At 43.1% G+C, this 135,782-nt stretch overlaps 8 protein-coding genes across 13 annotated transcripts in view; 4 read left to right on the forward strand and 4 right to left on the reverse strand.

Moving 5' to 3' along the window:
- The window catches only part of tp53bp2a (tumor protein p53 binding protein, 2a), a 27,862-nt gene extending 14,561 nt beyond the window's left edge, over positions 1-13,301 (reverse strand). For both annotated transcript variants that reach the window (XM_084021958.1, XM_084021957.1), the window contains exons 1-4: positions 13,227-13,301; positions 12,783-12,941; positions 2,103-2,250; positions 872-985 (exon numbers count right to left, since the gene is read on the reverse strand). In XM_084021958.1, the coding sequence (XP_083878084.1) occupies positions 872-985; positions 2,103-2,250; positions 12,783-12,809 (289 nt within the window). In that variant the 5' untranslated portion in view covers positions 12,810-12,941; positions 13,227-13,301. The remainder of the gene's footprint in view (positions 1-871; positions 986-2,102; positions 2,251-12,782; positions 12,942-13,226) is intronic.
- A 1,415-nt stretch (positions 13,302-14,716) lies between these two features.
- xpo5 (exportin 5) lies at positions 14,717-26,257 on the forward strand. The gene is made up of 33 exons (XM_084021840.1): positions 14,717-14,963; positions 15,518-15,639; positions 15,725-15,797; positions 15,895-16,032; positions 16,302-16,484; positions 16,613-16,639; positions 16,724-16,909; positions 17,344-17,420; positions 17,513-17,557; positions 17,671-17,761; positions 17,861-17,944; positions 18,045-18,170; positions 18,247-18,337; positions 18,432-18,560; positions 18,749-18,864; positions 18,964-19,119; positions 19,383-19,424; positions 19,513-19,602; positions 19,733-19,932; positions 20,030-20,132; positions 20,493-20,674; positions 20,859-20,959; positions 21,041-21,137; positions 21,238-21,373; positions 21,518-21,616; positions 21,745-21,791; positions 21,996-22,102; positions 22,668-22,727; positions 22,889-22,971; positions 23,061-23,168; positions 23,522-23,659; positions 24,070-24,234; positions 24,499-26,257. Exons 1-33 carry the CDS (start codon positions 14,862-14,864, stop codon positions 24,643-24,645), a joined length of 3,651 nt encoding a protein of 1,216 aa, XP_083877966.1. The 5' UTR covers positions 14,717-14,861; the 3' UTR covers positions 24,646-26,257.
- Positions 26,258-46,673: 20,416 nt separating this feature from the next.
- efemp1 (EGF containing fibulin extracellular matrix protein 1) lies at positions 46,674-63,051 on the forward strand. Of its 2 annotated transcripts, none has more exons than XM_084021334.1 (11): positions 46,674-46,865; positions 47,431-47,535; positions 47,685-47,730; positions 47,842-48,135; positions 58,367-58,489; positions 58,580-58,699; positions 59,371-59,490; positions 59,721-59,840; positions 60,699-60,825; positions 60,906-61,098; positions 61,229-63,051. In XM_084021334.1, exons 2-11 carry the CDS (start codon positions 47,455-47,457, stop codon positions 61,388-61,390), a joined length of 1,386 nt encoding a protein of 461 aa, XP_083877460.1. In that variant the 5' UTR covers positions 46,674-46,865; positions 47,431-47,454; the 3' UTR covers positions 61,391-63,051. The 2 variants fall into 2 exon arrangements, with proteins under 2 accessions (XP_083877460.1, XP_083877461.1); XM_084021335.1 differs by having other exon boundaries at positions 46,676-46,876.
- A 7,840-nt stretch (positions 63,052-70,891) lies between these two features.
- Positions 70,892-97,846, forward strand: LOC311021010 (serine/threonine-protein kinase MARK1-like). 2 transcript variants are annotated; one of them, XM_084021303.1, is made up of 18 exons: positions 70,892-71,147; positions 73,712-73,912; positions 79,022-79,075; positions 87,320-87,368; positions 87,879-87,944; positions 88,218-88,288; positions 89,664-89,720; positions 89,837-90,073; positions 91,037-91,156; positions 91,836-91,935; positions 92,037-92,149; positions 92,235-92,436; positions 93,162-93,343; positions 93,524-93,615; positions 93,756-93,896; positions 94,051-94,302; positions 95,960-96,004; positions 96,098-97,846. In XM_084021303.1, exons 1-18 carry the CDS (start codon positions 71,097-71,099, stop codon positions 96,441-96,443), a joined length of 2,379 nt encoding a protein of 792 aa, XP_083877429.1. In that variant the 5' UTR covers positions 70,892-71,096; the 3' UTR covers positions 96,444-97,846. The 2 variants fall into 2 exon arrangements, with proteins under 2 accessions (XP_083877429.1, XP_083877430.1); XM_084021304.1 differs by having other exon boundaries at positions 70,894-71,147; positions 92,235-92,382.
- Positions 97,847-98,184: 338 nt separating this feature from the next.
- Positions 98,185-102,727, reverse strand: LOC311021011 (leucine-rich glioma-inactivated protein 1-like). The gene is made up of 8 exons (XM_084021305.1): positions 102,369-102,727; positions 102,150-102,221; positions 101,517-101,588; positions 101,358-101,429; positions 100,781-100,852; positions 100,181-100,350; positions 99,940-100,104; positions 98,185-99,790 (listed from the first exon to the last, which is right to left on the reverse strand). Exons 1-8 carry the CDS (start codon positions 102,551-102,553, stop codon positions 98,976-98,978), a joined length of 1,623 nt encoding a protein of 540 aa, XP_083877431.1. The 5' UTR covers positions 102,554-102,727; the 3' UTR covers positions 98,185-98,975.
- A 3,974-nt stretch (positions 102,728-106,701) lies between these two features.
- Positions 106,702-111,668, reverse strand: LOC311021041 (cone cGMP-specific 3',5'-cyclic phosphodiesterase subunit alpha'-like; the record flags this gene model as incomplete). The annotated part of the gene is made up of 22 exons (XM_084021347.1): positions 106,702-106,742; positions 106,836-106,983; positions 107,096-107,179; positions 107,270-107,344; positions 107,424-107,487; positions 107,589-107,696; positions 107,811-107,911; positions 108,005-108,092; positions 108,191-108,300; positions 108,389-108,496; positions 108,587-108,733; positions 108,817-108,882; positions 108,954-109,097; positions 109,228-109,377; positions 109,467-109,514; positions 109,591-109,657; positions 109,772-109,836; positions 109,931-110,005; positions 110,095-110,235; positions 110,348-110,437; positions 110,766-110,918; positions 111,201-111,668. 22 exons carry the CDS (start codon positions 111,666-111,668, stop codon positions 106,702-106,704), a joined length of 2,541 nt encoding a protein of 846 aa, XP_083877473.1.
- A 3,220-nt stretch (positions 111,669-114,888) lies between these two features.
- LOC311020712 (centrosomal protein of 55 kDa-like) lies at positions 114,889-118,523 on the reverse strand. The gene is made up of 10 exons (XM_084020922.1): positions 118,451-118,523; positions 117,874-118,049; positions 117,558-117,782; positions 117,013-117,078; positions 116,625-116,775; positions 116,228-116,375; positions 115,955-116,144; positions 115,792-115,863; positions 115,447-115,569; positions 114,889-115,163 (listed from the first exon to the last, which is right to left on the reverse strand). Exons 2-10 carry the CDS (start codon positions 118,024-118,026, stop codon positions 114,978-114,980), a joined length of 1,314 nt encoding a protein of 437 aa, XP_083877048.1. The 5' UTR covers positions 118,027-118,049; positions 118,451-118,523; the 3' UTR covers positions 114,889-114,977.
- A 453-nt stretch (positions 118,524-118,976) lies between these two features.
- On the forward strand, positions 118,977-135,252 carry myofl (myoferlin like). Of its 3 annotated transcripts, XM_084021990.1 has the most exons (54): positions 118,977-119,166; positions 119,656-119,711; positions 119,804-119,895; positions 121,607-121,715; positions 121,884-121,974; positions 122,210-122,367; positions 122,619-122,747; positions 123,118-123,180; positions 123,304-123,354; positions 123,474-123,504; positions 123,585-123,700; positions 123,804-123,930; positions 124,020-124,123; positions 124,206-124,274; positions 124,355-124,398; positions 124,486-124,562; positions 124,672-124,704; positions 124,837-124,961; positions 125,054-125,167; positions 125,298-125,475; positions 125,639-125,763; positions 125,863-125,972; positions 126,152-126,344; positions 126,434-126,589; positions 126,697-126,828; positions 126,909-127,072; positions 127,475-127,589; positions 127,904-128,006; positions 128,092-128,231; positions 128,305-128,469; positions 128,713-128,800; positions 128,911-128,988; positions 129,110-129,291; positions 129,418-129,576; positions 129,654-129,755; positions 129,971-130,135; positions 130,223-130,388; positions 130,471-130,541; positions 130,633-130,647; positions 130,733-130,831; positions 131,185-131,313; positions 131,898-132,053; positions 132,151-132,242; positions 132,363-132,533; positions 132,624-132,772; positions 132,978-133,117; positions 133,264-133,352; positions 133,436-133,531; positions 133,665-133,806; positions 133,937-134,036; positions 134,161-134,354; positions 134,449-134,558; positions 134,671-134,818; positions 134,942-135,252. In XM_084021990.1, exons 1-54 carry the CDS (start codon positions 119,079-119,081, stop codon positions 134,978-134,980), a joined length of 6,138 nt encoding a protein of 2,045 aa, XP_083878116.1. In that variant the 5' UTR covers positions 118,977-119,078; the 3' UTR covers positions 134,981-135,252. The 3 variants fall into 3 exon arrangements, with proteins under 3 accessions (XP_083878116.1, XP_083878115.1, XP_083878117.1); XM_084021989.1 differs by lacking the exon at positions 130,633-130,647 and having other exon boundaries at positions 130,471-130,556; XM_084021991.1 differs by lacking the exons at positions 124,672-124,704; positions 130,633-130,647 and having other exon boundaries at positions 130,471-130,556; positions 134,942-135,251.
- The last annotated feature ends 530 nt before the right edge of the window (positions 135,253-135,782 follow it).

Consider the following 135,782-nt stretch of genomic DNA (forward strand, 5'->3'; position numbering starts at 1 on the left):
CTTGAAACACAGTATGCATGTTAAATACACATCCTGGTTAAGTGTTGGTGTGAACAAAACGCCATGCTAAGGCTTAATAAGTGGCATTAAGAGTGAAATTACTAAACTAGCTCAATTCAGCAGAGAATACTTTCTGTCCTCTGACCTGGTGTGAAAGAACGCACCGGCACAGAAACAGGAAGTCTGAACATTAAACTGACTCCGTACTACAAGTAGGACTGTGAACAACCGTATTGATACCACAAAAACAGAGGACCAAAAGTACCCATCCGTAATAAAAATAAAATACCGTAACATGAAAAGGTAATACAGCACTGTGTTGCAAACGCTGGGCAGAGCTAAGCTAACAGTGGGAAAACAAGTGCAGGCTAAGATAACAGGAAGGGAAAACAGCCGTCTAATCCCTGGGCCAGACTAAAGCTGTGAGAGGTAAAAGGGCTTAGTTATGCAACTGGGAGCTGAGAGGACAGCGTACGACCAAAATACTGGAGTTTTCTGTGTTCCTAAGAAAACTGAAAAGTAACAGGCTTATGACGATGTGGCCTCTAACAGTACAGCTAAATAAGGCTTGTTCAAGGATTTGAGGCCTACTAATATAAAACCCTTTTCTGGGCAAACGCAGTGTTCATAGAGGCACATTTAAGCCTCTACAGTAAGAGGACAGGAGGTCTGGTTCAATGTAAATTTCCTTTCATGAATCCATAGCACCAGAGTGGATGTGTGTACATTTAGAGGCTGTAGGCATCTCTGGAGTTTACTATGTAAGTGTCAAATGTCTTTTCTCTGGGGATTGCCGTCGCCCAAGCAATGACTTGAGAGACCATAGAAACCCTTGCTCGTGCTTCATTATCTGTTGAAGAATGACACTTACCAGATTCCCTGCTAGGGGCTCGATTGTGACGCAGAAAGAAGCGCACCTCTGCCCTGTGTTGTCCCCATCGCTGGAGCACATCCAGCATCCTCTCCCCGTCACCTACAGCACGCTCTGCAAACAGGATACATAAATGTGTCAGTGCTCCCGCATGACATAGAAACACACCCGTAAACTAAATATTGAAATAATAATCAAATGACTTTAATTATATTTAATTAGACAAGGTTAAAAACATGTGTCAACACCAACATAGGTCAAGCATGCACGTGAGGGTTGCGATGTGAAATCCTGTTCAACCACTACCCTGACACTGCTGGCCAACACTGAAAAGGAAATTCATTTCACCGGCGTCATCTGCATCTAGTTGATCTTCCTGAGTAATCACCTTGGGGGGGAAAACAACTTTGATGTGCTGTCAATTATTCTGGCTGGTACGGAGCCAAAGGGCTCATCATCTATTCCCTAGACGTTTTCCTCAACGTGCTTGAGACCATTTCATTGCTCAAATGGACTGACACATTAAAGTCAAGTGGAGGTCAGTGAAACAATATATTTTAATAGAATGACTGCAAAATAAATCAGCAGACTGATGTAACATCCAGCTTGTTAATATCTTAAATCGAAATTTGATGTAAAATGTCACTGCTGTGTTTTCAAGGAGAGGCAGTAGTTGTCTGCAGAGAAACGGCTGCAAAATCAGACAATATTTTCAGACTACTTGTGGAAGTACTCAAACACAATAATTGGCACTTTCTTTACTCTTTTAGCAGCATCACCATGGAAACAGCCACGAAGCCTGGCTCCTCGAGTTTTGATTCTGAATACCTCCTGACTCTCAGAGATGGAGAAAAAGGGGGAAAGGCATGAAATCTCAATCCCCCTCCTTCCACCTGAGAGATGTGGGAGATGTCTGGGTGCTTGTGTTTGTTACAGGGATTATGGGCTCTGCTTCATTTGCATTGCAGGCCCAAACAAGATAAGCCCTTCAAAAAGAAAAACCCAAGCAGTTGACCACACAGCTAATCTCCATATATGGTCCACTTCAGAAAAGCAATTTCCCTCTAATTAAAGAAAGAAGAAGAAGACGACAAACAAGTGCCTGCACACTGATTCCCGTCCCTTGGGATACAGCCATAATATTCCACAACCAAAACAGCATGTGACTGTATATCTCGAGCTCCCCACTGTGTGTAGATGGATAAGGAACCACTCTGGAACCACCACTCACCAGATCCACGCCACATCTCAGAGAGGTGGCAGTCTGCCTCCCCCGGCTCCTTGCACAAGTCCACCACATCCCGGCACAGCGTCTCCGGGGTAACGGGAACCTCAGTAAAATGCTGGTCATTGTTACTGAGGTATACTGTCAGGAACATCTGGGGACAGAGAGAGAGATTAGTTGTAGAGGTTGAATAACAACACAAGACAGATGAGAGTGTGTGTGCTTCACTAGCCCTTTTCAGACATAGAAGCCAGCAATATTATGCATTCTATCTGTTTAAGTGGTCACATTTTGTCAGACGTAGGTCACTTTACATTAATGTTTCTTACAACTTTATTCAAACATGGTAGCACATTTACAAATTAAAATGTGTTCGCCAACTAAGCATTAATGACCATCGTAGCACCGAAACCCTCACCACCACATCCAACAGTGCCGCCACTGATACATTTTCACATCAGTTTGTTATTGCATTATACAGTAGGTTGTTAGAGAGCGGATTCCGCTGAATGACAGGATGTTAAGTTGGCGGCTCTCATTTAATTCCTCTCAGCTCAGATGCTGCATGTAAAGTGTTTTGCTGGATATTCACTTATTCATCCACACAGCTGACATAAACGAATATTGGAAATGCATAGACTGTTGGCCAGATTGTTATTGATCGACATAATACACTTATTGCAGTCATTTAAGGAGGGGGAACAAGATATGCAGTTCATTTCTCTCTCTGCATCCACCTTGTACTGCCTTTATGTTAATCCGACAGCATTCAATTCAGACTTGTGTGTTGAAAAGTGATACAGAAATGTTGCTCGGTCCGGCCTAATAAGAATGCTGTCGTGAATTTTAAATAAAGTGACCAGAATACTTAGTCAGATGTGAGGGACGTGGTAAAGTGTGTCAGGTTAATGTAAAGGGGTGTATGTCTCAATGGGGCTGCAGATAGCAGTATCTGTTTCCTCCATCCATCATCAGAGGCCAACTCCCAGAATTCCATCTTACCCCCACGCCATCTAACTGCTAACTAGTGCTGTCACCACTGTGAGAGATCCCTCTATCCCAACATACACACGCAGACATTAAATAGCCCTGCCAAGCACTCCGAGGAAACGGACCACTGAGGACTCTGGATTTGTCAGTGTGTGAATGACAGATAGTAAAGACGGGTTTAGGAAAAGCTAAAAAGAAATTGACTATCTCAGTGAAGTGGAATGTGAAAACTTCAGCTACTGCAGAAAAAAACAACAACGAGCGGAAGAATAAGCCGTCGAACAGCAAGGATCCAGAAAACTGGTACACCTGTCACATTAAAAACTATAGCAGCATCTGTATTGCTTACAAACATTTTGAAGGAATTCTCAAATAAATATTTATATAGAATATTGTTTATGTTTTAATTGGCATCTGGAGTCCATTTAATAAAAGAAAGAACGCCTATGTCAAACTAAAGCCTTGACAGTCAATTTAAAAATACACATCTGGGAGTGAAATATCCTATCCTGCCTATGTGATACTCCTACTAAAATCTATACAAGCATTGACAGTAAGAATGAAAGTGAAACACGGTATCTCTGTGTAGTCACGTTGATGTAAGAAGCTTTTCGGCGGTGCTGGAATATGCTTCCGTCTGTAATCTCACACCACAGGAGAGTGTGTGCTTTGATAAGGCCATAATAAAAATCAATATTGTGACATACAGGATGTATTGTATACAGTAGGTACTGAGGCATGGTACAACTTGAACAGCAGCAGCCTAAAAACTAGAATAACCTGGAAAGTGGATATTTGTTGTAATAGTATTGTCCGTTTCCTAAAGCTCCAGGTTGGACTGCCCGGTTTTTCTACGCTCTGCATGCTGCCGTGAACGGTCGTGCCTACAGGGGCCACGGTGGGAACATCAGGTCATTAGGGTCACAACACAAAGGGCTTGGGGGGCTGAGCAGCTGCAGCCATGGTGCAGAAACAAAAGTATTTGAATTGCTTTCGAACTGTAGGGTGCACCAAGCAAAAGCACAACAGCCTTAAGATAAGTGGCTTTATTCCTCTTTTCTTCTTCAAATGAAGCTTACTGAGTGAGTGGGCAGGTGACATGTTTCCTCTCAGAGTCTCCGTAGCAACATGCACAACCGGAGAAGGCTTGTTTGGGTGTTTTTTCCTGATGAGGTGAAGGTGGAAACAGGGGGTAGCAGTCTGACTCAGAGGACCTGACTCAACTGGTTTGCTCCAAAGGGATGTAAATTAAAGATTCCCATCAATAGAGCGAATCAGCAGTGAGTCATCCTTCTCTGTACAGACATTGTCCCTGTTTTCCTCACCGGCCAAAGAAGACCTAACAGCTCTGTGGTGAAAGACCACCCCGGAGAAGAAAGCCAAACCCAAGACTGTACTTTTCTTTTCTTCACCGTTTGTTGCGGACAACTAAACTGGAATCAGTTAACATAAGTAATTACACTGTCAGGGCCGGTAATTAAAATAAAACCTCGACTGGCATCAATTTCTTGCAGCCTGCCTTTAGCAAAAAAAAAAGCTATTCAGGGATCAGTGCAGAGCAGCTGACATCATCACAACTTCCCAGCAATGTAGGACATTCAGATGACCCTGTTAATATTTGGAGAGTGAACGAGAGACAACAGAGCGAGGGGGGGTGGAGGGTGGGAGAGACTGAAAGAGTGAGGGGACAGGGCACATTGATGGGAGGGGACTGGAGTCTTGGGGGTGGCAATGCCTACACTAAAAGCCAATTCTCAGCACTAAAGTTAATGATCCAGAGCCACCACTACCCAGACCTAGCCTCGATGAGTTAGCACTTTGCTGCTGACCTTCATCCGCTTAATGCATGCGTTCACTGCATTTATATCGCACACATGTGCAACATGTACATTACATAATTGTTTAAAGTAATCAGACCAAATTTCATACATCTTTACATATTCATATTACCTTGGGAAGATTAAAGGGTGCAGAATGGGGTTAGGTAATACATTAATATTCATATTGAACACTGTATATCATAACAGACAATATTGACGTTTTAACAAAGCAGAGGGTCCACATTGACTTTTTCCATTATTAGCAGACTAGTTTGCATAAACTACACAATCACCTTATTCATATGTAAACAGATACCGTATATCAATATGAGAAAAGATCTCCATAATGGCCAGCTCTACTGCAGAGCCTCTGCTAGCTTGATTAAGAGGAAATGCCTAAAGTAGTCTACCTAGACTGACGGGTGAGAACCGTGCCAACTCCTCACCGACTCAGCCAAATACTATGAGAGTTCATTAAATATTCACAGATACAGCGAGTAAAATTAAACAGCTCAATGACAACGTGATAGGTCTATTTCAAAACAATCAAATAGAAGCATAACAGATGACCCTACAAAGTGTTAAGTGACCTTACACAACCAGGGAGCTGAGCTGTACTAATCTGGATTGTATATGACAACATTTGACAAAAATGTGCTACACTTGCCTTCTGCCCATCAGAGTGGATGACAGAAGCAACTGCTGAGTTGCACTTCCTGCATACCTGAGACAGGGCAAAGACATCGCCCTGGGGAAGGAGAAAGGGACGAGGTGCCTCTGCTGCTGCGGTTTCGCTATTAAAACGATATATTTCTATTCAAAGAGTCAAAGCTGTCTCTCAGGGTTTGAGACTGGTGTGACAGCACGAAATTGCAAACCTACTATTATAGCCAGTGCAAAGAAATGTGTCCGTTAACACTGCAGCCTGCACTGTAGATTCTCAAAGAAGAGCAGCTATAAGGCTAGGTCATTGGGGCTATATCTCAGGGATTAAGTTAATCGGCTGTAGAAAAATATAGCCTTTCAACAGGCTCAGTATTACAATAGTAAGCTGAAATCCAATAGCCTGCAGCTAGGATGCCGCCACAATGCCTTAAGTTTTAAATAAAATATCTTTCTGGGTAACAAAGTCCCAAGAGAATGCAGGTGTTCACTCTCATACCCAGACAGTTCAGTGCCTGGTCTATGGTGTTTACATCTGTTAATTAGGTACTGTACTGATTTGGCTCCAACAAAAAGAGCTACACCGTTTTAATGGCCATTTACACCTGCTTTAGAACATCTATGGTTTAGTGCGAGAGATGAAAGATGAAAGGCTTTCATATCACACAAAAGACACTGTAATAAGAACATATCTTAGAGAGAGTGTGACTGCAGCTGGCAGCACGTACTTGACCTGCTTGTTAAAAAGAACTGAGAGTTTTAAAAAGAGATATGTGAAAAAACAGAGATATACTGCCACAGTTCTTACGTGCAAACAGGCTTCTTTGTCAGTTATACAAGAGTGAGATGAAATGAGATGCAGTCCCTGTAGGGAGGTGCGGGACTATTACGCGATACACTGTGAACTGAAGATATCAGCTCCAAAAGACTACCGTCCATAAGATGCTGATTTGGCACTACACGGAGTCATTTGGATGCCTTCTGCTGTAAAAGCAGAGGGGCCATGAAGCAGATGCCATTGATTGCAGGCCTGAGGGGAACAGGCTTTTCAAGCCTCCCCAGTTGTTTAGACGGAGGACTAAAAAAAGAGACGACTTGAGTTTAAAGATCAACACTGTACCCCTAGCCAATTACAGGAAGGAACGCTCTGCTGGTGTGCGGCACTCCCACTGATCGTTCAGATAATGAGCAGGAGCAGTGCAGCAATATAGAGGAAACAGAGTCATGGTGCAAATGTAAAGGACAGGTTCAAGAATAAAAACATTTAAAAAAAAAAACTAACATAGAATGAATTATCTTTTGATGATGTTACTTCAGGCAGGCCTTGTGGCATATCCATCTGTGTGTCCCACCTTGACAATCCACTCTTTCCTTGTGAGGGTCAATTCTACTGCATTAGTCTCTCAAGATCACTTTCCAAATGCAATTGGTTCCATATTGAGTTAAGAGTGATCAAAACTGTCTGCCACTGCAGTTTCCCGTTTCTAAGAATAGACACACCACAGGGGATTGTGCTGTAATGAAATTACTCTTCAATATCAGAAAAACTAGCAAATGAAAGCCCATCCCATCACTGAGAATTCACATCAATTAAACAAAAAACACCCAAAAATCGAATAAGATACCCTTACTGACCTTCTCCTGTAACATCAAGTGACTAATTTTACAATCACACACACACGCATGCACGCACACAATGAATAGGGTTCAAAGTTGAACTATAACAAGATTGTTTCTTTACTGATTAATCTTAAGATTATTCATGTTATTGGATTTATTGTTCATTGTTGTGCAAAACACACCAGTTGTGTTTGTCCAGTTGTATGCAATGTCTATTATCTACATTTTTCAAATAGCAAGGAAAGTTCAGATGACAGGCATGATATAATACACTGGGATTGTTACCATACAACATCTGATCTAATGCCTAGGAGAGAAATGGGACAACTGGGAAAGTGGACAGCGTGAGGCATGGTGACAGCAGCAGAAGATAACAAGGGACACCTCGGGTCTGCAGGGCATTCTGTCCACACATGTTTTCAATTACAAGTAGTGCTGTGGTAGGCGAATGAGTTAACTAGGTCTTGTTGAGGGAGTCACCTCTGAATCTGATCACAGCAGGTTCGTCAGACACTGCAGCATCATCTCCGTCTCCGTTCTCCCTGCCACAGCTTCAAGACTTGACACGGTTCCAGCACAGCAGTCGTTCAAAAAGGCAAGGCAGCAGAAAACTCCCTCATGGCTTTATGCATTATTCCTCTTCATCTCTCTTACACACACTCTCTCACTTTCTTTATGCAGCATTCGGAAAGGGTGAGGTGGTGAGGGAGAAAAGGTCAGGGGTAACAAACAGCAGAACGCAGACTGAATCAGAACGAACAACATTTTGGAGAACACACAAGCTGCAGTGAGCTGTGACTCTTTGATCAGGACAACCTCTTCTCTCCATCTGCACTGCAGTAGTTAGCCTATAACTTTATGATGTGCAATCTCGCAATTGTCCCAACTTGTGCTTATTTGAGAGATAAGGGAAATGGCAGTCAAAATGATGCAGGAGGGAGAGCATGCATCCCTTTTTCTAGGTGTTCTTGACAGATGGATGAAGTAAGTCAGAGTAACAACAAGGCCACAGCAAACTGGAGGCTATAACATGTCATATACACAGACTAAAATGACCTCAAAGTGCTATGTAGTCTGTTGGCTAGGATGATGTATGGGATTTACTGTATGAAAAACTATATTTGATCAACCCTTATATTTCACAAGGGGAACTAATTGCCAAAATGTAGCAGACATACTAATTGGTTTCCTAAAAAAAGAGAAGCCTAGTGATGATGCGTTTGCAGTGTTTAATAAGCCATATGCAAAAGAGAATTTGGTGAATCAGGAGAGTGGATAATTGGAGGAGGAAGAGTATAAAAGCCATTCTTCAGGAACCTTTTTTGGGAACATTTCCATTTTTTTTGACCAGAGGAAACATGGTCTACTTCCTGGACAATAGTTTCAGTCCCCATACAATCCACACTGCAGCAAATACTGGTTTGCAGTAGTATCAATATTAGGACTACAAATACTTTGTGTAGTCTTACTAAATGTTTGACATTTAAACAACTCACAAGAACATCAATTCAAACAACAGAGTCACACATCAGTAGATTATAAAGAATTAGGTTTTTGTTACATCCAAAAAACATCAACTCTGTCTCCAAAAAAGGCCCCTGCTTTGAGTTACCAATCTAATTTACTATTATCTTCATGGCTCTTCAGATGTAGTAGAAATGCAAATTGTATTGACTTAATTCCTGACTTCCTGCTTACCGTTCCTCCTGGGACTATTTAGTGAAAATGGGCATCAAGTTTCCTCGAAGGCTGATTCCCAGACCACCCTGGGTAAACTTCTGAACCATGGCCTCCCTGTTCCAGTAGACCAGTGTTTCAACCTTAAACAAAATGCTGTCACAATGTCCTCGCTGCTTGAAAAGGGGTCTTTCTGAAGCTGTGTCAGTTTAATGTGTAATTCTGCTTTTCACCTGGATACCTCATCCGTGGGAGTCACTGAATATTCCATGGTAGGTAACTTGATACCTGCTCAGGTGACTTGTGAGGTTTCTCTCAAAAACCAGGCTAATGTTATGCTGGTATTGTGCCATTAGTGTGACAGTCTGACAGTATGTGTTCAAGAGAATTACCATTAATTGTCTCAGCAAACACTCTTTGTTCAGGCCTGTGATGACTAAATAAGCCTGTGTGTCCAAAATGTGAAGACAAGACATAGAACTGAAAAGATAATCTGTCATCACAACTCTTTTTTTTAATACCATAGCAACAGAGATGAGTCATAACTCCTTCCGACACGAGTAAATTAGCATGCCTATATAACATAAAATGTTGGATGTCCCAAACCTTTTTCAAACTGAACTCTGACAAGACAGAATGTCTCATAATTGGCCCTGAACACGTCTCAAAAGAAATACAGCCAATCATTGGCCCCCTTACACCCAACATAAAGTCAGCCACCGGGATGTTATTCGAGAAAGCAACTTGAGCCTGGAGCAACACATAAAAATGTAGTCCAGTCATGTTTTTATCAACTGAGGAATTAGACTAGATTAGACCTTCAGCAACTCTGAGGAAACGCTGTTTGCTCCTTTAGTTGGAAATTGTTGACTTTTTCCCAAAACACAGCGAATCTCACACACCAATGTTGGCTTCAATGTATAAGCTTGAAGTCACTTCGTATCCATTTTAAAGTGATCTAAAGTTGAAGTACTGATCTCCTCGTACAGTACTGTCCGAGCAGGCCCCTCAGGTCTGCCAGTCTGGGTCTTTGAACTATTTCAGAGTGCACTTCAAAAACAAAAAGGTGGTGGAGCCTTCGCGGTACTTACTCCTAAGCTCTGGAACAGCCTTCCGCTGAGCATCAGATCAGCTGACTCGGTTGCTACTTTTAACTCTCGTCTTAAAACGTACTTTTATAGAATGGCTTTTCCTAATAGCTGAAAGTGAGATTTATGTGTATATGGATGTATGTGCATAATAATAATTAATTACCGATTCTATTGCTTATGTTCACATTATTATAACCCAGCTTGTTGGGTTGTGAGCAAACGTCAATGTTGTCACAGTGTGTTACAGCACTCTTTTCAGCTAATACAGTCCAAAATACATACCGATAACACTTCTTCAAAAAGTCAAACCATTGCCCTGGAAAGTCTTTGGCGATCACTGATGATGCTGCTTACGTAACCACCACATACTCTCCCACAGACTTAAGACAAAGCCTGTGGTGGATGCAGAGAAAGCCTTCTCTGGTTTCTGTTGACACAAACAGCAAAACCAGGCTTCCCAGAGCATCATCTCATTTTCCCACCATCATCAACAACAGCACAACGTGTAGAAACAGTGAGATTTGTTGCGGTGGAACAAAGACATGGTGTAAATATGTGCGGTCAAAGAATGCAAAACTAAAATATGCAGACCTGGCACAAAAAAGTTAATCTGCTTGAAAATCTACACAGAGAGCAAGTAATGGGAAAGGAATAAGGAAGTGATGTGCCTACAAAACTTGTTTCTGTTCTTTTATGTTGCCAAAATATTCTTAAGTAAGTATTAAATGTAATACATCATGGCAAAAAACACAATAATGAAATATGAACTAATAAACCAACAGAAAATTCCAGCCTTAATGTGGCATGAAAAAGTGTCTGTAGAACAAAGCCTGGTTTAGAGATAACACTAAATCAGGGGTAAATGAGTTATACCTTGCTATGCTTCAATAAAAGGGTGAGCATCCTTTATCAGGGTGCTGCCACAGTGCAGGCACACACACATTGTGCTCTACACAACGCACTGTTAAAGAGTCCCGGCAACTCATTGTGTTCAGGAAACAGTGACCCCTTATTTACCATCCCAGCCAGTAATTACGACACTACATTCTCACTACCCCCGAGCCCCTGGTGTATACAAGCAGGGTCATGGGCTATGGTTGTAGTGTCTGAGACAATACCTCACATCAGACATGGCTATATAGAGGCCATTTTGTGTTTATCAGGCAGACACCAGAAGCTGTATCTCATTCAAAACACGCACACACATATATTCTCGGGTGACAGAATTGGAGTGAACGGGGCAGTTACCAAGGGTTCATGTGGCCTATTAAGACAAAATAATCTTGTATGAAAGTATAAGGTTGACAATTTATATTGCTGTGCACAAGAACGGAGCTTGGTGATAACAAATGAGCATGTGGCAGCAGACTGAGGTCGTGCTCCAGACAGCAGTCATACAAATAGCTCTCTGTCGCCACAGCTAAGGTGATTAATTCACCGATCAAGCTGTTTTACTGGAAGCACGGGTCTGAGCAGAGAAAGGTGTCATTAGTCGAACCTGAGCATACTACCACTGAGGGTTCCACTGGATTGTTCATTTGTTGTTAACATTGTTGTAAATAAAGTGTACTTGTGTGCTATACAGCATGTGACTTTACATTTTTGTTCTCCAAAGACAAAAAAGTCCAGAATAAACCAGAGAAGTTGAGACAAAAACACTAAATACTACAGGCACATAATGACTGTTCTGTCTATAAAAGTAAGCATCCTGGCAACTAGTGCTGAACTGGCATTAGATTTGATACGATGGGTTTATCAAGCTATTAGCCGATCAAATTAATGTTATTATTGCTACAACTATTTTAACAACAGATTCATAATTTAAGTCGGCTACTAAAATGAAATGCCAAAATAGTCTGCTTCCAAGTCTTTATTAAATGAGCTCCTTTCTGTTTTAGTTCATACAAAACATTGAAACAAGCAATAAAAGAAAATGTGAAGGGCACTTTCCAATGCTTTTTGGAATTTAACTGAAATATCGTTTAATGGGGCAAAAAAACTGCCACATTATAAATGACTAGTTATATATATAACTATTTGTTGTTTGCCATGCCAGTCTCGGGTACATCAATTAAAGAGATAATTATTTTATCTGGGTTAAATGCATACTAGTTACTAATTGGGATATTAACACGTCTATGAACAGGAGTAAAACTGCATAACTAAAATAAACAACAACTTGTCACTTTGTCGGGAAGGTTATTTCTCTAGTGTGCTGACAGACAGAGACTTTCACTGCAGCAAAAAGCAATGGACCGATGATGCTGATGATGATGATGATGGCAGCAGTCCAGAGCTGAGGATAGCGTTAGTGCCATCCAGACTTGGCAGGTGCCTTGTGTTTAATGTGCGTTCTGAGCAGGATGGATGTGTGTAACACCAACAAAGCGCACAATTAATGGATCTACCGTTAGCTGAATGACTCTCTTGTCAGGTAAACATCAACTGTCCCAAGACTGGATGTGGACACAGCAAGGCATTTTTCTTGGCGCAGGGGACTTTGCCCGGTTAAGCGTTACATGTAAGATTGACGTCCGCAGTCATGTGCGAAATATTATCCCAGAAAGCAAATAAATGACATGCCGTCTAAACGTCACGCACACAGCAGTGACAGCTAGTAAACTTCACAAAGAGAACCTCCGTGCCGCCACAGACACAAAGCGGAGGACCGCATCAACTTGCCACGTCAATTTAAATGTCCAGGTAACTCAGCGGCGGCACCAAATGCGGGATTACCGGCGGCGACACAATTGTCGAAAACGGAAACACTAAAACGACGGGACAGCTTTGAAACTTGTCGCCAAGTAAATAAAGCATCAACTCACCGGCATCATTTTAGCTTCGTACCGCATTTAGCTAACCAACACAGCACGAATCCCCGCCGGCAGTTTCGACGAGAGCTGTGGGACTGGCGATCACTTTAATCCCAGAGCCTAAAACCCGCGATGGGCAAGGCTACTTTCTCCTGCTTGTGGGGTCCCGTCCTGCATTAAAAACACAGCACACAATTATTTCATGAATCCGACCATAATATCCCCCAAAAAATACACTAATGTTAACTGTATCTAGTATCGACGACCTGTTGCAACAAACAACAAGGCCTTCACGACAAAAGTTTCCGTTGTAGTTGTTTGAGCATAGCTTAGAACTTTAAAACGGCTCGTTGCGAGCGCGAGGCAATGCTTAAAAATACTCGTTTTTTGTGTGTAAACTACGGATAAAAGTTACTCTAAATCTACGTTATTCGATATTTTCTAGGTTTAGCTTACCCGAGGACGCTTGGTTAATCAGCCCGAAACCCCCCGTTGGCTGACAGCGTTGCTGTTTAGCTCGCAGCCTCTCCCAGAGTGACGTAGTGGGAGGATACAAATTCCAGTTAGGAATTTAAGCTCCGCCCCCTTTGGGAACAGAAAACACACACCCCCAACGGCTAGACGTGGCCCGTGTAAACAACACAGCGCCCTACACCCTCACTTCTGTTAAGAAAATAAAGTTAGTGTTCACTCCAGGTCGCTCCACCAATATTCAGTACGACGACGAGATTCTCAGAAGGAGCAAATAAAAGTAGAGATCAACCTGAGGTGATTCGGAGAAAAGTAAGAGGTCTCACTCTGCTCGTATTTGACAAGTTGAATACAGACCCCAGATATAGTTTTTACTCATATCTCACAGGTGCTTTATTCTATCATTCCAATTACTCTATCAATCAATTGGTTCGTGATAACTTCATAGGCCTATCATTGACTCCTGTTTTGTTTAGCTTTTGGTGCTTTTTTAAATAATCGTTTTAAATAAATATTAAGTTGCAATCTTCAGTAGCTACCTATAAATCCATTTGAAATGTTAAAGGATAGGTTGCCATAACTCCCCTTTCCATGCTGACCAAGAAGAAAATATTTTCTAAAGCCATTTCAATATAAGAAAAATGTATTAATTACTGCCACTGCAGGGTTCCAGAGCCCTGGGGGCCCTCAGAGCTCCAGGCTTTAGGGTGTGTGTGTGTGTGTGTGTGTGTGTGCCAACTAGTTTTTGAAAACTAGAACATTTTCTCCGGTATTGTGCACGCAGGCTAGCGTTGAAAGGGACACTTGACTAAAACGGAGCCATTGTTAACATTATCAGTAACACCTGGGTTTTTACTAAGTTACCTAGATTCTCCTAAATGTTTTTACGGCCAATGTAACAATTTCTTGGTAATTAAATAGATCTGTCAATTTTCTTCCAAATTTGACCTTCCATTTCTTCTAGGCTGGAATATAAAATGCAGAAAAAGAACTGCTTGCTGGTGTATTAATCTTAGGGAATGAGGTATAGAGAAAATTCCCTTACAAAGAAAACAATGGAACTTGTCTGGGTCCAGACCGTACGGTTCAGAACTCTGAATCCACCCGAAACTGAGGTGGTAAGCCGTAACTCCCCCCTGCTCTCATGAAAAGAGACATTAGGAAATATATTGGAATCGGGAAAATGCCATTACATAATAAAAACATTTGAAAGTGTTATTATCATAAATAATCACATTTCTATAAAGGTAATACAATTTCACAATTTGTAAAGTTTTAATCTAATTGTTTTTGTTTTAAATCTATTGAAAAAAGTATGTATTCCTATGATAATTTCATTAAAAATATCTTGGGAAATAAGATGAACACATTTTTTTCAGAAGTGACTTCTCTTTCGGAATATAGACGATCTGTAAAAAAAAAAAAAAAAAAAAAAGGTCCATCAACTACAACTCCCAGAACTCCCGTTCGACGGCGAGCCAAAGGTTCAAACCTGCAAGCAGCACATTTCGTGCACGTTGGTAACGTTATCTGCCCGAGCAGCTCACTGTCGTGCAGGTGTTTTGCATAAGAGCGCTCCTCGCTTTCGCCTTAACAGTGTGCCAGACGCGACCTGAAGTCATGGCTGACCAGGTGTCCGCTATGTGTGGGCAGCTTATCAAAGCTGTGAATGTGATGATGGATGCAGAAACGGCCCAAATTTACCGACTGGAGGCCCTAAAGGTAGCAACGCTATGGGTTACTAGCTAGCTGCTAGCTAGCTGAGCTTGTCATTTATCGCAGATGATGTAAAACTAGAATCAAGTCTGAATAAAAAGTCACTTTTTTTATCGATAGGGCTCGTATTTAGTAACGACATTGTCCATACAGCTCGTGTAAGTGTGTTTACGTTAGCTAACGTTGCTATTATGATGGCCAGATGCTTTGCGAGCTAGCCGGCATGCCATGATTTACATCTCACGTCCATTCATTCATATACATTATAACATCTGGTGTGGTACCGGTAGTCCTGCAGAGGGTTGTAAAATACAGAGCTTGATATTTATTAACATACGTTATTTCGCTAATGGCAACGTTGCACCTAGCGTTGACTAGCTAACGCTACATGGTAGGTTAGCTTTATGCTATTTAAGTAATCATTGCAATGTCGCAGAGGCAGCTGTTGTAGTGACAATATTATACATACTATTATAATATTAAGTTCATTCATATTCAGTTTAATACAATTTAGTGTATCTAGGTGCCTGTAATATAACGAGCTTTATTTTTCCCGACAGTTTTGTGAGGAGTTTAAAGAGACGAGCTCCTTCTGTGTACCATGTGGTTTACAATTAGCCGACAAAGCCCAGCCAGCTGTAGTGAGACACTTTGGTTTGCAAATTCTGGAGCACGTCATCAAGTGAGTGTAACATAGAAATCAAGTATTACACACAAATACGTGGTAAAACCTGCGGATTTTGAAAGGAAGCTTGTATATCTTGCAGGTTCCGATGGAACAACATGCAGCAACAAGAGAAAGTCCACTTGAAGGAGTGTGCCATGCGGCTGCTGTCAACTGTGAGTGTGATCGTAGTGGGCCGTTATGAAACTGAAATTCTTGTCTCACTGTCCCAGTTTCTGACGCCTATCTGACACCTGTTTTGGGTCTTATCAGGGAACTCACACCATCCTGCAGGAGGAGAGCCACATCAAAGACGCCCTGTCACGAATCACTGTGGAAATGATAAAGAGAGAATGGCCTCAACATTGGCCAGATATGCTGAAAGAGATGGAGGCTCTCACTAGCCATGGGGTGAGTGACTTTCATAGTGTGTGTGTGGTCTGATACTGTATACTAATAGTTTTCTTTGCCAGCTCTCATGCAATTTGAATACAATTACGTCATAACATACAAATAAAATCCCCCAATTGTGGGGGAAGTCCTGCAGCTGTCTTTTCCACGTGATCATTATTGCACACTAAAGTCTTGGCCAAAGAAAATCAACCCTTTAATCCTGCTATGAATTTTTTTAAATGTTCTTTTTTAAATAAAAGCAACAATGCACTTGTGCCTTTTTATAGGAGGCCCAAACAGAGCTGGTGATGTTGATCCTGTTGAGGCTGGCGGAGGATGTGATCACCTTCCAAACATTGCCCACCCAGCGACGCAGAGACATCCAGCAGACACTCACCCAAAACATGGAGAGCATCTTCAGCTTCATGATGGCCATTCTACAAGTTAATGTCGAGGACTATCGTAAACTGGTCAGTGGGAACATTTGTAGCATTTAGATTTATTTCTCAATATTATCATGATTCTTATACACTTATGTATGTTGCTAAATGGAAAACACAACAGTGACGTGACTTTATCTATTTGTATTTTTACCCAGAACGGGTCACCTGGACATGAAATGCAGGTGAGAAAACATCACTGCATCTCTGCTCTAACATTTACCTTTTATGAATGAACTTGTTTACTTAATACAATTTTCCACACACAGGCCAGAGCTCACTGTCGAGTCGCTGTGGCTACACTGAATACACTCGCAGGCTACATAGACTGGGTGTCTCTGCTGCACATCACTTCTGGAAACTGTCATCTCCTGGAGATACTGTGTTTGCTGCTGAGTGAACCAGAGCTGCAGCTGGAGGCAGCAGAGTGTCTGCTCATCGCCATCAGCCGGAAGGTGATTCGCAGGGAAAAACGAGGCATTGAAACGCCATGCTTAAGCCATCATTTTTAATCTGTTTGTCAGATAGTTTCTACTCTATGATATCTTAAAAAAACACCAGATTGCCACATTTGAATGGAAATTTATGAAAAGTGGACAGAAGTGCTGCAGATTCAGGCCAATAGCGCCACCATGTGGCTATTTATAATGCACTTTTTTTTACTCAACTCCTGAACTGATAGGTGTGGAAGAGAGTCTTTTTCATAAATTTCCTTTACAGTCCTACCACTTTTGCAAATATTCTTTTCCCGACAATGAAGCCTCATCATCACTTATAAAACCGTAGTTCAGATGAGTCTGTACAGTGTTCTTAGCTCGGCGTATAAAGTTTCCATTAAATGAACACCAGTAATAAGCCGTGTGTAATCAATAGCCTCATTCTGCCATAGGGCAAGCTGGAGGATAGGAAGCCATTCATGCTGCTGTTTGATGACGTCGCCATCCACTACATTCTTTCTGCAGCCCAGTAAGTACAACCGCTTCTCTGCATCGTCTCTCTTTACAGACTTAACCTTATGTTGTCACAGGTGTTGAACGGTTATGTCTGTCTGGTTATAGATCAGCAGATGGTCTGGCAATATGTAAGAAATCCCCTGATTCACAGTAAGTAATGTGACACACCTGCCTGCTGTGGAGTACAATGACATGTAGAACATAGAAGTAAGCTCATTCTGTACATCTGGCTGTGACTTGTAGTCCTGTGTATGTGCTTTCAGAGCAGTGGAGGTGGTGGAGCGGCGATACATCTTCCTGAAGAGGCTGTGTCAGGTCCTGTGTGCTCTGGGAGGCCAACTCTGTTCACTAGTAGTGAGTCTTGTCTTTTTTTTAATTGGGGCTCTGTTCATCACAGACCAGCATGTCTTAACAGTTTCTACTTTTTGTTTAAATGGCTTGCTCTCCCCACAGGGTTCAGATGTAGAGGTCGAGGTACCTGCAAATCTCAGCAAGTACATGGAAGCCGTTTTAGCCTTCACTACACATTCCAGTCAGGTGAGAAGACAAACCTTGTGAACGACATCTGATCAGTAGAAACTGAAAAATCTTTGCTCGGTTTGATCTCTGCTCTTGTGATTTTTTTTTTTCCCTACAGTTTTTAAAGTCATCCACACTGGCAACTTGGGGAGCTCTGTTCAGACATGAGACTCTGTCGAAAGAGGCGGTTATTGTTGAGGTGGCCATCAAATACCTCAGAGGGTCTATGACCAACCTAGTCAAGGTGAGACACAGATGACAGTGCTACCATTCCCAGGGTGGGTGGAAACCAGGTGTAAAGGTTCTGTCTTCCTATCCAGACTGGATTTCCATCTAGGAACGATAACCCCAGTTGCGAGTACTCCCGCGTGGACTTCGACAGCGACGAGGACTTCAATTCGTTCTTTAATTGTAAGTGTGACGGATTCAGCGTGTTTAAGCCTAAGATCAGTACTCTTTATTTTATCTCTTGATGTCTTTCACAGTGCATGTTCATGCTTAACAGCTTTTCGAGCGCAGCAGGGAGAGGTGGTGAGGATTGCATGTCGCGTCGTCCCTCTGGAGGCCTTCCAGATCGCAGCAGAGTGGTTACAATATCAGATCACCAGCCCTATCGATACTGGGGCAACAACATGTAAGTGTTCTCATTCTCGACACGTTTGGGGAGGGTTTTACTGTAGATTCCTGGTGGGTTTGGTTAATTTAACATGTAAACTATGCAGGTAGGAATGTCTATGGATAACTCGTTTAATTTACTTGTTGATGGTCATGAATTCATGCATTCAGTGAATGAACTTGACTTCTCTTTTTGCCCCTCACTAGCTAAGACTGCAGAGGGCCTGTGCTCCCTCTTGTCTCCATCAGTGGTCCAATGGGATGCAATGACTGTCTTCATGGAGTGTATGGTCACACAGATCTTCAAAAACCTGGAGGAAGAGGTAACGGCAACAATAAGTAACGGAACAAAAAAGTATCCGAAAAATAGTGTTGATTACAGTGATGTGAATGTGATGTGTTTTTCTGCCTCATGCTTATAGAAGTTGCCCATCGATCAGAGCATGGAGCTGCTGCAGGCCGTGCTGAACTACGACACCAAAGACCCACTCATCCTGTCCTGTGTGCTCACCAACGTCTCTGCCCTCTTCCCATTTGTTATTCACAGACCACACTTCCTGCCACAGGTCCTCTCCAAGGTTAGCTGAGTTGTCATTGGTGAAGGCATATTATTCTTATGTATTATCTACCATTCACGATTATTATTGCATATACCTGCAGGAATATGGAAATGTATAATATAAATATGAAGTGGATTTTATGATGGTTAGATGTGATTTGGGTAGTTGTGGGACTTTAAGGTTGCTGTGAATAAAATCATTAGTGTGTCTGATAGTGACAATAGAATTATTGACAAATTATAAGGGAATAGTGTAAGTATTTTTTTCTTTTGTCCCTACAGCTGTTCAAAGCCATCACATTTGAAGTTGGTCAGGAAAGTAAGGTGAGTCCCCTCCACAAAACCAAATATTGGCACTTTTTGTCATCTCTCCAGACCAAAAAAACACATTTTCTCCAACTGATGTCTTCAGGCACCTCGGACCCGAGCTGTGAAGAACGTGAGGAGGCACGCCTGTTCGGCCATCATCAAAATATGCCGGGATTACCCACAGTTCATCTTGGTAAATATCCATGTGTCCCAGTTAAAGTAAAGTAACAGATTATATTTGCTTTCAGCAAAGTACTTGAAGTACAGTGTGTTCATGATTAGGCATGAGTTGTGACTTTCACATACATTTCCCCCTTCTCCAGCCTTGTTTTGAAATGTTTTACAATCACGTGAAGAAGTTGTTCTCGAGCAACGCCACGCTCGCTCACATGGAGAAATGTTCACTGATGGAAGCTCTGGTGCTCATCAGCAACCAGTTCAAAGACTTTGACAAGCAGAAGGCTTTTCTAGATGAACTGATGGCTTCGGTGGTTGCAGAGTGGACCTCGGACGAGATGAGACAGTGCGTTTGATTTCTCTCTATATTTGGAACACATTGTTCATGACGCGTTTTAATGTCATGGCAGATCATTGACTCTCCTCATTTCTTTGTGTTTCAGTGTGCTGTGGAACCCTGCCGTGTTTCTATCCTTTGTTGGTGCCAATCAAGTGGTCACTAATCAAAGTCAAGAAGCAGACACAGCAGGGCTCAATAGGGGGCGGGTAAGTGTGTCGGTGTAGACTGTTAGTATGTGTATGTATAAGACATTGCAGTTGAAAAAAATGTCTGTGCTCCAGACATTTTTAACCCTGCAGGAGGATACAGAGGGAGGCTGATGGGAATGTCAGTTATTTGGCTTTTAGTCAATCACTGGACAAATTAAGAATTACATATGAGAGGGGACATGAAAAGGCACATATAAAAAAGTCATGGCAATCTGTCGAATAGTTGTTGAGATATTTCTGGTCCACAGTGATGGACTGAACATTGACTGCCATGTTGCTCGATGGCTACACATTATTTGCGGTCAGCTATAAGAATACACCATTTATTTATGTGTTTCTTCTTTGTCTTTCCTCTAGTTAAGTTTCTGTTTGTATGCCATGTTGGGGGTGGTAAAGCGGGCACGCTGGCCTGCTGACCTGGAGGAAGCGAAGGCTGGTGGCTTTGTGGTGGGCTACACCCCTGCCGGAGCTCCCATCTACAGAAACCCCTGCACTTCCCAGTTTCTGGTCATGCTGCCCAACCTGCTGGCTCTAATACGGTACGTCTCTCAGGGGACAACTGACCTGGTGTTGAGCCACGTGTGGACTAACAAAAACCCTGATGATCATATTATTCCCATTTACACATGACATGGGTATGTTTGTGGGTCGTAGGTGTAAAAGGGTCATGAATATGTACTGATATTCTACTGATTTGTCTCTTTTCCTTACTCCTCACTGCAGGACTAATAACAGCCTGTTCATGCCAGAGAACCTGGCTCGTCTGAGTGAGACTTTCTCCAGGGCTCATGAAGTGATGGATGCAGAGAAGAATGTGGTTCTTGGTAAGAGGAGCTTTCTCCACACAGTGAGCCATAATCTGAAGAGGCTGTGGTTGAACCTTCTCTATAATGTGCTTTCTCCAGGTCTCTCTCAGCATCTTCTGGATATTTATGACACGCCTGTGTATAGAACCAACCTGGAACGGATGCAGGGATTTTTCACCACCTTGTTTGACAACTGGTGAGAATGTTTCCCAAACCTTTCTTTGGTGTTGTTTCTACCATGTGTGCTATTGCGGTTTAAATTTGACCTCCACTTCTGCTGTCTTCACCTTTTGTAGCTTCCACGTCCTGGGAAACACAGGTGTCTCCCTCCAGCAGGAATTCTACAACATCAAGAATCTGAGCGAAGAAATAGCTGGCTCTGCTTTTGTCTCCCTCGACTGTCTGCCCGACCACAGACTTCGCCCTATGATTCATATCCTTATTTGCTTTTTCTTCATTTGATTTACCAGTTTTCCCCATATTTCCGTGCTTTAAGTACATAGATGTAAAATATAATTAATTCATTTTATATAGTTTTTGCTTTTATATTATCTTTTAATTTCCTTAATAAGTGTACGGGTGTTTCTGAGGCAGTTGGTGCTATCGTGTCCTCAGGAGTACTACAACAGTGTACTCTGCCCCCTGCTGGGACCTCTCTTTGCCTACATGCAGCAGGTCAGAGCTCCAGATTTATCATTCAGTAACACTTGCCAGTAATCTCACCGTTAGATGCATTTAATTCACTCAGTCACTGTTGTGGTTGTCTCCAAATCTCATGACCCTGCTTTCCTTGCATTCTACAGAGACTCAACGCCAAGTGGCAGATCATCAGCCAGAGAACCTCTGTCAAGTAAGTTGTGGCATCATGTTTGTGTCTGTATGCGTTTTTGTGTGTAAATATATCAGCTAGAAATGATGGAGAAAAAAAAAAAACCCAGTAAGTAGTTCCCTGAAGGTCCTCACCAGTTGGGATGGCTATGATTGACTCACAATGGAATTTTCATCTCAAACAATATATGTGGACCTACTGGTAACCTGTCTGTTGTGTTCTAAGTGGTGAGGATGAGGAGGAGTTGGTGTGTCAGGAGAGCCAGGTGACACAGGAGATGTTGGAGGAGCAGCTGATACGCCTGCTCAGCAGGGAGGTGCTGGATCTTCTCAGTAAGTTTCAGTAACTTCTCCCGTTTACATAGAAGCATAGCAAACAGCTGTTGACGTCATATCTAAAACATCAGATAAAAGCACACTTGTTTTAATGAGGATAATTTCTTATTTAAAAGCGATTATATGTTGCTGTAAGCTGATTATTTTCTAATATACTTGGAGTTAAGGAATAAACAGTGAAAGAAGTATTAACTAGCAATACATTCAGTACTATGTGCCAGCCACTTTGCATTTGTTGGCATAAGTATTGATGAAATATTAAATATTTCTTTTTATTACAATGATGTTACACTAGTTTTATGACGGCAATGCAATGTCCGCGTGTAAACCCGCTGTAAAGCTCAGGGCTTATTCCTTAATACTGCTAATGCACTTGAGTCATGTGGTCGAGTTGTTTGTGCCAGCTGCACAAGCTAAAAATGGTTTCCGAAGTCGTTAGGAAAGTGCAAATATCAGCCATAATTCTTGGAAAGATCTGAGACTCTGTATATTGTGGAAGACGACCTCTTGCCTGGGTTTAAAATAATTTACCTCTACTGTGTACTTCTTTCTTCTCTTCTAGCTGTGAGCTGCATTTCCAAAAAGATTCCTGAACCAGCAGCAAGTAAAGAGGAACTAGATGGTAAGAAGTCCAATTTAAAATGTGTGAATCAATAGGTTGTTTTTATTCTTTTAGTATAAGAATGTATTTTGAATTCACACTACATACAATATAGACTTTACCACATCAATACAACAAAAACAAGCAAACTAAGGCGCTTTGCTTGGAATGTGGTGTTGTAGAGGAAGACATGATGGAGGCGACGTCTCCCGCCCAGCCCACAGAGGAGCTGACTGAGCTGGGAAAATGTCTGATGAAACACGAGGTCAGCCGGAGACACTTAACATTCAGAGAACAGCATGGTCACTCATTAAATGCTGCATATAAACTCAATGTCTGTTTTTCGTCACCCAGAACATCTACATGACCCTGCTGACCCTCTCCTTCACCTCGCTGTCGTGGAAGGACACCAGTAACTGTCACCGCACTGCGTCCATGGTCTGCTGGACACTTCTGCGGCAGGTAGCGTCTTTTTTTTTTTTAATATCCTTCCATGTCACCCTTTCTTTTAAAGGATAAGGGAGGCCATAGGTCATTCCTTCCTACTGAAGATGTAAATCTTAAAAAGTGCTACACACAGGGCTGTAAGAGACTTGACATGTATTTTAATTTAAACTTAAAGACAATTAATGTATTTATGTCCCCCTTTATTGCACACTTTGCCTCTGCAGTGTCAGCCTTTTTTAATTAATGAATGGATTTATTGATTGTTTCAGACAGAGTCTCTCAACTGTGACTTGAAAGGTGGCTGTAAAAAAGTATCTGACCAAATGTTTCAAACGTTTTCGTCCCATATTCCCTCTGTGTCTCTTCAGGTTGTTGGAGGTAATCTTCTTCCTGAGGCGGTCACATGGTTCTTTACCAGTGTTCTTCGAGGCCTTCAGGTTCATGGGCAGCACGAGGTCTGCAACTCAACCCTCTCTCAGCTGGCAATGCTCATCTATGAAAACCTGGTGAGGCTAAAGGGAGTAATATCTGCCATGTCTGATCTTTATTTCTGCTTTTGTTTGGTCAGCTTTTATGTTCATGATCATTTTACATACCCATTATTTTCTTGGTTGTTTTGTCTGTAAGATGTCAGTATTCAAATGCCTGAGATGAGATTTTTTTTTAATTTAATTTGTTCATTTTATTTAACCTTTATTATTATTAGAATACTACTGTCATAAGCTGGAGTCTATGAATATTTGGAATATTGCATGAAAAATAACGAAGCAAACGATGAATCAACTTTGAAAGTAGTTTCTGATTAATGTCCTGTTGATTGACTAATTGTTTCAGCTCTATATAGTACTAGAGTTTCATCTGCGGGAGTTCCTGAGAATCTCTTTAATGTCCTTGCCTGTCCATCGATCTATCTTAGCGACCTCGCTACGCGGAGCTGAGGACAGTGATGTCTCAGGTCCCAAACATCAGTATGGATACTCTGGACCAGTATGACCACAGGCTCATGGACCCCAGTGCCCAGAAACTTGGAGACAAGAAGAGGAAAGACCAGTTCAAGAAGCTCCTTGCAGGAACTGTTGGGGTAATGCCACATTTTGCCACTAGAGATCAGTGCTTCTCTATCCTGTCCCTCTGTAGAAACCTCATCAGAAGTGACCAGAGACCGGCCTAGCGGCGCAAAGCATTACTCAGCACTGTGATTCTGGCTGTGCTGTAAAACGTCTGTGCTCAGCAGCAAGAAAATGTGCAGCAGCTCAACAGGGCTGTACGATGTAATGAAATTCTTTCTGGTAGATCTTGTATAGCTCTCTTTAACCTCTCCCCCCCGTCTGTCCTCTGCCAACAGAAAGCTCTGTGCCAGCAGTTCAGGAAGGAGGTTCATATCCGGAATCTTCCATCCCTCTTTAAAAAGCCGAAGCCAGAAAAGGATGTGCAGGGCAATGAAGCATTGGGCCTGGAAGCTCTGTTCTCCCCGGAGAGTAACACCCTGTAGGAATACACAGTGGTTCTAAGGGACTTCACACTGACTGAAGACGGACTTGCGTGTACAAACCAGGGATTCCCTCGCCATCCTCCAGCTGGGGACTAACTGTCAACACTTCTGTTTGTCAATAGGTCTTTTTTAAATCTCAACCCTCGTTGGCTCACAGCACCACTCATAATTAATAACTTTCCACTTGTCATTTGTGGAGGCGAGTATCGCAAAGTAGGTCCATTTCAAAATCATGTTCCACACTTCTTCTCCGTTCCCTTGCTCATACCAATAGGAGGTATTTGAGCTATGGGAATTTGTAGTAAATATTTCAGTGATTGTCTGTTTCTCCGTCAGATCTTGAAATAGTAGACTAACCATTAAGATTTACTCTGCATCAGAAGCTTTATTGAGCCACAAATCTATTTTGAAGCCGGACAATTCTTTCAGTTCTATTTGGACATTTTTGATTCTTTTTCATATTTGCCAATTACCCGGCATAATAAGACGCAAAGATGCATCAAACTGTGAGTCCAACTGTGGTTTAATATTCAGCATAGAAATTGGCTTCTAATGATATCCAAACAAGAGAAGCCAGTATAGTCAATAGCCTTTTAGTAAGGAGTGTGTGTGTGTTGTGGCTTTTCGAGTGGTGGAGATTTTTAAAATCTTAATTGCAGACCTTAGTGCTGTGGATATATTGTGAGACCACACTGCTGCTGTAGAGGCTGTTATATTCCAGGTGAAGAGATGAAGTCTTGGACAGATCCTGGTACACATTTCTTTATTTGCCATAATTGGACTGGACAAGCTTGAACGCGGTCTTGGATTCTGAAGGATGTGCTAAAGCTAACTCAGGTGTGGCGTTCTCTAACATGGGTTGCAGATGCTTTATGGAAACATACCCTAAGAAAAAGAAGGAAAAAAAATTGTGTTTTCAAGAATGGTTATTGTAGATATAAATATGAGCAGTCTTCTAGTTTGCAGACGTTACACAGGATTTGTTTTAAGCAATGTTGGTTTGGATTTTGACAGTTATGTCAGCGCAATTTACACAGCCCAAATAATGTTTTGATTTGCTTATTTAATGCAAAGAGTACATATCAAACTTCAAATAATACAGCCACATATTGTGCCAAAACACTCACTTTTAGAAACATGACCAGGCAGTTATGTCTGAGGATATATAATGAGAGATGATTTTCATAAAGATGTAGAATCAACAACTAATGTGTAGCTGAATCCAAGTCTTTCTGTTTTCTAGTTGTTGGTGATGATATTCTGTTTTTCACATGGTTTTTGTGTTTCTCCTGGTTTTTTTGCCAGACATGGAAAAAAAAGAAACGGCACTACATTCCTTCATTGCCCAAGGGATTCTTTTTAAGCATAATTTGATGGATATGTTTTGCTCTTATGGAGCTCTTATGGTAGAGAGTGATTTGTTTTGTGTTGTGTAGATTATGACCAAAAATAAAAAAATTCAGATAATCACTGAAAATTGGTTGTTCACATGTGGCCATAGAAAATGCTTATTCAACACTAAAACATTCTGTACAAAGGAGAAAATAGGCTTTTTAAAAGTGTAGTGTGATTTATATTTTGTGGTTTTTAAATAAAAAAAAATTGAATCCAATTCATCTCAAATTTTCATCTTTTGTTGAATGATTGAATTTCTATAAAAAGTAAGTTACATTTTTTTAAAGTTCTATAAATTGTCATATTAAAGTAATATTCATTATTTGTTTTGTATGCATATTCACAATGTTCAACGTTTTGCAAAATGACCAACATGGGGACAGATGGCTTATGTCAATTGGGTGACATAAAATCTTAATATAAAAAGACAATGTAGGAAATAATTTATGTTAAATTAAATGTACCTCCAGAGAAGCATAAGTCTGTTTTGTTATCTTCCTGTGACAATCTTTTATCTTGTTACTTGTAATTAGGATGATCTCAGTGAATCCCTACAGTGACATAATTTTAAATGTTTTTATTAACATCTAAATACAAATGTGGATAATTATACTGACTGCTCTTCAGAGCTGTCTAGCTCATATATAAAATATGGCAATTCAACAGACGTTACTGTTAATGTTTCAGACATAACGTCATTGCTTTCTTAGTTAATACTATTAATATTTTGTCTGTGTGTGTAATAAACACAATTCCACTTTGGTTTTGCATAGTGTTCATTTTCTCAAAATGTTCTTGTCTCTTAAACCTTAAAGATTAATTAATTCGGAAAAAATGCAAAGCACTCATGTACTTCTTGTATCAGGAAGGGATATTGAATTAGTGAACGAGTGAAGAGACTCCTTTGAAAGCACTTGTAAAAACAGTTCCGCCTCCGAGTTGATAGGGGGCGATAACGTCTAATTTGTCCACTGCCATAAATAGCTGTAACGAAGCGCACAGAAGAAGAACGCCGTTGGCTGCTACCGTTTACCGGTGGTATGTTGGACATTTGTGTTATTATAACATATATTGAGACTGAATACATTAATACAGACAGTTTGATTATGAATAGTCAACGGACAGTTGTTTGAAGTGTTCAACGCACACAACCAACTCACAGAACAAGCCCCTAAAAGTTTTAAATTTCGCCAAGAAAACAGCGGTACCTTAACAGTTAGCATTAGCGTTAGCAAGTAGCAGCTGAACAGACGTTGGTGAGTCATTAGATAGAGGTAGGCTAACAGTTAGTTAGTAGCTAATTTGGCACAGCAAGGTGCTTCCTTGCACGTACATTTGTCCAAGTACTCTCCCTAATTAAATACATGGTTTAGGTAACTACTTGAGTATTTCCCTTTTATATATAACATTTTTTACTTAAAGCCCTCTATATTTCAGAGAACAATGTCGTTACTTTTTACTCCAGTGCATTTATTTCGCCTTAATGTTTAGTCATTACTTCGCACCTTAAGCATTTTTGCATATCAAATCTGTAGTCGGTTTGTAAAATACGATGTAATGTTCGAGATTAAACTACTCCAAAGTACATCAAGTAGTTACATTTAGCTCCACCTTCAGCAGCTACAGCATTTAAATGCTGCATACAAGTTGCATAAAAAACTGATCCAACTATATAATCCTGACAGGGTCTTGAATACATTTTCTTTTTCTAAAATTGTGATTGCAAGACTTTTACCTGATATAATGTGTGTGTGTGTGTGTGTGTGTGTGTCTGTCTGTGTGTGTGTTTGTGTGTGGATATTGTTATTTTGACAAAATTGTCATTTCAAACCTGATATTTATCAAGTTCGTGTCATAATTTGTCCACAAATATTCAGTTCTATTGTATTGATATCACCCAAAATCTCAAATGAAATATGAGCCCTTAGATGGCTTTACAATCTGTACAGCAAACAACATCCCCTGTCCTGGGAATATAACGTAGCTTTTATATAAATATTCTGTATCTGCTTCTTTCTGTGATTACTTCAAGCTGAATCATGGTTGGTAAAATAACTTTAAATGGCAGCACCATTTCAAAAGAAAGTAGACTGAACCCGATATGCATGTAGTATGTAGCAATACAGTAAGATGGCATGTGAATATTGTTATCCTGGGAAACAGTACTTTCTAATTTCAAGTTTTAACAGCCCAAACAAAGCTCAGCTGCATAACATGTTTATAGTGGTTGGTTCTGCAGGGTATAAGACGTTAATTAAGATTAAGATATTAGACTCAACCTGACTGAAACAATTAGTCCATTAAGAAATCTGTCGTTTGGCAGAAAATTATTATGCAACTATGATAACCAATTAATTTAAGTCATATATCAAGCAATAAACCAACAATTATCTGGTTTCCACTTTTGAGGGTTCGAGATGCTTTTGTTTGTCATAAATGAAGGTAAACTGTAAATCTTTGGAACATCCTGGGCTTTGGGCTGTATTTGGAATCTTAAAAAAAAATACTTTAACTTTTAATCCCATAATTGAGAAAATAATGAATCCATAATGACAATAATCATGACTTGTACCTCTACTGTAATTATTCTTCCTGTTCACACTGAAGAGATCCTTTCCTATTGCACAAAACAAACAAAATCGTGCACCCACCTTCAGTATGCTCTCCCGCCCACGCTATACAGTGTCTCAGGATCCTGGGTAACCATTGCTTTCAAGAACAACAAAGGAATGTCTTTTGTATTTTGGCTGTTTTACTATATGTAAGATGCAATTGCTTGCTTTCCGGTAATCCCCATTCCCTCATGTTTTCTAGGGCTCATTGCTGAACCCGCAGCACCACGCTCCTGCTTTGCCTATCACTGTTGCCTGGCTGCAAGATCTTCAGCGTGACTCTGCAAACTTGAGCTCAAAACATTCCTTGACATTTGCATGCAACAAGCGCACAACCCACAGTATATAATGTGATAAGATTTACAAAGAATATATTTGCAATTAAAACATTTTAGCAAAGAGGGATGAAAACAGACCCTTTTCTTAATCATATGTAAAGCAATTGTTAATACATACTACAAATAAGCGTGCATACACTTGCACTTATTATCACTCAAATTAAGACACAAGACAGTAAGTAAATCTAAGTTGGCCGTATTTTGTGATGCTTATCCAGAATAATTAATTTGAGAGGTTATTATATTTATTGTTAACCTTGTTCTGGAGTGATATGTGTTACTGTAAGGTACAGAAATTGACTGCTCCAGAGGGAAAGCAAGATTCTAAATTTCATAAAAGAAAATCACTGTCTAAAAATGTATTCACTACCCTTGGATTTTGGCCTGTTTGTTTTCAACATCATTAAATCAATGGACTATATATTCTTTTGCTTGAGGAGAAGTCTTTAATGTCATCTTATTAATTGTTAAAACAAAGTACAGATATGAAACAAAATAACTGATGCATAATTGACTCTCTAAGTCCCTTTGGCAGCAGTTGCGGCCTTGATTGCATATGGATGGATCTGTGGTTTCACCATGCGTCTATGCAAAACTGTTCCAGCTCGATCAAGTTGCATTGGGGAGTCAATAGCCATTTTCAAGTCCTGCCACACATCTTCAAAGGGATTGTCTGGAATTTCATATGGCTTTATGCTTGGGTTATTTGCCTTGTTAAAAATGTGTGTTTTACAAACTAAAGCATGTCTACCTCCACAATCTCCATATTTTGCGGGGGTCTACTGCAGAGATTCATCGTCATGGCATGGCAAGGCTACCACCAGGCTACATGGGGATGGTGTGCTCCCGTTAAGTGTTTAGCTTACACCAAATGTTGCATTTAGTATGTTGAGCATGTAGCCCTGTTTGCTGTAGTGGTGGCCTGACGCATAAGTGCCTTTGTCACACTCAAAATGTTTTCTCAGTAATTGTTATATAATGGTTTATAATACTATAGTATTATTGTTATTGAAATGTGGGCCTGCTAACCCGCAGTTTGAGTGTAATTAAAATCACTTGATTACACACAGATGGCCTCCATTCAACTTAATTATGTGGATTATATAAACAGTAGACACCTCTACATGTTTGCCTATTTTAAAATTTTTTAAATTTAAGTTTTTTGTTGATCAGTGCAATGCTGTTGCAAATATGGCATTGTCTTTTCTTTCACTCTTTAGTTGTTGGATTTTTAGGATTTTGTTGCAGTGAAATTCATGCTGGTGTGTGATGTGCAAAAAATGATGGAGGGAGAATTGAATGTGCCCATCAGGCTGTCGTAATGATCAAATGGGGTCAGACGTGTGCTTGATATTTTTGTTTTGTTTTTAATTATGTATGATTATTGTTTGTGTATGAAAGACTCAACTGTTAACCAAAAGTTGCTGTTTTTCTCTGAAAATAAATAGTAAGCGTTGTTCCCATACTTATAGTTTTTCTTCCATATTTTTTCAGTCTATTAACATACATTTGCTTGTTTTCCACCAGCAGCACCAGCTTCACGGCAGCTTAGCAACGCGGTTGCCGCGCAACACAAGTTTTTGGTCAGAGTGGGGACTTTCGGTTCGGACGCTCGCGCTTTAATCAACAGATAGAAAACAGGTGTGCCTTCCTTGCTAGTCCACGTTGACCCGGCTTTGAACGCGACTTCGGCGACCCGTAGCCGACAACCGTGACTCCAATTAGCGTCTACGAAACAACGTGTCGGCTTCGGGATGTTCTGGTTTTGTGTTTTCGTCTGTGCTTCGGCCGGTCGCTTTGTAACTGCTGAACGACCGATGACCGGTCAGCCACACGAGGTCCCGGTCAACAGCACCAAGGTTTTAACGGCAGCCCTGTTCGCTGTGGTTGAATTCAACAGAGCCAACGCCGAAGAAAAATTTGCCTACAAAATTGTGAACATAACGTCGGCCAACATTCAGGTAAAACGGGATGCTCAAGTCGTGGTCAACGTAACCACCACAAACATGCCAATAATAAGTCATGTTTCCTGTAGATAGTCGCTGGAATAAACTACATCCTGGAGGTGCAGCTGGGGCGCACAGTGTGCAGGAGGAGAAGCGACGCTGCTGGCAGTGAAGCATGTGTTTACCACGCTGACCCCAAGGTAAATTACAATATTGTAAGTGGTAGCATTCAGGGGGAAAACACCTCGAAACTCCCACATGAAAGTACAACTGTGCCCCCTCACTTTTCTTCCCCCAGTGCAATTTGTCAGTGTGGAACTTTGTTATTAAAAGCATGCACTAATATGCCATTTATTTCAGGAACTTAGGTGCCTCTTCACCGTTACAGAAGTCCCTTGGGAAAATTCCCGTTCACTTACTCAAAATAAGTGTCACCTACGTAATCATTGACTAATGTTATGATGGCTGCCAGTAAACCATTATCAATTAACCGTCTATTTTGGTGTGTGTGCCTTTCAGAAATGAAGCTTATTAATATGCCGTCCGCCACACCCTGTATTCATCCTCATGAACCAGTGAGCTCATTGGCTCCCAGATATGCCACTTGTTATAACGCTGAGTCGAGTAAGTTCAGTGACCTACACTCACTCTGTATTGTATAGAGCGAGAAATGGCATAATTATTCCAGTGAGTGACTGGGCCAGCTTTGCAGTGCCTCATCTCCCGGTGTGTGTCCTGGCAGCTGTAAGGCTCTGGTTGCGTGTCAAGCTCGGTCAGACACATGGCTGCTAAACGGAGACGAGGCTACACCTCTTCATAGTACAGCCGCGGACTCCAGAAGGCCTCTGGATGGAGGATTACAGGCATTTTCAGATTACTGTTTAGTAAGACCAAACTGTCTGCTGCTCTGACCCCCTTTTTTGTGGAGGGAAATGATGGCTCGCTGATAATGTACAGAAATACACCGTAGCCTACAGAGGGGAAAATGATTCAAATAATATAAGATGTGTGAGTGTAGTTTGTTTAGGACAGCAGTAGAATATACAGATATTTTAATTTGATCAAGCACAATTTCAGTTTTCCCCCCTTTTTTTTTTACATCACTCTTAAGAAAGAACTAATGTGTTGTTAAAATCACAGACATTACTAAGTGGTGTGGGGGCAAAAGGGGCAGCGTCTGTTTGGCTTTGATTACAGTAAACAGCCGCATGGATAAGCGGTTAACACACACCCACCCTCTCCCCCAGCCCATAATGTCTCTAATAATGAATGTCTTAATCAAACGGAGCAAAACATAAAGAATTGGCTGGCACTGTGGATTAGGTAGCAGGGGTTAGGAATGTGGGGGAAGGGGGTTACTCCTTAACGTAGGATGACTAACATCGAAGCCCTGGTGCCAGGAGTATGCCCTGTCCATCTGCCATTCCACTTACCCACCCACCCACTGACACACTAACAGGTGCGTGCGCGCAGATACACGTGTGTCTTCTGTGCACGCGCTCTCTTACTCCACCCCGCACTCTGGCCCTACCCCTGTCCTCACTTAGCCTGGGCAGCAGATGGTGAGGGGCAAGGCTTGTCACCCCCCCCTCCCAACTCCAAGCCACCAGCCCATCACTCCCTATTTTTTTCCCCCCACGAACACCACCCCACCCCTCTTTGTGTTGTTGAAGAGCCCGAGTGTTGAAAGGCGAGCCCCAGCTTGTGCCCCCCCCCCCTCCCCACAAATCCTTGGCTGGCTGCCATTGGCGGGAGTCAGTCAGGTGTCCTAATGCTTCAGTTAGGGGAGGAAACGCTGGTTAATCTGCCCATCGCGTGCCACCGGCCATGGCCTGGCCTCTTTGTGTCTGGCACCCCTCTGATCAGTCCCTCCACCCCTTCATCTGTCTTTCCCCCTTCTCTTCCAACCCAGTTCCTCAACCCCAAGACGGTGCCATCCTTTCTTAAAGATCATCCCCTCTTCCACCTGCAATGTGTTTCAGTCATAATCTTTATTAGACAAATCCACTAGTTTTGACAGTTGTACTACATCGTTGTTGATGGATTGGACTGTTTCATCGCTCGGTCATTAAAGCTGTCTCTGTTTTGTGCTGACTCATCATAGGCGTCCAGTATACCTTCAAACCTGCACCCTACAAGAAAATAGTTATTATTGAATATTACACAATTCTTTTTTTTTTTTTTTTATAACTTCCATGCTGTTCACACCAAAAGTACCTAGTCAGGTCTTTCGGTGCATACAATGTGATGAGATGTATAACTCATGATTATTGCCCTCTCTGTCAATCCCAAACTGTAGTACATCACTGTGAAATAATTAATTCTAAGTTTCTCCTGAAGGCACACTTGAAGTAAATACAAAATTGCTACCAATAAAATAGGTATTAACACATCAGTGTGGAATCCACAACATTTTGCCTTGGATCTTTCATTCATTATCACATAGGTGAAAGTCTCATTATACTGTTTCAGCATCCTCCCGTACTCCTGGAAGGTGCACAGCTCTGATTAGGATGAATGATGCTTTGATGTTACGTGGAGGAGGCTGATATGGTTTGGTTGCATTACCAGAGAGGGGTCATTACCATTTGACCTCTGCTGACCTTCTTTTCGATTGACCCTGGGGTTTGGTCACCGCTTCAGAGCACAAGCAGGAGTATAAGGTCAGGGTTCAAAGTATCCTCAGCTGTGCTGTCATGGAAACAGCAGTGTTGTGCAGTGCTCCTCTGATGGTCAGTTTTAATCTAAGGACAGTGGTTAATTTAAAACCGTAAATTTTATTTGCCGACCTTTTGACAGGTTTTTATGTTTGCTCCTTTTTAAAGCTCCGGAAATACACCTGACTTAATTTGACTACAGCTAAACCAGCTAAGATATTAATATTTTTGGACTGATATCAGATATGGGAATATTGCACACAGATGTACAGTATGTAGTACTACTGATGCTTCCTGTTTTTTTTTTGAAGATCGTGGCTGCATAAATTGTCCGGTTGAAGCGTTATGAAGTCGTGACATTATACCGATGAGTTCCCTGTGCTTTACCATCCTGTTTTTGTATTTTTTTAATATATTGGGTTTTCCATCGTGTGCTATGTGCCGCAAAGCACATCTCCCGTCTTCAGTGTTGTGACCGAAGCTTTAGCATCCGCCATTGTGGTCAGTCGAAAAACACCCGTGGTTTGTTTTTCCACTTCCTGTTTGTGACCGTTGTGAAGGGTTTCCTTGCAATCAGTGCTGCGGCAGGAGAGGGGGGTAGGAATCAATACTTTCAATGTAACGTGCGGCCAATGGAATAAGGGAATGATTTATGTAGGGATGGCGACTCACCGAATCAGATGGGATTTGTGTTTGGTGGCCGGATGAGTGGAGAGGAGGAGGGGTGGTGGAACAGAAACCCACAGCAAGAAGAACTGTAAAAGGTTAAAAAAGTGTGCTTCACTGCCATTGATCGTGGCACCACTCCTCTCCTGTTCCTGCTGTCCCTCTCCTCTCTTTTCATTGCTCAAACACCATGCTCTCTGATTGTCCCGCTTAATCTTAGCCCTGTAGTATTATGAGTAAGACCAACGGGATGCACACGCCAGGAGTTTAGCAGGTTGTGGACCACCAGCCAGAAACGACATATGCCCCATCTCCTCTCCAGATTAATCGGAGCGTGTTAATATTACAGTCAGACAGTAAGGGATAGGGGCAAGGACTAGGGAGCGGTGGGAGATGAAAGGTGGAGGGAGACTGTAAGAGCCTTGCAGACAGACTAAGATTCAGGGGGAAGCACGAGGCGAGAGGAATGAGAGCAAGTCTGCGAGGGAAGGAGGTTGCGAGCAAGTCTTGCAAAGAGAGAAAGATTGAAGTGTGGAGGCGGGAAAGAGCGAGAGAAGCGAGGACATAACAACCATAGAAAAATATGTGTGTGTGTGTGTTTGCTTTATTGCAGTGGCCCCACCTACCCCTCCATCCTGTTAAGGAGGCACAGTCCTGAGGAGGAGGGGTAGGATCCCCTCCCTCAGCCACCGACACACACACATACTCTCTCTGGCTCATACACACTCCGCTTCGTGAGGGAGCAGTCGCTGAAGAGCTCTGGATAGACCATGTACGGTTCTGCAGGTGTCCCACCCTTCTCTTATCACATGGATGCTTTAGAAGGTACTATTTCCACTTGTTTATTTCTCCTCTCTGCCATTCATTCAAATTCTTCTTCAGTTTTCTTTTGGTTTGCTGTTTCTCCTTCTTCACTCGCAGATCGCCTCTCTTCATTGTTTAATGTAATCTGTGAGTCCTGCTGCTTATGTTTGTGTGAGATTGCATGCGTGTTTGTGTCGGACTGAATGCACGCTTGCTTGCTTGTTTACAAGCGTTGCTGTAGCCGCAGGTCTGACAACTTTAGTAGAGTGGATTCTATTAGCTACATGTGTTTTTACCATGTAATGGCTTTTTCAAAACTAATTTTATGGTGGCCATGGCTTTGGCTGCTTGTTGGATTATTTAGTCTTGCGTTATTTTTATTGATGCTCAACTCTTATGGGTGGAGGGGAGGGAGACAAAGCGCATTATGAATGCTCTGTGTACACTCTCTACATGCGTATTCATATTGTAAGTCTAGCAGAAATATCTGGCAGCATTTTTACAATAAAAGCAAAGTATTACATTTATTCGGTTGTGAATGTGTTGGAGATGAGCAGAGTGGAGTTTTTAAGGTCTGTTGATTGTCGTCTTATTGCCGAGAAATTGTTTCAGTAATGTAATTCTAAAAGAACTAAGTAGGTTGAGTATTGGCCATACTGCATATTGTTCATCTTTTAATCATAAAGTGGATTTGTGTCGTATAAAAACTTAATTAGTAAAGACCAAGTCAGGTCGTATGCTTTGTCAGAGAGAAATAGGGGAGATGGCAGCAAAAAATGGCTAATAATCCTGTAACGTGAGTGTGTGAGGGAGCACATGTCTTGCATGTAACTTGCTGTATTGGCGAACACCCAACCCACCCTCTTCTGCTCATAGATGGAGTTACAGGAGCAGCACTCCTATCATTTATTGATTAAAAAAATATATTTACTTTGGATGTTTTATTTCTATACAGAATCTTAAGTTCTAAATTTGTTGTAATTCTACATTTACGAGCCATTCCATTTTATGTAACATATTTACAGGGATAACTAGGCTTGGGACATATTGAGACATTTGGCTCAATTTCCTTTTGTGTGTTTGTTCAGGACACAATAATGACCGTGGATTCTGTAAATGACCGTATGTTTTTAACAATATTGAAGTTTCGAGGACAGCCCGTACTATTTCTACTGTACAATGCAGCTAATTGTCCATTAGTAGAATTCAAAATTTCTCCAGGTCATTACATCCCCATTTGGAAATCCAATTTGTGACCATTTGTTCGAACAGACCTGACAAATAAGCTACAAATCCATCCTGAAAATCTGTTCCTTCCACAATATCTCCCCCTCATCCCCTTTCTTCTGCTCATCCTAGGTTAGAGCAGTCTTCTCTCCCCACCCCTTTTTTTGGGGCTTATATTGACCTGTTAATAGTATTATCCACAGAGCGTGTGGCAGGGCCAGGGTCACATCCCTCTAGGGTTTGGATGGTCAGCCCTCTGGCCACGGTTTGGTCAGAGAGCAGCCAATAGGACCTAAGCTGTGGTCATCCTTCAATCTTGCTCCTTTCACAGCAGAGGTCACACGAGTCAAAGGGTAATAAGTTTAACCCCTCGAGGGCCGAGAAGTCAGAGGTCACAAACAAGGCAATGGGGAGAAGGTTTGCATCATCAATCAGTTGCACTCCTGGTTATATCTGTGCATATCGATGACACATGCTCGTTGCTGCCAATCTCTTTTGCATGCCTTGCTAAACACAAAGGGCAGTCATTATAATCATATACATGTGAACAAAAATGACATTTGGTATTGTGAAGAGGCTTGTAGTGTCGGTTTTTGTTTCAGCTTATAGGATCATGTTTTTTTTTTACTTTTCTTTGTATCATTTTATCACACTTGATTATGAAATAAGATCCCGATTAATGTTTGTAAATGCATCCACTTTTATAAGTGATGCCGCCCAGTCTCCCAAAATGCCTATAAAAAAAACGTATTTTGTTAGCAGGAATCAGGTGTTCTGTTATCTTTTTAATAATGCCTTCAATGTTTGTTTATGCTAAAAAACAACAACCCAATGATGTGATTATTTAAAAGAAAAGAAAACTAATTTGAGCCACTATACCAATCTATCCAGTACGTGGACTAATGTGTTTGTAGCTCTTGCAAGCTACACCCTTAATATGCTGCATTGAATGTGAACCGCTGAAAACGAGGACTATATCAATATTTTTATCGTTTTGTTTTGTGAGGGGAAAATGGTAATCATTGTTTTATGATGGCTTTATGGTGGATGATTCTGGGTTTATTTGTAGAGGTTTGGCCTTTTTAGTTCATTTGCACAATTTTATGCGAATGCACATGGTCTCAGCCTCGCAGGTGTCTTTAAATACATGTAATTATTCAGCCTTTAAAGGGGGTGCTATTAAAATCGTACACTTCAACGATACTGTGACATTTTCTTAAATTCTACTGCAGATGAGAAGGTGCAGATGAGAAGGTGCGTCCCTCGTTGTAAATCTGAAATGGTGGTGTGCTGATGTTTCAGCATCTCCCAGAGGTCTCCTCTCCCTGGCTGATGTTAGCGATGTGTCAGCATTAAGCTAGGCCTGCCTGCTAGGCTGCTGGGGCCGAGGTGGCGACCAGCCCAGCCTGGCCAAAAGCCAGACCAGACATGTCTTGGCACCAGACAACAGCGACGTGACAGGATCAAGGATTGGGGGGGAAAAACATGCTCATACAGTATTGTTGATCCATATTACAAACAAAATATAACGATATGTATATAATGCACAGAAGCCTTAAAGATTTTTCCCCCCTGTTTTTTCTTTGTGATTCTACAGTGCACCATGAAGGGAGAAAAAACAATGGGATGGAGCAGGGGATGAACGAAGACGTGCAACAAAGATCCCACGTCGGACTCCACACAAGAATGCCGTAGTAACGTGGTATGTTCCGTCCACCCAACGAGCCCCTGAGATGGTCCCGATGTGTATTACTATAAGAGGGGCTCCACATGCACATTACATATATGGGTTGCCGTGCACTATAGGAAGTGTCTATGTCATTAAATGTGTGAATAAGAGAGATGTACATGTTGCTCAGTCAGCTATTGCACAGAGAGAGAGACCATCAATCACAGATGCATGGTGAGCCGCATTGCTCTTTTCCTGGCCCCTCATGTCCTTTCTCTGGGCTGGAATTACACAGCATTTTACCTGCAACACTGCATTCTTCCGGACTTTGTCTTAACCCAGCACCATAACTCAAGCAACGCTTTGCCTGGTGCCGTGTCTTTTGAAACTGACGAGAGGTGAAATTTTATGGTGCAACTTATAAATAAGCCCCATAAACTGTACACGGCAACTGTCAGGATTTGATTCTCTAGTTGCAGAGAAATGCGCACAAGGTGAAATCTGTAATGTTCGTGGCTTCAAAACCGTCTTAAAATAACGGTATGAGTAAAACATATGTTATGGAAGGCCCTCGCTGCAACTACTGTATGTTTTTTTTTATTTTACATTATTTTTAGCCTAACAACAAGACTCCTCCATGCCCGCTTGACATCTTGCTTCCATGCATGTACCTGATGTCGATTGTTAAAGTGTGTGCACCTCACCCCCATATGAACTGCCCGTCAATAGGCACATTCTTCATATGCCTCGTATTTGATCACTTTTTATATCTAATTTCATAATTTATATAGTCTCACAAAAAATGAATTATGTGGAAAAATGTAACAACACACTTCATTAAACAAAGCAAGGGCACCATCAAATTAAGTATAGGTCTATGGTATGGGCAGAAGCCAGCTGTATTTGATAGATGAGTGTTGAGACCTTGGGCTTTGGATAAGACACGAGGGTGAGTGTGCTGAGGGCTACGGTTTTGGAACGCGCGTGTGATAATCAGCAGGTGGTCTGGTTATTATTGTGATAAGAGCAGGTGATCGATCATGCAGTCAAGGTCTTCTCTTTCAGACATAGTTTGATCAGCTGAAAGGTTCACTTCATATGCATCCCCTGAACTACAACAGTGGTTAACTTGCTATGTGTGGAAAAAATAGTACAAACATACACCTAGTTGGGATAAAAACTACCCCGCCCTTCTAAAATGATTGATAAAGGTTTCTATTCTTTCCCTGTGAAGGGTTTTATTTTATTTCAGCTACTTAAATGTACATCAGTAATAGAAAATAAAATACAACTTTGTTAAAGAAATTGTTTAGCTTGTGGTTGTTCGATTGTGAAGCTGGTAGAAGTGTCTTATTAAGACACTCTCAGATGTTTTCCCCCGATGAATGTAGAAAGAAACCTGGCCTCTGATGGGGTCTTACTGAAGTGATCTGGTGCCCGGGTTGTCAAGAAATGCTCTTTGTAAAGGTCACATATTACTGCTTGCTATGTTATGATGCGGCCAATAAAACAGTCAATAACTGACCCTGTGAAACATGCAGTAATTAGACTGTTTTGTCAAGGGTTTTATCTTCACGATTGAAAGTATGCCATTTAAAGAATACAAAATAATCCTACAGCCTCGCTCATGACTGTGTAACTACGCACTGTGTAACTACGCACTTAAGTAATGAACCCATAACCCATCTTGGCAAGCTAATTCAAGATTAGATGTAAATTAAGTTCCCTCTGCTTATGTTGGGCTCTGCAAGTTTGAAAATATGCATCCCTGTAGCCCGAGGTGAGCTATATGCTAACATTGTGTGCCCACGGCTTACAGTAGATACAGTAGTTAAGCCACACAATGGTACAGTGTAAGTTACCGCACTGTTGGAACTGTGGTGTTTTTCCCTTTAGCTCAGAGAGAAACCTTCTTTAGAGTTCAATCTTAAATTCAACATTTTAAAAAGAGTTTATAAGGCAAGTTGATTGTATAACTGAAATTTAATATTGCAACCGATTACATTTAAGTTTCTTTCAGGGAACTATTTTATAAATGTGGCTCTTGTTTAAGAGCATAGGGGTGATATTCTTTATTGTTCCCTATTCAGCTTTGTGAAAATGAGTAGCTGAAGTACGATTTGGTGATACTGTATTTAGGTAAGGAGAGAAGTTGATGAGATGGCGAGGGCTCATTCGGCACCGCTGCTGTCTGTGAAATCAAGGTGATGAACGGAGACCTGGAAATGACCAGAGGCCTATAACATAATAGTCCCTGGGAAAAGACCAGTCCTTCTCTGGGCCTAAATCGACTCCCCACTCATTTACATGAGACATAAATTCCCATTCAAATGGCAGAAAATTGCTTGGGTGGCTGATACACTGGGGCATATGAAATTATAATTGTAGTTGGTCGTGTGCATGTGTGCGGGTGATACAAGATTGAAGGGATGTGTGGAGGAATTACGTGTCCAATAACTGAGATGGGATGTAAATATGGTCAGGACAGTCTGATGTGCTACCGGCCCATTTCATCTGAGACTGCAATGCAGGGGCTAAATGGCAGCCGGTCCTTCATCGAAGAAATGGCGAATCAAAACAGGTCTTCACAGTGCTATAGAGAAGTGTTTTATATTAAATTAATTATCTAGTCTGAAAGTAGCAACTAACGATTATTTAATTGATTTAATCTGCCAATTGTTTTAATCACTTGGAATGCAAAATGTCAAAAAACACCAAGATGATGTCTTCAAATATCTTGTTTTGCCCAACAAACAGTCCTAAAAACCATAGAAACCTTTTACAGTCATATAAAGGGAAAGGCAGCAAATTCTCTCACATTGGAGAGAGCCAGAGAATGTTTGGTAGCTTTGCTTAAAAAGTGAGTTAAACCATGAAAAATTGGTTACTGATGAAGTTTCTGTATGCCAACTAATCAACCGTCGTTGCAGCTCCAAAGATTAGTAATCCTGACCCCTGACCCCTGACAAAACAAGGGGAATTCAACTAAGCACTGAAACAATAACATGTATTCATATAATACACATTCTATCTGTTTTATTCCATAGTCCTGATATTTGACATGGTATAAATGGCTTGTACAGTTGCAGTTTGATGCCTTCTACTCTGCCAGAGACCTCCATTGTGCCCCCGTCTCATCCTACTATCCCTCTTTCCCTCCCTTTCTTAGCATAGTTTGTTTTCTTTCACCTCTCCCTCTAAAGGGAAGGCTGGAACCAACACACATGTCACATCGGTTAATGGAGATCTCAATTGTTTTTAGTCAGTGTGCACCTCCTTAAGAGGTCTACGGGTTGCCTGTAGTTCTCAGCATGGATTTGTATACGCAGATGCAACCCCACATCATTTCACACAACCCTTGCACACCAAGCTGAACATGCACTCAGATTTACAGACTCGTACATTATACATTGTACATCTGCATTTTTCTGTCTTCTGTCTGAATCTCACCACATGGCATTCAGTCCAAACTGGACCATCAACAAACAGTACAATATGGCTCACCAGGAGGCCCCTTACAGACCTGTTTCATAATTTGGGCTGCTCTGTCTATTGTATCGGCCTCCTTTGATAAATTTACCTCCAACTGATAGAATGCGTCAGTCTTTTTGTTAGAGGAAGACAATTGCTTGTACAGCGAAGGTCCAGGGCCTTAATGAAGTGCTAAAGCAACTGGGCACAAAGGTCGCTTTTTGCTCTTAACGTTAGATGACAGCTAACGGAGCAGACAGCACTGTGAAAGGATGGAGACTAAAGTTCATATGGTGATATCATTATTTTATTGTTCAGTGCTATATGTGGAAGCCAGCAAAGCGTAAAATGAATTTGTTCAAAACTGAATTTGAAATGGCCATTGATGAGTCACAGTGAGAGACTAACTGAAAAAAAACTGAGCTGTGTGGTTTGAATAGGTCGTCGGTGTCAGACCAGTAATGTGCCGCAGGATCTTGACCTTCCCATGCCATCACCTTATCTATAGCCATAAATGGTAACATATGGGGTTTGAGGTACTTTATTTGCTGAATCAAAATTAAATGAAAATCATATTTTGTAAAGGATTTGCTGTTTGTAGTCGTCGTAAAACAAAGACACTATTTAAGTGTCACCAGTATCCGCTTCAGAGTAAACATTTAGACCTTTTGTAGTCTTTTCTCCACTTTCAGTACTCTTTATTAAGTTTAAGAGCACGGCTTCACGACAGTTTTAGGTCATCATGAAACGTATTAAATAAAAAATACAACTTTTATTAAAGTAGTCGAAGCAAGCGGTTTTGCACTATTCCATTTGAAAATTAAAATTGTGTTGATAACAAGCGCAGCTATTGTTTAATGAAAGGTGAGCCTCTACTCAAGATGATGTCACGTGAATAGAATAATCTATATTCTTCCTTAACAGCAGCATTGCATGATTTTATGCTAAAGTGTTGGGGGACAGGTTGGGGGGGGGGGGGGGGTGCTCATGATGTTGGGACAGATGGCATTTAGCTCTAGCTGTGCCGGGCTCAGTGGGACCCGAAGCTTAAGAGGTTAGGCCTGTCAAAACCACTCTGTTCATTCACTGCCTAACAAAGTGTGGACTGTCAGCCTGTTCCGTTTAATAAACTTAAGATTTTTCTTTTGTCAATGCCTGAGCAACACTTTGCAACTCGATGACCTGAATATCCCGACATGCATTGAGGCTCAATGGGAAAGATGGCACCTCTGGCCAAAGACTTTTTCCAGAATGTGTGGACATAAGTCTGATTTGGTCAGTTAAACTGCAATAGCTGATAGCGTTTTGCTAATTAAACACAATGAGATTGGGTCAAGAGGCTCTTTCAGTATGAAGGATGCATGACCACGATGAATATGTTGTACATTATTTAGTGTTTTGCAGTGACTCTAGTATTGTGTGATTCTTAAAAAAACAAATGTTATCATGTGTATTTCCTATTTATATTACACCAGTGTAATCTTAGCATAAACATGTCAGTTTTTTATTTAATTTTGATTTGCCCTTTTATTATTTTAAGGTGTAAATGTAGAGTAACACTGTGGACGAAAGGGAGATGACATGGAACAAATGTATCAGACTGGAATTAAACTGGGGTGGAGGTTGTGATGTCATTCTTAACCTCAGGGATGCCCCATCTTTGTGCATTTTTGTGCCACACTTTGAATCAATTCCACATAAGATGTGAAAGTTTCAAAGAATCATACTTCACCACAAGAGGGAGACATACTGTAATGTGCAGAGTGATTCTCTACCATACTGTATATTGCCCACACAGGACGACACAGTTAATCTGCATTCAAAATGCCCGAATGACCAACAGAAATGTGCCAGAATATCTTAAACTGTCATGTGATCATGCAGAATTGAGTAAATGTTTTAATTTTGCCATCTCCCCTCCCCCTCTCTCCCCCCCGTCTCTCAATTTGTTTCAGTGTTTGTTGGGGTCAAATGCTGAAGGCTGGCGAGTGGTGACCTGAGTGAGAGGCCTGGGTGCCATCTGACCTCTAACTGGGTGTGCGGCTGACCCTGGAGGATACAGCTCAACAATGGGAGGCACGTGCCTTGGCCTTGTCACCATGGTAACACAGGACCTTTTTGGAACGATAGGGGGGTGGGGTCAAAGCTTGGTCTTTATTTTGATCTGTGTTAACCGTCTGCTGCCAATTTAATCTTATAGCTATAAGCAGGTACTCACCGCAGAACAGTGTGTGTGTGTGTGTGTGTGACAGAGATGGGGCACAAGTAAAGAATCTATGGGGCTGACTGGATAATCTCTGCAGGCAACTGTGATGGTGCTTTAAATTCTCACAATCACCTGGAGAGATTCTGCAGTTTGTCTTATATGCCTTAAAAAACTCGGTATAAACCTTTAAACTGTGTCTATATTTCATATCCATTCTCTCTGTCACAAACTATATAAAGAAAAGTGTTTACCACCGTCTTAGCAACACATTAAATTTTTCATCTCAGTGTTTTCTGCAGCATGTTAGGAGGAGACCAAATTGTTTGCCAGAGGCCTGCCTGCATGAAATGATGATCAAAGAGGATTTCACTCGCACGCTCTAGCTTAAGGTAATGATGATTGCACAATAGAGGAGATGTTGCCATGTGACACTTGTGCTTAATCTTTTATGCCTCACTATTACAAGTCAAAACAGTTAGTGGGTGTTTAAAAGAAGATAAATGGGAAGGCTATTGAATTACGGTCCTGAATCGGGGCCAACAGGTGCAGTCCACCTGGACGTTTTACAGTTTATACTTTGTCTCTTTGATGCTGTGCAAGCTGCATGGTCACCACCCTGCTCATTCAGCCATGCTGCCACCCGGTACAACACAGCACTATACCTACTATATACTGAATATTACTCTTCAGATTCTGTTTAATGTAATATTTGACACATCTGCATTTGTTTCCTTTATTGCTACGACCAATCCCGTCTCCGTCCCGAGTCCTTTCCCCACTCTTACCCCTCCTCCACCTCTGCTTTTCCTGTCTCATCCCCTTCTCCTTGTGTTCTGCTGTGTTTTGGTGAAATCTCAGCTGGCAACTGTGAGTCGTTCACTAGCTGCTCTCACAATGGCCTCTGGGATTATGCTAAACGCAGCGCCTCGGCTGCTCTCCCCATCGACCGGCGTCAGCGACGCCCTTTGGAGCACACAGGAAAAAAGATGGAGGGCTCTCAATGAAGATGTCACTGCAATTACACAAACGCATCTCACACGCACCCTCTCTGCCTGCTCTTCATCCTTTCGCATCCCCCTTCCCCACTTTTAAAAATTTCTTTTCGACAGTCTTTTGAAGTGCAGCCTCATCTCTTGCAGCTCTTTCATAATGCATGCCCGTTTTGAATTTGCATGAATTCACTTTCCAGATGCTTCTGCTGCCACCTTGACTTACAGTGATGTGTACTGTACAGTAGCTATTGAATTATCGTAGCATGAAAAGAATAATAATGGTCTGTTTTTATGAGTTTGGATTAGTTTTTTCATCACTCATCTCAACATTAAGAGACAGCAGGTTGCAGAGGATCAAAGGTGTTGTGAACTATCCCACTTTAGTTGCCCCGCCGCTGATGTCGGGGTGAAGGAAGACCTTTCTGATGTGGATGATACTGCATCAGGAACTGATTGGCTCATGCTCAATAGCCAACAGTACCTGATGCATTGCCTTCAGCATCGAAAAAAACGTCACACAGAACTGGCTCCTTTTTTAATGCTCTGAAAAATGTACTTCACTAGTGCACTTCACTCGCCTTTTGTCTCTGGGGACGCACACACCTCAGCCTCGCCTCTGTGATTTGCAAGCATGACTGTCTCATTTGGTTCCAGTGAGGAATAGGACCAGGGGAATGTTCTCTCATCCTCTTTCATCAGTCTTGGATAACGTCTTCTATTAATCTCTATAAACGTCTTTGATTAATCAAGTGCTTTATCTCAATGTCTCTGCTTTTTTTTTTGTGCATCTGTTGAATAGCTTGCCAAGTAAAATAAACTTTAAGTGAAGAGTCATGCCTTTGCGCAGTTATTTTTTGGGTCATCCGTGTTTGTGCAAGTTATTAATTTGTACAGTCTGCAGTTCATTCCTGTGCCATATTCTGGATCAGCCTGTCATCACCTGAGCTCTGATCTTCAATTCCCAGTTTTAATGTGTTTAACCTGGTTAACTCCAACTGATTAAAATCTCATTCAAGCTTAAAACACTGGATTTGTGTTTTGGTAGAGAGACATCTGCTTTGTGCCAAGAATAGTTCTGAGTTTAACTCTGCACCTGTAGGGTATCGCACCATGCAGAATCTTAACCATCCACACCCTGTGAGTAAAGGTCAGAAGGTCAGCATGGGGGTGCCAAGTCCATTTCTATCCACTCATATCAGCGAGCTGTTGGCACACATACTTGTGTACACACACACACACACACACACACACACACACACACACACACACACACACACACACACACACAATAACTTGCTGTCTCCTCACCCATGGGAAATCCAGGAAGCTATGCCAATTCCAGCAGATGTTCCTGAAGCGCAGGCATCTTGTAAACACCATGAAATGTATTTGAGGCTAATGTAGTGGTTGCTGACATAGGTCTTCAACACATGGTTTGATTTTAACACCTGCTGCACATATATGCAGCACTGCAGCCGACATATCCCCCCAAAGCATGACGGAGTCCGCATGTTGGGGAGGCTTAGTCTTCATAACATGTTGATATAGTGTAGACCTCTAAAAAGGTGTATGGCACCAGATTTCCTCTATAGCAGACTATTGGAATAATTTCACAACGATTTAAATCACCTCAAAGTCCCTGTGGGGTTGTTAAAAAACACTTGTACAATACATTTTTATTAAACTTAATTGGATAATCTATAATGTGTGTCATTACAGCAATAAATTATAGGTTCCTGTGTAATGTGTGGGAGCCAAAGCAGACACGCAGTGGTTAACTTTAACTCGTTGGGTTCCTATTATGGGAATACTGTTCTGTACAGAAATATAATGAGCAGGGAATAATAATAGAGTATTTTCTAAATTACTTTTCCATTGACAGCCGTTTCTGACGGTGATTACCTTTTTTTTAATTTTTTTTTTTATCACTAGTCATCAGTCTATAGAGGGAGCCACTGCAGCCTGCTGATCGTTTACTGCTCCCCGGTGAGAGAGAAACCCGGAGCTCAACCTGCCCGGTACACCGCCCCCAGCATGTCATACTATACGAGCCGCATGTTCATCACAAGTGCAGCTTGCACTCCGGCGACCATATAAACATCTACTCCGCCGTTTTTTTGCACACAAAAACAAAAATCCGTCTCCTGCAGGCGCACGTTCGGATTTTTTTGCAACAAAAACAGAAAAAGCCGGGGGACGTTTTTCTTCAGCGCGCCGGCAGAGTTGGAGATCCGCAGGTAAATATCAGGTACGTTGTCAAAGCGCCACGGGATGACAAAGCTACTGCACACGGCACCCAACAGATAACGATGAGAGTTAAAACTGCAGTGGCACTTGTTTCTCATGTAGTTCGTTTGTTTCAGAGAAGCGTCCGGTAACAAGTGTACTGAAACGAGACAGAATCCTATTTGATTGGGTCGCTTTTTTTTTTACGTGTTTTATGTAAATACAAAAAAAACAAAAACATTTTTAATCAACACGAGCTCTGCATGGCTGATTAACTCTTTCATTTTTTCCTGACACGGGAGGACATGTTTACGCACGATCTTTACGCGTATTACGCACTAATCCTTTTTGGAGGAAAAAACAGCATAAAAAAAAAAAACACTTCACTTAGTTGAAGTCGCAGATTTAGCTGGAGCGGTGCCAACATAAACATCACGCCAGCAGCGGGGAGATGTTGGGACTCGTTAAGCAATGCCATCAATGATGTAATAGCGGGTATTAAAACTTGTAGACTTGTCAAGCCCAAAAATGATCTTGCACGCTCCGTCCATTCGGTTCCTCCGCATCTCGTTGCAGTGCTGCCCCCGACGTTCGCTCGACATGCTGGGGATCTGCGTGTGTCTTTGTGCGCTTTTCACACACGTCCTCTCTCAGGAGGCAGAGGAGCCCGTCTTCTACACGGTAAGTGAGAGAATCTTTGGTGTTTTTGTTCTGCGCAACTTGGAATGTTTGAGATTCTTGAACTCGGGGTTGCACGTTTCATTGCTTTATCGTGGGATGTTGCATGGAAGGACTGTCATTTCGTGGTAACCCTCGTCTCTCCTTCGCAGTGCACAGAAGGGTATGAGTATGACAGAGCCAGAGAACAGTGCAGAGGTGAGAAATAAGATGGGTTTAATTATGTATTTATTTTTCTAGTTGTCTTGTTTTAACCAGTTGACATAACTCCATATCTAATGTCTTTCTGTCATACTGTTTCCCCCTCAGACATCGATGAGTGTGCCCTGTTAGACGATGCGTGCAAAGGAGGGATGCAGTGTATCAACCACTTCGGTGGATACCTCTGCCTCCCCAAGAGCGCCGTCATCTACATCAGTAAGGAGGGCGAGCAGGGACCGCTGCCGGACCCCATCCCTCCCGTCCCTCCTATCCCTGCAGTCCCCATTGCCCCGCCAAGCCAGCCCGTGCAACGGACTTCAGGCAACCAGGGGGTCTCTCAACCCAGCCGGACCATACACTGTGCCCCGGGATACGCTGCAGATGAGCAGAACCTCTGCAGAGGTAAGATCAGCTTGCCCCGGGGCCTCCTCCCCCCTCTCTGTTTAGCAATAAGATGACACCAAGTAACCATCAAAGTAAGTTGAAAAATCCAGCCTCCCATTTTTTATGACTTTCGACGGATCCTCTTATCTCAGCAAGTGGTGTTGACATGCTCCTCGGGAGAAAAATAGGACTCTGTCAGCAGGAGAGGAGGTGTAACCACAAAATATGGCCTGGAAGTGCAAAAGGGATGGCTGCAGCACTCTTGCCATGAAAAATGAAAGATTTCAGTTATTTCATCACGCAGAATATGAATACGAATATGAAAGGTTTGACTTTTGGCTTTCGGGAGACAGATAACACCCTCAAAAAAACGTGGTTGCACATTCAAATCCCACTGTACGACTGCTTTGCACTGCAGTACACTGGGAGGATTAAAGGTGCAATGTGTAAGACCTGGCCACATGTACCAGACAAATAGGAGTCAGCATTAGTGTTAGCCAACTACTGACTTACAGCAGGGGAACTACTGGAACTCAGAGCGTGTCAAAATCTCCTAATCTTACTTAGTTTGAGTGAACTGTGCCACTAAATGGTTTGGGGAGTTGGGTTCCATGTACGCTTTGATAGTTTGTTTATTGGATTAAATCCAAAGTGGCACAAATGAGGAAATGACTCATATTTTTGTTTCATCCACCCCGCGAAGGGGCGGAGGAAGTGATTAGCTGTAGATATTTGCATTCGGCCACTTGAAGATCTCCGAAACGATGCGGTGAAGGGCAGAACCAGAAAAACGAAATCCTTCAGCTGAGATACATTTGGGAGAAACTGATGTGGAGATGTGGTTCAAGGAGTCACAGCTTCTAAACTGATGGTTCAGTCTCAGTCTAGTGGAAGTGAGGATGAAACCAAAATAGCAGCCGTTTCTGCCACCTTCGATTAAATCCAGTGAACAACTACCAACTACACGGACCCAATACTCTCATTGTGATTGACAAGCCCTCGGGGCAGCTCTGCTCTCTCGTCCTCTTGGACGGAGGGAAGAGTGGAGCGCTACAATGACTCACTATGGCAGGTACAGGTGGCATTACAAGACAGGCCAGGGCTAGCTGGTTAACTGACTCATTTAATGAAATATAATTAAATGAAAAACATTACTCTGTAACCTCTTCACATTTAGACAAAAAAATCAGACCGAATCGTACACATTGCACTCTAAATGTCATATTGAGAAGTGTTTTTTTTATCTCCTGGATATCAGTAGCATGCTATTGTTGCGCTTGGCTAGGAGCCGTCCCGCTGCGTGGAAGAATGCGCCTGAATGTGTCTCGAGCACGGCTGCGTAGGTATTTGATAATTACTCGCTAACGACTTTAGAACCTCAATAAGCAGAGCTCCGAAAGGTGAACTGTTCATCCATCTGTCTGACAGTCGTCAACAGCTAAACCATGCGTAGCTGCCAGATGTGTTGCAAGCTCATCGTGATGTCATGTTCTCTAAACTATTCGGTCGCTCGCAGCGTGATGTTTTTGGCCGGGGTTCAGCTTCTTCTTAAAATGTAAGAAATTGCTCTTGTTTCGGGGATGGGGGGGATTTTCTGCGTACTTACAGTCGATATTCCCAGCATGAGACTTTTTGGTTGGATGCTGGAAGATCGCGTGGGTGTGATCCCATGTTTTGGGCGAGACGCTTTGATCTTTACAAATGGGGAGTGGTTTAAAGATACATTCTTCGTCTCACACACACTTTGCTTTGGGCCAGATGTTCAGAGCTGCACCTGAGAGAGACGACGTCTGATATCGCTCTTATAGCCTTCTGTATGAGGTTTTTGCGTGGAAGGCGAACGTGGCTCCGTAAGGTTAGCTGTATCAGGGTGATGTAGAGTCAAGTGCATTACCGTAAATGACACGTGTTCGGCGGTTAGGGGCTCCTCTTGCCAGTAGGCAGAGGTGTGTGGTGAGTGGCTGTGCGGTGAGAGGCTTGTGGTCACAAAGCTCCAGTGAAAGTAGCAAATTTGATTTTACACCTGGGGGCAAATATATGTGTGAGGTGCTTTATGTATTTCTCTGAATCTGGAACCCCAATTAGGTTTTATTAGAGTGTAAAACATGGCAGCATATCAGCTCAAGTAACCACATAAGCGAGCTGGCGCGGGTATAATACTTATTCATTTCGCTGGCGTGCCGTTTCAGTGCATGGGCTAAACAAAGATAGGCTGTTGCCGCCAGCGCTTTGAAATGACTGGGGTTTTAGCTTGAAGGCGTCCCACATACATTTCTGTTGGTGGAGCGATATAATCTTTGTTTACATCAGTCTCTGCTTTCTCTGTCATTACCTTTAACTCGCTACAATGAGCCAATTGTTCTTGGACACGGAATTTTTTTTTTTTTTTTGTTCCACGGTGGCTGTTTTGCACAGCTACGTATCTTATTAGGGAAGGAATCCCTGTTAACTTTCAATGGGGGGGGCTCAATGTATCAAATAACGCTTACACCAGGCTCCTTCCGTGCTAACTCACCGCTCTGAGGAGGAAACCGTAGTGCCGAGTCAGGTAGGGCAAAGGGGAAGATGAAAGGCTGACACCGACTAAATGACCGCAGAAGTGCCGGAGAGCACTGACCAAGCCAGGTTGCACCAACGTCATGGGTTGTGGTGCTGATGAGTTGTTTTGGTGACTTACTGCTGAGTGTGTGGCGAACAGTAGAGAGATCATCCAAATGCCCTGGAAAAAAAAAAAACATGACGCCAATTTTCCAAAACTTAAATCGTTTAAAAAAAAAAAAAAAAAAAAAAAAAAGTGGTTGCTTAAACAAAATCGCACTATTCTTTATGCTGATTGAAAGCGAAGCGAATCACAAATCTTTCAATACGCTTCGCCCCCAAAGCTTTAATATTCTCTTAGCGTTTGGCAAATTGAAATGAAGCCCTTTGGCCCCGAGTGTGAACCCGAGCCTAAGTGTGTGTTGATGCAGTGACACATAGGGTAACGTTGGCGCTCTGCTCCGTCCACACAGAGACACTATGAATCTTTACTGTATGTGTGACAACTTAATGATGCCTCACATTTCCATGACCTCCACACACACACACACACGCACACGACTTACTGTGTTTACCGCCGGGAGATGCCTACAAGTGGCTTGTTGTAGTCTTATGTATGCATATTAACTCTTTATTTTCAGCAGAGGTGAGATCATTTCCTCCAAGAAATTACCGTTGTCCATCAAAAGCGGTCGAATCAGTCGTTAAAATCTGATGAAAAGTGAAAAGCAGCTTTTTTTATGATCCTCGTTTTCAGTCGAAAGTTGTTTGAGAACACTTATAACTAACTCGACTGTACATTCACTGGCTTCAGGGACGTAACGCTGGCCAAAGAGAATAAGACATATCGTGTTGTACAAGATTGTATTTACATTTAATGAGAAATTAGATACTTATGCACTGCAGAATGGAGGCATAAAAGGGCATACCACTCCTTTTTACCTGGTTTCCTGAGGTCACGCAGGTCACCTCTCCACCGACATGCCTGACTCACTCCAGCTACGTCTGGACGCTCCTCACCTGCCGTGGCTGGAAATCTTTTCCTAGCTACGTTCTATTAAGACCTTTAATCCCGGTGTGACAGAGAGCTTGTGTACTTTTCCGAACAAAGGCCTCGAGTACATGCAATAACATTTTTTCCACACAGATGCAATGCACTTGGGAGGAATATCTCTGGAATGTCGGCGGCGGTTGTTTTTTCCGTTTGCTCCCATCTTTTGTGATGGTAGGAATTACTCACCACCTTTTGACAGATAAGCATCGGATCGATCCGCGAGGAGCAGGAATGCAGGGAGCAGAACAAGCAGAGAGAGAGAGAGAGAGAGCAAAGCACGCCGCCGCCGACGCATGATTTGACCCTTTAGCGATTTATACTTATAACTTTACATTTGCACTTGAAGAAACCCCGCCTAACCCAGTCTTTGCTCGTCCAGAGACAATGAAAAAAGAGATGAGGACACACACAGAGCGATAGCAGTTTTTTCGGGGAAATTCCTTCAGATGTTATCTTGTTAGCATTTGTTTCTCCCAAACATCCATCAAAAGATAAGCAACTTTAGATTTGGTTTGTTGTACAGAAAAGGAAAACTTGCAGAGGATACACAGGATGTTCATTCCTGCTGCGATTTTTTTGAGGAAGTGGGATCAAACACAAGCGACCCCACTTTGTTTAGGGTTACTCAAACAAAAAAAAGACACCTGAGGCACACCTTTATACCTGCTGAACCCACCTATTACCAGCTCAGCTCTTGGCCTCCACCTGTTCCCAGGCTGATGATTTGCACTTGTCTTGCGTCAGTGAGTCTTCACTATGTGATTGTCCCAGTGCCCTACAGTGTGATTTTTTTACTGGCCAACCTCATTGAACCTGTTATGCTGCCGTGTCAGCTGTAACACCTGGTGTTGCATCTCAGAGCCTTTGAATGTTAGGTGCTTTCTAGGGACGTCGGAGCTGTATTTGTGTAAAGAAATACATTTAAAAAAACCTGCACAATGGCCGATAAATCATCACCATTACCAGATGTTCAAACTACTTATCGATATCAGTATCTGCCCTCAAACATCCAGTAAATGTCATGTTTTCAAGTCGGTACTAGTGAATCAACATCGCTGGGATTTCTGGCTTTCAAAACTCACTTTCCATTTGCAAGCGGTGCCAGAAAACATGTCTGTGTTGCAACTCCTCGGTTGCTGATAAAGAAGTTTCCAATTCTTTAATGATCTTTTAATTACTGGATGTATTTTGACATCAGTGTCTCTATGGCAATACAGTGTTTTTAATTTCTTGATCTTAGAAACCACAGAGTCAGGAGTGAAACAAACTGCGATTGAGGAAAGCTAAATGTCAGATAATAACTTGTGTTTAAACTGGCGTAACATGGTGACATTTGGTGGGTCTTTTGGACTGCGTAAATCCGGTCCAGCCCTCCTGAAGCCAGCCCCCCCCTCTTGGCCTGCGCAGTGTTGCTGTTATTGCATGTGGTTTTGCTGCTGGCTGCCGTCACATCCACGGTGGCAGAGAGGAACAAGGGGGGGAAGCAGCTTTCTGCCGTGCCGAGCGTAAGTGCTCGACGTTGTTGTTATTATTCTCCCCGAGGTCGGTGCCTGTCGAGCGGCCAGCTGCTTCCTCCTCTGATGTGCTCAGATGTGTTGGTCTTTCCGTTTACCTCACGATGGAAAGGGACACAGGGCTGCTATAAATCACTGTTGCGCTCAGCTGGGTGACACTTGCATGCGAATGCAGGGTTCGTGTTACTCACACGGTTTTCGCCTTTGATCCGTATAATCATGCTTTTATTTCCAACATTTTTAGACACAGTTTGGCTTTGAAAGCCGTAAATGGCTACCGAGTGACTCGGTCAGGTGGGCAGGGAGATCGGTGGTGCATTGAATAGCAGGAGGGTTGCACATCTTTTTCTTTTTTTTATTCAATATTTTCAGATTAACAGGAAGGATTATTATCAGTTGGGAATGTAGCTGGCACACTGGACGGATTTTCAAGAATGTCAAGACTCTGCCCGACCTTTAGAAGAGCGTGGAACAAACTCACAAATCAGTGTCAGCAGGACTAAAAACTCCTGTTCCTCCCGAACAATGAGAGCAAGAGGGGGGAATCTTGGGAGTGGTGCGAATAGCAAGAGCATGGAAATATTTCATGCCCTAATACGGATGGAAATACACAGAATATAAGGTTAAGAGTGTCTCAAATTCTTTGATTTCTTATCTGCCTTGTGTTTGGACTTGCTTTGAAAGGGAAACACCACCACTCCCATTTGTCCCGAGGTCGTGTTCGAGCCGGTGATAGATAGCTGTGTTTCACACCGCACCGCCGAGAGAACCGTACGAAGGAAACGACGTGCAGCGCCGCGTTTGCCAGGAGGGGTGATGTTAAGGTGTTTGGGGTTAAACAAAGCCAAGCGCTCGGGGTCTGGTGTATGACATGCTAATAAATTATACGTTGTGAAATGTTATGGGCTATTAACATTGAACATCTTGCCCCCTGCTTTCCCAAAGATTGAATTATCCAATAATCAGAGGGGAAACTGAGACGCCGTCCAACAGCAGGACGACTCCAACTGTTCTTTGGAACGGCTCCTGCTTTCCATTGCAGCGGTTCAGTGAAAACAAGACTAAATGCTCTCAAGTGATAATTACAACAAGCCCTATCATGTCGGTTTGAAACCGGAGCAAATAACACATTGTTCTGAATTCTGGCCAAACAGATTTTTAGTCCCTGTTTTGGACGCGTTTCTTTCTCACTCGTATGCATGCAGCGACACACCGAACATCCCATCACGGTGTCTCCACATATTCTGTAGAACATTGTAAAAAAAAAAAAAAAAAAAAAAAAAGGCCATTTAATGTTCGAGCACCTCAAACGGGACCTCTGATGCACACACGCCCACTCGTCCATTACACACACACTCTCGCATTCTTTGAGCTGCCGCCATCCCCGTTACTCCCCCAACTCCCACAAGGCATTTAGAATTAATCTCCCTGAAAAGCAAGGAGTTTTTAACTCTGACATCACATGTGCACACACGGCCGTAAATCTAACTTCAAATCTTAAAAAGCCCTTTTTTTTTTTGTTTAAAAAAAAAAAAAAAAAGCCTCCACCCTTTTCTCTCTTCATTCTTTCCTTCCACATCTTCCACTCTCCTGCCTTATCTTTCCCTGTGATGTTACAGCAGGCGTCTTCTTAGAGGAAACTTGTAAGCTGTGTTAAATAAATTCTGAAAAAAAAAAACACAAAAAAACTGACCCAGAGATCAGAGTCACTTCTCCCCACACGCAACACATCATCACATTTGATGGTAAAATCTGTTTTCCTTTGTAAACTATATGGACTGTACTGCATGTGGTAAGCTGTGGAGGCTTTATGGGACCTTAGAGCCAGCCAGTGTGGGATGCCCTCCCTACACACACACACACACACTTGTACGCACACACACACTAGCAGTGGAACTTTGTATTGGCAGCGTCTTAAAGGTTTAGTGACAAAGTAGCAGCAACCGCAAGATATTCCCGTGAATGAACCTTTGGATTGCTTTCAGCACATATGCTTTCATTTAAAGCTCTCCAAGCTTTTTTTTTCTTCTTTTTTTTTTAAAGAGAGCCAGGGTGACTCCGACTTTTCCGTAGAACTTCTTAGGAAGCATTGCTACATTGTTCACATTTAAACAATTCACAGTTATGTGCAGTTACTTCACAAAGCAACAGTTGGCTTCTGCATCTGAGCAGAGTGTCAAAACTCCACGGAGCTGGAGATATCCGCCCTGCGCTGCCGACACCTTGTTTGATGGATTCATCAAAGTCTCCTACATAATCCTTCCAAATGCACCTGATGTAATGCCGGTCACCAACAATAGCCTGTTATAAGTTGTAAGGAGATTTTCGAGTGTGCCAACTGCAATTGGTCAAACTGTGCTGCATATCTGATTTGGCACTAGTGCTGTCAAAAGAAAAAATTGCTTTCTTCCATGGATTGCTGACTGTTCAACCAATCGCAGCAGTATGGAGCTAAAAAATAAACTCAACAACCTGCAAAGGCAACCTTACCTATTCAGAATCCTTGTTGCTGCTGAACCAGTGGCATGGCTCAAGGACGAACTGTTATATCTTATGTGATTTCCAAAGCCGGCAACGTGGCTTCTGAAGAAGAAGAACTGAAGAAGTTGCCGCATTTTGCCTCCTGTCACTGAAACCATATCGTTTCACCGGCATCCCAGTTTGGTTGTCTACTTCTTGGCACTATGACACCATCAACACACAGGAATTCATTTGATCAGGAATTAGGAATCTCAGACTTGTGTTGTCTCAATCCATTGCCATTTCCAGTCTCAATGAATCACCAAATACCTCCAGTAAGAAGGCGTGGTTGTGATTCACAGGGACTTGATCCCGGTCTTCAACTATTTGTTGACATTCATTCAAATGTTTCACAGATCACTTCCAGTCTTTTTGTTTCTTTGACAAGCGCATCACCCTGTTGTCCACAAGCAAAAAAAACAACTGTGTGGATGCACTTGCATATCCGTGGCCATATACGCTCCACACGGGGGAATATATCATCCCCCATCCAGACTCAGTAGATCTCATGACCTGAGAGGTTGAAAGTCGATGCTGCAGGTCTACTGCCGACAGTGACACAGAGCCCCTGATGCATCGGAGCCTTTTTAACAGTCATGTCATGCAGCCTTTGGGCTGTTGGGCCGGTGTCCCATAGTGTGATAGTGCTGGAATTCTTTGGTTTCACTCTCGGTGCTGGTTTCTGATGCACTTTCCCAGATGCCTTTCAAAGCACAAGAGAGCGTTTTCCAGAACAACCCTGCTTTTATCTTTGTCCTTCACTAAGCGGGTCATCGAGCAACAAACCTCAGCGAGCATTCCTCCCTGAAGGCGATTCGCACCTGTTGTCTCTCAGGTGCACCTTTTTAGATAAGCCCTGCTTGTTTCCCCTTATGGACTGGGTCCATCTTATCACAGCGCTCAGAGTTGAGCACATTTTAGCCCTCTTACCTTTCCTCTTTTTTAGGAGCGAAGACAACTTACCTTCTGTGCCCCTTTTTTTGTTGTTTCACAGGCTCTTCTCCAGCAAATCAAGCCAATTCATCACAGGCACCGGTCCCAATGGATGGTGGGGGATGTGGCACTGGCATATCCGTGTACACTTGAGGCACTCTGGGAAAAAGGCATGATAATTTCCAGCTGAGTCCTCATTACACGAAACATGTCCAGGGGATTGTAAGATGAGATACATCTTTATTGGACCCCCCCAAAATCGGGTTGTTGCAACAGTACAAGGACAGAAATACATACAGATCAGTAAATAAATAATAGCAGGTACATTAACTAAAATAAGAATAGTGCATCAGTTTGATATATCTGTGCAGGATCAGAAGTTTGGCTTTCTTGCACTGATTGTAATGGTTTGATTGATACATTTTACACATTTGATCTTGTATTATATCACTTTCAGGTGCATTGATTGCATCTAAACTGCAGGAAGGATAATCGGATCATGTAGGTCAAGGCAGCACAGTTGGACTTTACGTTCCCAGTTCTCTTTGCTATTGTTAGGCTATGCATGCATCACATCACAATGGAGTCGAACCCCCACCCCCCCTTTCTTGCGTGTGTGCGTGTGGTATCGAGGATAACTGTCAGTCATGCTGTTAAACTGATGCCCACTGGCTGTCTGCATATGACGGGTTGTGTCAGACCACCCAAGAGGACTGCTGGTGGGCCCACAGGGATGAGAGCATACAGTATGGGCGTATTTGTGTTGGGGGGGGGGGGGGGGGGGGGATGGAAGATGGGGGTGAGGGGGGGGTTATAGTGAGAAAAAGCCTTTTTAAAGAGACTCTGGCTCCAAACAAACCGAAACTGCGAATGTGTTTACAGGATGGAGATAAAAAGGAAAATCTTTCCACTGCTGTGTCGTGTATTTGAAGCCCAAGCTGGAAAATTCACTTTTCTGCGAAAAACTTAACCAACAACTTAAAGAAGTCGTCATCACCTCATCGTCCCGACACTCACCATGAATCTATTTGTTTATTTAAATTCTGGGAATATCTTTCAAATTCTAGGAGGTCACTTTTATGTTCGCCCTTCTAAATTCACACCTTTTTATAAAGTAATTATGAAGTTGGTCGGTGATAAATGTGCAGAGTTGTTTACAGTACACCACTGTAAAAAATGTTTTAACAAACATCAGACTACGGCTTATTATTTTACAGAAGTTCATCCATGAGGGATAAAAAAAAGAAAGAAGTAGATCTGTGTGCTTTTGGGTTGATGGATGTCTGATGAGAGAGCGAGGCGTTCTGGTAGAAAGCACATGACTTATCATTTGAGCTCTCTCTCTCTTTCATACACACACACACACACACACACACACACACACACACACACACACACTCACACTTCCCCCCCTTCAAAGAGCTGTCCTGTTAGCAGAAGATACCATCTGTGTTTTCCCCTTCACCTGGAGCTGCTGAATAAAAGCCCTCTTTATTTAATCGCCTGCTCTTTGTGTGAACATGTGTGTTTATGCCCATGTGTGTGATGTGACGGTGTCAGTGATCACAGATCACAGAGTGCACACAGTCCAGACACGTTGCTTTGCTTTGTCTGCCACATGTTCCTACATACAGCAGGCATTAACCCGATGGAGCTTCCCCTTAAATGTGTGTTTGTGCGTTTATTGCAGACGTAGATGAATGTGCAACGGGGAGACACACTTGTGGCGGTGAACAGACGTGCTACAACACCAGAGGCTCCTACACCTGCCAGTGTCCTGCAGGCTTCCAGAAGAACGGAGACCACTGTGTAGGTGAGTCGTTGACGCAAAAACACACTCTCTCTCTCCTCTCACTGAATCCCCATCCTCCTAAGTAAGTGCGCATGTTTGTTTGTCCTGCAGACAGAGACGAGTGCACCCTGACCCACTACTGCATGCACGGATGTGTGAACACACAGGGCTCATACTACTGCGAGTGCAACGCAGGTCACAAGTTGGCCAGCAACAACCACAGCTGTGATGGTAAGAAGCCACGTTCACGCGTGTGTCGACACTTTTGCTTCAGTGATTTCTTATTCAGCGGCAGCTCGTCAGACATTTTGGGTCCATGTTGCCGAGTTTCATTCCCTGAGTTTGTCATGATAATGATAATTACTGCGTTAGTGTACATGCAAGTAGAACAACAACCAAGCAGCAGGGCAAAATGAAAATGTAACGTATACACGATACACGTAGCAAACGAAGGGACATGTGCATTTGATAAAAAAGCATTGATAAAACCGTGCTCCACTGTGTTCCTCTCATTCTTCAGTTTTCTCAGGATGCCGTTATTCTCAGGTCAGGAGTAGCTTTATACAAACACGCTGCACAAGTTGTTGCTGTTTTTTTTTTTTTTCTTTACGCCTGCAGTGCAGAGCTATCATGAGATTGACCATGCAACCTGAACCCACACAGCAAATCTCCTGTTGTGTGATAGAGAGCTGAAACCCATTTAGAAATCCATCAAAACTCATGACTGCTGATACAATGTGTGTCAGTGTTTCTAGTTAGTTAGAGTACAAGTAGTCCAGGTTTTATTACAGCGTGGGTCTGACTTACATGGTGTTGGCCATCGTCTCTGAGGACGTCGTGCTCCACCTTACTAACTCTCCCTATGACATCCGTGTATGTGAAAACATCTGCTTGTGTTCCAGATGTGAATGAATGTGACGTGGAGAATCCCTGTCAGCACCATTGCTACAACCTGATTGGCTCCTTCCTCTGCCAGTGTGAACAGGGCTATGAGCTGGCACAGGACACCGTTACCTGCCAAGGTGCACACACACACGCACACACACGCACACACACACACACACACACACACACACACACACACACACACACACACACACACACACACACACACACACACACACACACACAGTATATACTGAAACACACCAGCCCAGTTTTCAACATGCATTGCCTTATGCTGATTATCTATGTAATCTATGTGTGTGTGTGTGTGTGTGTGTGTGTGTGTGTGTGTGTATTTTCTGTGCAGACATTGATGAATGCAGCTTTTCCAGCTACATGTGTCAGTACCAGTGTGTTAATAACCCAGGAAGTTACTCCTGCGAGTGTCCAGAAGGATATCAGCTCCAGGGAAACAGGGTGTGTCAAGGTACTGCTCTCCTCCTTTTCTTCCTTTCTTTCCATTCATCTATTTATCATCCCTTCTTCGTTTATTAATTTATCTATCTTACCCTCTCTGTTTTCACACATAACAAATAACATCTTCTCCCCCTCCCTTCCTCCTCTTCCTCAACTCTTTGGAAGATACCTCTCCGGAGTATCATTCCTGCTATCACCCAGTCTTCTACCTCTTAAGTGGGACACTGTGGGGAGAGCGGGAGCTACTCTCCACCAGTACTGTCACGGAAAGAATGCCGATGTTATTCAACACTAACACGGCACACTTTGTGTTGCCCCACCAAAGCCACCTCTGTGAATTTATATGCATGATGTTGGTTTCTTAAAGTGGATTTATTTGAAGGCCCGGCACCCGCTCAAAGGCAGAGCTGTTATTTTTCCTTCCCCCCTCGGTCAGGTGCAGGCTTTATAGAGAGGTGGTGTCACAGGGCCCTTACGTTGATGAATCCAGGTCGCTGTGCCAGAAATAGCCCTGTGGTTTTGGAGGCATGTTTGATGGGGTTATTTTCACGGTGCTGTAGGGAAAGAGCTGCAGTTCGAGGCCTGTGTGGGGTTTGCATCGGGGGGCTTCCCTCCACTGCAGATCTCGCAGGCTTCCCTCTCTTTCACCTCTGCGGCGGCTGCTGGAATCGCAGCTACAACCCCGGCTCCAAAACTGTACACGTCCTGAACTTTGACTGTGTTTTCACAGCTCGGTTTCATGAAGCGTGTAGAGTTTGTGTGTGTTTTGGAAGTGGGGGGACACTGGCAATTTCATCCAGCTATTTTTGACCACTCAGTGCTTTCTCTCTCTCACTCTCTCTCTCTCTGTCGATCTGCCAATCACAAGACATAAACGAGTGCGAGACGGGGACCCATAACTGCCAAGACGATGAAATGTGCTGGAACTATTACGGAGGCTTCCGCTGCTATCCCAGAAACCCCTGCGAGACGCCGTACGCCAAGACCTCTGAGAAGTCAGTAAACATCCCCCAGTTCGTTCTTTTTCACCCTCATCAGTAAGGCCGGTTTTAACAGAGGTTGCCTTTGATTGCAGTCGCTGCATCTGCCGGTCTCAGGCCGAGTGCCAGGGTCTCCCACCGTCAATTGTCTACAAGTACATGAGCATCCAGGCGGACCGGTCTGTGCCGGCGGACATCTTCCAGATTCAGGCCACCAACATGTACACCAACACGCACAACACGTTCAGGATCAAAGCTGGGAATGAGGCGGGAGAGTTCTTCCTGCGGGTAAGTCGATGGCGAGTGTGCTATAGGCGATCACAACAGTGTCATGATGCCGCCAAAATCTCACAATGTTAGCATGTTAAGCTGCATCACTGGATCTGTTTTCACGTATATATTTCATGTTGTCTCGCAGCGCTCCAGCAACGTGAGTGCCATGCTGGTGCTAACCAAGGTCCTGACGGGCCCCAGGGAGTACGTCGTGGACCTGGAGATGGTCACCCACCATCTGACCATGAACTACCGCTCCAGCTCACTGCTGCGGCTCACCATCATAGTCGGGCCCTACGCCTTCTGAGCGCCGACATCCCCCCTCCCCCCAGCAGCCCCCGCATTAAGTCTGGTTCAGCAAACATAGCAGTGTAGCACAGCAGATGCCTGTATCAGCATAACATACTGTACATTTTCATTACAATACAACATATAACGTAAGCTGTCCCAGACTCACACAGCAGCACAGCATGCTCATGAAAGCCATGTGACCACTGGGCATCTTTTTCTCTCAAGGTGCTGGGAATCATTGTGATGAATGGGTTTTAGTGTCCCGACGAATCAAGCACTGCGTTTCAACAACAGCACTTAAAAATACAATATTTTTATCATCTAAGATTAGAATTTTTTAGCCAAAAACAACTGGAAACAGAGCAGTGGCACTCAGGAAAAGAGGCCTAGTGGACACGCATCCCGACTGTGATGGGTGCTTTGATGCAGCTGCACCTACATTTTTATCACTTTATGTTTAAGGCCAGAGCTGCTTCCAGTAACCCGTGTGCATCAGTGAAGCGCTCTGTTGTAAAAAGAGAGAGGAAAGTCCGATTTTCTACATAAATGTAATGTCCAATATCCAATATGAGCAGCTTTTGATTTGAAAATAATTTGTCGGAGCTTCTGTTGATAAATGTTGTTGGGGTTAGTGCTGCTGCGCCACGCTGTTTGAGCAAGTTTCTGTATAGTTTTACTCATGACTAATAATTTCCAGAGAAGTCCAGAACAGTTCAGAAGTGTAAAGGGAGGGAATTTGCCTGTCAGTTGAGACTAAGCTTTGCATGACAACAGGCTTGATGCTCGTAGGCTTGTACATACCGAGGTCACAAATCTGTGTGTGTGTGTGTGTGTGTGTGTGTGTGTGTGTGTGAGTGAAAGTGTGAAACACAGTAGGAGAGAGGGAGAGAGAGAGAGAGAGAGAGAGAGGGAAAGAGTGAGAGCTTGTTCTTTGCCCCCCAGGTTCGGTGGATGTGGTTGAGCTGTTCATGCGTTTCTGTGATTCTACCCTCGCAGCCCTCGGTCACAGGCAATAATGGAGACTTTTTTTTCCCCCTTTCCTTTTGAACTCGAGAACACACACAGGAAATGACGGCTCTCGTAACCGCACCTCGGCCAGTCGACCGCTCACTGGTGCCACGGTGATTCTCCAGAGGAGAGAACAAGCTTTTTACTGTCGGTCCCAGTCAAGAAGTCACACTGGCACCAAGCTGGCTTGCGTGATAAACATAATTGCGGCGCTCTTAGCTGGCACATGTGTGACACAGGGATTATTAAAGTGTTAATACAATGCCACCACCACTTTTTTTTTTTTGGCAGAATGAGAAATCGTTCACTACCTGCTTTGCCTTTTTTCGTGACTCTGCGCGTCTGCTCTGGGCTTATTGCTGAAACACTGTACACTGTAGACACACAGCACTGAAAAACCACATCCAAAACCAACATGTTGTCACCACTTCAAGTGTAGAAAGTTCTCCATCTTTTATGTGGTCTCAGCAGCAATCATGCCATAGTGCCTTAGAGGTCACATATGTAACACTAATCTCATCATTCATGCTGTCAAGACTTCCTTCACTGAAATGCCTTAATGTTTTCTCTTCTATTTAAAAATATATTTTTTGTCATATGTATCTTATATTGATTGTACTCTGAAGAGCAAAAGTTATATTGTTGAATAAAATATGATGGATAAATGGGGCTAGGTAGTTCTGTTTTTTTGTGAGAGTGTGTTTTTTTGGGGTTTTTTTGCACTCTTCCTGTAGAAGAAGAAGATCTGACTTCATATACACTATAATGGAAAAACGCAGCGGTTGTGCGAAATGCTCCGCTGCTCTTCCAGTGCTTTTGGGAAAACGTGAGGATGATAAATGCAGTGAACACGATGCCCTAGCTATCATATCTATCTTATTTAAAGAGATCCAGAGGGGGATGTATAGTATATTGAGAGTCAATGTGTGCTGAGGGACAAATTGTGAAGCCCTACACACACACACACACACACACACACACATATTTAGATGTGAAATCGGTTGGGAGGGGTTTTATGGTAAGTTGTTACTCAATCATTCTGCTGTCTAGAGCTGGAGTCAGAGCAGCGTTGGGACTTGTAAGATGATACACGATGTGTCATTGTTCCCCTAACCCCGTCTTCAGCTCGCCACTCATTGGAGCGCTGTGTTTTTGCTGTCCGTGCATGATTCAACCCCCGGGAGAAAACATTGCTCACCCACTTCTTTCTGCTCTCTGTGACGCAAGCGTGTGCTGAACCCGACGAGGAGAGCAACGCTTTCAGGTCCTCCGATGTTCCACTCAGAGAAGATGATTAACGTAATCCTCCTGCATGTAGCACGACATTTCTTTTAACCGCTGGTCCCGAAGTCCCTGGATGGAGATCACAGAGGAGAAAAACAAGTTCAGTGAGTTGTGTGTTTATTCCCCTCTGTCATCCATCCCAGTGATGCAATAACTACTCTGTTTCTTACTGTTTTTAATACTGAACATATTCGGGATCAGATGCCGTTCACACTAAACAGTCACATTTTCCAAATTCATTTCAGAATAAAGCAATAACGTACATCTTCAAAGCATGCAGTATACTGATATTTTTAAGTAAAGTGCACCTGCATTACAAATACATACAGTATGATGATACATTATATTACAGGCGGTGCCAGATTAGGAGGATTAGGAGTGCCCCCACTTGAAGTCTCCATTAGTGGGAACTTGTTAGAATCTTATTGAGTACAATACATTGGGGCCTCTACATCGGGATGTGTTACCTACAGATAACCTATAATTTCAGTTTATCTTGTGATTTTGTGGTTGCTGCGGTGCACACAGTGAAACCAAAACACATTCGCAATCAGCTAAGTTACCACAAAAACAATTGCCAGAGACCTCGGAGTGTTCTGGGCCCCTCAGGGTACCAGAGAAGTTGCCTGGTTGGTATCTCAGCCTTGATTATGTGAGCAGTATGTAACGCCAAGAAGATGAAATCCCTCACATTTCAATGTTGTCTTTATTTGATGCCCAACAAAAAAGGTAAAAAGTCATCATATTTCAATCAGAACCAAAGTACACGTTGAAAAGTAAAAAAACAGAAATGGGATTGTGAAACAGTCTTTAAGTTGCAGCAGAACTACATTTATCGAGAGATCCACTGGCCTCACACTTCTCCAGGTTTAACCCCAGGGCCTACATCACAAAAATGTTGTTGAAACTCAAGTGATTAATCACTTCTCACTGGGAAATCACTCACAATCGCTCCATAGCGTGCAGTCGCTTTATGTTCGGTCTTGAGCTCTTCTAGAGTGGGTGTCAGGGAGAAGGGGGTACAGTGAGAGGTGTTTTAATGGCAGGGAGAGTGCATGAAGAGGTGAGGAATGAGTAGTTTACTGGATGGCATTTGAGATCGGAAAGATATAATGGGATGAGGTCACTTGTTAACGCTGGCAGAGAGCGCCACGCAAAGGGTGGCACAACCACACAAGGGCTTTCACAGGGGAGACGTGCTCACACACCCTCGTGAACGCCACTCAAGAAATGGCTCTCAAGGTACCAAGAACACACACACACACTCACACACACACACACGTCAAACCAATTAGCAGAACCAGCCGTCCTCGTGTGCATGTTTGTGTATGTAAATCGTGAACTCTGTGCCGCTGTGGTACGCTGCCCGCTGCCACTGCATGTGGCTGTTGAACGGGTGCCAGGTCGTAAACACTTCCTGCCTCGGTGCCCAACCACAGATGTCATTTCAATCAGCCTTCAGTCAGGCTGAAAAAATAAATCCTGGAGGTCCATACCTGTGTGATTACATTCTCTAATTATAGTTTGGAGCAGTAACTCTGAGATGACTAAACGAGACGGGCCCTGAGGGTGTTGTGAGCGTAATTATATCCTGACAATTAATAGGCCCCGTTCCTCAGAGAAGAGTTTGTTACATGATGACGTACCTGACCGTTTTTCAGCTCGCCAGGGAAGCCTTTGAATTATGACATAATTACAAGGGAAAACATGATATACAAGGATGATAATTATCCCCAAGTTACAGTAACGGCACAGTAAGTGCCATTGCCTTTTATGATACAGGTTCATATCAAGGGAAATGTTTATATTGATCCACTGAGGGGCCCCGCTTCACGGTGTGGTGTTTAACATGGGCCGCTTTGGTCAATAACTTGGACCGGGAGTGCGTCATGTCAGGCCACAGCTATGTAACTGTCTCTTTATTCAGAGGAGGCTTGATCTGTTCTACCAAGTGTGAGCCTACAGCAAAGCAACATGGATCAGAGTTGCTGGAAAACATGCATCAGAATCAGAAATCGTTTTTAATCCAGCAGGGAATTGTACAGCTGCAATTGCTCCATAAGAGTTAGGAAGAAAGATTGTGCTCATAAATAAAGAGCCTATAAGCATAGTAAACATATTAATGTGACAAGACTTATAAACACAGCACAGTAGTCAAAAAATAATAACACCAATGAGTTATGTCTGTACAATGTATGAATATAAAAACAACACTATTTTGTGTATTTGCTGTTGATAGAGGTAGAAGTAGTCTAGTATTCAGGTAGTAATATCTAAAGAAGATAGTGCACATAGGTATGATTGCAAAAAAATAAGTTATACTTTTCCGTATATTACACATACATAAGTTGGGTAATTGCACATAGAAACTGGGTGGGATGGTTATTATTATTATTATTATTATTATTATTATTATTATTATTATTAATATACTGTCTAGCAGGAAGAGTTGTATACTATCGTGCATGCAAATATTGGTGGACCAATGAAGCACACATTAAGAGAAGCACATTTGAAAAGTAGATGCTGCAAGAAAATGTATTGCCAAAATGATTTTTTACAACTCTTGCTGATGTACTAAGTAATGATCTATAAATCATGACAGAGGATCAATAAAGCCCTTAGTTATGTCTTATGGTATGGCTATAAAGTCTCACCGACTGACTGATTCTGGGGCGATGGAGGGCGAGTCTGCCAGCTTGGATCTGATTAGTCCAAAAGTCACGGTGAAGCAGGAAATAGTTCGATAATCCTAAAGGGAAGGCCACGACAAGAGGGGGGCTTCCTCATACGAATGCTACCCTCTCCTTCATACCTAGCTGTGTTAAAGGACAAGTTCACAACCTTCAATTCTGTCTGAAAACAATAGTCAGGTGGCCATATGGACACTTAGAGGGTTTTGCTTGATGTAATCTCTTGTTCAACATCAGGTATGGATGTGTTACCTTAAAATAAGCTATAATTTAAGTTTATATTGTGATTTTGTGGTTTCTGTGGTGCACACAGTGAAAACCAACACAATTACAACCACAAAGTTACCACAATATAATTGCCAGAGACCTCGGAGTGTTCTGGGCCCCTCAGGGTACCAGAAACTCAGCCTTATACGCGCATGCAGTGTGTAATGCCAAGAAGATGAAGTCCCTTATGTTTACATGTCGTCTCTATTTGAAGTCCACTGAAAAGGTCAAAAAATTCTCGCATTTGAAGAAAACTACAGAGAAAAGTCATATAATCACCGAATGATCCAATGTATTAATTCATTAGAATCCCTTGTCTGGGATCAGTGAATATCTACACAAACTTAACTGGCAATCCATCCGGTAGATGTTGAGATATTTCACAGGATAAGTGAAAACTACACCCATTGCTCCCGGACCACTTCCATCTCTCCCGTCCTGTCAGCTCACATCTGCCCTGGATTTGCAAGTCTTTTCATAGTTTCCACTTCCCTGCCATTCCTCCCAATACAAAAAAATGGATGTGTGTGTGTGTGTGTGTGTGTACTATATGTAACATGTGTCGGCACATGCATGTGTGACAGCGATGAAGACAGGCAGGTGGAGGGGAAGGGGCGCGGGCTTGTTGATGTGCCAGTCAGTAATACTTTTCCTCAGGTTGAGGTGTGCTCACCGGGAGGGTGTGTTACTGCTGGAAAGCTCTGTAATGAACAGGAGACTGGCTCTCTGCCTGATCAAATTCCACCGCAGCCTTCATATCTATCTTGCCTTCCAAAAATGTTCAGCATACCAGTGGGTTTTATTGACTTGTCAGAGCAGACAGCGGAGTGCAAGCTCTGCCTTGTAAGGTGTGCAGTTAACAGGTTTCCTAAAGCAGGAATGTCTGCTGGTGACTTTATTTTGGATACCTTTTTTGTGTGTTTTTAGCTCATATTGATGAGTGGTGATTAGTGCTACAACATGTGCTTGGACATTGGTAATACCGCACACAGGCTTTAGACTTTGTATTTATCCAAACTGGACTCATGTTGGCACACGTTGGTTTAAATTGACTACGCAGTGAGTCTAATGTGAGCTAACCCAAGTTTATGGCTCATGTATTGCCACTACATTTCATTCACAGAGCTATCAGTTTTCAGGAAATAATGCCGTTTAACAACACTTACGACTCTTCTGAAGAGATTTCCAAAGACTCTTTAAACCATCTGGATGGAAACATACTTTTTCTTGTCTCCCTTGTTTCCCAAGATATGCATATAATAAAAAAAGATGATGTTTTTCGGGTCTGCATTTTGGTATTTCATCCATTGTGAGCCTGACAGTGGGAAAGGAGTACTAAATAATTGGAGGACTCTTATTAAACCTAGGGTAATATATTTAAGATAAATGGTTGTTGAAATTCGATAAATCAGATGCTCTGTTGCAGGACTGTTGGGGGACACTGGGCTGAGTGTTTTAGTTGGATTTATTTTTTAATTTAGCTTACTCTTGCTAGTTTCTCCAACGTTGCCTATGCAAGCTTTAAATAAACAAAAACAAAAAATCTGATTATTGCCTTTATTTATGTTGATGTTGCTCTCCAATATTTTATATGTTTCACACAAAATAATGCCTTCATATTTTTCTTGAGTTGTACAAATATAGCAAGGACATTTCCACTACCAGGAGAAGAAATACTGTTTGTATTCTATCATGCAGAGGCTGGAATATTGTTCCATTTAAAATCTTCAAACCTAAATGAATCCAACTATATTTCAGGATTTTGAAAACACCTTCAGAACAGCTGTAAGGCTTAATTAAACGACCTTCTCAAGCGTCACAGTGCCTTTATTTTTTCAGATGCTCAGGTCTGTTCTCACATGGTAACGGTAATACACGAGAGGCACAATGTGTGAGAATGCAAAAAACTCCACAAAACTTCTTCCTTCCTGACGAGGCTGTTCGTGGTATTTCCCACACTTGTGCAGGATGTGTGCACACATTGTTACTGACTGGAAAGCGTGGCTTGACTTTCACTGGTGAAACTGAGTCAGGCAAAAAGGAGCTGTGGTAAAGTGCCAACGCTGACAGATGCTACTACTCTATCTGTCTCATAATGAGTTTAGCCTCAGCCCTCTCTCTGTCTTTCTACTCCTCACTCTCACCCCCTGTCCTGCAAATACGGTTAACGGCATGACCATCCGCCATGAGTGGCGGTTAACAGCTGCCTCTTTTTTGATGGTTGCCTGTGAGAGCATGTAATTGCATTTGGCCCTGGGTGTACATGCACTCATTAAACCAGTGTCAGTGCCCATAACATTCCACAGCAGTGCAACTCAGGTACAGTGTGCGAATCCCAGACACGAACACAGTGCTCCGTGAGGCCTCAGCTCAATACAAGAAAAAAAAAAAACATGATTTGCATTGATTGTTTTTAGGGTAATTTACCTTTCCAAGTGAACAAGCCAGTTGGAAAAACACAAATTTAATTTATCTCATTCCGGTGCATAAAATCTGGGTAAATGATATCAAATCTAAAATAGATAGCAAAGCACAGCCAAATTTCTCAGTATAAGTAGTATTAGGATGTAATCTTGCTGGAATAATTTAGCAGGTCCCAGTTGTTAGGGCTCAGAGAGGATAAGATCTGCTATGTTGGGACCTGATCCATGCTGGGATCAGATGCAGAATTCCAAAAATGCCCATTTACACGCCAAGATTCAGTGTTGGACCCCTTTTGTTTTGTTGAACCCATCTTATCTCTTTGCATATTGTTCTGGTATCTCTCCTTAACAACACTACGAAGACAAAACATTTTTTCAATGAAATGTATCTGTCCACTCGAACCTGATGCGAAGGAGGGCCGGTGGTCGATCTAACGGAGCTGAGTTTGTAGCCGGTGAAAAATAAACTACAGATTCCTCAAAACCACAAAAACAGACCTAATGTTCTCAGTGGCCTTCAGGTCCTATATCCATCAGTTATTGTGATACGTTATGTCATGCTGCGTCCATTGTTATGGCTGGGGCCTCTCTGCTGGGTGAGACAAACCATCAGTCATGTAACGCCCAGGGAAGGTGCAACTGTCTGCCGGAATTCCACAAAATCACTGCAGAGACAAAGAAGATGGGACATCTGTACAAAAGACTCAGTATTGGACATCAACTCTTGTTGCACTGCTTGTTTCTCATTATTATATGATGTGTGAGTACATGCCTGATTTATGAGACAGAGAATAAAAGATGAAGGTAATTTAAGCAACAACAAAAAAGAAAATAAAAAGAGATGAAGGATGGCATTATTTGTTGGGACCAAACATGTCCAACACTGCAGATGTTGCAATATAGCCAACTGCAGGTGCAGCCTGACACCTAGTGGACAGATTGCGCATGCACACGTGGGTCCACAAGTCATGTCATCATCACCACACCCAGAAAAAAAAACCCAGGTAAGCATTTCATGGATGAGACACACAGTAGACATTCGCTCATATTTTCCCCTGCTCTCTAAGAAATACCCCCCCAACTTATTATCAAACATGAGGGAACAATGAGGGGGTGTAATGCTGTAATTGTCCGACAGATGGCAAAGTCTGTCCAGTTTGCCAGTGTGACACAGGCCTCACCCTTGAACCAGGCCTCCCCCCTCTCTCTCCCTCTCTCTCTCTCTAGACCATGTTGACCACATTGTCACATTCAAACACGAAGCAGTAAAAAAGAAATCACTGAGCTGTTTACCCATATGTTCACCCATACGGTTAGGAGATGATGACACGTCCAAACAACACATTTAATTACTATTATATCAGCAATTATTGAGCCCTTTTATTTAGAAAACAGAAAAAAGGCAGCCTCATGTGACCTAAATATGCTGCATGGCGGTATCCTCCAGGTTTGACAGGCTGTGCACGCCCTTTAGCTTCGTTAGCGTGGAGGGACGCTGTTCCCACTGGTGCTTATAACTGTTTTCTGGTGACTTGAATAATGAGCTGTAAAGAGGAGACAAAGGGAGAGTGTGTGTATGAGAGAGGGAGAGAGAGGGAGAGAGAGAGAGAGAGAGAGAGAGAGAGAGAGAGGGAGAGAGAGTGCCCCCCATCCTTCCTGGTGGGAGGTTTGGGATGCGCTGCGCAGACCCGTCCGCTACCGACGCATCTTCCTGGCCTGCCCTCTCTCTCCTCTCTCTCTCTCTCTCTCTCTCTCTCTCTCTCTCTCTCTCTCTCTCTCTCTCTCTCTCTCTCTCTCTCTCTCTCTCTCTCCTCCTATTCTAGCCTACCTGAGGGGAAGTGCACACACACAAAGCCCGAACTAAATCTGGCGTGTCGGCTCGGGCCCCCTTGCGCGCGCGCTATGCTGCGGTGAAAGGCCGCCGTCTCGCGGTGTTTACGGGGGATGTAGAGACGAGAGGCGCCGCTCTCCCCGACGGACCGCGACGTGTCTGCGCCGCTGTGCCCGGCCCCGCCGCATCGCCGAGCGGCCTGCGAAGCGCACCAAGATGTCGACCAGAACGCCATTGCCCACGGTGAACGAGCGTGACACCGAGAACGTAAGTGTGCCGTTGTCCCGGACGGAGACGCCGGTGCGAACCACCGGTGTGTGTGTGTGTAGGGGCGGAATCAAAGCGAGCCGGCTACCGTGCTGTTTTTAGCGCGCCGGTCGGTGCAGGTTTATGGCAGGCAGAGCTTTTCTGGTGGTTAGTGTTGCAGAGCCGGTGAACACACCCGGCTTTTCCCCCCTTCGTCCCCCTCTGACGTTAGCCTCGCATAACCCAGAATAAAGGTGCAGCTCGGTTATGTCTGCCCCAGTTTCTTTCCACAACACGGCTAGCCTAAACAACGCACTGCGTCAGTGTGCTGGCTTTAATGATACATGCGGAGCTCCGATGTAATGTAACGCAGAATGGAAACGTTGCCCCGCGAGGAGACGGTGCTGCCCCACTCCTGCAACCGGGGGGGTATTTTCTAGTCCACGGCGTCAATATTTAGGGAGGGTGGGGGAGGACGTTGTCCTACTTTTCAATGGCAACGCTTGGTAGCATCGCAATGTGACATCCATCACCTATTGGGGCCTGTTGTAACTGCACGCTCAGTGCTGAGGAGGAGGAGGAGGAGGAGGAGGGAGCGTGTTATTATTCTATCACTACGACACTGATACGGACATGTATGCTGTTTATTAACAACAGGCTACAGACAATGAAGAATGTGAAGGAATGTTTATGAACGCTGCTCACAAAGCACAGCATTATAATACACATCTATTGAGATCAGTCCAGACGAGGACTGCTTACAGGATGTGACATATCTAGGTTTGTCTGATTTTTCTTTTTTTCTTTTTTTCTGGAAACAAGACGAGCCACAGACTAAAGCCTCCTTGTATTATATCACGTTACAAGCAGTGGAAACAGCTGGAAGCAAGTCTTTCAAAGGTTGTTCCCAGATTACAAAAAAATAGGGGTTTTTATTTTTGGCTCTCCATTTCACAGTTATTAATCTTCAGGTGAAAACATCTAAATTGGAAAGTGCATTTCCAAAGCTCTGATAACTTAAACCTGAATGATTCTCCACCAGCAGAATCCATCAGTGCTGTAACTGTCTAACAGTCTATAATGGTGCTTTAGGTCCCATATACATTGACTACTAGGCATGCTATTAAAGCACAGCCTCAGCAGCCCTGGCTGTAGCCAGCCAGCCTAGCCTGCCTCCGTTCCATCACTCCATCATGCAGCCCCAGGGCCCACTAGCAGCTCAACTGCATTGCATAACAGCTCATTACTCAGAGAGACGAGTGGCTTTAAGTGCAGCAAAATAGAAGGAGCTCTCTCCTGGCTTTCTTATTTTTATGTGTGCGTTTTGAGCAGGCGTTTGTTATTTGTTTAGTGTCTGGCTTCCCTGAAGAAGCATCAGTGGTTGTGTTAATGGATGGGGGCGCGCCTGAAACAAACTTGTTAATCAACGCATCAACCTACCCGTTCAGGTGCTCCTCGGTTAATTTGCAGAATTTGGAGCCAGGCCAAGTGTGTGTTTGTTTGGCAGCGCAAGTGTGTCCGAACGGAGATCTGATTCAAAGTCGATGGGAAGATCTAAAGTTGCTTTAATGCTCTTGTTTACATGATGCAAATATAAAAAAAAGGGGATTTAAAAGAGGGCTTTGGTGCATTAGAAACAAGCTGACATTGACTGGCGTCTAATCAAAATTTCTCCTTGCCTTTCCACGTGCACACACACATACACACACAGTGACACTGGGTCATGTTTGAATCCTGCAGTGTGGCTCTATTATAGCTGAGGTGACGCGCACCCTGCAGGGTGTAGCGTTTCTCCGGTGTAACGGGAGCAGGGGAGCCTGGGTAACCAGACCAAGGCTTTATTCTCTGGCTGGGTGTGGTGCTCAGGAGCAGAGGATCATGGGATCTCTGACCTGGACTGACATCAGCAGCTGTCGTGGAGGAGAGGAAGCAGACCAGCAGAGACTGCACGTCGCCCTGTGCCAGCGCTGTACTTATAGCAAGCTGTTCCGAATCCACCTTCACATGCCATATCGCAGAGACACTTGTTGTTAACGGGCTGGGCCGTGGAGCCAGCGATATCGATGTAACTCTCGACTCTGTGTGCTGCATAATATTCTCTCCATTCTATAAAAGTTAACTTTCTTTTGTTATTGAATCTTGTCTTGTTGCTGATAAGATCTTTTTGAGGTTACGGTGTCACAGAGAGAGGAGGGAACCTGATCCTCTCCCACGCGGTTCCTCTCTGAGCTCGCATGCAGGGTACCACTGTGTGTGTCGGCATGTAAATATGTTTACAATATATATATATATGCACATGTGTGTGTCGAATATAGGATCCCCTTGTTGAATCTGTCTCTCGGTTAATGGGTTCATCTCTGTTTGCACTGCAAATATCCCACCTTTGGCACACACAAACCTCCACTGCAGCACTCTGCTGCATTGTTTGTATGTGAGCAGCCAATGTAGAGAGAGGAAGAGTCCTTTTTGGAATTACTGAGTATTAGTAGTATGAGGATGCTTCAGGGACTTGTAGTACTGGTGTCTGTATAAATCAATTGAGGATGATGCTGATCTCGACATGTGGGCTTTTTTCCCCCCTGCAGCACTCGTCGGTGGATGGCTTCGTTGAACCCCCAGTCCCCCCCACAAAGTCTGCAAGTCGCCACAGCCTGCCGCGATGCCGCAACTCTTTCACCTCCACAGAGGAGCACCCGCATATTGGCAATTATCGCCTCCTCAAAACTATTGGGAAGGGGAACTTTGCCAAGGTGAAGCTGGCGCGACATGTCCTGACAGGACGGGAGGTGAGACAAGTTTTCATTTGTGTTTCAAGAATCACATAGGTATCAATACATTGTTCATCCCAAAACCTACGTCAACCCCACTCTTTTATTGCTACATGATAACAATTCGGACTACGGCTAATTATTACTTTCACTATTGGTTGATTATTTTTGATTAGTCAATATTATAGTGAGAAAAGGGGGCGACCTCTAGCTCAGCTGGTAGAGCGTGCGCTCCATGTTGGCTGACTCCTGATTCGATCCGACCTGTGACCTTCTGGTGCGTGTCATCCCCTCTCTCTCCCTCCTTTTACTGTCATTCTCCAGCTGCTCTAAAGCAGTCTAAAACCCACAGATATTAAATTACCAAAAAGGAAGACATAGAGAATAATCTGGAACCAGTGAATTGTATATGTATAATGCAAGAAAGCTCAATTAAAAGAAAGTGAGAAGAGTTAAAGTGTACTTATAGTAAGGTCATCTCTCATCTGCTCATTTCTCATTTTGAGTTGAAAGTGAAGTGTTACCGTAGATGGTGCCAAATTGATTTGCTTAATCAACTCTTTCATCACTGAAAGATTTTAGCTTGAACAGGTATTTTTTTATATGAGAGATGTTGATTTCGCTCCAAGTTAAACCCATCTTTTCTCCTGTCATGACAGAGCTGTACATGCCCATGCTAGTCCTCCTCGTCAGGTCAATTATCTCTCTCTCACACACAAACTCACACAGTCATACAGCACTGACCTGCCAGAGTGATGGACATCCTACTTGTGTCTGTGTCGGTAATTAAAGCTCCTGTTTCCCTAAGGAGAAAACAGCGACCTGCTATCTGGTCACCGTCCTTTCACTCAGTGACAGCACTGATCCACCCCTGATAGCCTCTCATGTCTGTTTCTTAGCCACTCGCGTCCTTTAATCCTCTGAGTTTCATTATGTCCTTGGGTCATATCAAAGTGTGGAGGCCATGAATATCCTCTCAGGTCAAACCAGTAATGGTTGGATCCATTCTGCGTCCTTCAATGCTTAATGTTAAACAGGCATATTGTGTATGCTGTCCACTGTCTGCTGGGAAGGTCAACCACCGCTCTGTGTACCTGGGTGCCCTTGCTGGCTCATCAGAATGCAAAGACACGGATCAGAGTGAGTGAGAGAGGGAGAACGGTGGAAAGAACACAAACCACTAAAACTGAGGCTGCATGAGCACAGCGATCCTCTTACCGCCAAAACAAGTAAATGGTTCGGCTCTGTAGAAAAGCCTCAAAAAGAGCAGCAGTCACTTCTAGGTGACAGAGTGTCCTCTATCTGCTGAAGAGGGTGACTACAGGATGCACACACACACACACACACACGCTCAGCTACACTGATGGAAACATTTGCCACGATCAGCCCTCATCTCCTACTTATTAGGGAGCGGCGATGATACAATATTATTTATCAAGTTAATTAATCAGTTGTCAGTGCAATAGTATTGGAATGATATGAGCTCATCTTGAATTCTGACAAAATAAATTATTCCAAAAAGCTAAAAGAAAGCAAAGAGTTTTATCTGATACATAACAGTGAAACAGAGTAAGAGACGATCAATTTGATTACTTTGTGTTGCATTTTTTGCTGACATTTGTGATATATAGCAGTATTAGGGGGAATAGTATGTTGACTCTGGCTGTCAATGCTTATTTTTTATCAGTATTGATTGCAGATTGTTTTATCAACTGATTGATTGTTTGGGCAAGAAAGTAGTTAAACTGATTCATCGATTCTCAATATAATTGCCCATTCATTTTTTTTGTAGATCAGCTAATCAATAAACTGACCGTTTCAGCTGTAATGTTGACACATAAAAGGAATTTGACTTCAGTAGCATTTTATCGACTCACACACACAACGATTGTACTGTAAGAACCAAACAGCTAAACAAAGATAAGCATGAAAATACAGATGCTATGTGGCTAGTATCTATTGAAACGGGTCCATATATATATATATATAAAAAAAAGAAAATCTAGTCTTTTAATTTCATAGCTCAAAAACCACAAATCTGCAAAGTAGACTGAGTGGGCAGAAACACATACATTGAGTGTTTATTGTATCTGCAGGTCAATGTGTGACTGTAAACTGTGTGTGCAGTGGTGTGTATAAACTGTGTGGTCATTTAAAGACCGCTGGAATAAAGTTTTTTTGGGTAAATGCAAGTTACTCTTTATATAGAGTTTATGTGGATGGACAGAGTATGCACAATACTTACGAAGAAACACTTTTTATCTCATGGAATTTATGAATTCTTGCACATTTCATTCTTATATTGAAGCAACAGTAATCCCTTTGTTTTCTGTGCATGAGATACAACTTTGTATTCTGCTACAGTAGTTCCCTTTAGCACACAGAGATCATGACCCTGTGGTCGTTTAAAAAAAGAGCTCAGGCAGGGGGGGGGGGATAGAGGAACATGTAAAGCTCTTCGACACACAAGTGATCCTATCACCAAGTTTCCCCTCCGTGTCCTCTAGCTGAACATTCACGTGTATGTGTTTTGAAACGCGCGCGGTCACAAGACCCGCATACGGCGAACAGCATACGGGCCGTGTGTTATGAACGTGCTGAATAATTAACAGTGATGCACGTTGCCCTTCTGTCACTGTGGGACTGAATTATTCACCCTCGGATCCATTAGACAGAAAACACACTCACCCGGCGTGCATGCAGGCACCAGCATATGATGCGGTGCCAGCCGCTCGCTGCTCAAATCTGAGTACAGAAAAAAAGGAAATAATGGCGCAGAGTAGCGAAGAGGAAATGTAACAAATCCCTCCGATCGTGCAAAAGAAATAGTGGAAGTTGGAACCATAGAGTGACACGAGGACACACACACACCTGAGTTTTTCCCATGACAGGATGAAGCAGGCTGGAGGGGGGTCCGAGGTCTGTCTGTGCACCTGCCCACCTAAGACGGGCTGCAAATAGACACCGCCTCCGTACTGCGTGTCTACACACTGCGAGCCTCTCTGCAGTCTTCTCCCTCCTATTTTCCTTTCACAGCCACCATGTTGCTGTCATAATAGAGTTTCATTTACAAGTTTGGTTGAAATGAGATGCAACTCGTACAATTTGATTTGGGGAAACCCAGCTCGGCCCGAATAACCTGCACCCTCTCCGCTGTGACTCAGCATTTGCTTTCTGTTTTTTGCCGGGCTGCTTGGGATTAGACTGCATCCACCGAAGCCTGCTCATTAAGCTCTCATAAGGCCGGAGTCACAGTAATGCTGCCATGATAATGAATGCTTTCATGGTATCATTCAACTCCAAAGGCAATTTCGCCCCTTTGTCTTAGTTTTGAAGCAGTGTAAGAATGTTGATATTTGCTGGTATTATAAAACGTACTGCTACACTAACAGGAAATATCAATATCAGTCGTTTTTAGTGCTGTATGTCAGTTTCCAACATAGTTTATGATGAAGATTAATATCAAGTTTATACTCAGTAATGTTGTTACAAAGATTCCCAGCTGGATTCAAACTGGGGACATTGTTACTGTGGGGGTGTAACTACTGGTTACACCCCCATGTAGGGTCCAAATGCTCTTTGTTGACGTCCAAAAGAGTCGAACACAGCAAAATAATAAGAAAAGAGAAAATATATCCAGCGAGCATCTCCTGGATGCCACACACTTCTCATTATTAATGATTGAGAGGCATTATTATTATTTGTTGTAACAGAACAGCAGTTGCAATGTAATGTACACGAGCGGCTAGCAGACTGTACTCATTTTGATAGAATGTAATATGCAGTATTAATTAGCAATGGGATTTTTGGGCAGTTTAAAGCTTCCTTGTGTAGGTTAAAAAACATATAGTAGCGCCATGGGAGCTGTTTTCCTCTGAGTGACTTGCATGATGTTCAACATTATATAAAATAAATGAGGATGCTATAACTTACTGGTTATGCAAATGCTCAATTCTTAGCCACGCTAGCAGTTAGCTTACTTAACATACATGGTTAGCATCAACATCGTCTTTGAGAGCATGTTAGCATGCTGGCATTTAGCTTCAGACGGACTAGCATGGCTGTAAAACCCTCAGTTATTAGCTATGAGTTGCTTGTTTATATTATGGAACAACTTTAAACAAAAATCAAGAACATTCACTATGCATGTTGGTGTTTTTGATTACAATACTCAAAAAAGGCACAACATATTATTTAGGCAATTTAATTGCATTACTATAAAACAGCTCTATTTCTGATGACAGAATAAACACATTTCAAATGTTTAACACTGTGAAATGGTCTGTAAGGACACAGTTGAAGAGTCTAAACTCCCCTTGAGGCCTGTAGAAGCCGTACAGCTTTAAACTGGTTTGAACCAACTACGCTGGCCTTCCTCGGAGCCCTGCAGTAATTGCCTTTTGGTTGAACCACAACTTGTGACATTTACATTCATTATTTAGTCTGTGTCATAAAACGAAACTATCATTATTTTTAAATCAGTTTGTGTTTGTGATGTCAAAAAGCCAAATGTCTTATTTTAGTTGTAGTTACATTATATTTTAAAACTGCTCCATAAATCTCTTATCAGCATCGTGTTTGAGCTTCCTGCAGCTGAGCTTTCAGAAAGGGGGGAGGGGGCAGGTCTGTTCCAGTGCGTACTTTAGAGTGATTATTGAGATGGATGGTTCAAACTGCTGCCCAGCCAACAGTAGATCACCGACCCGCAGAGACCCCGGCCTGGCTGCCACACAGGAACAAACTGGCTGTGGATGTATTTACATACGCTGTCGGTGCTTCTGTGTGTAATCGGACATATTTTATGTTCATCATCATCAAAAAATACATGTTTGTTGTTTTTTTTTAAACCCTGCCAATCAAAGCTTCATGTTTTCACAAATTACTGAACATAAGAGCTTTAAGGTATGTTCAAATTAAACTGATTCGGCTGCGACATGTTTTGACAAAGATGCCTCACAGCGGAATAGTGAAATAATGAGGATTGTTCCTTTCAACTGGAGCTTTCTCTGTACAACCAAAACGCATAACTAGAATTATTTTTGACATCTTGATCATCTTTTGTCCCTCTTTCTCTCTCTCTCTATCCCTTCCTTCTTTCTTCTGTCTTCATGTCTTTTCTCTCTCTAGGTGGCGGTGAAGATTATAGACAAAACCCAGCTGAATCCCACCAGTTTACAGAAGGTGAGTCAGTGTTTTTATGGCCACATGGTAACATTAATGTCTCGGTTGCAGTGCTCACGGCTTTTCCGTTAGTCATTCCTGAGTTGTTGTCCTTTGCTCTTTGAACCCAGGATGTGCAGTTTTACCTAATGTAATCAGATGTGGTCTGCGGAGACCACTAGGCCTGTTTAATCCAGCCCCTGCCGCTGCCCCTTGACTCTCTGTTGGTATGTGGTTAGGAGCGGCTAAAAATACCCCGGTCCTGCATGTTTGTCACTTACCCTTGTCTAGCAGTCATAACCAATTACAAAGAAGGGTTTGAGTCCGTTTCCTGATTACTGGGATCAAATCCAGCTCTTTCTGCTGATTAAATGCACTCGCACACGCATTCACACGATCCTCATGGCAGATTACACCATGTGGAAGGAAATCGGCCGCTGCGACGGTATGAACAAGCATCACCTACTGTGAGACCGGCAGGATTTATTTCCGATGGTCATGACATTATTGTAGCATGGCTCACCATAGCTCCTCTTTTAATCTCGGTGTTTTGTAAAGGAGGAAATTGCTAAGCAACCACTGCGGTGACTCATTAGACTGTAATAAAGGACCCATTATAACCACCACCACACCTTCATGGACAGCGGTTGATGTCTTGATGGACTTCTTGGCTTCTATCCATTTGTAAGCTGCCAGGGTGAGAAAATATTGCTGTGGCAAGCAATCTTAATAAGACAAAGTAATAACAACAACAATTTGCTTCCATCTTAAGCCGCCAACCCACACTGGTTTGAGTGGAGTTAACCCAATGAGTGTCACTGAGGAAATTAAGTCTGGGCTAATCAAACGGGGGAGTAATTGTGAGACAAATGACAAATGTGTTGCTGGTCTTCAATCCCACTTGTAAATCTGTGAAACAAGATTGTCGGAGGCATTTGTAGCACGAGTCTGTCCTCCACGAGCAAATCTGTAATTGTCTTGGATCTTAATGGGATCCGACTGCAATGCTTCAGCCAATCTGTGGGAAGACGCTGTGAGAATTTCAAGTTGCAAGTTCTTCACTCATCTAGTCTGACTGAGATAAATTTCATTGTGCAAAGTCTTTTTGTTGAATGGCCTATTGTGCGGTTTGTAATCTGCACACAGCACAGTGTGTTAATGAACATTTAGAAGTGTGTGTATGTGTGTGTGCGCGTGTGTGTGTGATTCTGAGAGTAAAATTACTTCACTGAGTTGGGTCTTGCCTCGGTCACAAGTGGTCATCCGATGGGTCAGGTTGTCCTCTGCCTCCTGATATGGGCGGGACATACGTAACATGCGAGACTGCAGACCAATCAGGTTCTGTCTGATCAATTATTCAGTGAGCCTTTCAGATGTCAGCTGCTGTAGACCTGAGAGGATCAATACGGAGAACTTTTATACCTAATATTTAGCTGTTATTGGTGTCATAGCATGTATGAACGTTGATGCTGGTGTCATCTGGTGGTTTATACATCCTTATTTGAATGCAGAGATGTGTTTATCTCTGTGCAGTGCTTGTAGTGGTATATTTTATTGTCCTGCTCTGCACTATAGATTGCTGTAATGGTACACCCAAGTGCCATCTGCAATGCAGAAGCTCATCTTATAATGCAGCAGTCGAGTCTTCTGGATTGAATCGATTTTCTCATTGACTCAGAGTGTCCTATGCTATCCTTGTGAAAGCTCTACTAGGGATGCATTAAAGGCAACATCCACCTTTTAGTACAGTTTTGGTTTGGTTAGCCTTGTGACTTACCCCAAGTGAAGGAGTTCAAGTACCTCAGGGTCTTGTTCGCGAGTGAGGGGACAATGGAACGTGAGATTGGCCGGAGAGTCGGAGCAGCGGGGGCGGTATTGCATTCGCTGTACCGCTCCTTTTTGACGAAAAGAGAGCTGAGCCGGAAGGCCAAGCTCTCGATCTAAGGGTCAATCTTCGTTCCTACCCTCACCTTTGGTCATGAGGGATGGGTCATGATGACCAAAAGAACTAGATCGCGAGTACAAGCGGCCGAAATGAGTTTCCTCAGGAGGGTGGCTGGCGTCTCCCTAAGAGATAGGGTGAGAAGCTCAGTCATCCGTGAGGGACTCGGAGTAGAGTCGCTGCTCCTTTGCGTTGAAAGGAGACAGCTGAGGTGGTTCAGGCATGTTGTAAGGATGCCCCATGGGCGCCTCCCAAGGGAGGTGTTTCAGGTGCGACCAGCTGGGAGGAGTCCACGGGGAAGACCCAGGACTAGGTGGAGAGATTATATCTCCACACTGGCCTGGGAACGCCTCGGGATCCCCTAGTCAGAGTTGGCTGATGTGACCCTGGAAAGGGACGTTTGGGGTCCCCTGTTAAAGCCGCTGCCCCTGCAACCTGACACCAGATAAGCGGTAGACGATGAGATGGGCCTTGTGACTTTGGATTTGCCAAATAATATCTGAAAACAGGGGAGAGGCAATCAGTGGTCCTCATGCCTGATGTTTGGTTCACAGTGCTGCTGGTTGGACAAATAATTGCAGTTAATGGTGATTCGGATTGGATGGTGGGAAAAAAATAAACAAAAACAAGCGGTGGGTCCAGGAGTTGAAAGCTGTATTGAAGCATTCTACCCTCTAACAATCTTCATTTTAGTATTTATGAAATAAAAAAAGACATATACCCGCCCCTTTAAATTCTACTTGGTACTGTTACAAATTTGGTGTTCAGTGACGTCAATGGCTCACGCTGATGCCAATAATTACGCAAGCTTGTTTTATTCATATTTAGAAGTCTAGACTGAATTTGCCAATGTGCCCTCAGGGTGTCATGTCCCCATCGTGACCCTCACCCTGGGAAAGTAAATTTTAACAATGAATGGACCTAAAATGTAAGAAGTCCATCACCAGTTCTCACACATCAGCGACAAAGTAGTCATTGTAGTTCTACAACACAGTTTCTCAGACAATAAAGTGATGATTTCATGGTAAAAAATGCCATTCCATGTAGGGTGAGTTAGATACAAACAACAGATGACCATCATTGATTAAGTGTCTCACTGCTTTTTCACTGAAGAGCAGACAGAGGAGGTCCTTTTCTTCCTCTGCTTTGGAGTTGATTAAACATACAATTCACGATAAGCTGTTTGTTTGTCAGTGTGGATGAGTGAGGTTTCAGCGGCCTGATCCGACCGCATCGCTCCTCCACTCCGCCGTTAACGGTGACTCTTTCCTGTTAGCCTGTCAACATGCCACTGATCTCTCTTTTTACGGTCTCAGAGGAGCCGGGCTGTGGGCACACCATCTGGCACTGTAGGCACAGCCAGCGCTCTGGCAGATCAGCCACACACACAGCCTGCATGACACATACAGACACACAGAAGATGCTTTGGTTTATGCAGAAGGCTCGATCTGGCAGAACCTCTGCTGTTTTTGCATGTTACAGTCACGTTTGGTAATATTTTTGCATCCTTCTATAGGTGTTCAGCCGTTCATTCACATAAACATGCAACATCCTCGAACATATCTCAGAGTAGGATTTAGAGCGGGTTTCACACAACATGAAGACAAATCATATTATCTCTGTTTTTATCACTTATTTGTCTTGAGCTTATCTGTCTCAGTCTGGCGTCTCTCTCTGATTATTTGATTGTAAAAGGGGCTAGCAGAGGCCTGAGTGAGTCACAAGGCTAGAATGATGCTCTGGGCTGTTCCTTTTTGGCCCTCCCTGCCCTGGTGTGACTTTGTGGTGGTTTCAGCGTAACAGGAAATGAGGTCAGCTGAGCTTCCAAAGCACCTCTGTAGATCCGCGACAGGAAATGCACCACATGTCGTCTGTGGTCTGGGATGTTGACGTTGTCAGGGTTTTTAGGCATTTCAGCCCTAAAATAGGCCTCTCTGTTAATCCCCTCTTTTCACTGAGCAAACACTGTTCCCATCTCAGCATCCCATCGCTCTGCGTGTCTTTCTAATCTGTAAATAAGAGTTTTCATTGCTTCAACAATGGCAATATCAACAAAATACTAAAGGTTCTGTTATCGACCGGTTGCGCCTTTTCAGGGCAAATTAAAGCCTGTGCTGTTAACATTTGGGAAAGGTAGAGCTGTGATGGAAAACGGGCCGCAGGAAGCGAAGAGAGTAAATGAAGCGACAGAAACACTGGCAACTTCTCTGAAAATGAAAATCTCCTTTCTTAATGTGGCTCAGTCGTACGAGTTTGACTGTTTTAATGCCGTCAGAAAGCATTCAAAACAACATACTGTTCTTGACTATTTTTTTGGCAGTTGCAAAAAGCCCACCATGAGGGTCAAGCCCTCTTAATGGCTGTTGTTTCTCTTTGTCTTGCGCTGCCACTTTGCATTAGCCAATGAAATGCTGTCGAGGCCACGGGATACAGAAGCTTTGGTCTTGTTCAGATGGGTGGAATGTGATTGGACGGACAGCAGTGTTGTCCGAGGTGAATCATGAAACAAATCAAATGTTGAGGCTGCCAACACATGCCATGATTTACTTAATTTACTTGTTCATGGATGTACGTTGGCTTTGAATTAGAGATGTTTAATGCGTATTGGCCAATAACCAGTACTGATCGGTATCGGCTACCAGTGCTTTAAACATCTATTTTTATATTGCTGTGAAAACATCTCCTTCAAACAAATGGGTTTCTCATCAAAATCTACATTTAACAAGATTACCTTTGAACACATCATGATGAAGTTACAATTTACCTTTGCCCAATAATCAATTTAATTGAACAGAGCTCGAATGCATCATAATGTTACTCAATGCAACCTCTGTTAATGTTAGCTGTTAGCTCCGTCATGTAGCCAACCGGGACTGTGCTGCTAACGGCCGCTAACGTTAAGTAGCCCTCCTCCCGTCCATTAAGAAGTGGATTTGTTGTTCACAATGCTCCATTATCAGGGAAAAAGTGTTTAACCACAGGGGTGTAGTACTAACTATCAAGCAGGATGTACAGATCAGTGAGTGAGTGACACATGTTGCTGTTCCTTTGTTGTGTAAATGAGATGATAATGGCATTCTGTGCACAGACTCCCCGATACCCGATCAAGCTTTTTGGGCTGTATTGGAGGCATCTCCACTTCTGATATGAGTTAAATTGGACTTCTTGGTAAAAGTGAAGTTGTGGAGAGTGAATTTAAGGTGGGAGGTCTTTGCAGAAGCAGAGACGGGGTTATTTTCACCACCTCAGAACAGGATAGATTGTCTGTTTGTTTGTCTTTTTGTCTCTGCTGTGTCTTCCTTTGACAAACAGTGTGCAGCAGCTAATATGTGGCTCTGAAGGACCATTTGTACATATGAAAACATGCACACACACTCATTAGATGGATGAGGGCTCCCAGGCTACTCATCCTATCAATAATCTCCATGAGCAGCTGTGCTGCTGCTGTGACTGCAACAGTCCGGCCAGTTCCTGTCGTGTTCCCAGTCTTATATCTGCTGCTCTGCTCCTTCTGCATGGGGAATCTGCAGTAATTAAGGCTCGTTTGGGAGTCTGGGTGCCCCTGGGTGCCCCTGGGTGGCTGGAAGTAGGTCACTGGCACAGACTACTGAGACCCGGGCGCATTAGAAACGGTGTGTTTTCATGTTTGTGATACACACTTTGTTTTTGCTGCTATTCTTGTCATCATTTTTTTCTTCAATCACTGTTTCAATTCATCATCTGAATCAACCATTTTGATTCATTTTAGTTTAAAAGAAAAATAATTTTGCCTCAAAGAAATTTGTCCCAAATATTCAGCCTTTGCTTGGCTTTATCCAGAACCACCTTAAAACTGCTTTATGCCACAATGTGACTTCCCTGTATGCTTGTAGATATTATTGTCTGGATCAAATATCTCAAACGTATTATCTTCTGCCAGCCTCTGTGGCGACTACAAACATCCATATTGAGCGTTTCTCGTCAGGGGCTGTGCTTGTTGTCGTCCTTTTCCGCCGCTCTTCTCAGATTTGTACTAATTTTTGTTTCCAAGTGGCTGCATGCGTGCTTCCCATGTGAAGGGCTTTAGGGCAATGACGCAAACGAGAGAGAGGCAGAGAGGGGAAGATCTAAGATATGAAGATAAATCATTCACTCTTTAGTCCATCACTCATTCAGATCGGAATGATAAAGAAGGCCTGTCTTGATGGATGCATCACATGTTAAAGCACGTGAGCTGAGGCTGTGACTTATGTGTTTATTCCTGTGTACTGCAAGACATCTTCTGGTTATTGTGTCAGTGTGTTTCCACTCTAATTGACTTTGTTACCATGGGGGTAACCTCTCAGGCCAACGTAGCAGCTGCTGAATATGGAGCAGGGTTTGTCACACAGGAGCAGCTTGCTATTCTGAGCCGCTCAGGAATTGCAGATTTTTTTTATTTTCTGACCAAAACATGCTGCCATAACTATGAAATCACGCACATTTCTTTTAAAATGTCATATTTAAAATAGACGGATAGTTTGCTTTATTCATCCCAAAACTTCTCGCATGTAAGAACCACAAAACTGCCTGGTAGATGTTTCTTCAAACTATGATATTATTCTGTTTCTACATTGAAAATTTGGACCTGTTTATACATCAAGTCATTTGCATTTATATTTGTCTTACTGTCAACAACAGTTAACAATGTGTAATCCACCTCAATGCTTTTTGACTTCCTTATCTTGTTTGTTGGACGTCAGTTTCCAATGACTAATTTAACTCTCTAAGAATAAAAGAGGTCCAAAACAGCATTACATTATTCAAACGAGAGTAAATTGTGCATTTGATTTGGACTATTTTCAGTGGCAGATTAAAACACATTTGGTGCTGTAAATAATAAACTACTGTGCCCATGTTCATTGTAATGAAGGCAGATGTGGACCCGTGCAACAATGCGGCTCACTGATGTGTTTTTAATTGTGTTTGGACAACAATGGAGCTCTGTGGCACAGAGGAATACGCCATATCACGCTTTGGCTGCACAGGCAATACTTGGAGAAAAAAAATGGTTGTTGGTTCTCTTATCTGTGTCTTTCTAGGATATTTCAAAACAATGATGAAGCCCTATTGGTTATGCCCTCTGCAGCAGCTCGCTGCATGTGTCTGCTGGGTCTAATGAGATGAGAGGCGCCTGGAAGAAAGAACAAGAGAGGCAGGAGAGCAAGTAGAGACAGAACAGAGAAAGGAATTAGTGTGTGTGTGCTAGTGTGTGTGTGTGTGTGTGTGAGAGAGAGAGAGTACCTGTGTGTTGTTTGACCAGACTATAGCAGAGAGGTCCCACAGAGTTGGGCCTGCTCACACTGGTATAATGGCTGTGCTTGATGACCTAGAAACTAGACTATTCCAGCACTTATGTAAGACCTAAAAGGCCATTAGAAAAGCTGCACGCACTGATGCAAACACACCACGGCAGCGTCCACTCTTTATTTTTAATTTGACATGCTTGATAATGACATGTAGAGAAATCGTCAATTTCCCCCTATTTTTGAAATGGACAGGAGGCGAAAGCAGCATCGCTCAGAATTTCTTCTGCTCAGCAAATGTGAAAAAATCTGTGCTCCCTCTCAGGTAGCAGTAGATGCTAAATCCCAGGCAAGCCAGTGTTGAAATTTAACACTCAAGCACAGCCTGAGCACGACCGGGAATCAGCAGAACGTAAATGATTCAACAGCACCTCTAAGTGGCGGAAGGAGTTCAGTCACGCCGAGAGTGCGGAGACATGGTTTTAAATGATTATACGTCTGAAGCCTCCTCACTCAGCTGTTATACATGTTGCTTGGAGAAAATAAGCGGAGGATGACATTTTCCTTTCAGTGGTTTCTCATTTAGAAACTTTCGGATCAAACTAGAACCCAGGTCTAAATCAACGACATGATTTTGCTTTTCTTTCTTTCTTTATTTTGTTGTTTTGTTGCATGTTCATGCTAAGGTGATTACATTAGGCAGCAGATGCCTAACTGGCCGTAAGCCTGAGTACTGCTACTCTGCTGAGGCTGGCTGTGCGATGCTGCTGACTGACCAGCTGGCTGGACTTCAGCACGTCAGCAGAGTTGTGATTCTGGTCCTGATCCGTCTCCGTTGTATTGCTGTAGTCCCATGGTCCTCAGGTCCTCTGGTGTTCCTGCAGAGTGTAATCCAGTGTCAGATGTTGGTGCTTAAGCATATATTGTGGCTCGGTTCCCTCCCCTCAGCTCCCTAATCAGTGCCTGATAACATTTTCTAACAGTGTTTTCCCAGCAGAGCCATGAAATATGATTCCATATGTTATTGGATGCATTAAATGTCACTCTGTCTCTCATCAGCTCTTCAGGGAAGTCAGAATAATGAAGATACTGAATCATCCAAATATAGGTAAGTTCTAACAAGGAACCCCAACCAGCTTCATGACAGCGTAGCAATAATATTTCCTTTGGATTGGGATTAGTGTTATCAATTAAACCAACTCAGAGCTCTCACTTTAATCAGAACTCTCCACGTCGTGTTCCCTGCTGCTGCTTTTTCCTCTCCAATAAATTCATTAATGAGTTTACATTTGTTAGTGGGATCCTCTGATATCCAGCTTTCAAAATATGAGCATTTACAAATTTCAACAGGAATTGAGGTATGATGCCAATAGATGAACAGTAGCATTGCTTTGCACATGCAAAAAGCATGACTTCACGATATATTTTTGAACATACAGTACTGACATCCTGACTGACATCCATTCAGACTCAGACATCAGTTTTAATGCATGAACTCCCACCAGACCAGTAAAATCACCCCCAATGTTGAACCTCAGTATGTAATAACAGTCTTTTATAAATAGCTAATATATATTTTATCCCCACCTCCTTCTCTTTCCTTTTTTTTCTCCTGCAGTGAAATTGTTTGAGGTGATCGAGACAGAGAAGACACTTTATCTGGTGATGGAGTACGCCAGTGGGGGTGAGTGAAGCATCAACACATGTCCTGTAAATGTGTGTGACCTTTGGTTGATTTTGTTGCTTGTTATTTCCACAGTATCGGTTCTAGAGCAATTTAATGAGCACACACTGACAAATACACTGTCTGCATGTACTGTAACGTACTGTATATTCTATACCACAAGGTCATGTCGGTGGATGCTGCCTCTAATTTAACATTCATATACAAACCTGTACACTATTTAAGTGAAAAAAATGCTTTGATCTAAAAGCATATTCCCTCTCTCCATTCCAGGAGAAGTATTTGACTATCTAGTGGCTCACGGCAGGATGAAGGAGAAGGAGGCCAGGGCTAAGTTCAGACAAGTGAGTCATCAGTATCGCACCTCACACCTCTGTCGTCATTCCATCCACTGCTTTCAGAGGGAGCACCGCATGCACCAAGATCAAGCTTCGTCACCAGCTGCAGAGGAAAAGATGGAGTGCGGATAGCTGGGCCTGAGAGAACAGTGGGCTTTAGAAAAACTTCCTTAGAGATGCTGCTCTGACACCTAGTGGTGCTACGGGGAGCAAAGAGGCATCTACAGCAGTTCACGAGTTCAGTTGCCTTTTTCATGCTACCTTATACCCTGAACATGAACAGAATTAGACTCTTTCACATCAACACTCTCCATGTTTCAAATCCCTCATTGATGCTCTTAGATGACTCAGAGGAGCTCAGAGAGCTTGTGTGTGTGTGTGTCACAGAACAGATCAACATCCAGAAAGGTGATTGTGTGTGTGTGTAGGAGAGCTAGAAGGTGGGCGGCGTCTGTCAAAGAACGTGTGTTTTTGATTGATGCTAGTCTGGCATATGCTGGTGAAATTATAACTGTCAACCGTAATAGCAACTGATTGCTGTGTATCAAACAATTATCGTGTCTTTGGTGGAAGAGACATTTAGGTCTGAAAAATAATCACAAAACACGCTCGTATGACAAATGCAGTTCCTAGACCTCCGAAGAAGATTACAAAAGCCTGAAACATTTCTTATTTTGGAAGCAGAAACAATGTTATGTGCTGATTTTTGAGACCTTTTAGCCTGCTTCACATTGCCAGACAGGTTCCATTTAATTGATGTTCAGGTTGAACAGGTCTGGCATTCATCCTGGGCGTTTCTAGTGGAATTGAACCCAATTATCTATTCAATTTTGTTAATTGGTTGATTGAGTAACTTTTCTCATAGGGCCAGGTAAGGTTGGATCGCTTTCTTCCTTCGATAAATGAAATCATGGCTTAAACACTGCATTTTGTGTTGACTCACGTTGTCTTTGTCTCATGCTAAAATTAGTTTGATGATCTGAAACATTTAAGTGTGACAAAAAAAAGAAGAAATCAGAAAGGGGTCAAATGCTTTTTCAGCACTGTATACACACACACACACACACACAGACTAAATATAAATCATAGTCCATCCATCCGTTATCAATCACCGCTTATCCTGTTCCCAGCTGAATTGGGTGAAGGCAGGGTACATCCTGGTCGGGGTGGACACTGTCACGCTCACATCGACACGTGCAATTTTAGAGTCATCAATCAACCTACTATCCCCATCCTGTATGTCTTTGGACCCACGTTGATGCCTTCTGCTGCTGTCATATGTGACAGTAAAATCTTTGGGTTTTGTGCTACAATAGTTTTCTTTTATAATATTTATCACACCTGTAGTGTCCTCTGATGTGTGTGTGTGTTTGTATTTCAGATTGTGTCTGCAGTGCAGTATTGTCACCAGAGGAGGATAGTACACAGGGATCTCAAGGTGAGGAGGAGTAGTATCCATATCTGGCATGTAAAACGTCAATCAACCATGTTGTTGTCACTGCTGATATCTTAACAATCCACATGATGATCCGCTTCATCTCTCCACACCTCCAGGCAGAGAACCTGTTGTTAGACGCGGACATGAACATCAAGATAGCCGACTTTGGGTTCAGCAACGAGTTCACTGTGGGCAGCAAGCTGGACACTTTCTGTGGCTCTCCTCCGTACGCTGCTCCGGAACTCTTCCAAGGAAAGAAGTACGACGGGCCGGAAGTGGACGTCTGGAGCCTCGGGGTCATCCTCTACACGCTGGTCAGCGGATCGCTGCCCTTCGACGGACAGAATCTAAAGGTGTGCACTTGCTCTTGTTGGTCTTACACAGTTGGTTACTTAGTCACACTTGTGTCAACCATTAAAGCTCATCGGTGGTTCATCACATCTGACCAACACAGTACGCTTCAAGGTATGGTTCTATAGAATCTCACAGGAAGGAGTTTGTCTTTATTCAACTTTGACCATGTGACTGCGCTCGAGCCGACAATAGACGCACCGATGTGCATTAACGTGATCGTATCTCAACATTGTCTGAAACCTTTCGGACGGACAGCCCGACCATCACAATCACTTAACACAGCCAGGTGTGTAGAAGTGTGAAAGCAGACCGGGTTTCAATTTCACACAAGTGGCTGCGTACGGCCAAGAGACCGTCTGAAAACGCTCTGTGTTATCGACCCCTCTCTATGATGGCAGGCGTTTTGCACCACTTTAAGTGTGGTTGTTCAGAAGGTTTAAACACTTCAGCTTTTACATTTACATTTAGGGCATTTAGCAGACGCTTTTGTCCAAAGCGACTTCCAATACGACTTTTAGACATATTCAGATGACACGTTGTACAACCCAGCTCATTTAAATCATGCTGAGGCCTTTAAGTATGTATATCTGCTTTTTTTGTCTCTATTGTTTGGAGGGAGACATTATGGCGATGCATCCACCCTGCTTTAATAATGTAGTAGTTTTGCAATACTTTGAAGCTCCAGTGAATTCAGCGGGTCCAGAAAAAAAGGTTGAAGTAAAAGCTGCAATAATCAATATTTTTATATTAACAATTGATTATATGACTCTGTGTAATGGAAAAGGGGAACCAACAGAGCATTTTAGTTCATTGTTTTAGTTTTACTGCTCTCAACCTTCAGTAAAAAAACTCAATTAATCCATTAATGCTGCACTTTTGGTTGCAAGTTTTTGTTGCTGATTTCTCATGTGGTTTCCTGTCTGTCTGTCTCTCTGCCTGCCTGTCTGTGGCTCGGTGTGCAGGAGCTGAGGGAGAGGGTCCTGCGGGGAAAGTACCGTATTCCTTTCTACATGTCCACAGACTGTGAAAACCTGCTGAAGAAGCTACTGGTGCTCAACCCTGTCAAACGAGGCAGTTTGGAGGTACCGTCGGCGTTTGCATCGCTGCATCTTCACACACATTTGCTCTCCGTGCAGTTATCTTTTAGACAACAGCCGAGCGGACAGTCCTAATGATTTGGAGCATCATTGTTGCACCTCAAATAAAAGTGTTGATTATCAACCGAACACTACACACTAACAGTCAGATGGGGATTTTGGAAACATTATTCGTCTGAGATCAAAGAGTGGTCTTACGTAATTATGATAACAAATAATAAAGATATATGGAATTTGTTGAAGCATTGTGAGGAGTAAAACTTAATTATTAAGTGTACAAATTAAACAAATTTGTCTTTCATTGAATCCACATAATTATAGAAGGTTGCAGCTTCTTCTGTGCAAACAATATACAGTTGTCAGTTCAATTCCCACTCAGTCTGCCCAGAGTCAATACCTCCCCTGCACTCAGAACCAGGCTGACATTCAATAGTAAAGATTTCTCCACCAATAATAACAATTGATCGTGCTGTTGTCCAACCCCAGCTGATTTCATAAAGAAGTCGTTAATTTCTCATCCCTCTCTGTCGTGCCATTTGCCTTGCACTTAACCGTCGCGTTGTGTTATTAACAGATGTGCGTCATGATGAATTTTCTGAAATTGCAGTTGAACTAATTGTTCGGGACGTACGTATGCTGTAATCTGTGTTTTTTTCTTTGTTAGCAAATCATGAAAGACCATTGGATGAATGTGGGTCACGAGGAGGAGGAGCTAAAACCTTACATCGAGCCGGAGGAGGACTTCGGCGATTCATCCAGAATAGGTGTGTGTGTGTGTGTGTGTGTGTGTGTGTGTGTGTGTTGATGTCACTCTTTATGTCATCGGTATTCTGACTGTACTGTGATTTATGTTTTCCGCCATCAGAGCTCATGGTGACGATGGGCTTCCCTAACGATGAGATCACGGAGTCTCTAAAGACCCACAAGTACGATGACGTAATGGCCACCTACCTGCTGCTGGGCAGAAAAGCTCCAGAGGTCAGTTTGTTTGACTTACATCATCTTGACATCATCGCCACTAGTCATGTGACCACACCCCTCATCCTGTGTCTCTGTGCTCCAGTTCGAAGGGAGCGAACCTCTGACCAACAGTGTCCTGCGCCAGCGACCCACCAGTGACATCAACAACAGCTCCAGCATTTCTCCCGCTCATCCCAAGGTCACGCGCAGCATCTCGGCCAATCAGAAGCAGCGCCGCTACAGCGATCATGGTGGGGATGATGATGGTGGAGGTGGTGGTGGTGGTGGTGTCGTAGAGAAGCCAAGTAAAGTAACCTCATCCTTCCCAGCTCTGAGAGTGCTGCTGGCTGCATGCTGTGTAGGGGGAAGTTGCTCTCAGTCACTGCTGATTGGCCCGTGATCACCCTGCTGATGTGCCTCTGAGCAAGGCACTAGCACCCTGCGAACTCCGCCAACTCTAAAACAGTTGAATAAGTGTAATAAAGCTTTAGAAAAGCAAAGTTGGGAGTTGGGAATGATAAATAAAGCACATTTAACTGTTATGGTGAAAAAATACATCAAACCTAGACTTAGTCTTTTGTTTGCTTAATGTTTATTTCACAATTAGTCTATTCAAATGTATAAATCAGTGACTAGCTCAATGCTGCAGTGGATGTGGAGCAGCTTCCTCCTATGTCATGTTGGGCCATTGTGTCTGGCGCCATCTGCTGACTGACTGCCTTCCTGCAGCTCCCTGAGGAACAGCGCCTCAAAGCATGAGGAGGAAACAGCTTTGCTTTGTACCGGCTCACCTTGGCTCCTTTAGCTGTACTACTTCTTAAACAGCGTGTTGGTGCAGTGTGTTGTATTTTATAGACTGGATATGATGTCTGAATCCTGGCTTTCAGTGGCTTTGCTTGATGCTGTTGTAACAAACGCACTGTACTTGCTTCTTCTTTTTGGTCTGAGAGCTCTTGATGTTGGAGGCGTAATAGTGATACGTCCGACGGAAGGTTTGTAAGCATGTTCTCGTGTGTATCGTCGCTCCTAGTTGGTCCGTCTGTGCCTCCGGCGGTATCGTACACGAAGCGCGGCCAGGCCTTGAGTGTGGAGAGTGACCACAGGGAGGAGTGGGACGGGGCGCGCCGGCTGGAGCTCAGCACCTCCAAAGGAGACGTTCCCGCTTCACCACTGGGGGTGCAGGAGAGGAAGAAAACCACAAGTGCTGTGGGGGTGAGGATGTGGAGGACACAACTGCTCACACATATCATGCACCACATGCTCAAAATAGGTGCAGGCGGGTCTATAATGCAAAGGTTATTGAAGAAAATGTTTTATCCTTGAGCGACCTGGCTCCACAAATCCTTTTAAATGCTGTGTGCTTTATCACATTTCCTCTCTTTTCATGAACAGACCAATGGATCGATGACTCGCAGGAACACATACGTGTGTGAACGATCCTCTACTGACCGCTATTCAGCTATTCCCAATGGCAAAGACAGCAGGTGCACACAAACACACTCACAGTTACCAGCAGGGGGAGATCCAGTTCTCTGTGTTCTCTGTGCTTTTCAGTCTTGTCCGAGGCCTTTTTCTGTATTAATTAAAGTTTGTTGAAAATGTCTTCATCACCTCGGCCCCCCAGTTTAACCGAGGTGTCAGGGAGCACCTCGTCGACCGCAATGAGCGCGACGCGACCACGTCACACCAAGTCCATGTCATCGTCAGGGCATCCTTCAAAGAGCACACTGCCCCCCATCGATGACAACACGGAACTGAAAGCCAGGTGAGCGGCCTGATCTCACCTGGTCATCTGCATTTACTGTGGTTCATTGTTTTATGTCAAAGTTCAGTGGCGACTTCTTAATTGGAGTGTTTATAACGAGCGTGCAGGTCTTTAGCGACATGCAGTGATTCGTCCTGTGGTGTTTACGTTGCAGCTCCTCTCCGCGGGGTCCCTCCACCTCTCCATCGGCACACAGTATTAGCACCCCAGAGAAGAACCGTTTCCCCCGCGGGACCACCAGCCGCAGCACCTTCCACGGAGCTCAGCTCAGAGACCGACGCAGTGCCACCTACAATGGCCCCCCCGCCTCGCCCACATTGTCCCATGATACGGGGGCTCTCGCTCAGCAACGCAGGGGCACCTCCACCGGGATCATTAGCAAGATCACCTCCAAGTTCGTCCGCAGGTCAGTGAAGACAAGCGGCTGAACACTAGATTGTAGTTTCCAGTTAAGGAAGTCGTAGCTCTCTCAAAAACACAGGAATAAAAAGCCACATGTACTACTTTATACTGCATAAGTGACTAAACTCCTGCCATTAATGAGTGCCTCAGTTTTGAAGGAATTGTTGTTCTTTTGCTACTAATTTACCTATTTATGTAGCAGCTAGCTGTCTAGAGGTATGACTGATCTTTGCCTGATTACTTATCACACTAAATGTCAGTTTGATCAAGTATTAGCTCTGCTCAGTACTCAAATGCTAAGCAAATGCTAATTGAGACAAAGATGGATAACTGAATCAACTAAAAAACAATGTGTTGTACTTAACATTTTTAACTGTGTGTCATCTGCTTTCATCGTTTGAAAACTTCTCTATACATGCAACCACAATATACATCTTAATATGCTTAATATTGTATTCTAGCCACTTGTTCACAATCACTTTTTAAGACGGGTTTGTATTATAGAACAAAACATTAAAATCTCTAGAGCTTGTGTCAACCACAGACCTTATTTCAGGCTTTGAAGCAAAAGCCTGTTTAAAAATAAGCATTACATGTCAGTACTGGTATCTTAGTTTAGCAACAAAGCACAAAATACAAAGTAGAGCCGACGCTGATGGGAATAGTTTTGTAGGTATTTAGTCATAAGCCAAATTACTGGACAAATTTAATGACTAAAAATGTTTAATGTTTTTCCCCCAAAACCCAAACTACTTACGTTCAGATTACATTATGCAAACATTCCAGCAGTGAAAACAAAAAGAAAGGATTGCACACTCCCCTCTTTGCTACAGATACACTCTCTGATCTACTATCGATCCTAAGTGCTTATTATACGTCAACACTGTTACCCCTCACTGTCAATATGACAAGCAGAGGAAAGGAGCACGTCAGTTAGCTCCTTGTGTCACCTTCACGCTGGCCCATCTGGTAGAGGCTCACAGCTTTCTCTCCTTCTTTCCCCGCATAGAGCTCTGTCTTTCAGGTCGACCCGGAGGTAGGAGAACACAACGCTTGCTGCACCTGTCCCCCCCCCCTTCCCCTGTCCAACAAAACCCAAACTGTGCCCACTATGGCCGTGGTCCATGTTTCCTTAACCCCTAACGTATTTGCCCACGACACCACATCCACACCTACTGACACCCTTGCCGTGCCGTGTATCTCCTTCCCCTTCTGTCCACTGCCTCAAGAACAAAAACTCACGGCTCACCAGCTTTTCCTTTTACTAAACTAAGCAACGATATCTGCTTCTCAAGTTGCTGGCTTCCCTCTCCTTACTCTTCCCCCGTCCTCATGCTGAGCTTAACAGAAAAGATCAGGCATTTGGTGCATCACGTTTCCTTACAGATCAGTGGGGATTAAGGAAAAGGTAGCGTACAGTAGACGGGATGTTGCATTTGCTTATGGTGAAGGGTTACAATAGTATGTGCATCAACTAAGTTCCAGTCACCTCATTGTGTGCTGAACCCTGATACCCAGGAGTGTGGACTCTTTCCTGGCATGATGCCTGACACCCCTCTCTGTGTCCAGTGATGATGGGGGGTGGTGTTGGTGGCGGGTGGGGGAACTCTTCGTTGGCGTGAGCTCGTGGGAGTAACGGTGTATTTTCTGGTTTATTTCAGGGTGCCTAGTGAGGGAGAGGCCAGTGCCAGGACAGAAACACCGAGGTGAGAATTTGACGGAGACGTAGACTTCATAGAAAGCATAGAAACCCTCTCTCCGCTTCTATTTCTGCTCTTTCTCCTCTTCTGTTTTTGTAGAAGTGTGTCGAGTGACAGCAAGGAGGACGCCGGTCGCGACTCCAAGCCGCGCTCGCTTCGGTTCACCTGGAGCATGAAGACCACCTCCTCCATGGAGCCCGCCGAGATGATGAGGGAGATCCGAAAGGTCCTGGACGCCAACAGCTGCGACTACGAGCAGCGCGAACGCTTCCTGCTCTTCTGCGTCCACGGCGACGCTCGCCAGGACAACCTGGTCCAATGGGAGATGGAGGTGTGCAAGCTGCCCCGCCTTTCCCTCAACGGCGTGCGCTTCAAGAGGATATCGGGCACGTCCATCGCCTTTAAGAATATCGCCTGCAAAATTGCCAATGAGCTCAAACTGTGACAGCAGATGGAGTCCCAGTCGGTCGTCGGTGAGCTCTGGTTACGGTCTCATCTCATCACTGGATTAGTGTTGACTTACAGGACAGCACTACACAATTCAGCACTGAAGGTCCTCACCGCGCAGAATCAGGGTGGACTTGGCTGGTAACGTGCAATACTGGCCACGAATGTACTGTACAGGGTAGTGGATCGGAGAGCTAACGCAAGGTTGAATCTCTGACAGAGAGATAGCAAAAACAGCTACCCCGCCCCCCCATTTATTTTTCTTCCGTCCGGCCCTCTGTCTCTCTCATCAGCCCGCTGCTCCTCGTCATAGCACACATTCATGTAACACATGCAGTATGCAACTGAAGATGACCATCCTGCAATAATATTTTCAATCTCTTTTTTCTAAACGCCTACTACAAGATCTACTCTCCTCGCTGAATAACCATTAAGATTACTGAAAGCTAAAATAGCCGCTTTTCCACCTGTGTTAAGTCAGTATATAGAGCAGGCTGGAGCCCATTACTAAAACTATGTAAAAAGAGAATTGTACTGTATGCATAACATCTGCAGGTACTGTATTGTATATTGATTTTTTTTGCGTTCTGTACAGAATTTTATGTCAATACTGTCTTTTTTTTTCATGGGATTTGAGTTCTTTCCTAATATAATTGATGTCTCTTGAAGCATTATCCTTTCAGTCTGTGAGTTTTTTTATTGTTTTTTTTTTTTTTGAAGAGCCACCATCTGAAAATAGTGTTTTTAATTTTATTTAAAGAGCACTAAATTATTTTGTGGAGTATTAAGGGATGTGTTCCCTTGCCTTTTTATGTTATATTTTATTTGCCTATGGAAAAAAAAAAACAGTTGCACCACATAGGCTTGAGTAGTAACTTCAGTTAAAACTGAAAATGTGTTCACTTTATTTTCTCTCAGCAGTAGGTAGGTGATTTGGAGATCCTGCAGCAATTGCACAAGTTTTCCAGGGTGATATGTATGAACATGAGAGTATGCACCTGTATTTCTTTCATGTTAGTTTGGTAGTCCTCAATTACAAAAAAAAAAAGCAGGGTTTAAATTGGTTTACTTTAGAAAGTGGAGAACGCGACATCGTTGTCCAAAGGACTAAAGACGTGTGAAAAGTCAAACAATCCCCATGAAATAAGCAGTTTGTCTCATGGAGCCTTTCTAAAGAGCCTGATTTAGTCCTGCCACCGGTGTGATTGTGCAGGTACCTGTGTATTTCCTTGCTTGTGTTTTTCTTTTTCATTTTTTTTTCTTCATTTTTTCTTTCTCTCTCTCTTTTTTAAAATTCAGCCGATTTAATTGTATTTATTCCATTACATTGTAATGTGCTGCTTTGTAGAATTGAGGCGTGCACTTTGTTGGAGAAAATAAAAATGATTTTATTTGTTTGTATTTATTTATTTTATTTTATTTCTCAGATCTGAATCCAAAGTTACACAACTTACTTCAAGACGACATTTCCCCCCCCAAGCAATGAAGTAGATGTGCGTGGGGTTTTGCTTTGAGGATTAGGTGTCTGCGTTTCACACTGAAGCAATGTCATGCTACACAGTGCCATTAGGAGGCTTAGATGGGATGTAACATTTAAAAATGTAAACCTTTATTGACTCTAAATAGCATGATATTAGTCAATAACTGAATTCTAATCATGACACAGTTGATGTATTTCCCATACATATTAGTCAAAGGTAAAGCATTAAGAAACAGTATCTTCATTTTTTTCATTTCAGTTCCTCTAAGTGTGTGAAAATAGTTCCTGTGTGCCCAAAATGTTTTTCATACTTATGAAAAACTGTCATTTTCAATACTGATAACATTATACAAACGATTAATGATAAAAATGTAAATTGAAAGGATTTACAGTTAGATTCTCACACAGTAATGTTGAGATTTTCCAAATTAGAAACGTAATTAAATGATATTCCTTAACAAACGTGGTCCCTCTTAAACTTACAAAAAGCTTCATTTACAAATCATCTTTCAGCGTACAAGTGGAAAGACAGAAAATGTAAACATTTCGTTTTGGCAGATTTGTATATTTAAACATGTTAATAGGTTAAAAAGTATAATTTCGTCATTACTTTCTGTAGATAAATATATGAGATTACAAATGTATAAACATTGCGGAGTCACATGAAAAGCTGAACACAAAAAATAACCTACCGGCAAGATTTAATGGATTAATGAGCATGGATTTTTTTCAGGATAGGACGGCCTGTGTGAGGTCCTGGTCATGCATTCATGACAACATATTGGGTCTAATCCTAACTTGAGGTGCATGCATTAAATTCAACATGTATCTCAGCCAAAAAAATATTTGGTTGGGATGCATGCTTACATGTCTTGTATCATGCACGGATTGCAATGGAAGATTTCTTTAAAAAAAAAAAAAAAAAAAAAAGCGTAATGCCTGCCTTGCTCAAGTTAGGATCACCGTACACTTGCAGTGTTGTCTGGATCTGCTGCAACAGCCATCTCTATACACAGAAACCACTCAATCACCAACCGGTCAGTAAAACAATCAATTGCTCAGATCGATGACCAGGTGCTCATAAATCTGAGTTTTCCCTTTGAAACTGGAAGCCAGCAGGAACTGCCGGTTGTCTATGGAGACTGGAGAGAAGGCCCTCGGCGCCTGGATGTTCACCTCCTGGAAATGGACAAACTGTCCCTTGGCATCCCAGCGGTACACCTGTGTGAAAGAGTAATCGCTGCCCAGGATGGCGTACTGCCAGCTGCCCACGGTGAAGGGCTGGAACACCATGGAACCGCGGGAAGGCAAGGTCTGCAACTCTCTAAAGAGGGCGCCGTCCCAGCGCATCACTTTGGAGTCGCCGATGAAGCGCGTCAGACAGATGAAGAGGTCGGACTTGACCTGGAAATGCTTCACGGCGTAGACGTCCTCCATCTCCGGGATGTCGGTGCGTCTGTCGAACAACTTGGTGCCTTTGTTCCACTGGTAGATGACCGGCCTCTGGGAACTGCTGGACAGGATCAGGTGAGGTTTAGAGGAGATCTCCATGTACTCCACGTCGGTGTCCCGGTACCAATCGTGGAGCGACTGGTGGGAGTAGAAGCCGATGCCGTTCCACTTGTAGATGGTGGTGGAGCCGGCCTTGGAGCTGTCTGCTATGACGAAGAAGGATTCCCCGTCGATGCGAAACGTCTCGACGTCGTTGGGTTTGCGTATTTTGAGGATGTCGATGCCTTGGTGTTTGATGAACTTGTTGGCGGAGTTGTCGCGCTTGTAGATGTGTGAGCCGCCAAACAGCTGGGCAACGATGACAAAGAGCTGGTCGTCAATGACCAGAGGTTTGCAAATCACCGTGGATGTGCCTGGTGAAGAGAGAACACAAGACAATTCCACTTCATCTTAGATGCATGTCTCCATCTAGTGGCTCCTCTTCCAATCTCATCTCCCTCCTTTTAATGCGTACACAACCCATAACCTCCATGTCGGCTCTTTGGAATGTACTTTTACTTACTGTCAATATCGTCAAAGTTCCTGAAGACCATCTCCACGTGGTCCCACTCTAGGAAGCTGCATTTCCCTATGAAGGGCTGGGCAAACACCACATACTGGTCATTCCCAAAGGAAAAGGCCTCCACGGATATGGATTCAAACTTCAGGGACTGGTAGGAGGCGAACTCTGCCAGAGAAACAAAACCCCAGTCGATTATTGCAACAATGAAGTGAAATAAAAATGATTTTCCGTCTTGGTGTACCTGTGGTGATGCAGTCGAAGGACTCCGGCAACAGGTCGTTGATCTTCTTGTCCACCTTTGAGGCCGGGCCTTTACAGTAAATCTGATCCACGGTGGCGTTGGTGCTGTATATCCACTCCACCAGCCACTTCAGCTTACAGTCACAGGTGAACTGGTTCCCTCGCAAGTCTCTGAAGAGACAAAGCCACCAAGCTAACTTCGTACAGGAACTCTCGTCCTTTTATGAATGGATCTTATTCTCAAACAGTTCAGGCATTGAAGTATGACTCCTGGCTTGGCTCTCTGGCCCTCACGGCTTCACTCTGCACTCTCATTAACATCAAAAGGGTACTACAAAGGAGAACTGAACATCTTCAGCGGGTGATAGATTGCAAACTCTCTCTTTCTCTATCCCCTCCTCGCTGCCGCATGTAATTTTAATGGCGCTAAAAGAACCACCCACACGTTTTTCAAGCCTTGGCTGAAGAGGAATAATGATACTGAGTTCTATATATAGAGGAGCTCATTGTCCACGGTTGCATATATTATACTTTTAGTTATGTAACAATGCAATCATCTCTTTGTTTTCTCAGGTAACGCAGGATCGACGTTCGTACTTACACTTTCGTCAAGGCTTCGAGACCCTTGAACACATCTTTGGGCAAAGTCTCCAGATTATTGTAGGCCAGACTCCTGGAAAAGAGCAACACAACTGATCAGCTATACCCCCCAATTCTTCCATCTTCATACTTTTACATGCTCATGTTCTACTGTTTGCGTGTTCACTAAGATCTTGGGCACATAATGCCACCCTGGAGGCAGAAGGCAAGAACAATGTTCTTCTGTCTCCAGGGTGTCGATATGTGAGATATTGTGAGTTTGAGAAAAACATTAAGCTATTTTTAGAGCTGCCTCCTCAGCCATTTTGTGACTCTCTGCTCCACAAACAAATGGAAAGGGGTACATCTCACTGGTGAGGAGGTTGTTGTCTTTGGTTTGTATTATTTGTGTGGCTAACGCAGCTTTGCAATGGGTCATTTTATTGATGTTCATCAGCAAAGGATTGAAGAGATTTGACTAAGCTTCATTAAGGTGACATTATTGGCTTCAAAGCCAATAACTGCAGTGTCACATAATTGTCTGTGTGGCAATAAATATATTGCTGTAATAATAAGAAATACAGCGTATATATACTTACAGATGCACTAGGGTCTTCAGTCCACGGAAAGCATGCGGTGAAATCGACTTGATTTGGTTGTTTTCGATGAACCTGATAGCGGGCGTTGAATAAAAGCATGAGAGGGGGAGACAATCTCATCTTTTAGAAACCTCCTGTAAACGTGTGGCATCTACTCACAGATACTCCAGATGGGGAAGGCCAAGGAAAGCGTCCTCGTTGATAGATTCCAGGTTGTCGGCTGTGAAGAGGCTGTGCGGAGAGATCCATAACATTTCACTATCCCTGCTCACAAACTGGATACGGACAAGCTGTTGTCCCACATTAGCAGCCAACTGGACCTGGGAGAGAAAACTCCCCCCCCCCCCCCCCCCCCCCTTTCTTCTTCTTCTTCACAACACAACATCAAAGACTAGGATCAATGCTCTGTTGGGATTCCTGCAGCCTTACGTGTTGGACGGTGACTCTCCACCCAATGGGGAAGGAGTGAAGGGGGATTCCCTCTTCAAAGAGAGGGAGTCCCCATCAATAAATCTCCATCTGAACAAATACATGTTGAGGCTAGTGTTGGATGAACGCCCAGCAGAGACACTCTTAGGAAAATTGATTTTAAAAGGATTTTCCCCCCTCTCCCAAATGATTATTGTTTTGGCTCCCCATTCAGATCAATAGACTTCAGCCCCATCCATTCTATTTGTAGCACCAGTGAGATGTCTTGGACGTTAAACATGGCGTTGATATGCTGACTGGGGGACTGACAGGCAGCATGTAACAAAGACTTCACAACAAAACAGCTCCACAGAGGTTTCTCACAGAAGATGCAGAGCAGGCGTGTGGATGAAGCTCTCTTTCGGGATTTCAGTGAATTCAGACTTGACGAATGATCTGTGGAGGGAGGGAGGGAGGAGGGGGGGGGGGGGCACGACAGACAGACACTGGTTAGCTGGGAAACGTAGGCGAATAGTCTACATTCACATCTGTGGATAACATGTCTGACTAACATAAAACAGGCTGTGAATAAAGACGACTTACAGCGATATGACATCGGGTGGGAAGCTGCGAGGGATCAGCCCCGCGCCTTCGCACAGCGCGTTATCTTTGGTACATGTACATGACGAGGGGCAGCGCGGCTGTCTGGCTCTCTTGCCGTCCACTACGAGTAAAACAGACGCCACCACGAGCACGCGAAGCCAGGGCATCCTGCGTGTGTTTTCCATCGTTGCGAACCGCCGCGGGCACGACCTGCGCGTCGACCAGCCCTACACATGAACCAGGGTCTCCGCTGTGGCTCCTTCCCCACTGCTGCTGCTGCTGCCTGGAGGCCAAGCGACGCGCTCTCCGCTCCCGTCTTTATCTGCGCCGTGCGCCGCCGCCTCCTCCTCTGATTAAACCGGGCGTTCCGTACGTCCACAGCACTGTAATTACACTTCACCCCCAGACGAGAGAAGAAGAAAAAAAACACCCCAATATCCTCCGTGACAAAAAATAGATATCTAATCAAACTGTCTCTCGAGCGCCGAAAAATATACCAGCTGGCGCGCTGACAAACGCGATGTGAGGGCAGGTGGGGATCCCAGCGGGAGCAGACGGAGCATCTCCATCCAAAACCACGCCTATGATTTCAGAAAACGCCACACGCTCCGCGTCGACCCTCTCCCGGAGGATCCCGCCCCCCCCCAAAAAAAGCCTACGCAACGGAATGGTTTTCGTGAATCAGCTGGAGAGAAAGCGAAGCCCCCCGACATGAGCCGGCGGATTGCAGCCTGTGGCGCAGACACACACAGGCTTTCTATGCCAGATTACACATTATTAGTCGTCGTGGAAATATAAAATGTAATATAGAATACATGTTTTGTTCATTTTTCCCTTATTATCTTTTGTTGCGCGTTTTTGGGGGTTCATTTCCTGGTGTGCACGCGGTTTCCATGGCGACTGGCGGATGCGAAATGTGGCTGCCCTGTGATGGAGGGGTGTGGGGAAGCCCTCCTGTCATTCTGACATCTGCTCTCCTCCAGTCAAATGGACCCCATCCCCCTCAAGCCCCCTCACAGACAAAGGACAGGTCTTTGCTTACATCCTGCTCTCCTGCACGACATTGTGTTTTTATTGCATTTCACAAAGGCACATAAGAAAACCCACAGGCCATAGTCCTGTTTTTCTGATTGTATTACTATTAAAACTCCCCTTGACAGTTTAATTACACTGGTGTGTCAGATGTGATGTGGGAGCCCCATAAAGTCTCCTTATTCACCATCTTATTTTGCCCTGCAGATCCCTCTAAATAGTATAAGATTAATATCTTTGGACACTGAACCACATTTTAATCTTAATAAACACATGGTGCTGGTCATGCTCGCCTCATGCTTTACTGGTTTAGAGGGAATGTGGAAGAATAAAGCCACCCCCCAGTGAAGGAGATTCTATAAGGGAGGCCGCTTACTTCTGAGGGGGAATACTCAGAGGAAAATTATGGACATGGAGGAGCGGGAAAGGACAGAAACTAAATGTCGTCTCTTCCATAAGCAGCTTTTGAACTCATTGGAGAACAGTGGATATTATTGTTGTGCTCCAAGATGATGAGTAGTGTTCTTTGTAAATGCCGTCATTCATCGACAGAATAGAACACACACTGTCCAGCAGCTATTTGACCACAGCGATGTCCTCCGCTATTGATACGCCTGAGCCTGCTGTTTCTGACTGCATGGAGTTTTGGGATCTGTGTTATTGGTGTTCTGCAACTAATAACCATCATATGTGAATGGCATCACTAATAGGTCTCTAAAGCACACAAAAGGAGAATAAAACAAATGAATGTCCAAAGCAAACATTCACTTTTTTCTTGTTGTTTCAGGTGTAAAAACAGCCAGACTGTCCTCCCTGATGGTCTGAGCTCTCCACTAGAGGGAAATGTAGAGCCAAGGTAGAGGTGGATTGATTTATGAGCTCTCAGCTCTTTAAAGATCTTTTATCTGCATTTTTTCTAAATAGTTTGAGCTTGAATTCTTCTCTTATTTTCTCTTCGTGATCAATCATATAAAATCAGCTATAAGCGTTAAAATTGCTGTTAATTATAATGAACATTTTCTACACAACAGCCATTATCTTCATTCATATTATGGTACATAATAGAAGAGGGTGCCCTCCTGCTCCGGTCTGCCTTCACCAGTGAAAGCAGCACATTCAGGTCTTGCTTTGCTGTTTGACCTATGGACCTACATACTGTCTTATAGTCCTGTCAGTCCACAAAGCTGGCTTACCTCCCATGACGTGACCGGCTGTTCGTATAACTCATATGCTCTTTGGTTCCTCTATGAACTGACGTCAGTTTCATATTAGGATTATTGAAAATCTAAATATATTTTGATAAATATATTTACAAGCAGCAGCAGGGAATCAGTGATGTCTTTTCCTGCGCTGGATTTTCCAAATACGTCCCGTCACATCTGCTAGCCATCCCAACTGAGGTCAAGCAACATGCCAAGCAGTCAAAGGTCAAAGGTTAACATGCCAATGCACACTTTAAACAGCTATGAAACCCCAGGTGCACCTCTGTAAACTGCGATCTATGAGGGCGGTTATGATATATTTTCTCTCCTGTGTCCTGTTAGTAAACTGTGATATTGAGTTAGCTGGTTAGTAGGTGTTGGATTCTGTTTTCCTTTATTTCCTCTGTTATTTTGCTTGTGGTTGGTGTTGTTGATTTCCTGTTTAAATGTGTTACTTCCTGTTCCATGTACTAACCGCCCCCCCCCCCCCCCCCCTCTCTCCTGTTAATAACAATCTGCCCTCATGTGTCTCACCTGCGCCTCGCTGTCTCCCCGCCTCCTGCTGTGATTCGTCATGTTCACATGTGTCTCGTTTCCTAATGAGTTCCTTGAATATTAATTCTGTGTGTTTCCTCTGTGTCTGTCAGGGTTCATGAGCTTCCAGCCCGGTCCCTTGTGCTCCTGGGTCTTTTGCTTCATATTCCAGCCTGTTTACCTGATGCCTGCTTTTTTTTTGTTGCCTACATTTTTGTTGGACTTTTCCCAAGTAAGTTTATTTTAATCAAACCTTCACTCCAGTACCTCTTTGCCTGTGTTTGCTTTTGGGACCCAATCGGTGTTTCAAAACCATGACAGTAGGAATACACACACAGTAAATTCATATTCCTGTTGCTCATGAGGATATATATTTACATTTAGATGAATGAATATCAGCTGTCTGAATACAGAAACCAGTTCCAGGTCATGCGGTAGCACAGGTCTCATTAGCAGTTAATTCAGGTGGTGATGTTTGATGAGTCCTGCCCTCCTAAACTCCTCTTTAAGCTGGATTGTACACAAAGGCATCAATGGGGCTGTAAGTCTCCACTGGGAAATTCCTTCTATTCAATAAATCTTGCGCTGCAGCTAATGTAGCCTGTCATTGCATTCAGCATAAACCAGATTGGCCCAGCATGCTTGATTTGAAAATAAACTTTATTGTCTTGTATATTTTCATGTCTTATTCATGATCCTATTGCAGATATAATTATGAATTTAATGCTATACATCCACAATAGAGTGAAATGCCTTTGCATCAGAATATACAATCTATATACAATCTTAGCATTTCAGATTTAGGAAATCCCAACGTACCATAATTGATTGACTGTTTCACTTCCACATGACACCTTCATGAACTGTAAATGCCATATACACACACACACACACACACACACACACACACACACACACACACACACACACACACACACACACACACTCACGTTGACTTATGAGCAGGACGGCAGTATTTTTACTTTATGTAAGCGGGGGACTTAAAAAGGAAAGCCAAGGGGCTCCAGATGGATTATAACCAAATCCAATTCAGTCAAATCTTCTTACATCTCTCACCCATTTGCCAGGGACATATGCTTGAAATTTTGAAAGCACTACTGCAATTTTAAACAAAAGAAGCAGCTAGTAATTTTTTTCTTTCTCTACAAAATAAGAGTATTTGATTGTAGCATTTATATTCCAAATATATTTAGAGATCGCATCATATTTACAGCCTAATATTTCTATACATATCACGTCCAAAGCAAAAAAAAGTGAGCTAAATATACTTACATTATATTCTGTATAATTAGGTATAATGATTCAAAGTTAAATTCTTTTAGTATTACATATAAACTATATGAGCTCAAGACTGGTGCCAATTAAAACAGCTTCCTGCATCAGAGGATATATATAATAAATACAATGTATTACATATAAAAAAATAATTTTGGGATTTTTGCACATTAGTGTTGCTTCATTTCTGTACACATGTTCATGCACATACACACTGTACAAATCGCATCCAGACAAACATTCACAAATGCCTCGATGATCCTGGAGGTCTAGCAGACGACGCATGTCTTTGACTTCCCCCCCTCTTGAGCTGTAAAAGGAGCAAACGAGAAAGGCGGTGAGGAAGACAGCGGACAGCGTAAAACACCGCGTGACCAGGAGGGATGTGGTGGTCAGTGCTTGCCTCCATCTCCGCCTTCGAGCCTTTTCTTCTCATCTTCGATGGCCTTCATCTTGGCTTCGTGGACGTCTGCGAGAGCTCTCCACTCGGCCCTGTTCACTTTCAGCCCATCGAACATGGGAGTGATTTCTGTATGGAAGCGGGAAAACTCCTGCAAACAAACAAACATGCGGATACATGTGTGAGGGAAATAATTCTGTTAAAATACACACAAATCATGTTAGTATTCATAACAATGACTACTACTATTTTTATTTGTATACCTTGTACACAAAGGAGCAGACAAAGTCGATGAAACCACACTGCATCTTCGGGAGCTCAGCAGAATGATTTCTGTCCATCATTGGCTGAAGAACAAGAAGAAGAAGACAACGATTATGAACATTGCTATGACTTTATGACAACATATACAGGGCAGAAACCATATAAGCTCTTACGATCGGCTGCTGATCAAGGACGGTCCTTTCCAGGTCTCCCTGCTCCCAGAATTCTGCTGCCACCATCAAAGCCACCTAGGACCATAAGAACCAGTACAACCATGAGAACATGCTGCTTTGCAACCACTTGACAAGTCTGTAGCGGGGAGCACACCTTGCTCTGAACCTCCCATGGCTTAGTAATGGCTGACAGGTCACAAGCCGTCATCATCATTGCCCTGCAAAACAGAATGACAGCCAGAGCATCAACACGAGATAATGGAGAGAAATAGCCATGTGATAGAAGTGAGCCTTTTACATTATAAACTGCATTATTTACATTATGATTTCCTTCCTGGTTGCATTGTTGGAGATGTAACTGATCCTGTCTTTCTCTTCTGGCATCGTCTCCACAGCTTCCACAATTTTTTGGAACATTGTTCTCTTTCTGATGGACGAGAGAGATGTCAGATCATTTTCAAAAGGCCTTGAAAACCCCGAACAGGCATCGAGAGTGTTACTTTTATACTTAGATGGAACAACAACCCCTGACATTCCTTACTTGAAATAGAGGGCTAGATCCGTGGCAATTATGCAAACTTCAAACAGATGCTGCACCGTCTCAAACTGACGCTTCTGAAGGTTTTGGAAGATATTCAGGTTCTGTGATCGATAGCAGAAGAAGAGGTTAGACGGTAGACTATCTAAGCCGTTTACAGCTATTTAAAACTATGAAACAAATACATGTAAACATACCTCATTCTCCATCAGTGTCTTACTGTACTCAAGATGATGTCGCTCCATAATCGAGGAGCTGTGCAGCTTTGCCAGTGGGGATAAACTCCTACAAGAGTCCAGCAGAACCAGAACGGATGAGTCGAAGGTTCAGATAGCTGTATCATGCTTCTCACCAATTGGATTTGTCCAATGAAAAAAACCCACTTTGTCTGGTAGAGATTGTTGGTTCCCCTGTGGTCGATATCGTGGCAGAATCCGGCAGCGACCATGGCGAAGGCCTCCAGATCGGAGTAATACTTCTTCAGTTTGCCTGTCTGTCGAGGAGCAAAGAGGACCGCCTTGTTTCACAGCAAGCAGTAGAGCGACCAATCGAAAAACCTGAAGTAATTACACGAGACTTACCAGCAACAGGGAGAACATGGTTTGCCCGACGTTGAAGCCGTGCCTCCAGTTGTGGTAGGTGATGTCACGGTATCCCCTGCGAACAGTGTACATCCACCGTGTCATCGCCTGCAAAAACAAATCAGAGCCACGACGTTGTGTGGTTCAGAGGCGCTGCCCTGACAGGGAAAGTACAGGAGGGACACTAGTGTGCTGTACCTCAGCTGGGACTTTGAACTTCTCCACCACCCCCAACTCAAAGAAGCAGCGGATGCCACACTTGATGAGCTCCAACTCCGACAAGGGGAAGTCACTGAAGCGGAACTCGAGCAGCTCCACCTTCTTGGCGTCGGGGATGTTGGCTCTCTGCACGGTGGGGAAACAAGCATGTCATCACAAACACGTCGAGTTTATGAGGAGCATTGCACGCTACACATCACAGCACCTACCAGCAGTTTGTACATCTCCTTCTGGTCACACTCTTCTGGTGCGGAGCCAAACTTTTCTTGAGTGTTCTGTGGAGGAAAAGGTCGTTTGAAGGCAGCTCGTTCTCTGTTTTTCAGTCTGGTTGAAGTATAAAACATACCAGAATGGTCTGCACTTCATTAAGCGTGGCTGTTGTCTGGTACATGAGCATCTCCTGGGTAATATCTTTGCTCCACTCGGTCTTGTTCAGTTTGTCGTATGTGTCACTGTTCAGGGTGGACCAGCCAAGGAACTGGGTTAGAGCCTAGTGGCACGAAAGAATACAAAACAATGACATTTATTATCTAAATCTATGACCTAATTCTCCCATTAAAGTTATTTCTCATGGTAGGTTAAATTATTAAAAAAGGATGTTGGGAGTGGAGTTTTCGTACTTCTGTAATTTGTTCATCGTTTTCATCAAACGGTTTGCCATCGTGTCTGTTGAAGAAAGTGGCAACGCCAACAATTTCTTCCTTTTTGTTGACAATGGGGAGGGAGAGGACGTTCTTAATCTTCCATCCCGTCTCATCCACCGCTTCTTTCTGTCGAATGAATCAAACAGGGCGTCCGGATTATTTGAGTGACCGAGTGAATTGAATTCAATACGAGGTGTCAGTGAAGGGTATCCCACCTGGAAGCTGAAGTATTCGTCTGCTGCAGCATTCATCATGTTGCAGATCTAGAAAGAAGTGTTTGTTTCGGAGATCATTAAATATTTAACTTAGCATTAAAAATGGAACATAAGTGAAACTTACAAATCCATTCTCAGCCACATATGCTGGGAGTCCGCTGGCCAGAGCCCAGTGGTCGGGAGGAGGGCCGCTGTGAGTTCAGAGAGGATGAGTAACTGCACGTCTTCTCATTAGACGAAGAGTTAACTTCTAAAGATGTGCAAATAAAATGGTATTGCAGCACTATTGTCGCTGTCATACTTACGGGATAACTTTAATTTCCTCTTTGTCTTCCAGCAAGTAGTCAATAATCTTGTAGAAGTTGATTTCCTAAATGTTTTTAAGGGATATTTAAAAAAAACAAATCTTCACACACTGGTGGATGAAAATCATGTGACAACAACAAACCCAGCTTTGGACTTACTCTTCCATCAGGTGTCTTGGGGCCTTTGTATGCCTCCTGATCGCCTAGTTTGATTGGCCACTCATCGAAGAATTCCTGGTGTAGAAAAGTTCCAAATGATGTTCCTATATGCTGCATCATTAATCATTGTAGTTGTTTTTTTTGTTTGAGTTTCCTCTACACACCTTTTCTTTGGTCATGTCTAAGAGTCCCACAGAGTATCTCTCACACTTGATGAACGTCCTCACTGTGTACAAGGCTTTGTGAAACTGCCTCTCAATATCCGTCAACTCTTCAAAAACTTTGCTGGCTGACCAGAGCAACACCTATGGCAAGGAAAAGTACTGCTTATGATCTGCATAGGGGATTTCCACCGTTCCATTTACTGTTTTTAGTGGCGTAGCAATAAAATGAATATTTCTGAAATCATTGTTTTACCTGACTTCTCCTGGACTCGACATCCCACATGCAAGAACTGTGGGCTTGGAGAGCGGCCACGGCGGCAAAGTTCACATACTTAGTGAAGAGCTGTGGAAGAGCAAAGAATCACATTGCTTTGAATCACATTCACATGTGTTTCAGTGACAAGAGATCACTTTCTCTGACATATCGTCACTTGAATGACCTCTGGAGTTCCGAAGAGGCCACGAAGCAAGAAAAAAAATGTCTGCGCTTCCCTCCCTAAATGGATTATAAGTTGAGCTGTCATAACGGCGCCTCACAGTAAACAGCCAAGCCTCTAAACATCCAGGTCACAGACAGGAAAGCTGCTGGGCTTAAAATTGATGTCACCCTCCAACTCCATACATACAGCGTACGCTCGATTTCCCAGCCCGACTAAGTGCAGCGCACTCACCTCCTGATCGGTCTTTGAAAATTCATCAGCACCTTGTTTGTTGAGCGCCATGATGACGCCGATGGGCTCCTTGTCACTCATAAGAGGAGCCGTCATCATGCATTTGGTGGTATATTTGGTCTGTTTGTCCACAAAGTCACTGAAATGAGAGTTCTGAAGATAAGGGAGAAACCAGTTAACAGTGAACGCACCACATAGAGACTACAAATCAGCATGAAAATGTGAGGCATATCAGTATAATTACTGTTCTCCCTGCAGTCAAGTAATTATAGTTCCCAGTGCTGTTGATAGTGTGATAATAGTTTAATTTTAAAAAATCATCAGTATATCATCCATAAATTAGCAGCCTGTGAGTATAACTGCACTGTAGCTCTCCAGAGATAACAAATCATCTTTTCTCTTTAAAAAGATTCTGGTATTTATTAACTACCTCACCTTCTTAACATCAGCAATGTTCTGAGGCTTCTTGGAGTGTGCTGTCCATCCAACAATTCCCATGTCGGTGGGAAAAACGATCTCCCGGTTGGGATTCACTATGTTCCTATCAAAGGGGGAATTGTACGACACGTCGAAGAGGATCGTGGTCAGCTCCGGTGATCCGTTGCGAGCCCTGTAGCCAAAGTAGCTGCAGCGATCAGCCTGGATCAGCAGGGAGATCCTCTGGAGAATTTTATGCAGGACTTTTTCCATCGGGTTGTTGCCCTGCATCTCCTTTATGAGCTCCAATATGAACTCGGCCTCCTGGATGACGGTGACGTCCTTGTAAGAGGCCGGGTCTTTGACCTGGACCTGGTTGCTGAAGGCGGCAATGATCACATCTGCCTTGACTTTCTTGTCGTAGTACTCCTTAGCAAACTGTGGGTTGTTATCTAGGAACTTCTCGACAGTGTCTTTGTCTGCCATGGTGTCCAAATGTGGATGAACGACCTCCCTCCTGTAGCCGCACAAAGATGCTCCTCTAGGATGGGGACAGCAGAGCAGGACAGGTGGACTCCAGAAGATGTGGTGGTGCAGACCCTACTGAGACATTCCCAAAACCCCTCTGCAGCCACGGCTACCTTCTCCTCGGTAACAGAAGGTAGAGAGTGGCTTACTAGGTAAGGAGATCCCACGGGGGCACTAATGGAGATGACGCAAAGTCATAAAGCCCCTGAGCTTTCTTAACTTATAAGTCCAGCCGCTGGTCATTTTAGTTGGGCCAATCCCCTCACAGGTGATGTTAGCTGAGTTATGGCACCTGGGAGGGCAGACGAGTGCAGGGAGCAAATCAAGACTGCAATCAATCTGACTCATCTCTTCTGGTAAAACAACATGCTGATTCATTTTTTTTTTTTTTTTTATTTCCAACAGGTCAAAATTAATACAGAAAGTGTCATACAGAAAACAAAATATCACACAACTAGAAGGCATAGAGATATATGAAAATATCTCTTTTTTGATTGATCCGAAAAGGAGTGGGAAGAACTATACACTCATTTAATCCCACCCCTTCTCCATGATTCATATCCTTAGTCATACTTATATTTTATTATTATTATTATTTTAATAAGTATCTTAAGCATACATTTTTTTCTCATGTATACCTCATAGATATATATTATAGTTTCTTGCATATTCATTTCATTTGACCAACACATTTTTCAACCGTAATACCATAACAATAATACTGGGCAAAGAGGGGCAGAGGGAACATTGATTGCTTGATGAAAAGTTGTTTAAGTGTCTTTTGGTGTTCGAGCATATCATCATCCTGTGTTTGTTTCCTGTTTTATTTTGTAAGCCACATTTCTAATGTGTCATGTTTTATTTTACTTCCTGCCCTGCTGGCTGTGATTTCCCACCAGTTTTGCCTTGTCTCACCTGTCCCTCATTAGTTCCTCACCTGTTCTCACCTGTTCTCATGTCCTCCATCAGTCATTCACTACATATACCAGCCCGGTTCCTTCTACCTGGCCATGTGGTTTATGTTAATGCCTCCCTCCCTTGTGCTACGTTATCTGGTTCCTGTTATTTGCTTTTTTGATTTTCTCCTTGCCTACCCACTGACTGCTGTTACCTGCCTGCATTTGGACTCTCGGTCTGTAAGTTATTTTCACGATAAATAACTGATTTCCTCCTGCTGCTTTCTAATCTGTCTGTGTGATTTGAGGACTGAATCCATAATGGAATGAGGAGCGATTGAAGAATCATGTCTGTTTTTACCTGAAGCAACTACAATAAGGAAACTATAGGCAGCAGCCACAGAGGCAATGAAAGCCTATTTATATATGTCCATTACAGCTGATTGATTTCCGGACAAATACTGACGTCTAATTCTAATATCAGGAATCCAGGAAGAAACACGTTTCTCATGAGCTTTCCTTGACCACTTCTGTGAGGTAGCAGCTCCGTTTAACTACTGACAGGCTTAAGTGGGATTGTAAACTAATGATTTGACTTAATTAACCCGTGTTGGCTGCATCTTGTAATCAGATAATACTAACAAATGTTAGTGTGTATATAAGGTGCTCCACATTTCTTTTCCCACAATAATTGCCTTTTTTTTTTTTAGATTTTATGCCAGTCTAAGAAAAACACAATTGAACGTTGCAATTTTCTGGAACAATTATAAAATAACTAAATAAAGAGCTCACCACATTTATTTGGCATTTCAAGGAAGATACAAGTTTAGACTGAAAACAAATGAAATCACAATGGCAGATGATGAATCATACAGTTTACTATCTTTACTGTGTTTTGTTCTGCATACCTGAATGGGAGTCAAACATTACAAGCTGTTCCCTGTGCTGACTAGTTAAACATAACTTTATTCTGCGCTACTTCAATGTCACAGTAGTTTTTTTTACACCAGTTTTTTGCACATTTCCAACCACATCAAACGCAGCCAGACTTCCTGTGCGTCACCTCTTTGACAGCACATGACAGTTTGTTGTTGACTGGGATGGACACGGCTTCCCCCCCGAGCGTTAATCCAATTTCTAATCTTCAATCAATGGAGCTGTTGAACAGTAACACTGTGTAAATCGCTAAATTAGCCGCTGAGATCTAATTAGTCAGACACCACATTTATTTACTTAGATTACCAGGTTTACTCACTGAGTAGTGATACACTAACTGTTCAGTGGCTCTACAAAAAATAGGCCCTCTGCAACACCTAAACATATTTAAAAATGTTTAGGAAGAGGATTTACCTTCGAACAAACTAACACCCTCTTTTACCTGACAGTATGTTTTTTTTTTTTAAATCATATGTGGTGTTGACAATCTTGAAGGCCACAAAGGAAACACTCTATTAGCTACATGTCTGCCTCTCAGACAGGCTAAGCTCATATTTAACCTTCCATGAAGAAGCTTCCCTATGAAAACTTCCTGAATCTCTTCCTGAAGCCTACAGTTGGTTTACTCTTGTGTCACGTTCCCTTTCAAAGTCCACAGCCACTGACCTCCGACTCCCCATATTGTCGGCCACCAATACTAATCCACATCCCTAAATAGCGCAGGGAAAGGATTAACTCACACAATCTGTTTCGAGCTCATTCATCTGGTTTGAGACAGTGTGAGGAGTGTGAGGGTTCAAGTACTTATGTATGCCGGTATGTTTTCACAAAGTAGGACGCATACCTCTTCATTCACTCTTTTTTTGGGACCCCAAATGCAGCTGAGGCAGATGGGAATGTCGTTAGTGCTGCAGGTGTTTGGTCATAAATCCAAATTGAGCATGGTGACATTTTGACCTGGTGGTGGAAAGTCAGAACAAGGCAATCCATCCCAATAGTTGGCAGGATATTTCACTCAAAACCAGGGTGGCGCTATAGAAAAACACAGACCACTAAAGTCAGTAATATTCAACCTGTGGGGACCATGAACGCCTGAACAATGTGTTGTTTGTTGTATAAGAATGGTGAGATATTTCACTGGATTAGTGAAACATTTTAAAATTAATATGAAAAAAATAGTTTGAGTATTACAAAAGTCATGAGAATCTAGCCCCTTGGGACCAGGAATATCTGCAGAGCTGCTGGCTCACCTTAAAACGCTCTATTCTAACTTAGTAAGTAAAAGTAAGATAGCTTGTGGGTTCATTCAAAACACTGATCCAAACCTCAGCAGCTCAACTCATAGTTTATTTATTTAACTTGTAGCTCTGGTTACACAGAAAAAACCCTAAACAATCCATATTACAGTAGATACAGAGCTGAAGGAGTTCTCGTCTCAGTCAGTACAAATCTCCAGGTGGCTCATCAGTTCTCTGTAGTGACTGGCTGGATACTGGGCGCTGCAGCTGGGACACTCCAGGAAGCTTTCATTCAGCAAGCCGCTGGGAGGGGAGCATGTAGGGCTTCTATCTCTGGAGCGTGGGGGGGCCGCCTCACACCAGGCGTGATGCTGCTGGTCCCTCTAATAGAAAGAGAGTCATGGATCAGTGGTGACATATAAGTAGTTCTGTTGACCAACCACACTTAAAGCTGTACTAATCAATGCTTTATGGATCAAACTACTATGCATTATAGCCAAAGAAGTAATTCACAATGAAAAATGATCACTCAACCCTCTTCTCTGAGCTCTACGGAGCCGTTTAGCGCAACTCACTCTATTTAGGTTGTTACACTGACCCCCCAAATATCAATCAATGCAGCTTTGAGGTTCATCACTGATGAAGTTGGGCTAAACTAATGCCAACCTTTGACTGTTTTTTCACATGGTCTTTAGGTTTTTGCAGCGTCTTCAGAATTTTGACCATTTGCTTCTTTAAATACACACAATTCTGCTTCTCATCCTCCAGGTCTTGTGAAGATATCTTGATCTAAAATTTAAACAGTTTGCATTACAATGTTGTACGGCTGTGGGAATAATATGTATTCAAATAGAAGTAGTATATCCTTTGCTTGTGTGGCGACAGGAAGTTTCCCTTTATGCCCATTTTTGTGGATGAGTGAGTCAATGAGCCTCCTCAAAGTGTAATAAATGTGTCATTACTAAGGATTTATTCAATTAAAAGAACCAAAATTGACATGACTGATAATACCTGTCGCTCCAGGTCTGCAATCTGTTCCTGGTCTGCAAGGTGACGATTTAACGACTTCTGAAAGAGAGTCGACTGAGAAGATATTTTTTTTGTTGGTTTTCTTGCCTCGTATGATGAAGGTGAGTTTTTAGTTTTTCTTACTGTACAGTCAATGAAGGTGTACCTGCAGCTCAAAGTTCGCCGACCTGCGCTTCTCCTCATCCAGTCTGCACTGGAGGTTTTCGGTCTCGGCACTCAGCCACTGTTCTTCGTCCTCAGAGCGATGATGATCCCCCGGTGCATTCCTTCCGCACCCACTGTCACTCTGCAGCTGCTGCTGCAGCTCTTCCACCTCCCTCTCCTTTTCTGTGCAGCTACACACCAAGCGGTCTAACATGTAGCTGACTACCAACCTCAAGCAGCACCATATTCTTTCTTTTTTTAGCGGCAGACATACCAGTTTTGGGTCATCATGAGGTCGTCGTGGGTCACGTTGAGCTTCTCCCTGAGCGCCTCCAGCTCGTCTTTGGCTTTCTGTAAGAGTCGCTCATAGTGCTCCTGCATCTGGCTTATTTTCTCCCTCTCTGCATTGAGAGACACAGATGCTGCAAACAAAATGTCACAAAAGAGAAGAAAATTACACAAACGCACAATTGAAGATTCAAGTCAGATACAGCCTTACACATGCACCATGTAGTAATAAAAAAACAAGATTTTGCCGACGCATTGCGAGCCCCAGATTCTGTAATGGCGGGCTACTCGAGGACAATCTTGATATCTTAAGAACCTTGTTGTGACAGTCTCTTGCCCCTTGTTGTTGTGAGTGCCCACTGCCCACTGTCCCTCTGGCTCACCAACTGAATGGTCCTCATTGTGCTGCTGTGAGCGCGCCTGGTTGGCCTCGTTCAGCAGCTTCTCCAGCCATAACATCCTGGCCAGAGTTGCCTTCACATAGGCCTCTCTCTGCTGGTCATATTCCAGCCACTGCTTGTTCTTCTTCAAGGCCTGGGGGGGGGGGAGATTGAATACAAGAATGAGAAGCACATAAGGGAGAAAGACGGACAGGGAGTTGTGCCAGGGAGATGTCGCAGAAGCGAAAACACTCCGCGAGACTGGACACTGTCGACAGACACACATCCTCACTTAGAAACCAATCGACAGAGTGGAGAGAGTACAAAGTAACCACAGAGACAGAAACATAAGAGACCGTTTCCAGATGTGTGGCCACCACACAGCACTTACATCACTGAGTTGATTTTGAAGCTCTCTTGAGGTGTTGGTTGAGACCCATTCATCTGAGGCAGAGTCCTATTTCACAACAGGAAAACACACTACAGGATTACATGTGTAGATGAAGAACCGACTTTTGCCCTCTCCCCCACTGTTTTAATAAGAAACAAGTCAAAACAAGGCCCAAAACAAGGCAGAGTGGGATTCAGAGCCAACATTCTCAAGTGTTATGACCAACACATCTACAAAGTCACTGTGATGGTATGCTCTGCAAGAGGAAGCGTGGTTATTTTTATTTTTTATGGAGAACAGTACTCCTCCTCTTAATAGGAGACTTAAAAACAACTGCTGCCATCTAGTGGTGTAAACCTGGTAAGAGGGCTTGGGAAACTCACTTTGCAGCAACACAATCGTAGTTATGAATTATGAATTGAGTTGGTTTCAGTGTTGTTCATGCTGGATAACTGTCACATTGCCATGACCATAGTGTGTTATATATCAGTACCAAAAGGAAGGTCGCCTGTTTGCATTTATATTCAAATCCAGCTGTGCAGTACCTTCTTCCGTGCACCTTTGTTCTCGAGACCCTGACACCTAGTTGAGACGCTCACGAGCTCGTTCTTGATTTCTTCGATCTCTCTCGAGTAACTGGACAGGCTTCTCTTTCTCCTCATACTCACTACATCCGTCATCTTCCCTTCTTTCTTTGTCCGCTCCGTCCCATCTTTGGCTGTGAGCTGCTGACAACTCTCCAGCCTAGCACTTTCAAGTGAGAGGAATTGCTGGAAAAGACAAGGAGGTTAATTATACACTGCATTTACAACAAAACCCAGCTCCCACTGCAGATTATTATTATAATATGGCTGAGTGTACCTCTACTAGCTTGTTGTGCTCTGAATGCTGACGAGACAAGTCGACCAGGGTTTTCTTCAGATAGGCATTCTCCTTCCTCAGACTGCTGACCACCACATCAAGCTTGGAGTTGGGCCTTTTCCCGATGAATCCCTTATATTTGGTGGACGCCATCTCGATCACCAGTTTTCAGGAGACTAACAGAAAAATAACGCATTTTTGTAGGAATAAACAATTTCAAAGATAAACAATCTGAAGGGTTCTAATTTGATTTCTGAAACTGAACATTATGAATAAAATATGTTCACTATATTAACAATATAATGAATTCCAAATCCGTAAATAATGTTATAATAAATTTAACTCAAATACAACGTCAACTGGTCTCTGATCTACACTCAACGCGGACAGGACTGGCGATTCATGTGGAATTGGGATGCTGGACTTAGTAAACTAACGTTAAGTAGCTAGCTAGGTTAGCTTACGTCCAGCTAAGCTAAGCTAGGTTAGCTTTTTAACATTTGGAAGCTGGTTTTGTTCGACAGTAACATCTAGATACAGAATATAACACAATAAGTCAGCTATCTACTTGACTAACCTGATTTTTCCCGAGACCACCGTAGTAACCCGTTGGTAACGTTGAATCTACTTAAAAAGAAGCCATTAGCCTGTCATAACGGTGCTGCTTTCAATGTCGGCGCCAAAATGTGGGAATAACAATAATGTTACTTCTGGAGCTCGGCTGTATTCACATCTCATCAAAGTATGAAGTGGATGTAAACAATTAATGCAAGCTAACATGTTTTACAGCTAGCAATGGTAGTTTTCGACATGGGAAGGATGCATCACTCACATCGCCACTGGGGGGCGCTGCGGTACAAGAGAAGAGTGGACCGACTGCTTGGACGGTGCGCGAATTAACCTTCAGTTCTCTGGCAAGTGATGGCAAGCAGTGTTTAGATTGTAAATGTGAAGCCTTTAGAGAAGCTGTGGAGCAAACTCGACTGTCCTTTTTTTTATTATTTTAGGCCACCGTGTCGTCTCTCCTCACCAGGCTGGCTGGTGTATTTCATGACTCATAACTGAGGCTGCCCTCCCCCGGGATACTCCTCTCCCTCTGCACATCTGTGCCTTTCAGTTCCTCCTGCGAGGGCTCCCCTTCTCTCTTTACCTCCCTCTCTCTCTCAACGGAATATGATTCGTTTCTCTGAATAAATTTGGACAAAATGCTGCGGGTCATTGTTGAGTCCGCGAGTGGCATCCCAAAAAAGAAAATTGGAAACCCAGATCCAATAGCTGCGGTTGTCTTCAGAGGTGAGTCTGTTGCTTTTGATGCTGTAAAAACTGCTGTATGCTCTGTTGACTCCTTTCTCATGCACACCCTGTTTCACTTCCTATCCAGCTTTCATCTTTTCTGTCACCCTTTTGGACAATTTTGCTACAACATGTAACTTTTGCAGTTAAATGAACTTTACAGTCTATGCAGCTATTCTTGGAGCATAATTGGAATATTTGGCAGTGATTCATTATCAAAACGAAGAGCACATCCTTATAAGGTCAGAATAGTCTGCTCAGAAGACAGCAACTTTATTTGCCCACAAGACTTTTACAATATTTACACATCCCACAGTGCATTTAGTATTCCTCTTTTTCCAGCACATTGTCGAATGTAAAAGTCCATTCAAACATTTCTTCTTCTTTTTTTGAGGAAGTTTTGCATCAGCTGGTCTCTTTTACATCATATTTTTATGCCAGATTATGAGTTTTTCCACATAATTATGGTACTCTTCATTGTGTTTCCAGGTGAAAAGAAAAAAACCAAAGCAATTGACAATGAGTTGAATCCTGTGTGGAATGAAGTAAGTGCAGAAAGAGAGTTGTGTTGAGAGCTGCCTCAGTTAAAAACACTGAGTAATAGTTGATTGTCAACGTCTCTTCTCTGTGATCACAGGTGCTTGAATTTGACCTTAAAGGCTCTAGCTTGGACGCGTCTTCGCTCATCAGCGTGGTCGTCAAAGACTACGAAACAATCGGCAAAGACAAGTACGTGTATGACGAGCATCAGACATTGACATTGTGTATTTCATATTAAGCGAATGTGAACCCCAGCCTACTTAGATGACTAAATACTGACCCTGTGAGTGTTAACAACTTCCCCATGAATGAGTGTAGGCAGGCTTTACATCCCCCCCACCTCGGCAGGTAGACGTGCGATTACAATGTGTGAACGTGGTTGTTTCTCAGCATGTTGTACCACAGCTACCTGTTCATTCTAACCGTGTGGGTGAGACCTTTCTCTAAAAAGCAGAGCAGCGTGTTTTAACTGAACCACAGGACTCACGCCACCTTGTTTAGACTTGCAGCAGTGTTGGTAAAAGAAGTTGTTTTGTCTACCTCACAATCGTGCTCTAGCTCTTAGGAGGAATGTTGTCTTTTTTTCTTTTACTTTCAGTTAGACCCAGATTTCCATATATGACTTTGCATCATTTTCTATTGTTCATATATCATGCATTTTGTAATTGTGAGTCTGACTCTTTTTATCTTTCTGCAATGCAGGCAAGAAGGTGGACCAAGTAATAACATTCCCACTGAGTCACTCTAGCGACGGATTGTTTATAAGCTAAATGATTCTGTGGCAGACACAAGAGCTGGGGGAGGGTGGAGGGTGGGGGGTGACTGCTATACAGCCACGCACGCACTGGATATTTTTCCATGATCACTGCCTGCAACGCACGAGGGCGGTGAATAAGAGAGCTTGCGCTGGCTTGTCATTGGCACCGCCGTGATGACTGGTTGTAGAAAGAACTTTAGAGAGAGAGAGTCGAGCTGAGTCTGGAGAGAATTATGTTTGATTGAACATGCAGGTGACACTTTGTGACTCTAGAATCTAAGGAATAAGACGTTTCAGAGCCTAACAGGGGCATCTGATCACAGGCACTACTAAGATTAGGCATTTTACAGACAGCTCAGTTTGTTATGCAAATATTCTTATCTCTTTCATTCAAGACTCAGACAGTAAATCACGGCAGATTTCCTCTCTGTTTTATCCACAGATGACCCTGATTTAAAAGGACAAACCACATTTTTTAAAGCTCTATTTAAGGATAAATAATGGCCCAACTGAACATAATAATGAATATGGTTTTGCCTTACCGTGTTGCTTACTTAAGGTTGCCTTTTCACTTGCCTCCTTAGCTCGATTTGTCCACACTTAAACTGGGAACAGTAGACCCAGTGCATGCCTGTGGCAGATGTTAATTGTTTCCATCTTTCTTCTTTTTCATGATCTTGCCTGTATAACCAGCTGCTTCTTGTCACACAGTACTTGTTCTCCTGGGAGATGCTACTGCTGCTCCCGAATGGCTCTTTTGTCAAAAGAGAAGACCGGCAAAGTTTATATTTGTCATGTTGTTTGGATTGGGATTTGATTTTTTAGGAGATACCCAATGTGTTGCAATCCACTGTGATGAATAATCGCTGTTGCTGCTTAGTTTCTATGAATTAGGGAAGTAGAAACCGCTAACTATCCAGAGCAACGAGCAATTACACTCAACAAAGTGCCCTTTTCCCTCATGTGGTCATTGCGTATGTTTGTCACATTGTGGAACCAAAGCTTTCCTCCTATTGTTTCTCTTAGTTATCCCGCTGTCGTTTCAAACAAAGATATATTGCTTCCCTCCGGCTGCAATGGTTTACTCGCTGCTACGTGTATGGTTGTCTGACATAAGAAGAAATGCATGTAATTGTTTTCTAGGCTGATTGGCTCTGCAAAAATCAGTCTGAGAGACTTGGCCAGTGGTCATGTGAAGTCCCTCCCCTCCAAGAATGTGCCGCTGATCAATGAGAAGCAACAGGCTACCGGGGTGAATACATTAAGCACTTGCATGTCATGACACTTTTTGTAATTTTATTATCTGGTATCTGTATAAATGTGCAGGACGTAGTTGAATTTGCTGAATCTTAAATGTATATTTGGTGTTAGAGATATACAATGTTAATGATAATAGAAAAAACACATTTACTGTTTGCAGGCAACCATTAATTTGCTGATTGGGTATGAGCCACCGGCCAACACAAATCCAAATGGGCAACCTGATGGAGACGCATCTCACGTGGATGCTGGTGAGTAGACTGTGAAGGAAATGAAAGGAGATGATGTCTGGATTCTGTTTTGTTCTCTCCCAAAATAATAAAACATCACACTCCTCTACAATAATTCACATGTTATTAGTCTGTCGTGTTGTTATGAGGTTAACAGATACATCACACTCAGGGTTTATTTTATTTTCAATAAAAGTTTGCTTTTGGAATATTGATTTGGAGAATGTGATTAATGTTGTATTGTTTTTCTCCACAGGAGACAGTGATGAGGGTGATGAGGGGGAGGCGGACGTGGAGGGGGGAAGCCCAGGAGCTCCCGCTTCACCGAACCAGCCTGGGAAACCTGGTCACAAGCTGGTCCGTCTCAGCCGTAAGAGGCAGAGAGCCTTGGCCAACAAGCCTCAGGACTTCCAGGTATTGTGCAAGTTTTGATGACTCCTGTTCCTGGATAAAAATAACAAATGCCAGTTTGGGGGTGGACTTCTTTTCATTAATCATGTGAATGACGGCAGTGCAAATAAACACTGAAGCAGTGATGGTGACCTTTAACATCCTCATTTTATAGGATTGCAAATCTTCATTTGATTCTGCATCATTCTGGAACATATTTAAGTTCCTTTTTCAAAAATAACCCAGATACATTGTGTCACTGTTGCGATGTTCAGATTCGTATTCGGGTGATCGAAGGCCGACAGCTGCCTGGCAACAACATCAAGCCGGTGGTTAAGGTGACTGTATGCGGACACACCCACAGGACCAGAATCAGAAGAGGAAATAATCCGTACTTCGACGAGGTAAAGAGTCCACAACAAACATCCTTTAGATCTTCATTAGTGATCGCTTACTTTTGCCTATTATCTTGCTTGTCTACATCATCTTCTCTTTTCTCTTTGCCACTTAATCTCCACCAGCTTTAATAACCCTCTGTGGTATTTCTCTCTGCGTCGGCAGCAGCGATATGACAGTGGACCTTAAAGGCCGTCGTGTCTTCAGCTTATTTAACTCCTCTCATGTGCATTTCTACCTTTGTCTCACTTTGTGCCAAAGCATAAGCATCTCCGCTTAATGAAACTGTAAGTCCTACCGTGTTTGTCACAATCACTGATTACGTACAAGTGAGAAGATAAATAATCATTCATTTATGAACTTGTTTCTGTCCCTCAGATGTTTTTCTACAACGTTAACATGCTCCCCTCAGAACTGTTTGACGAGAACATTAGTATTCGGGTGCGTAGATAACAACTCCTTTTAATGAAATTCTCTTTTGCAAAAATAATGAAATTACTTGGTTTTAAAAATCAGAGAATTCTTGCATCTGCCGAAGCTCTAAAACGGTGTTTTCCTTGGCAGGTTTATGACTCCTTCTCCCTCAGATCTGACAGCCTGATGGGGGAGTTCAAGGTCATTATCTCTGCTTTATTTATTTCACCATTTTTTGTTTGAAGCAGAATTGTGTCTTTTATCACCAGCAGGATTTCTAATTTGATTTAAGCTTCTTTTTTTTCTTCTCGCTTACTCAGCTGGATGTTGGCTACATCTACGATGAATCAGGTCAGTATTTCCATGTAAAATGCATTCTTTGTGAGAAGATACATTATACTGGTGTTTGAACGTGTTGAATATTGTACTAGGTCACGCCATAATGAGGAAATGGCTCCTCCTGAGTGATCCTGATGACTCTAGTTCGGGGGCCAGAGGTTACCTGAAAGTCAGCATCATCGTTGTGGGAACTGGAGATGATCCACCGGTGCGTTGTACCTCCTTTCTCACCAATCATCACGTTCTCTCTACTAGACACCGAGTAGATCTGTGTGACCACGAGGAGTTCTCCTCTCCTCTTGTCTCCTCAGTCTGAGCGGAGAGAGATAAACGAGGAGCAGGACGACATCGAAAGCAATCTCTTGTTGCCAGCTGGTGTCACAATGCGACGGGCCACACTCAGCCTCAAAGTCTACCGCGCTGAGGATATTCCTCAGAGTAAGTGACACACAAACCCCTGCAACCATAGTAGAGAATGCAATCAAATCCTGTTGAAAAACTTTACTCAACTCTACTTTACATTGCAGTGGATGACGCCTTTATTCAGACGGTAAAGCAGGTCTTTGGTGGGGATGGAGACAAGAAAAACTTGGTGGATCCATATGTGGAATTTAGCTTCGCTGGCAAGAAGGTATTTCATGTTTCACTCAAAAGAGAACACATTTTTCTTTTAATAATTAATTTACAGGCAATGGCATTTTCTTTGTTTCTAGCTGTGCACCAAAATCATTGAGAAAAATGCGAATCCAGAGTGGAATCAACTCATCAATCTCCAAGTCAAAGTAAGAAAGACGCATTTTAATCTCCACAAATCTCCACGACAGCTTAACCTTCAACACATGCGTCTGTCTGCCTTTTGTAGTTCCCGTCCATGTGCGAGTGCATAAAGCTGACTCTGTATGACTGGTAAGAGCAAAAAGCCATCCATGCACAGCCGCACCAGTGAGATTAATATCACGACCAATATCTGACGTTCCAGTTTACTCTCGGCAGGGATCGTATGACCAAGGATGATTCCGTAGGAACGGCGTTCTTAAATCTGAGCAAAATGTCTTCCTCTGGCATTGAAGGTAATTATGTTTATATACATGCCTATACAATTATGTATATATTAAAACATGGTTTTGATATTGCAATATGACATTTACTGAAAATATCTTTTTCCCCCTCTGGAAACAGATGCACCGGCTGATTGCAAAGCAGTGTCTGACTGTATGTACTGTTCTAACATGTTGCTTTAACCCTCTGCTTCAGTTTTGTTTCTGTTCACATTGTTGCTTCATGAGCCTTGAAACTGTCCAGGTTGTTGTTGTTTTTTTTTAACATAGTATCTGTATGTCACAGTGAGCACGGCAGCGTCAGAGGTTGGCTTTCTTCCAGCGTTCGGGCCTTGCTATGTCAACCTGTACGGCAGCCCAAGAGAATTTACTGGCCTGCCAGACCCCTACGACGAACTCAACTTTGGGAAGGTGAGCTCATGGGTTCAGTACTGTAGGTATAGAGATACATGACATATTTCACCTCCATGACAATGTGGACATGGCCTTTTGATGTGTTGCAGGGTGAAGGGGTCGCCTACAGGGGGAGGGTCCTTGTTGAGCTGTCCACTCAGCTGGATGGAAAGGTTGATAGGCATGTGGATGATATCTCCAGTGATGACATCCTGGTGGCACAGGTATGTACTGCTACTACTGCTGTCTCCATGTTTGTTTAATTTATATGATAAGTAGGTTTCTAGTCCTGAGCTGAAACGATAATAATCCTGACCTCTGACCTCTGACACCGCCACATTTAATTGAGTGCAGAAATACCAGCGGAAGAGAAAGTTCTCTCTGTGCGCCGTGTTCCACAGTGCGTGCATGCTCCAGGAGCCAGGCGAGCCAATCCAGTTCGAGGTCAGCATTGGTAACTATGGTAACAAGCTGGACTCCACCTGCAAGCCCTTATCGTCAACCACCCAGTACAGCTACGCTGTGTTTGACGGTATGAAAAGAAGACGGCAAGAATTAAAAAAAAAAAAAAGATTTCTTCCATTTTTCTTATTGAAACATGTAAAATAATCATATATACTGTATGGCCACTGGACGTTGTGCTCCTCTCCACAACTTGTGGTTAAAATGACTGGGTATATTTGTTTTGCATCCAGGTAATCACTACTATTACCTGCCCTGGGCTGACACAAAGCCCGTAGTGATCCTCACGTCATTCTGGGAAGACATCAGCCACCGTCTGCACTCTGCAAACATCCTCCTCTTCATCGCTGAGCGGCTGGTGAGAATGAAGTCACAGCGGCACGTATAGCACATGTCTACGCAGAGAGGACCGCTCAGTAATCTCCTGTTTTGAATGTTTTATGTGATGTATTTTCAGGAGTCCCACCTCACCTCTTTAAAAACAGCCATGTTAGCCAAGTTGCCTGAGACGCGTCTGGCAGAGATTTGGCTCAAACTCATTGACCACATGATTGAGGACCTGAACAGGTGGGGCACGACCAGATAGATCCCACACTGTGTCATATGAAGTCATGCCGTAATGCAACATATCATTAGGGAAAACTGTATTGTGGTTATTATTAAGTCAAATGCATTTGCAGCTTGTTGTCACGATTGAGTTATGTTATTGTTTTATCTTGTGTCGTTCCCCTCCAACGTTTGGACAGTTTCCAGCTCCCGGTGCTGGAGGGCCAGCCCAACGTCACTGCACTGGATCTGCAACTGAAAAAACTACGCGACGCTGCTGTCGATGGCATCAAAAACATGGCCACTCGCATGAGAGAGGAGGCCACGGATGTCAGGGCTACTGTTGGTGACATTGAGGACTGGTTGGACAGAATCAAGCAGCTGGCAGAGGAGGTCGGGACGAGCGAAAACAAATCTAATGTCCTGTAGCTCAGATCAATGAAACCTTGTTATATAACTGCAATGTTGTGTGTCTCCATCAGCCTCAGAACAGCATGCCAGATGTGATCATCTGGATGTTAAGAGGAGAGAAGCGGGTGGCTTATGCCCGGGTCCCAGCCAATCAGATCCTCTTCTCCAACTTTACTGAACAGGCAGTTGGCAAACACTGTGGACGGACCCAGACCATATTTATGCAGGTGCAGAAATATGGTCTGCACCTGCTAACAGCAGGAACACATGCATCTGTTTATAATGATAATGAAATGTTAGAAAGAGTCCCCACTCACACTTTTTATGTGTTCAGTACCCCATGGACAAAAACAAAGGTGTGAAGGTCCCTGTTGAGCTGCGGGTCAACATGTGGCTCGGCCTCTCGATCCACGAGAAGAAGTTCAACAGCTTCTCCGAGGGAAACTTCAGCGTGTATGCTGAGATGGTACAGTAGCGGAGCTTTATAGTATTTAAAGTATATACAATCTGATTTCAGTTATTTTATCTCTGACTTTCTTTCCGCAGTATGAGAACCAGGCCCACGTTTTAGGGAAGTGGGGAACTACCGGTCTGGTTGGACGTCATAAATTCTCAGATGTGACCGGAAAGGTGAAACTCAAACGGGAACGCTTTCTGCCCCCACGTGGGTGGGACTGGGACGAAGACTGGTTTGTAGACCCCGAGCGATGGTAAGTTCAAGAAACTCTTTATATCACATACAAGTGCACGCACACACACACACACACACACACACACATGGTCCTTCTCAATCCGTGGCTCGTACAGTCTCAAGTACAAACATCCTGTTATCATAGTGCAGTCGAAGTCGCTCTAGAGCCATGCTCATATATCATCTCCATCCTCCAATATTTGGCAGCAAAACTTCAACCAGCGCTTCTACCATCATGAACACAATCACAGGAAACGAAAAGGAATTTCGGCATTAGCGAGGACTTTGATTTACGGATCAGATCAAGGATCATGAAAACAAGTTCAGTCCTTCTTCCTGAGCTGGACCACTTAGTTTATCATGGTTGTACATAGCTGCCGTCTGAGTCACAAAGCTTCTAATCATCTTTTTTTCTCTACAGCCTGTTGACAGAAGCAGACGCCGGCCACACGGAGTTCACAGACGAAGTGTTTCAGAATGAAACACGTTTCCCGGGTGGAGAGTGGAAGCCCGCCGCAGAACCGTACACAGACGTGGTACGATCTGCTGCTCTCACACACATAAACACACATCACACGTCATATATATACACATTACACAGTATATATACACATTACACAGCGACCAGCATTATCTTAAACATGTCCCTTTTAGAATAGCCCAGAAGCTTTTGTGGCATCATACCCAAGTACAAGAAAAAAACAGTTACTACAGATTTAAGGATTATAAGTATTTAAAGTAATGTCAGAAATAAAACTCTTTCCATTTGTGAAGCTGTAATCAGCTAATATTTGTATGTATATATGAGTTAATTTGCTTAAATTACTTGAAACTGGTCTGTGTTGTCTAGAACGGAGAAAAGGTTCAAAGCCCAGGAGAGTTTGAGTGTCCACTCGGATGGAGCTGGGAGGATGAGTGGAGCTTTGACAGCAACAAGGCTGTAGATGAGAGAGGTAACATCAACACTTCTAACTGAAATATGTGAGTTTTTTTAGAACTTGGTGTATGTGTAAGTCTGTATGTGACTTTTGACACTAGGTTGGGAGTACGGAATTACCATTCCTCCTGATGATAAGCCCAAATCCTGGGTTGCGGCAGAGAAAATGTATCACGTCCAGCGCAGGAAGAGACTCATCAGACCCCGGAGGAAGATATCTGATAAAATGGCTGTTACTGAGGTGAGGGAGAGGTAGATGAGACAGATTTGAGAGATGTTAGGAGTGCAGTTTCTCATTCTTTGCGGTCCCACAGAGGCGAGAACCAGGGGAAGGCTGGGAATACTCTTCCCTGATTGGCTGGAAATTCCACAGGAAAGAGCGCTCCTCCGACACGTTCCGCCGCCGCCGCTGGAGGAGAAAGATGGTCCCAGCTGACGTGCATGGGTCCTCCGCCATCTTCAGGCTGGAAGGGGCATTAGTGAGTCTTACTTAAGTCCCCTGAGAAACGTCTAACTCAATGTGTGTTCTTTCATTTCCCCAGACGAGGTAGTTGTCATGGCAACGGCCGTTTTTTCATGCAATCTGAGTCACATCCTCTCATTATTCTCCTGCATGTGCCCGTTTCTGTCACATGTTGGCAAACCACTCAGGAAGTATTTGAGTTCTGCATTCTTTTCTTAAAATGTTCTTATAAGCACCTCACCCTGCGTTTCGTTGACAGGGAGTTGATGTCGATGAGAGGGCCAGTAAAACGGATGCAGCCAAATTATTTGGTGCCAACACACCCACCGTTTCCTGCCACTTTGGCCGTAAGTAGTTCCCGGTCACTCATGCTGATTGTTCCTTCGAAGTTCCTGATAACATCATAAATCAAAAAGTCAGCAAACGCAGGTCACAGCTGACCACCATCTCTCCCCAGAGTCTTACCGTTACCATCTGAGAGTGTACGTGTATCAGGCGAAGAACCTCTGTGCCATGGACAAAGACAGCTTCTCAGGTAAACATAAAGCAAAGTACTATCCAGATGAAGAAATACAATTCACTCAGGATGTAAAATTAAACATCACAGGTTCACACGTTCTGGCTCACATCAAAATAACACTCCCGGTCCTTCTCAGATCCCTACGTCCACGTGTCATTCCTACATGTGAGCAAGACCACAGAGGTCATAAAGCACACCCTGAACCCCACCTGGGATCAGACGCTCATCTTTGAGGACATCGAAATCTACGGAGACCCACAAACAATCGCCCGCAACCCTCCTGATGTGGTGTTGGAGCTGTGCGACAGTGACCAAGTAGTACGTTGTATATTTAATCTGCCGAATCAAGCCGGAGATGCATACAGGCCGTTATCCTATATAAATGTGACTGGGGGAGTGGTGGATGTGATCAGGGTTTGCTAAGTCTGTGTTTTTATTTAAAAGGGTAAAGATGAACCCCTGGGTCGCTGTACATGCCCTCCAGTGGTGAAACTGAACCCCAGCGTGGCTGTCAGCCCTAAGCTGCTGTGGTTCCCGGTCACCAAAAAAGGTTGCCGTGCCGGGGAGATACTGCTGGCTGCGGAGCTCCTACTGAAGAACAAGGTAAAGAAAACACTCCTGAAAGTAGATATACTGTCTCTTTAACTATGAAAGTATATTTAGTAGGTGATCCTTTGCAGGTGAATGAAGGAGATCTGCCCCTGGTGCCTCCTCGCCGGGGGGAGAAGCTCTACATGGTTCCCCAGGGAATCAGGCCTGTAGTGCAGCTCACTGCAATTGAGGTACGCTGTCACACCACCCCTGCTCCGTTGCCAACACTTTTTAAATTCCCTTCACACACATTACATGATCAGACTAGATCAGCCCAACCCTTAAGATTTCGGTTATGGTTGCATTTTCTCATCGGAAATGCATTTAGTCACTTTGAACCTTCTGCCGCCGTGCTCGTCCCTTAATCTGCCCATACCTGTTTTTCTAACAGTCTGTTTAATCCCAGGTCTTGACTTGGGGCTTGAGGAATATGAAGACCTACCAGTTGGCCCCAGTTTCATCCCCCAGTTTGGTGGTGGAGTGTGGCGGTGAGATTGTTCAAACTGCCGTGGTCAAGAACTTCAAAAAGAATCCCAATTTCCCTGGATCTGTGCTGCTGCTCCTTAAAGTGGTACAAACGTTTTAGAATGCATATTCAGACACCTTTTACGTGTTTAAAGTCTAGACTCTTACATGACCTGTTCTGTTGTTTACTTAGCTTCTTCCCAAAGAGGAGATGTACACGCCTCCCATCGTGCTGAAGGTAATCGACCACCGGCCATTCGGTAGGAAACCGGTCGTGGGTCAGTGCACCATCGACTGCCTGGAGGCGTTCCGCTGTGATCCGTATCGCATCAACAGTGATGTTTGCATGTCTGCTAGAGGTAAATACACATGCATGGATACAGGCGCTCTCAGCTGCATACAGTAGAGGCTTATTGTACCCTGTTTCCATTGACGTTGCAGTGGCAATGATAGCTGCTACCCAGGGAGATATTGTCATAGACATTGAGGAGAGACCCATCGTGAAAGCTGAGGTAAATAATAATAACGTGCAGAAGGTGGGAGACAATATTTTCATATCTTCTCCCTCTTATTGATAACAATTATTTTTGTCTCATTTTGCAGCTTCACGCTGAAACGGTGAGATTTGCTTTTTGCACAGATAATCTACTGATAGACAGCATCTCTAAGAATACTAAGCCCGTCATTGTTTTCCATCTTGTAGGAGAAGGAGGCGATAGACTGGTGGAGTAAGTTCTTTGCCTCTGTCGGAGAGCAGGCAAAGTGTGGGCCTTACCTGAAAAAGGGATACGACACTTTGCAGGTAAGGACATGTCGAGAACGCAATAACTGATTTAATCGTTCCTTGATTCCCTGGTTGTGTGTGATTTACAAGCTGCAGCAAGCTGGTGACAGTGTTGTGACCAGAGTCCTTGTTCTCATTCGGTTTTGATTAAAGAGTTTAAAGAAGTGTATATATATCCAAAAGAGAAAGATGCTAAGAAAAGCAGTCAAACATTCAGCAGTTAGTTATCGAAATGAAAAACAATGTGGGAGTTCTGTGAAAACATGCAACTAAGGTGTGAAGTAAAGTGAAGTTAAAAGCTCACAATAATGAGAGTTTGACTTGTATTTTGTTACACTGTGTGTGATGTGCTTGTGTTTGGTGGTTTTCAGGTATTTAACAGTGAACTGGAGGAGGTCGAACAGTTCCAGGGACTCACCGATTTCTGCAGCACTTTCAAACTTCAGCGAGGAAAGACTGAAGATGAGGAGGATGACCCCTCTGTGGTGGGAGAGTTCAAGGTAAAGAAGGAAACATCCCTCATTCAGGATCCTGTGATATCTGAACGACTGTTAACATGAGTCACTGCCACTTTTCCTAGCCTTTGTCTGCCCTCTGGTGGTTGTTTTATGAATTTCAGACACAGCCTGCAGATTGGTATGTCTGTAAAGGGGATAGTTTACTTCAGTGTGTTTTTTAAAGTTCAGCTATATCTCCAATTAAACTTTGATTGTATGATCATTATTTTGTATCGTAGCAAGTATATTTAATAATGAAATGTTTAAAAAGAATGACCAAGCTGACTGACCTACATTTGCTAATGAAATAATGTAATCAACTCTTTTATCATAATATTTGGTTTTATGGTTTTAGTAATTACTCATAATATATAACTAAAAGACACTTTCCCACTCTGAGTGGACAATAAACGTGTTTTTAATATGGATTATAGACATCATTAGTAGATTAGGACTGTGGACAGTTTATCCGGGTTTTTTTGAATTTATCATCTGGGATTCTATTGTTGGTAGAAATATAGTCCAGTTTCTGTGTGAATGTTAGTTTGTAGAAGAGATGTTATAAGACTACTGCTGTTGCTATTCAGGGCTCGTTCAAGATTTATCCACTGTCTGATGACCCCGGGGTGCCAGCTCCACCCCGCCAGTTCAGAGAGCTTCCTGAAAGCGGACCTCAGGAGTGCCTGGTCAGGATTTATGTGGTCCGCTGTCTTGACTTGCAGCCCAAGGACACAAATGGCATGGTGGGTATTATAAGAACAACCATCTTGGTATTGTGATAAAGCATTGAATGAAAAGGATGATGAAGATCTAAAACATTTCTTTGCATTCTCATTTCAGTGTGACCCATATATTAAGATTGCACTGGGAAGGAAAACACGGGATGACAGAGATAACTACCTTCCAAACACCCTGAATCCAGAGTTTGGGAGGTGAGACGGCGATGTGTTCAGCTTACTAAACTTTCTGTTCGTTTCTAATTTGTTCAAATGATTACGTGTAGGAACGTAAAGGAGCAGCAAGTACATTAAATGTCCTCCATGTTTGTCCAGGATGTTTGAGATGTCCTGTTTCCTGCCTCAAGACAAGGACCTAAAGATTGCTGTGTATGACTACGACTTACTGAGCAGAGATGAAAAAGTGGGCGAGACGGTCATCGATTTGGAGAACAGACTCCTGTCTCGTTTCAGGCCCTGCTGTGGCCTGCCACAGACTTACTGTGTGTAAGTACAATATCACTACGTCCTTTTAAGTATGGTGACTTCTTCTATGATATGTTGGTCAAACCTACAAAGCTACAATTTCCTTTGCAGCTCAGGGATCAATCAGTGGAGAGACCAGCTGAAGCCTTCTCAGATCCTCCAGAACCTGGCCAGAGTGCGAGGCGTCCCTCCTCCAAGCATCGAGGGAGACGGCACCGCCCTGTCTTTCTCAGGAAAATATTACACCCTGCAAGAGTTTGGTGAGAACCTACTTGAAAGCCCTGTTTTCACATTGTAGTAGAATTATTACTAATTAAATATGCCTTGTAGGATATTTCACAAGTATGTATTAGTATGCTACAGTTGTATTTTGTTCTCATTTTGGCTGCTTGGATATCTCTGATATTAACACGCGTCTTCCACACTTTCATCCTTGGCTTTTGTCATCTGCTGGGCCCTTTGCAGAGAACAACACGGTGGTCCACCCGCACTTGGGCCCAGCCAGAGAGAGGCTGGCCCTGCATGTCCTCAGAAACCAGGGCATGGTCCCAGAGCATGTGGAGACCAGAACCCTCTGCAGCTCCCACCAACCCAACCTGTCTCAGGTTAAAACAGCAGCAGAAGCATTTATTTTTTTTAGGATATTTACACACAGTAGAGATAAAGTATTAGTATAATGCTCTGTAAAATTTAAATTGGTTTTCTGTGTGATAGCTGTGTTTAAAAGAGTCATCATTTCCCACAAATACAGGGAAAAATTCAAATGTGGGTAGACATTTTCCCCAAGAGCCTCGGTTTGCCAGGACCACCATGTGATATCATTCCACGCAAAGCCAAGAAGTAAGAGAGTCTTGACGATTTGTATTATTTCTTTTTAATCATAGTGCATTCAAGGATAAAAGATAACAGTGTATTTAAACCAGGTACGTCTTGCGAGCCATCATTTGGAACACAACCGATGTCATTATGGATGAAACAAGCATCACTGGAGAAAACATGAGTGACATCTATGTTAAAGGGTACATTGCCTGTCCTGTCTCATATCTTAACCCTTTATTTGTGTTTACATGTTTTATTTTTAATGTGCATTTTCTACTCACTGAGCTCATTCACAAACAACTAATGTGAATTCAACATTAACACATTTCCTAGATGGATGCCAGGTATGGAGGACAACAAGCAGAAGACTGATGTCCACTACCGCTCCCTGGATGGTGATGGGAATTTCAACTGGAGGTTTATCTTTGGGTTTGACTACCTGCCTGCAGAACAGTTGTGTGTTGTCTCGAAGAAAGTGAGTGAGATCGTAGAGCAGGAACAAAGCGTAATGTGATTGTTGCTCATAAGTTATAACCATATAATGTTTTTTGTTGTGCTGGTATGATGGCAGGTAATCATCTAAATAACTCGTCTTTTTAATACAGGAACACTTCTGGAATCTGGACAACACTGAATTCAGGATTCCTCCTAAACTGACCATCCAGATTTGGGACAATGACAAATTCTCCTTGGATGACTACTTAGGTGAAACAGCATTGTGATTTAACCCCATTTTATGCCATGACCACACAAAGGGAAGGCTTTTAAAGATTCGTCAGTACTCTAACGCAAGACATTTTTTTATTTTCTATCCATATCTCTGTTACAGGTTCAGTTGAACTGGACCTGCTCAATCTGATCTCCCCTGCTAAGAGCCCAGAAAAGTGCAGCCTGAAGATGTTGCCCGGCATGGCGGGCTCAGTCGCCTCCAAAAAACCACCGCCCAGCTCACTCTTCTCCCAGAAGTCTGTGAGAGGATGGTGGCCATGCGCAATTGAGCAGGATGGGAAACATGTGCTCGGTGTATGTTTATGTCCACAGCACAGTCCTTAAGTTGCTTTTTTTTTTCCATTTTCTTCCTGGATACAGTTTAAGATTGTGTTTCAAAACTTCACAGGGGAAAGTTGAGATGACGCTGGAAATATTGGAGGAGAAGGAGGTGGAAGAAAGACCTTCTGGGAAAGGCAGAGATGAGCCAAACATGAACCCCAAACTGAGCCAACCCAAGTAATAAATCGGAATATTATAAATAATAAATGCATGAAAAATATGATTTTATAGTTCTATGAATTGCTGAACAGGAATTACTTGAATGTTGGTGTTTTTGTTTGTCCAACAGCCGCCCTGACACCTCATTCTTCTGGTTTACAAACCCTTGCAAGACCATGAAGTTCATCGTTTGGCGCAGATTCAAATGGCTCTTCATTTTAGCCATTCTTCTTTTTTTGGTTATCTTGTTCTTCGGGATCCTGTTCTACTCCCTCCCAGTAAGATAACTTAGTGTATCAACTAATTGATTTGATAATCTGCTGTAAATAATTTGTATCCATCTCACATCGTTTGTCCACAATGTTTTGTAAACTGAGTGAATTTTAATTTTATCTCCACAGAACTACATCTCAATGAAGATTGTGAAGCCTTTCTCCTGAGCAGCTTTTCAGAAAAGCTCTCTGCCTTCCTGCTGCAGATTCTACCGTCCATTTCACTGTAAAAGGCCATCAGAAATATGCAATAACTTCCTCTGTTGGTGCCATAGCATAATGATATTCAGCATTCCTCTCTCACATAATCAGACCTGTCTGGTTTTTTGTCTTTTTTGCACACTTAGTATTGCTTAAAAATATATTTCTTGTGTTGCAAATAATCTCTTATGTTCAAATTTATACAAAAATCAAGAATTATATATTTTAATAAACGTTGTTATAAACAAACTGTTTGTTGTATTTTGCACACATTAGAACTCAGTGATGATAACTATCCAGTATTAACATAAGAAAATGAAATGTTATTACCAACACTATGTCTGCAATAAAGAGAAAAACGAAACATTTAAGCAGTTTAAAAAGAAATACACTAAGGTAATCTAAGTATAACAAATAAGGTTTCTATTATTGTGATGGGAATTGTTTAATTTAGTAGTTTATTATAGTATAATTAGTCATTTGAATAATTTATTCTATAAAGAGTCCAAAACAGGCTAGCAGTAGCAGCATTAGTACAGACAGACTGTGAATAGACAAAATCTAACACGTCGAAGCCCTTATACAGATGTTAGTGGTGTGTCATCAAAAAAGCAATTTTCCATTGTTTGCGTAGATGGCGAACTTTGTCCAGGATGTGGTGTTTGGACCACTTATCAGTGTCTATAGATCCATATTGAATAATATGGAATAATATAAGTGAAACTTACTCAAATTACTAATATACTATAAGAAACTATAAAATTAAACA

Source organism: Eutrigla gurnardus, assembly GCF_963514095.1.
Source record: "Eutrigla gurnardus genome assembly, chromosome: 11".
Lineage (NCBI taxonomy): Eukaryota > Metazoa > Chordata > Actinopteri > Perciformes > Triglidae > Eutrigla > Eutrigla gurnardus.

Excerpts from the sequence above, each read along its gene's own strand:
- xpo5 (XM_084021840.1), top strand. The coding sequence starts at position 14,862 with ATGGCTGACCAGGTGTCCGCTATGTGTGGGCAGCTTATCAAAGCTGTG. Across the intron at positions 16,485-16,612 it reads TCGAGGACTATCGTAAACTG|AACGGGTCACCTGGACATGA; the intron begins GTCAGTGGGAAC and ends ATTTTTACCCAG. Across the intron at positions 19,603-19,732 it reads ATTACCCACAGTTCATCTTG|CCTTGTTTTGAAATGTTTTA; the intron begins GTAAATATCCAT and ends CCCCTTCTCCAG.
- efemp1 (XM_084021334.1), top strand. The coding sequence starts at position 47,455 with ATGCTGGGGATCTGCGTGTGTCTTTGTGCGCTTTTCACACACGTCCTC. Across the intron at positions 59,491-59,720 it reads GGACACCGTTACCTGCCAAG|ACATTGATGAATGCAGCTTT; the intron begins GTGCACACACAC and ends TTTTCTGTGCAG. Across the intron at positions 59,841-60,698 it reads GGGAAACAGGGTGTGTCAAG|ACATAAACGAGTGCGAGACG; the intron begins GTACTGCTCTCC and ends GCCAATCACAAG.
- LOC311021010 (XM_084021303.1), top strand. The coding sequence starts at position 71,097 with ATGTCGACCAGAACGCCATTGCCCACGGTGAACGAGCGTGACACCGAG. Across the intron at positions 79,076-87,319 it reads ATCCCACCAGTTTACAGAAG|CTCTTCAGGGAAGTCAGAAT; the intron begins GTGAGTCAGTGT and ends GTCTCTCATCAG. Across the intron at positions 87,945-88,217 it reads GATGGAGTACGCCAGTGGGG|GAGAAGTATTTGACTATCTA; the intron begins GTGAGTGAAGCA and ends TCTCCATTCCAG.
- LOC311021011 (XM_084021305.1), bottom strand. The coding sequence starts at position 102,553 with ATGGAAAACACACGCAGGATGCCCTGGCTTCGCGTGCTCGTGGTGGCG. Across the intron at positions 100,853-101,357 it reads CTGAAGACCCTAGTGCATCT|GAGTCTGGCCTACAATAATC; the intron begins GTAAGTATATAT and ends GCTCTTTTCCAG. Across the intron at positions 100,105-100,180 it reads CTTCGACTGCATCACCACAG|AGTTCGCCTCCTACCAGTCC; the intron begins GTACACCAAGAC and ends TTTCTCTGGCAG.
- LOC311020712 (XM_084020922.1), bottom strand. The coding sequence starts at position 118,026 with ATGGCGTCCACCAAATATAAGGGATTCATCGGGAAAAGGCCCAACTCC. Across the intron at positions 116,376-116,624 it reads CAATGAGGACCATTCAGTTG|CATCTGTGTCTCTCAATGCA; the intron begins GTGAGCCAGAGG and ends TTTTGTTTGCAG. Across the intron at positions 115,864-115,954 it reads CGGCGAACTTTGAGCTGCAG|TCGACTCTCTTTCAGAAGTC; the intron begins GTACACCTTCAT and ends ATATCTTCTCAG.
- myofl (XM_084021989.1), top strand. The coding sequence starts at position 119,079 with ATGCTGCGGGTCATTGTTGAGTCCGCGAGTGGCATCCCAAAAAAGAAA. Across the intron at positions 125,764-125,862 it reads TCTTCATCGCTGAGCGGCTG|GAGTCCCACCTCACCTCTTT; the intron begins GTGAGAATGAAG and ends ATGTATTTTCAG. Across the intron at positions 134,559-134,670 it reads CCCAAACTGAGCCAACCCAA|CCGCCCTGACACCTCATTCT; the intron begins GTAATAAATCGG and ends TTTGTCCAACAG.